This window comes from Condylostylus longicornis, unplaced genomic scaffold, assembly GCF_029603195.1.
Source record: "Condylostylus longicornis isolate FDR11 unplaced genomic scaffold, ASM2960319v2 ptg000077l, whole genome shotgun sequence".
Taxonomy (NCBI): domain Eukaryota; kingdom Metazoa; phylum Arthropoda; class Insecta; order Diptera; family Dolichopodidae; genus Condylostylus; species Condylostylus longicornis.
Genome location: NW_026578045.1, coordinates 1,948,978 through 2,093,156, shown reverse-complemented (window position 1 = coordinate 2,093,156; position 144,179 = coordinate 1,948,978).

The window sequence follows — 144,179 nt, the reverse complement described above, 5'->3', positions numbered from 1 at the left end:
TTAACATAAATATTAGAGGAGCCCAACATAAATTCATTTTAAAAAATGAAAAACTTTCGATTTATTTTTATTTTCTATTAAGATATTTTGATTGAAGGGTTTGCAAAATATATAGCTAAATTTTTTTATATAGTCAATGCAATATGTTAGTTGGGTTGTTAATTAAATTATTTGGTAAAATTTTAAAGAAGAAAATTCAAAAAATTTCGGATTTTAAATTTTTAATTAGATCAGGGTACACTTTTACAAAATTTTCATTAATATTTAAAAAAATTAAAGAAAGGAAAAGAATTACGTACATAATTAATTAGATGAGTTGCAAAACTTTAGGATTAATCACCTACAGGTTTCACAACTCGACACTTTAACTTGGGCCACATTAAATTACGCTGTCTCCTATTTCAAGGAGTATGCCATATGAATTTCTGTCCAATTCTATATATATAACTAATTTATAACTGAAATGTACTACTTTACAAAACAATGATTTGCAGTGGATATGTTATAGAGTGACTTTAGCAGCACATTACGTTAAGTAATGATTTTTCTATTTTGCTATTAATTTAATTTTGCTAATTTTTCTTTAATGGATCATTTATATATCCTCTGCATGCACATCAAGCTAAAAAATGTATATATAAATTTATTATTATTGTAAAAATTTTGTATATTATAATGTGTATTTGCAATTATAATATAATTTTATTATAATGTATATATATATATATATATGCAACTATAAATGTTAAATGTATTAAATAAATATTCTCAATCTAAATGTCAATCCGATAATCAATAAAAATTATTGAAATTGCTTAAAGAAATTCAAATAAAATTTTATATTCCCATTCTCTTAAACTTTTAATACTCACTACATTTTATATACATGTAATTTGTCCCACTAATATTTTAATCCCTCATTTATTTTGATTTTCTTATGTGCACATATACATTTATTAATAAAGGATTAAGTGCGGATTTACTGATTATCAGAAAGAGAAGAAAAAAAAAATTGAGAAGGATTTTGATTTCCAAAATGAAAAGAGAAATCTTCATTACAAATCACTGTCATGAATGTATTTAACTATATTGCTATGAATGTTTGTGTATTAGAACTATAATATTTTGACTTATTTAACTATAGAGCATTATATAAATTAAGATTTAACGAGCCATCTTAATTCATTCATAAAAAGTTTCTCTATATATACCATGCTTAAATTATAATAATAAAGAAGTTTCTTATACAAAAGGATTGCCCTATGATTTTTTGCTATTTATATGTAAATGATTCATATACAATGTATATATTTTTATGTATATAAATTATATTATGCAAATATATTAAATAAAAATCGTTAAATACCAGAACTAAAGTTTAAGTATATAGAGAAAAATTTTTCACTATAAGAATTTATAAAGAGGAAACTCATAAAAGAAATAACAAAGATGGAACAAATAAATGAGAAAAGAAAAAAGAGAGAGAGAAAAAAAAAACCGGAAAATAAAAAGTATACGAGGGAAAAAAGAAGATGAAATAAGTAAAAAGGAAATAGGAAAGATAATTGGACAAAATTATGTTGGTATCTTTATATAAGAGAAATAAGAAAAGCGGTGCAGAGTGATGTGAACACTACATTATCGACTGAATGTTATTTTACTCGAATTGTTCTAACGATATGCCTAAAAATGTCATATTGGTCTTGAGTAAAGTTCCAGTTCCCGTATTTTGATGTCATTGAAGTGGATTTCATATTAGTTCTTAGAAAACCAAGTTGAAAAATGCAGCACAAAAGTATTTGTAAATTGTTATCTCCAATATACGTTTTCTAAGCATTTAGAGTTATGTAAGTCTCTGACAATGTTTCACTTCCTGGGTCGAAAATTTTATGAGTTCTCTCAAAAATATTACTTGAAAATATTACTTTACTCAAAAATACTAATTTGAAATATAAAATTTTTTGAATGTACCTCAATTAGTTAAATTACTTCGAGTAAAATAAAAACTACACATGAATTACCTATAAATGGAAATTGGCAAGCAATATGTCTCAAAAATGTTCATTAAATCATTATAAGATAAAATTAATTCAAAAATCATTTTAGGCGAATTTGGCCGAATTTGGCCGAAATTGGCCGAAATTGACCGAAACTGCCCGAAATTTACTGAAACATCGACATCATACTAAAACCAACTCGCTTATACGTTTTTTCAACATTTTGAAGTACATTTCCATTGAAAATTCTAAATATGTTGGAATATTTGATGCAATCGCAATACTTTCTTTGTTCCATAAATGCTATACGTTCAATAATAAACATTTTCCATTGACTATGTAGGAAAAAGGATAATAAAAAGTATATTACTAATATATAGTTGACATAGTCAATTTTAGGTTGTTTTTCATAATAAACATGTTTTTATATACGACCTTACATCCTTTTTAGTAAGAAAACATATTTATGGTTTATAAGATTCAAAATGTTAAGTTAAATTTCAATTTTATGACTTCATTTTAGATGTGTAAAGACTTATAAGATTTCGAACTTACAGAAATCTCAAGTCGGCTTTCAAGAAAGCCTCAGCTTTATTAGTCTATGATGATATTTTTAAACTCAAAATCGCAAATTTGTTATATCATCTGAAGATCATAAATTAATAAATACCATGGAAAAATGAAGATAGTTATTGCTATAATAAATAGATCTCGGTTGGATAAGAAAATCTTCTACCAAATCCCCATTACAAACTGAACAACGAATCTATTATATACTGTCGGTTGAATGAATGAGATTAATCTTATAGTTTTATGTAAAGAATGTTTGCATTATGTGTTCTATGATTTAATACTTAAAGTCTATATTTGTGTATAGATACAATTATAATATACTTGTTTATATGTCATATTTGAAATTCTGGTTACTCTTAAACTTTATACATATAACATTTTTTATTCTCTTTATAATAAGTTTTAGTTAAGTTCTGTTTTCGAGTCTTCGATATTACAACAAGCATTTATTCTTTTCAACAATGTACACACATTTTATACTATACAGTTACTTAAGGAGAAAAGAATTAGAGTAGATAGAATTAAATTTAGTAACATTTTAGTTCTTAAATAAAAAAAATGATTCTTGTTTTTTTTTTATAGAATATTGCAGAATTCTTTCCACTTAAATAAGAAATACTTTTTATAAAATTGTCATAATTTCATTTCTTTTATATAAAGAAAAGCATTTTTTCTTAAAAAAAAATTGCTTTTTACTTGAACTTTTTTTTTTTGTAAGGAAAAAGAGGATTTGTATTTTCTTAAGAAAAAATGTTAAATGTGGAAATTAAAGTTTTAAAATAAATTTTTAAAATTTTTAAATTAGAATAGAAAATAAGAAGAGATATAAAAAATATGATGAGTTTTGAGTTTTTTTCATTTATAATTGAAAACATGATTTAGTTTTCCGTACCTAAAAGTCTAAACGAATGATTTGTAGAAAATCTCGAATTTAGAATGAGAAATAAGGGAAGAAAACTCTATTAAATAGAAGAATTGTTTAAAAAAAATTAGTCTGAGTCTGATTAGATGGGGTTTCATTTAAGTATTTCGGTAAAAAAAATTCTAATTAAAAATTTATTTCCAGATTTATGAAAGTGTATTAAAGATCGCTACTCTTAGGCTTATATGTAATATACGTTCTCAGATTACTCTTTTTTTTGACACAGCTACCATTTTTATATTTCTGATGGCATAAGTGTTCATTCGTGCCAAAATGTGAAACTAATACCTCTATATTTATTTTAAATCAGCTTATAACCTGGAAAAAATATATGATATGGTTGTATAACAAAAAATATTAGTGTATGTAAACGATTATACATATACTATCAATACCCACTCGTCTTGACTATATACGTTACTTAGTCATGGCAAATACCTTCATTGATAATTACATATGAGCGTATGTACATTGTTAATGCAATAATAAAGGAAATCGAGAAATGCGCCTGTAGTATATGCAATTCTTTACGTACTAAAATGTATTTATTACGAGAATAATTTTGATAATCTTGTCATATTTTAATTACTTAATTTTTTCTATTTAAGATTTTATTTATCTGACTGACAAATCATTTAAGATAACATTTCAAGCTTATAAAAATTTAATTATATTTTTGCATAATTCTGAAACTAAAAAAAAAACTGAAGTACCCTGAGTATTTTACTTCAAATATAAGGAAAAAGAAATCAATTAAAAAATTTAAATTTTAAATTTTATTTATAAGTTCCTTTTAAACAAAAATTAAGAAAAAAATGTGCTTATTAGTTTAAAACTGTTCGCTCATCGGCAGTCTGCTTCAAAGCTTTCCTACGCCTTTAAAAATAGGTAAATTCAATTTTATACAAAAAATTTGTAAGTAAAATATTTTTTTGTAATAAAATTTTTCCTATCTTTAGAATATCAAACACTAAAAGCCCCCTCAAAATCCTGAATAAATGTCGTTTATTGGATATTTAAGTTTTTGAAAATTCATTTCTTTAAAATTTTCCAAATTTTAATAGAAACGTAGAATTAATGTTTTCTTATCGAAAAGTATTAATATTAATTTTAACTTAATTATTCACCAGTAGTCGAAATCGACCATTATGCTAGTATTTTTCTTAATATTTATCTTTTTACCCTAAAGGTATGCAATTTTGTAGCATACTATTATATTAAGAGAATATTGTACAATTTACTGAGAAAATGTGCTTATTTACAAAACACTGGTTAGATCCGAATATATTTAATTTTTTTTGAGCTTTTTATTATATTAAATATATATATATATATATATATATATAAGACTATTTTTTCAACTACTATAAATCAGTGGCTTCAAGCACAAACGACTTAAGTCTGTTTTAGTGATTTCGAGATAAATGCATTTTAAACTTTAAATTAAATTTTGAAAAAAGTTATGAAGTTTTTTGAACCAATTTTTTTTTTGATTGAAAGATAATTAAAAAAGGAAGCGATTAACTCATAATCTGAAGTAAAACAACTAATAGTATTCTCTTAATTATGAAAAAAGAGAGATAGGCGGTTATACAAAATTTATAAAAAGTACTTTGCAAAGTATAACTCGACTTAGGCGATTTGTGAAAAATTACTTTTGCATTTTCGTCAAACTTAAGTCGACTCAAGCTGTTGTTGCAAAACTGAAAATATGGTTTTAGGTGACTTAAGTTATACTAAAAAGGGAAGAAATATATGTATTATTTTTACGTTATGTGATTTTTCACTCTTTTTTCAAATCATTGTCATAAAAAACATAAATTGAGGTAAGAAATGAATAAATTTCAAGTAAAAATTATTTCTAAAAGTTAAAAATAATTTTTTCATTAAATTTAAAAAAGGTGACAGTATCTTTTATTCTCTCTCGAATTCTTCGACTAAATATGGAGGAGTATCTGCTAAATGTCCAGTTTTAATCGTTTTGTAAAATTTGTAAACCAACAGATTAAAAAATTGCATCAAGTACTCTAAGTTTTTCTTTTTTGGTACTAATTTTCTCTTCTTCTTCAATTTGGAGCATGTCTTGAAAATCTAACTAGTTAACACCTCGTCTTAAAATATAAAAAATCTTTGTATAAACTGTTCTTGTAAAATATTTTTGGAAGTCAATTTTTTGAAATCTGTGGTGCGACTCTTTCCACTTAAGAGAATTTCAAAAAGTAATTCAATTACAAAAAGGCTTCATTGTGCAACGGATCTGACAAAGTTGTTACATTATTGTAAAAATGAGCACATAAAGTAATCTCTAAAATGAGTTTATGAGTTTTGTGTTTGTTATTTTATTTATGTACTATAGTCCATATGACTTTCTTACTTGTTCATAATGATACTAAATCCGAATTAATTAAAATTTTTAAATTAAAAACAAAATGAAATCGAGTGTGAATCATTACAACTACTGTAATGAAAAGTCAAATTTGATACTGAACTCGAACTCGTATAGAAAATAATAATTCGATACTTGTCAAAATTAAATCTTGGAGACGTATTATTAATTACGTATAGAAAATGGTTTGTTCGTCAGTTTTTCTCCAAGTTCTGCCGTAAAAAGTATATAGATCTCCGTAAAAAGTTGTGGCAAAGTAAATTGGTTCAGAATTTGCTCTCCTTTCATAGAGTATATAAGTATTTGATTATCAAATAAACAAAAAATATTGTGACATTTTTATTTTAGCTGTCAGCATTTACTTTTCAATTAAGACTCCATACAAATTGACCACGAGTCAGTTTCGAGCGTTCATGTACTTGAGTGCATTGAGGAAGCCCGGTCGCGAAAGATTAAGCGAATTTTTCTAACCGTTCGGCAAATTGTAAAAGGATTTTTCTTAAAAGAATAAAAGTAGAAAGCCTTTCATATTTTTTTATCTCTACAGATATGTTCACATGCCCGATAGGACTCGAAAACTTGGTTTTGAATGTTGTCAATTTTAAAATCAGGATCATTAATACAGTCACCACGATCAAAGTCAATTGCGGTTTTCAAAACTGTATTAACTTCGGTTTTCAAAGTAAGATCTGTTGATACTTGTTTATTTACTATAGAACCAGTTTCGCTAATTTCTATGCTTAAAAACACTTTGAATCCGTTATGTTAATTTCAAATATATTGCAATACATCTAATATCCACCACAATCATTTCAGCTCGCCTAGCAAGTTCCAAAATTTTTAACGTACATTGATTAAGCGTGGATAAAGTTTATATTGGATAATTTTTATATTATTTAACAATTTCCAACATAAGCACATTTAAAAACAATAATAAATAACTGTCTTTGTAAAAAATACTTCCTTCGAAATAACAAAAATATCATAAATATTTGAAAATCGAAGAAATTTGAACTCACGGAAATGAGTAATAAAAAGTATAACAAAATATTGTTATTCCCAGATGTACCAGTTTTATTTATTGAAAAAAAACCCTTGCAAATTATAATAATTTGAATTTCCTAACAAAATGTGTTTTACTAGTGTATAATAAAAGTGTTGCTTTGTAATACAATAATTAGAATAAAACCTCTTGTCAAACACAAAAATTTGTTCTTCCTAATAACATTTGTTTTACAAGGGCATAATAAAACAACACTTTGTTTAATAATACAATTAGACCACAAAGGCAAAACAATCTACCATCAGGTAGCTAGCCACGTGTCATTTTAACATGGGAACTCCGTCAATTGAAAAAAACATTTGTCACAGGTAAATCACGAAATGACCTACAAGATTATTTGTTAAATAAAAAAATTCAAATCTTAAACATGGGATATTTGGGTAATTAGAGCATTAATAATGCAGGTAAGTTGTGCAGATGTTTTATATTTTGGGTTAAAAAATACAACTATCTTACTTGTCGCTGAATGTAAGATTTAATTTTAACTATAGTGAACAAGTTTTAAACCATGGACATAAAGTACCTACACTATATATCACATAAAATAATATGTTAAGCGTTATAAAATATTTTTTATTATAAAAAACTAAAAAATATTCTATACTGATCATGTATTATTTCGAACACTAAACGCTTAACTTCAATGTATTGTTCTTATTTGCACGCGTTATAAAAACCTAACTCGACATAAGAAGCCTTTTGGAATATAATTGCATTTGCAATAATCGCCTAACTCGAGATGAGTTTAAAAAACCACCAATTATTATTTTACACAAATCGCTTATGTCGAGTTAGTATTTAAAAAAATTCAAAATTAATTTTGCAACAAAAGCCTAACTCGAGATAAGCGGTTGTAAAAATTCATACAAATAAAAAAAAATGTCACTAATTTTGATTTGCAACAACAGCCTATCTCGAAATAAGTGGTTTGTCAAAAACATAAAAAAGATGTTTTCTGATCTTAACTCGATTTAGGCGATTAGTGCAAGTGCACATTGTTGCCATTTCGAGTTAGGTCATGTGTGAATTCGACAATAACTCCGGCTACAACAGTCGTAGAACCACCAAATTTTGTGAGCATATGAAACTCAAAACGGAGAATTCGCTGGTAAACATATCTCATTTTTGTCTTAACTCGAGTTAGGCGGTTTGTGTTTGAGGCCACTGAAATTTTAGAATTCAAAAAATAAAAAATCAGATTTTTATAATTTGTTCTTTCTTTTATCTTATTTAATTTATCGTTTTTTTGTCAGAAATTTTTACATTGTGTTTTATTATCAAAATATTCATATAATATTTTTTTACATATTCAAGTATACAAATATATAACATTTATACTGATTTACATACAAATATACCAAAATACATAATATTTGTATAAAATGATTTAAATTGAAAAAATCTAAACCAGAGAATGAAAAATAAAAAAAAGACATTTAAATTGAGAAAATCTTGAATTATCTTGTTATCCTTAACATAAGGATATTTTGCAAACACATGTTAGTATTACACTTTTATATTTATATGTATATATATACATAATATAAAATTTATTTTTATTAAACTAAAATACATAATAATTGTATAGAATAAATGCTGAACTCATTCAAATATACCGAAAAAAAAACAAAATGGAGAAAAATGAAAAAAAAAACTATAAAGTGAAAGGATTCATTTTTTTGGCAGTCATAACATATTTTTCCGTTTTATAAGGAAAATAATAAGGTTCTATTTAAAAATATATGTTTTTTTTTTATTCCCAATTTTCCTTATTTTATTTATTCCTTTTATATATAATAATTTCGGATACAAAAATTGTTGACCCGAAAATGATGTTTATGAAACCTGATTATATACTCAAAATTTCTAAAAAAATGTGAAAAAAGTTATGCGAAAAAAAAATGAAAATGATTTTATTTAGATTATTATTATTATAAAGAATATTACGTGAGTATGTGTTTGATATAAAGAAAGTGAGAGAAAGGATATTTTGAATTTTATATAAAAAAAGGTGGATAATATTAAAATATGAATAAAAAAATTAAATGAAAATACCGAAAATTAGAAGAAGAAAAGAGAAGAAAAAAAATCTGATGTGGTCAGCACATAACCGACCGCATTGTGTATTGTCTAGTTAAATGAAAGTGTTACAGAATATTATAAAAATGTCTGTGAAATACGTCTTTCCAATTTTTAGGACATTAGTAAGCTTATAGTTAACATACTTAGAAAAATGTAAATTTGGCTCTTAGTAGAGTTTCGCTTTGTGCTACCCGAATTCCCTGAAATGCTCGCCAGTTAGTTTGGGTAACAACCAGAACTCAAATATCAAATTTCAAGAAAATCCATCAATTTGTTCTGTGGATATGGTGAAAAATATAAAATTGGCCCGCAAATCAGTTCTCGAGCCCTGATCTTTCCAAAAAAGTTATATGTTCATTGCTTTAATATGAGGAATTCATATATTAAGTTTCAATGAAATCGGTTGATTATTTCTCTTTATATACACAAAAGTGTATGTTTGGCCCGTAGTAAACGTCTAGTTGCCGATGCCTGATCTTTCCAAAAAATTTATATGTTCATTGTTTTAATACGGGGAATTTATATATTAAATTTCAATGAAATCGGTTGATTATTTCTCTTTATATACACAAAAATGTGTATTTGGCCCGAAGTAAACGCCCAGTTGCTGATGCCTGATTTCTTCCAAAAGTTAGGAATTTTTGCGTATGATCGAGCAAAGCTTGTATATGAAATTTCAAGTAAATCGGTTGAATACTTTCTTCAAAATGGTGAAAAATGTAAAATCGGCCCGCAAATCCGTTTTCGAGCCCTGATCTTTCCAAAAAAGTTATATGTTCATTGTTTTAATACGCGGAATTCATATATTAAATTTCAATGAAATCGGTTGATTATTTCTCTTTATATACACAAAAATGTATATTTGGCCCATAGTAAACGTCTAGTTGCCGATGCCTGATTTCTTCCAAAACATACGAATTTGTGCGGACGGTCGAGCTGAGCTTATATATAAAATTTCAAGTAAATCGGTTGAACACTTTCTTCAAAATGTTCAAAAATGTAAAACAGGCCCGCTAAAAAGTGCAGTTCCCGAGGCCTGATATATACCAAAAGTTGATCGATCCGTGCCATGGTGGAAACAAACTTACATATAAAATTTCATCAAAATCGGTTCAGCCGAACTTGAGATACACGCGTGCACACACAGACCGACAGACGGACAGACCGACAGACCGACAGACCGACAGGTTGCTAAAAATAGTTTATTTACACTTCCCTACTATGGAGAAGTACGTTCCCACCGAAAACTCGATATGCAAAATTTGTTGCCATCACATAACCTACCTATTGTTTACAAAATACGGTCGGTAAAAATATCTTGGAATGGAGGCTCTGCTGGAAAATGAGAGAGAAAAACAATAATGACAAGTCATTCTATGCTCTTTTTTGCGTTCTCATTCCAAAATGGGAAAAGTCAAATCATCAAAAGCTTTGATCTGAAAAGGGAAAGAAAAAGTCAGATGTAGAGATTAAAAAATTGTTTATTTTTTTTTTCTTTAAAGAGGTAAAATTTAAAATCCATAAAAATTATTATAAATATTTTTTAGCAAAAACACAAATGCTTTTCTACACACCTGAAAATCTTATTTGCCTTGTAATTGAGGAGCTTCAACAAAAAAGGATATTTTATTGTCTAAAAGTAGAAATTTAAGCATTTCGAGTAAAACATCATTTGGGGCATACTCATCTTAAAAGCTCGAGTGCATTATTAGGATCAACTTATTGCACCTCTTTTTCACTATAACGTAAGACTCAAGAGGTACTAATGTTCTAATCTACCAATAGAACGTGGCGGTGCATTTTCCTATGGTCTAAGCTTATTATCAGGTATCTTTTGAGCCATTAATGTCAAATAATTTGGAGGTCTATTAGACTTTCATTTGGTTTTCGAATAGTTCATAGTTTCTAATCATACTTGCTAAGAAATTTCTTGTCGAAGCTCACAATGTTGTTTTAGAACTTTTATTGATACTCTTTATGACTCCCTCCCGCATTCTACATTAAATAGGTCGGCCGAACTTTTTTTGAGTGATTTTAATTTAATTTATCATATTTTTAGTTTAGTGTACGAATTGAGTTAATTTACAACTTTCAAATCCAATTTTAGTATTTGTAACCATTGTTAATGCAAATCTAACCTGCCCTTAAAGATATGCAATTTTCAATAATATGTTCCTCTCGCTTACTTGTGTTTTTCGTTTTAACAAAAAAAAAGGGACCTTTCTGTTTTAAAAATAGTAACAAATTAATAATTCACAATATTTTTCATTTTTCTTCATTATTAACCTATAAAAATTTTATAGTTGAAATATGAAAACATTGGTGAATTTGAAAATTCTAATGAAAGATGAATTAAAATTTTTTCACTTTATTAGAATCCAAACAGAAAAATGGAAAAAATTGAAAATGGCTTTGGAATATTGAATATTATCAAGTTTATCCCGACATCTCACCTCATTTAAATAAAAACTAGATCAAGCATACCATTCATAAGTTTAATAATAACAGTCATCACAGTCATATCGAATTCCAAAAAAAAAAAAAACGATAAAAATTTTTATTTGAAAGGTTTATGGTAATTTTACAGGCAATTTAACAATCAAAAAAAGAGAAAAGATTTAAAAATGTTAAAAGATTCATTTGATACCAACAGTCTTTATGTCAAAAACCAAAAAAAAAAAGCATGAATATTCAACAGAAAATTTTACTCGTTTCAAATAATTATTATTGCTTTAAGGTCTAAAGTGTTTGTATCTGAGAGGCGATTTATGAAAAATGGCAATTTATATTTCAAAAAATAAAAAAAAAAAGAAATGAAATTGAAATGAACGCTTTTAAAGAAGTCAAAAATCTTTGAGAAACCAAAAAAAAAACAGAGAATATTTTTGTTAGGTGATTTTTTCAGCACTTATACGAGTATTGGGTAGCGTATAGACATATTCGTTATAAATGTGTAAGGTATGTAAGAGTCTACGGTTTATATTCTCATATTTCCGTTAATTTATAAACCATTTAACAAAAGGTTAGCTGAGACCATTTAAAAGACTTTATGTGCTTCTCTCTAGTTATGTATGTATTTTATGGGTAAATTTATGGGAAAAATTGAACAAGAATTATGGGAACAATTACTGGAGAATTATGTACTTTATGACGGGAATTTTACTCATTCATTGGATAATATTACGTTGTCTTAAAGTATAATTCTGCTGAAAGTAAAACATCTAACTAGAAAATAATTTTTTTTGTGTTGCTTGATTAAGGAAATGAGCGAATATTTTATAATTTTTTTATATTTTATGAATTACGATTATTTTCTGTTAATATTTGTCTTGTAGTACCTTTCTCTTTTTTTTTTTTTTGAAATGAATGAACGAATGAATAAAAACTTGGCAAATAAAATGTAAAAGGAACGAACCACGCACATATGTGAATGTACATGGTATAACATCTTTTATAAATATACATATTAATAAACATGTTGACATAAATGACTAAAAAATGACATAAATTGGGGGCATAACCTCAAAAAAACAAACAAACATATTTTATTTTCTCTTGTTTTTTTTTTAATGTCTTGTTTTTGAACATACAAAATAATCATGAAAAAAAAATATCAATATTTCAAAATATTAGGATGATGATAAAAAAAAAGAAATTAATGTACATACATATTTTGATTTATGTAATATACACATGTATACATAAGTATTAACATGTGTATTAAAAACACATTTTAGGAAAATGTCACGTGAAAATATTTTTATGATATTTTTAAAAAAAATGTTGAAATTTCTCAGAATTTTTTGCATTATAAAAATTAACCAATCTCAGTGGTGGAAAAAATTTAAATATTTTTAGTGAGATTTCTCTTCATTCTACTACTCTCAATATATGATTAAATATTCCATTTGTTCAGAAAATTGACTTAATTTGTATAGCTTGAAACATATACCAAATTTAATTGATGAATTATTTACGTATATCCATACAATATCACAACAATTTTGAAGTCATCCATCTTAAAATTCGTCAAAATTATCCCTGAATTCGGACTGTAGAATAAAATGACTGTGTAAAAATGCCCTCAATTTGGACCCCTCAATGTGAGTATTAAAATGTTTATTAAAATCTCTCTTCTTCTGACTAAAATTGTTAAAAAATGTACACGTATATTTTTCGTATTTTCCACATAGCTGCTTGATTAAATTCTCAAATATTTTAATTTATATACGAAACTAAAACACTTTAATTTAAATGCTCTATTTATAAAAGCCATCCCATTTATCTTAAATCACCATTTTATTTTTTATACATTTTAAAAGTTTATTCTACCTTAATAAAATTAACTACGATAAAGTTTATCAATTTATTTTCGTTACAATTTTACATTGAAAAATATTACATTGATATTTTGAGGTGAAAAATAAACATTTAAATGTGCAAAAAGGAAAACCAACTATTCGCACCACCCATGTAAATTAAATAAAGCATTTTATGAAGAGTTGTTATGTAAAACTGCCTTGTTGTATTCATATTTTTTTTGGTCTCCTCTTGAGTTTTGGATACAAATTTATATTCGGGCATCTGTAAAAGGCGTCCAATATCTTTGAAATAGAATATCCTTCGAGATAGAATATCCTTTTTGTGGTCAATTCAACAAATTTTTTATAAACTGTAATTACGGGTGTGAATTTTAGCACTATACAAATTTAAGTTTTGAACACATATAAGAAATAAATTTCTTAAGCCACTTAAATTGCTATGCTAGTAAAATACAGTTTTCTATGATATTCAATGAATTTTATGGAAACTAAAATAAATTTTTATTACACAGTTTTTAGTTTCTTGTTTTCCTTATATGAAAAAATTTCTCTTCCTCTTCTAGTCTTAATATTATTCGTGAGAGAAAGTAGAAAAATCCAAAAGTTAATTGATTTTAAAAACTTTTGTTTACTTTAATTCTGTTTTTTTGTTTCTTTTATGCTCTTGTAAAAATTTATTTTCTCATTGAACAAAAAAAAAAATAAAGTGAGAGAAAAATAATAAACAAACAAAAACAAAGAAGCAAACAAAATAATATAAGTCTGTTAATGATGTTTTCTATGGAGCACACATTTAAAAGTGAGAAGAAGAAAAAAGAAGAGCAGCAAAAAAAAAAGTGAAAATTAAATGAAAAATGTCATCACTTTAATATTTTCTCTTTCTCTATCAATTTTTAATATTTTTTTCATGCTTGATTTTTGGTTCATTATATTGTTTGTTTATTGTACGTCACTTTCGTACACACAAACTAATAATAAAAATGTACACGTGCTAATATTTAAATGTGCTGATGGTCATTTTTTAAATTTTTCGAAAACTCATTCTCGATCAATTAACATAAAGTTTATGGGATGAAAATAAAATGGGAATGAAATGGGAAGAGAGAGGATTTCGAAATGTTATTACAGACTTACTTGTTGATATTCTTTATACAATTTCCCATTTAGAAAAAAATGTCAAGAGGTTGATCTTTTTAAGTTCTAATTTTTTATAAAAAAAAAAAATTTTCCTTAGTCATTGTTTTCTTATAGATTTCTTTTTCCTACTGTGTTTGTTAAAAATTAGTCCTTGTATAATGTAAGTTGAATATTTTCCTTCGACCATGAATATTTTTAATGATAATTATTTTGTTGAAAAAAGAAATTATGATAAACAGCAGTAAAAAATGGAAAATAAAAAAAAAACAAATTACTTTTAAAATATTTTTTTTCCTTTTCATGTCCTTTTTCCGGAAAATATTTCCTGTAATTACGGCATTTCTTATAATGAAAATTCAAGAAGTAAAATACAAAAAAAAAAATTTAGGGCATTGAAGATTAATTAGATTGTAAAAAGAAAATAAAAATGTTCAAGTTTGTTGAAATTTTTAACGCTTTCAAGATTTTTAAGAATTTGGATGGATATCGGAAATTTTCATAGACAAATTCTAATGATCTAAAAATTAATTAATTGCTAAAGAAAAAAATAAAATGTTTATGATAAATACAATATCGATAAAAGGATATTATAGAAAAAAAATCATTGAATGTACAATAAATTTAATTAAAATTAAAATTGTGTCTAAAGGGGTATAAAATATGGCAGAATGATCAAAGTATTTATAATGATAATGGTTATACTGTTTTTTACTTAATTTTTGTTGAGAATTAAAATTTAAATTTTAAATTGCTTATATTTTGGTATTAAACTTTAAAAAATTTAAAAGTCCTTTGAAAAATTCCAATACATTTATTCGAATATTTAATTTTAAAATGTATGACATGAAATCTATTGAGTTATGATTTTATGAACTAGTAAAATTACACAATTCAATATTTTAATAAAATTGCATACTTTACGGGGAGTATTTTTTGCAATTAAAATTTTCGATGTGCATTTGATTTCAAAATTATTATCCAAATAATTTTAGATAATAATTTTGATATTAGCCCAAAATTTTTCTTTCTTTAAAAAAAAAAGCCTTTGACCTCACTACTCTACTCACTTTGACAGGGGTGAGTAACGAAAGTAAAATTAGAAGAAATATTATTGGTTCATGCGTGCTATAATTTTCAAGTGAGAAAATATTACGAACAATTTATTTGGATTTTTCTAGAATTTCCAGTATATTCCAGCGATTTTGTGTAGAAACGCGACAGTCTTTCATGATATTTTGAGAGTAAATTAAAATATTAATTGAAAAACTAAGATTTCTAATTTAATTGTGTTACTTGATACTATACTCACTACAGAAGTAGAATACAGAAAGAGTTTCTTAAATCATGACAAATATAGTTTCATATTCACTTTAATCATGATTTATTTACACTCATATTTCATATTTGCTCTGATTACAAAAAAAATTGTAACTTTTCGGTAACCTATTTTATATATAACATATTATCCTTTCTATGATGGGGGTAAAATTAATTTCATTTGAATTTATTCTACCAAAACTGTAGAATGTGCATCGTATTTAATATTTTATGGGTATCTAAAATTTATATTTTACAAATTTTAAGTTCACTTATTTTATACTTTGTTTTAGTATGATGTTTTTTTCGTAGATCTATTTCTCTCTGTTTATTAGCATGGAAAAAATTTATTGAGGAAAATATTTTGAAAAAAAAAAATGAAAAATTATAGGTTAACAAAATAAAGAACAACATACTTTATCATATGTGCTTTTATGGGTTAACCACAAAAAAAAAATTTTCATTTAATTTTCATTTTGGTTCTCCTTGTGTGTATTCTTCTTTCTCTAACCGGAGAATTAAAATTTTTTTTTTTTCGTTGGTATTTTCTAAGTTAAGAGAATATGTAGTTATTTTTTTGTGTTTTGGAAATATTTTTGCTTTATTAAAATTATGAAAATTATTTTATATTTTTTTTTATATTTCATGTAGGGTTCTTATAACTTAAAAATAAATAAATGAAAATCTATGAGCTAGTATGAGTATTTTGACTGTTAGATAACTTTATAAAACAAGATGCTGATTACTGGGCTCCAGAATCTTTACTGAAAGTAAAAATTGAAACCAAATATCTTGAGCTAAGGATGTTAAGTTCGCAAATGCAATTGTAATTATTTGAATTTCCTATACATTTAATGAAAATAATTTTCGTTTAAGCCCTTTATTTTAAAAATATCTAAAAGAGTAAGAATTTTGTTAATATTTCCAGAACTTATGCTCAGCCAATAATAATAACTTCATTTTCTTGTCCGTAAAATTCTTGTAAAATTTTGAAAACTATTAAAAATTATATTAAAAATTTTTTATTCTGAATATTCTTTACTTTAATTTGAGAAAATTCGTAAATTTTCATATTTAAATTTATGGTAAAAATGAAATATTAAATAAATAACCTGTGGTCCATTAAAGTAAAGTAAAAAAGTACTGAAATTTTGTATTAAATGAAAATATTTTTAATTTTCAATTTTAACTTTTCACCAATTTTTGGGTTGGAAGTTGGTGAAAATTTTAAATGAAAATTTTAAAAATGATGTCATATACATATAATTTTTGTATATTGAATTTGTGTCATGCCTACACACACAATTATAAATTTTTTTACAAATTTTGCCTTTCTTACTTTAATTTGAATTTGGGGTGGAAATTTTTGATAAAATAAAAATGAAAATAAAAATAAAATAATTTCTTAATTATTTAATTTGAATTTTTCAATTTTATTTTTAGCCAAAAGCTTGGAAATTCTTTAAAATTTCGGTTTAGTACAAATTTGAAAAAAAATTTTAAAATTTTGAAAAATTTTTAAAAAAATGTGTATTACACAAATTTGAATCCCTAAGATTTTTCTATCTATGGTGATATTGTCCAAAATTATAATAATACCTATTTTACACTATACAGCCTCGTGGACTCAATTGCTTTTTTTCTGAAAAAATCACATGATGTTAACTTCTATTTTAAAATTCGAATCTAGACCCAGAGTAAATGATAGAAAATACTATTTATGTATGAATAAATTTTGTATAATTTCAAAGAATTTATGGTCCAGCTAATAGACCTATATTGACCTATAATAAATGCATTTCTCATCCCTGTTATAAATTTTGATTCAAATTTGTCATTCTAATAACTTGAGGTTTTTCAATTGATTATACTCGTATAAGGTACATTTTTTTAAGGGCGGTTAAAATGTTTTAAAATTTTCTGAAATTTCGTGTTACAATGTCAAAAGGAAATAGAGTTACGGCAATTCTTGTAGAATAAGTTTAAGTAAATAAAATAAAATAACCAATCAATTTAGTATACTTAAGAATAATATTAATCGCCTAATCCCTAGATATATTCATTTAGTTTTACACCACTCAAATAAATTATACAAATAGCCCTACAAATGTCTAATTATTAAAGAAATAAATATTTTTTCATGTGCAGAGAAATTTTCTTTTCAGAATCAGAAAATTTTCTCCTAAAAACCTCATTTTTATATTATAAAATTCCTACAGAGAATAATTGCACACTTATTATCACATTATATTTAAACCATATAGGGTGTTTCAGCAACCACATACCGTTAAATAGGCAGTAAAAAATAAATAAAATTTTTGTTCGGAACATGGTGTTAAATCGGAAACGTTTCGAAGCTACAGGGATTTTAAGAAAATTTGGTGAAATTTTACCATTCCAAAGTTTTTTTTCCCTATAATTTTTGTTCCAAAAAGGATGAAGAAATTTGGGCTTTAGCAAAACTTCAAGCAAACTATTTTGGAGAAGGCTATTAGAAGCCGATGGCTTCTAACTTGTTGCTCAATCACCCTGTATATATATATATTTAAAACAAATTAAAATGTAATTATTTTCTGGTGTCAAAATTTTTCACTTTTTACCACTTGTCAATTAAAATATTTTGCCTATCATTTATTTTTTTATTTCTTAGAATTTTTTTATTTATTGGGCATATTTATATGATGAGAAAATTTTATTGCATTTAAAAATAAAATATAAATAAAAAGGATGATCAGAATAAAATGTATATGATTGTATGTACATGAAATGGATATTTACATACATACATGTACGTACAATGTATATATTTGAAAACAGAATATTCCCCTTTTAATAAATAAATTTTGCTTCTTGTTTATTTTTATAACTTATAAAATTTTTTTTTTATTATTATTTTTATATATAATATGAATGAAAAATCCTTTTAAGAAAAAGGAGGAATACGAGTACCAGAATAAATTCTACTCTGTTTTTGTTATTTTTTTCTTTTTTTTTCTTTGGAGTTAATATCCTAGTAAAATTCAATATAATTTATATATACATACAATTTAAAATAAATGTTTAAATCAAATTGGAAAGCAAAAAAAATCTTTTATTTTTTAACATTTTAAAATGAAATGGAGGGATATTAAATTTAAAAGCGAGAGAAAATTTTTAATAAAAACTAAAATGAAAATAACACTGAAGAAAAATATAGGTCAGAATATCCTTTTTATTACTGTTTTAGTTGATAGTCATTTGTTTTACAATTGAACTTTTGTTTATTTGATGGTTTGATGATTGTATAATGAGTTTTTTATTAAATAAATCAAAATTATTCGATAAATTAAATTAATGATGAAAAATAATTTTTAATAAATTACAAAAATTAATAATAAAATTATTGATTTTTATTTTTTTATTTTTGGAATTAATTATTATAAAATAAAATGGTATTCAATTAATTTTATGTGTATAAATGGGTAATTGTGTGTGCTTTGTATTTTTGTAGCCCCGTTATTTTTCTATTTCAATCAAGATTAGTTTATAAATTAATATTTTTAATTTAAGAAGTGGACGTATGCCTAGTGAAATAGCACAGTAGTAGAAAAAAATGAGGTTTTTTTTTCCAGGAAATTATTCTAAATTTGAAGATTATTATCCTTGCTGTTCTTTTTTAACAGGAATTTAAAAATGTTGATTAATTTAACCCGAAATAATTTAAATTAAATAATTTTTAATTTCTAAAAAAGATTTTAGTAAAATTTTTTTTATAAATATTTTTTCTCAGTGTGAAAAAATTTACATTGATCAATATGTGGCAATGTGAGCACACTGAGAAAAAAAGAGTGGTAATTTTATCTTTTTTTTATATTTATTTCAGTGGTTAAAATCTCCTAAACTAAAAATATTATTAAAAATTTAAAACTGTATTTGTGGATAAACTAAATTAAAAATAGATAATTAAATGTTGTGAAAAGTACTAATTAAGTAATTCGAATTGAATGAGTGTTGTTAAATAAATAAAAAAGAAAATTTCCATTTTACTAAAACAATTTAAACGAGAACTAATTTAAAAAAGTTTAAAAGACAAATTTAATCCGAATTAAGCAATTGTGAACCTAACATTAAAGAATATTATAATAAAAAACATTTCTGAATTGTTAATAAAAATTTGTAAGCAATTATAAATAAAATTTTAGTGTAAAATTAAAAAACAGAAAAAGTATCCAAATAAATAAAATCTTGCTAAAGTATATTAATCATAAATTAAATAATATTTACTAATTTTATAAGAATTAAAAAAGAATTAATTATATTAAATTAATAAAATTATTAAAAACATTAAAATTTTTATTGAATTTAATAAAAAAAATGCTATACTGAAAAAATTAATTTAATTCAATTTTATATTAAATTTTTATAAAAAAAATTAAAATTGTTATATAGATAAATTATAAATTTATTTTATAAAACACTTTTCTATACACATATATAAATTAAATTTAATTAATAAATTAATTTTATATTTAATTTTTTAATAATATTATTAAAAAAAAACTTATCTTATCTTAGAATTTTGATAGTTACTACAACATTAAAATATTATTTAAAAAATTAATATAATCGTAATTTTAATGATATTAGAAATTTATTATAAAAGTGAATCGCGGAATTAAATATTATAACAGTTATTAATATTAAAACAAATTTATTATAATCATATAAGGATAAAATTGTTAACGAATTAAAGGTAAGTTTTTTATTAACGAATTAAAAGTAAGTTTTAAATACAAAAAAAAAAATTAATTTTATTAATTTTACTTATTTGCAATTATTATCCCGTTGCATACATTTAGGAGGATTATAAGGCAATTATTTTGAATAAAATTAATAAATTTGATGAAATAGCTATTGAAATTTTATTTAATTTGAGAGGTGTGGAATGATTCAGAAAGGTATTCAACTACGATACCATTCGTTCAAAGGTCGAAAACGGGTAAAGCTTTTGTTCCGAACTAGGTGTCAATTCTCAAAGGTTTTCGAGTTATATAGGGGTTTTAATGAATTTTCAGGAAATTTCTACTTGTTCAAGTTTTTTTGCTTACAACTTCCGTTCCGACGAAGATAGGAAATTAAAAAAAAAAAAGTTTTTGAAAGTTGTGGTAAAAGTCTTAAAAATAGCATGATTTTGTATTTTATGTACTTTCGGAACATCAAAAATCCGAACTTCAGGCAAAATCAAATTTTGACTTTTAACAAAAAGACTTGTCCTTTAAGAGAAAAATTATATCAATAACTAAAAAAATTAGTTTGCAGTTTTATATACTCGTAGTTATAATTTAGAATGTTAAAAATGTTTAAAATTTTTGCACAATTTGACATAAAAAAGTAGCATTTTTAGGCTATTCTGGTATCATAACTATAGGAGGAGGGGGATGATTGATAATACACTTGTTTTAGAGAAATATTTTTTGAAGTAAAATGTATTTTTCTAGATATGAAATTCTAGTTCGACAGATGACAGCCCTTGCAGATACACGAGTATATTAATGGAGCAATAAATGAAAGAACGGGTAGGTACAGGATAAATTGGTAGGTACAGGAAAGAATGAACCGAAGGAGGGATGTATGGATGGATATATAGATAAATGGATGAAATAATGGATGAATGAAAGCAAGGACAGACTTAAAAAGAACGTGCCTTTGTATATAAACATGTTCTTGCCATGTCTAATATTTATCGGAAGAACTTTTTGGAAAAATATTAATAACACTCTTCCAGTGGTAGTGAGGTAGTGAACACAACATTTGAGTTTCAAATTTAAATGTTGCAAATATTACAATTTCAATTTATTTTCGGCAAATATAAATATTAGCAACTTTGAATCACAAAAAGTGGCTGCTTGTTAGTTAAAATAGGTGTTGGCATATGAATATAGTTTTAACATTTTCAAATTTCTACCATTAATATTGAATGAATTCTAACATAAAAATATTTTATTTTATATAAATTTTAATTTTTCAACTAGTTTATGTATTTGCTTTTATTTAGGTATAAATGAACACATAATTTTTAACTCTTCTCTTACCACTCTCATAAAATATTTTGAAAATTGATATCATATGTATATGCCTCAATGAATTATTGTATAATATGCATGTGTATATGTACGTTTTGAATAATTTAATATTATTTAATGTTTAAAGAATATAATATGTGGTATACTTAGACATGTAATTAAAAATTTCAAAAAATCTTTTTATATATATGTATGTATGTATATAATATATAACACTTAAAAAGTAAATAAATCAAACAAGTTTACACAATATCAAATTTCATTTTCATCATAAAAGGAATTCACTTAAGTATATTTGTATAACTATAATATTAAAGTATGTATATTGGTAATAGTATAACAAAATTTTTGTAATTAAGCTTCTATTTAATATAAATGTGGGTGTGTAAAATGTTTACTGAATGGTGAACATTTAATGAAATTTATTAAAGATGAATTCATAGAATTATTATAATTTGTACGTCTACTAGAAATTTTATCTATTCTCCAAAACAAAATTATGAAAGAATTGATAAATCCTCAATTGTATTACGACCTGGCCAATAAACCATAATCCACAAAATCAATGCCTATTGGCTTTTATATTTCGTTTTTGTATCCAATAATTTCCATATTTGTATTTACTCATAAATTGATTCTACAAAGAAAAAATTTGGTTTCGTACTATCAAGTGATACGTTTGAAGTTGAAAGCTTTGAATTTTAGCTTAACGTTTGAATTTTTTTCTGAGTATAAGTTGTCAAGTCAAAAGACTTGATTTAACTTAATGGAACCTCTGTAGCTCAGTTGGTAGAGCGTCCGCCTAGAAAGCGGTAGGTCACTTGTTCGAGTCCAGTTCGAGGAGAAAAATTTTTTAGTTAATTTTTCTGCCTTTAACTCGTTCCTTTGATTACGTCATCCATCTGTTCTGCAGTTGCATGAAGAAATTTCCATTAAGTTAAATTATTAGTGTAATAAACACATTCTTATTAATTTCGCAACTATGATGTTGTATTAGTAAAATTCATAATTCAAAAGACTTGTTTAAAAAAGTAAAGAAATCATAAAAAGAATCTTCAAGTTTTTTCAGAGATTCTTGAAAACTCGCCGTTTTTATAATTTTAATAACGGTACTAATTAAAATTATCAAAAATGAAAATTTTTGAAAATTTCTCGGAATGGAGCTCGGAAGTCAAAATGGTCTCATAATTATTTTCTTTTTCATGCGACATTTTTATTGTGAGTAAGATAGGGTTAAAATTATAATGTCAAAAATACTATCTACTAATTTTTTTTATTATTCGCATTTGATTGGACAAGTACCAGACTTTCACTTAAAAAATTTAATTTTTATTTTATTAAATATGTAATTTTATAATTAATTTTTAATATTTTTAATAATAAATAATATAAGAGTATTCTCTAGATTTGCTCAGATCAACTGAATATATGAATTTTTTCATAACATTATTGCAAATTTTACAATTTTATGGTGTTGAATTTAATTTTGAAAAAATTTGAAAGCAATTGGGTATTGGTTCCCAAAAAACCAATTTATTTCAATATATTACCATTTCTGTATAAATATATGCTTATTTTGTGAATATTCGAAAATAATATTGTAAAATCGTAAATTTTATAAATAAAAATTTATTTTATAAAATTTATGAGGAAATTTTTGTTTTATTGTATATTAAATTTTTATAATTTTTTATTGTATATTATTCATTTGGAATAAAAGATACGAATGACCTTGTTATATAAATGTAAACTACATATCTACAAAAAGATACACAAATATATAGCCTATATAATTGAAATTTTATAAATATAAGTGAAAACTGTAGGTGACGGGCAATAGATTGCGATTTGAGACAACTCGACAGAAGGAAACACAAGGGAGACGTATTGTGATTTTAAAATAATTTTTATGTCGGTAATATCTAATCTTGTTATAAGTCCAATAAGCTTGTAGCGTCGATTATTTGTAGATCTTTCTGTGAAAGGTTCATTTGGTCCTATGTTCAAATATTTCTTTCTTCAGTTATTCGATAAAATTTTTTACGTCTAACTTTAACATTGTCTTACAGAACCTCCCAACTTTCACAGATTTACTCTATAACTCGACAATATTTTGTTTAGATCTTGTTGAATGAAAATCATTTGGTTCTTAGAATGTTTTATAATATAGGAAAAATTCGGAAATCAATCCTTAGGAATGAAAATATAAAAATTATGTAACTCATTCTATCAAGTTTAAGTTGAAAGCTCGTTTTGTGAAATTTATTTTGTAAAATAAAAATGTACGAGTAGCTTTAAGTATTTTTAAATATAAACCCTGACAAATCCGTATAATATCGAATTTTTATCATAAAATTAATATCATTATCACTTAAAATACCACACATAGCATAAAATTTTTTCGTTCTATAAAATTCTACTTTTTACTCAAATTTGTTTTTTTTTTACTTAGAATTTTTATCATTTCTAAAATATTATAATGAAAAAATTCTTAAAGAAGCTAATTTGAGTTCCTTAAAGGGACACCAAGGAATTTGGCATATATACGAAAACTTTTAAGAAAATTTCAACTACATAATAAAATTTTATATCCTTTTAATTTTTGTTGTTTTGTTATGCTCTATAAATGAATGGATGAATGATAATTATTATTCTTTTATTGATATTTTTCATGGTGTTAGTATTGATGGTTCTGATGACAAGTATGTGTAGATTGTATATTTGTAGTATGTGGTTTACATTTTCTATTAGAAATGGGAAAATAAAAAAATATTTTGTTTTGGTTATTCCCGATTTACGAAGGATGTGAAAAGTTCTAAAAAATTGTCTTATTAATTTTCTATCAATTGTTATATAATAAGGATCTGTTAAAAAATTTCCAAAACTTATCTCTGATATTTCGTAAACAAAACCATTCACTACTACTTTTGAGGAAAACAAAGAAATTCGTCTTTTTTAATAATCAGTTGATAGTAATGACCCTCGCATAGCTAAATTTTTAGCGGTTTGTCTCGGGCGGTACTTTCAAGTTCGCTCATGATTTTAACATTAATTAAATAATTCCATTAAATTTGTGAGGCGAGCCCTAGAAAAATGTACTCTATATATCTTCACTAGAAGCCAATGTTGTAAATCGTCTAAAGTGAGCTAAAATTTTTATTATTTAATTTATGAACTGGCGCCTTTTCTTGAGAGATTACATTTCTGTTTGAAACCATTGTTGAATTAATTTTAATACTAGTGCCTAGTAATTAGTGGTACTGGTTTTGGTAATTGAAGATACGTAGAATATGGGTTTAGAATTAAATAAAATATTGCCACCCATTATTGGGTGATCCTTCTTCTTTAAACACAAATTCGAGAAAAAATAACTGTGAACAAGTCGAGAAAATTACGCGTTTCAATGAAAATTCCGCAATTTTATCTTTTTTTTTGGGTGATGAGAGTTATGTGAGGATACTAATAGGTTAAGGGTGTGGTCAGATAATAAATATATGAATACAGTTATAATAATATGTAGAATTTGTTTTTTTAAGTTTAGTTCTCACTATAAATGTAATGTTACACTATAAGGCTGCTGTCTATTCAAAAATTTATTCATTCATCCAATTTTTGTTGTTTTTATTTTTTTTTCTTGGTTTCTATATAATTTTCTTTTGTTTGTGGCTTTTGTATTTTGGTGTCGTTCCATTTTCCATTTGAACTTTTTTTTTTTGTTATTCTAAATATCTTCTATTCTATAATTTAGTTTGTCTTTATTTCAGATGTGTTTTTCGTTTTCCTATATAGACAAAATATTCTTTAATTTTTTTTCCACATATAAGTATTTCTTGATAATAAGGGTGGGATTGGTTTTTAGATTTGTTCGAGTTTTAGTTTTATTTTTTAATATTGTTGTTATTGCTGTAGTATCGCATATCCTTTTAAGGATTTTGTTATAATGTTAACAAGATAAAAATGAAGTTTTGTCATGTTTCTGTTTTTTTTCATTTTTTTGTGTTCCTTTTTATTATCGGTTAGTGTGTCACAATATTTGTTATTTTGTCACTGAATTTCATTTAAATTAATATATATGTATTTAATATTAATATATTATTATGTATGTTTAGTGTGTGAATATAAATAGATTTGAAAAGAGAGAAAAAGGAAAATATAATAATGGGGGAAGTGCGGAACGGAATAAAATGAATAAATTGGAAAGTGGCAAAGAGGTTAGACAATGCGGTGATAAAAAATTTAATATGTATACATATAAATTCTATATTTGGGAGTAGTATGTTACGTGTATTAAATTAATAGTATATACATCGTATATGAATATACATAGGGTGTTGACGATTCGACGGTATATTTGAAGTAGTTTGACAGAATATGTTATAGGGATAGACAGGTTTCCTATTCATGCTTGTTTTAAGTTTAATTGTGCTTACACAATGTGTAGGTTAAAAAGTTTTTGGAGATACATTTTGACATTTTCAGACTCTAATGTAAATTTTCCGAACTCTGCCAATTATTAGTCAAATAATAATAGATTTAATAAATTCCACTTTGGTTACCGTGTCTTGTTAATCTTGGTTTATTTTTAAGCCCTGCTTTTGGAATACCATTGAATCATAAACACCCTGTACACTATATTATTTATTATAAAAACAAAAAAATATTTTTTTTCCTTCTCTTTAATTTATTGATATGTTAGCAATACATATATAACAGACAAATAAACTCGGATGTATCGAAATACTATAAGAACATAGAATATTAAATTGGAAGAATGGGTTTGGCGAAAATAATAATAATAATAATGTATTATGATAGTATATATAAGATTAAAATTAGGGAAAATTGTATTTAATATAAATCTAATAATATATTTTATAAAAAGAAAAGCTATTTGAAAAATATTTATTATAACCTTAATTTTGTAAAAAAAGAAGAAAAAGGTATGAATGTGTGTGTGAAAAGAAAATATCACGTGAATTATAGAAATATATTTTTTTTTCCTGAACATGTTCTCGCCTACATAAACAGATATGTATATAACATTATGTTTAACACAAATTTTATGTTGTAAGGAAGGTGTGAAATGATTTTGACTTATTTGAACTATATATTATACTTAATTTTATATGGCAATAATATTGGATAAAATACAGGCTTAACGTAGTGTCTGCTTGGAATTGAATAAAAAACCATGTACAATTGTATTGAAATTAAAAAACTTTTAAAAATTTCTTAAAATAATTCAATGAAAATCATTTGAAATTAATTCTTAAACATTTGCTGCTAGTATTTCTTATTAACATAAATAAATTAAATTAACTCATTTCCGTAAGTTATCCCATAAATGGAATACAAATTTATGTAGGTCTTAAACTGAAAAATTTAATAATTTTCTTCTTCGGCAATTAATTTGATAAATTATTTTTATAAAGATATACAATAATTTTTAGAAATTTTGATTTATTGGGCTCTTAGCCAGGATATGGCATTTTGATGACGTAATTTTATACATTTTATGCTAGTTTGATGAGAATTATTGTATCGCCGATTAAATTCGACTGATAGTAGTGGTACCAGACTGATAGCATATAGTATTTCAAATTTATGTTGGCGTCCCATTATCAAATAATTAATAGTGAGAATAATTTTTGTTTGAAAAATGCTCCAATTTATAATGCATTAGGGTATACAAAACTGTTTTTCCTATTAAGTAAATGGATGGTACTAGATAATTCATTATTTAAGTTTTTTAAATATTTTTAATGTACATAGTTCGATAATATTGCCAATTTTCTATTACAAATTTTATTTTTCAAGTAATATTCGGATTAGACATTGAAGAGTAATAACCATGAAGACTAATAACTTGGTATACATAGGTTAATGTCCTTATGAAGCATTAGTTGCCAATTTTCAATTTTACGTTTTTTTTTTCATATCAGCTTCTGTTATAACAGAATTAAGTAATATAAAGATAATTTGGAAATTTAAAATTATTTTCCAAAAAAAAAAATAAGTTTTTTTTTTATTTAAATTGACTGTCACAATGGCATTAACGTATATCGCTTGATAAGGAATTTATTTCCACAAAATATTGATAAAATTCATTTCAAAAATTGTTTTCATACTTGTCCTCTTGGGACAATTTTAAATATACCAGATCAAAAATTATCTCATGCAGACAAATTTTTTTTTTCCTAAACAATTGCCCATAAAATTCATAAAAATTTTAAATAGATTTAGGATATATGAACTCTACTTGTTCATCATGAACTCTGAATAAATCAATTTTCCTTACAGTTCATGTAGGAGAAAATAATTTTATTATATATTGTTTTTTCAAAGATAAATTTCGGTATTCATTATTAAATTCAAAAAATTTAATATAAAATAACAATTTAATAAAAAAAAAAAAAAATCAAAAAGGAAAAAAAAATCAAAGAAATTCTTTTAATTTTAATTTTTTTTTTGTTTTTGATCATTTTTCATAGAAATTGGGTGAAATTCGATTCATTTTTCTTCTTTTATTAAATTTAATGTTTAGAGGCCATTTACTCACACACAATTGTAAGTCATGTTCATTTTCTATTTGTTAACAACTTTTATGCCTACCTATACGGTATTGTTTTCTTCCACCATACGTCATGTTTATTTAAGACTTGTATTTAATAGGGTGTTTTTGTATATTGAAATTTATATACCAAAAAAAAAATTTCTACTGTGGTACAAATGTACGTCTTTTTATACTGAAAAATTTTCCCGAAATTAATTTTCATTATAATTTTGTTTTTTTTTTTTTTTTGTTTTCGGAATTGAGTAGGCATTCAAATATATTATAATGATATTTATCTGCTTAAGGTATAAAAGTTTCTAAAGAAAAATTTGGAAAAAAAAAGAAAATTTCTTTTGAAGACAAAAATTTTAAAAATCGTGAGAAAATCTGCTGAAAATACGAAAACTTAAAATAAGAAAAATTCAAAAAATATGAGTTTCCTTCAGAAAGGAAAAGGCAAATTTCTTTTTTGATTTCTTCGCAACATTTTGGTCAACCTTGCTTCAGGTGATTTTGAAATAAGTTTAAAGTTGAAAATTTTTTGTAATACAATTCGATTTATCTAAATTATTTAAGATTTCAGTATGATATTTTTTTTAATAAACATAAACTGCCAAGTAATTCGAATTAACCCTTTACTGTTCATTTGAGTTTTATTCAGGAAATCATATATAATATCAAAAGCCGATCTTTCCATGTACCATTCATGTTCAACAAAAAACCATCTACTTTCATAATTTTCAATTCCCTATTCTTTTACTTGGGTATTTTACATTTAACTCTTAAACAATTGAAACTTTTTATACAGGTTGAATAACTTTGTTTTTTTCTTCCATTTAATCCTATATTTAACAAATAAAGTAATTATAACTAATTTAAAAATAAGAAGACCTTACTCATTTAAAAATAAGTAGATACTGCCATCTTGGCATTGAATTGTTCGACATCTTGTTTTGGGTTGCCTTCTGCGTATTACAAATCCTCCAAGTTCATTTGCTAAAGTCCATTCCATTCCCCTTATGTGGTTGTTGATTTCAGAATTATTTTATAACCCCTGTTTTACATCAGTTTCAAAACATTGTAGCTAACTCAGCTTACCATTATGGAGATGTTTAACTTCTGCATCTTTGTATAATGCATGTATGGGCTTCGTTAATTTTCGTAGTATTCCTCTATTATTTAGTTTTCTCCATAAGGCTTCGCTTTTAACTGTGTTGAAGGCTTTTTCAAAGTCAATGAATGTTGTATACAGTGGGGATTTCCATTCAGTGGACTGCTCCACAATTAGTTGCAGGGTGTTCTATAAATCCCTTTTGTTTCCTAAATTCGGCTTGTTCTTCTCACATAGTTTGTTTTATTTTCATTTCAATTCTGGATAGAATTATGAGTACCAGCACCATGATGGCTGTGTTCAAGGTGGTTATACTTCTTGTGTTGGAGATATTTGACTTAGCTTTTACTTTAAAATTGCCATACAAGCATAATGTTTTATTATTGAACCATTAATCGAAAAATGTGTAATAATTAATTTTACATTTCCAATTTAACCTAATTAAGTACAAAAAAATAATTTCTCGCACATTGCAAATTGCAGAAAACTGATAAATTTCAAAAAGGTTTGTACAAGTACACAAAAAAGCAATTAAACGCCAATAATCCTAAGAACAAATTATTTCTAATTTTACAAATTTACACAAAATGTTTTAACCTTCAGTTTTATATTTTGTATAGATTGAGATCACATTAAAAGTTTTTAACAAATTCTGTACTAAATTTTACAATAATTTTATTGTTGTAAATTATTTTGTTATACAAAACTTAAGTGTGTACGCATAAGTGTTTATATTTGTTTTGTCATTGATTTTACATTTATGTAAAGGTATGTAAAATTTTTTAAAGGAATCAAAGAATAAAAAATTTTAAGAATATTATGATAAAATTTCAATTTTAAAAATTTTTTTATTTTTTTGATCTCACCTTATTAATTTTTTTCCTTTGAGATTTGAGAATTTAGGAACAAAGCATGTAAACATCAATAAAAAACAAAACTTTTGAATATTTTTATTGAAAAATTCTTTAAAAAAAACGAATAAAATGAAGGTGAAATTCAGGTGAAAAAAAATAAGTAATAACCAAAATTTCTTTTTATTAAAATGTTCAAAATGGCAAAACTCAAAAAATAATACAACAATAATTTTAGAGAATCAAAAAATATTTAGGAAGGTTATGTAAACAGCAAGACAAAAATAAAAAATTTTAAAAAGAGAGACGACAATTTCTTAGAAAATAAAATTCATAAACATGGAATAAAAATATTGTTTAATGCTATTAAGGATAATATTTACAAATAAAAAAGGAAGAGAAACAAGATCAAAAGAGAGAGAGACAAAAAAAACAGTTATTATTACATTATATGCAATTTGGGAATAATTGTAAAAGAAGAAATTTAAAAATTCGATAAAGTCAATTCGAAAACTTAAGTGTTCTTAAGTTGTTCTTTAAAGTGGGAAAGAAAAATAAATTTTTTAATGTGTCGCATTTACTTTGTAGTTTAATTTTACTTTAATATTTCAATAAATTTAAATATTTAGGCACAATTAATTTGAATATTTTTGAAATTAATCATATTTTGTAATTAATTAATATAAATTATGTAGGCTCATTGTATAATAAACTGGTAAATTGATAAATTTATGAATTTTGTAGCAGAAAAAGGGTAATGTAGAGTACGATTGTCCTGGCTCAATAGTATTTCAGAAATAATTGATAAAGTGGACTAAGTTGAACAAAAAAATTTTAGAAATATTTTTCATTTTTTCTATTCTCTTTCTTGGATTATATGATCTTAAAGTTGTCAGGATTAAGGAAAGTGTTCGCAATGTTTATGAAAACTGTCGTTATTTTTATGATTCAGGAATTGATCACTGCGAATAGAAGATATTTTGGGCTTTCATTTTCAAATTATTTTTTTAGAATTTTTTCATTTTTAATGCTTTTGAGTCATTTTAGTTTTTCTGATTCAAGAAGACGAATACTTATTCTAACTTTAAGTCAGGTTTTTTTTTTAATTTTTTACGGGAAGAATAAGCAGATATTTCTTAAGAGTTTATTAATTACCCTCTTGGGTAATGTTACCGTATAGATGAATTCCAACTCATTTTATTCATATTTGATAAATTGTTTTTATATTTTATTTACGAACTAGTTTAATGACTAAACGAATATTTAAACTGTAACTATTAATCCGGTTTCTTTTTCAATAAAAACTCACGTAGAGGAAATTTCTTAATGATTTTTCAACACGAAAACGAATACCTTGCGGTTAATTTTCTTATTTTCTATTTGTTATACATACATTCGCTATATTATATGAAAAATGAGTTGCTGTCGTGTTAACATTTTAATTGGATTAAACTGTATAGCATAAGATTATTTTGCAATTATTTTAATTTAAAATAATCCTACTATATGGATTTATTGGTAGTTTCCGTATATGTTTGAATAAATTTTCATATTATTTTAATAGTTTATAAGTTCAGACAATATTGGTAATATTTTTTTTGTTAATGTTGATTGCATTGTCAAATGTAATTATAAATAAGCTATTTATACATATTTTCTAAATCTTTTATGAAAATTTAAGAATATAGATAGGTCTTGTTTAATAATTTGAGTCAATTCTAAATGCTTAAACATGATAATGTTCTAATAATCATTATAATAATTAAAAATTTTTAAGCAAAGGATTCTGGCTGTCTTATTATTTCATTTTTATTAATTAAAATCCTCTACGATTTCTATATAATTATTATCATGCAATCAGTGTCACAAGAACAAAATTATGATAAAGTCGTCATAAACGTTATATTTTCAGATTTTTGTTATGTAAATTTTTTAAAAGGATATTAAAAAATCATAATTTTATTGCATAATAAGAGGCTAAAAATTTTGCATGTAAAACCCACGCACGAAATTTTAATTAATTAACGAAGCTAAAAAAGTATGGGTTGGACTTTAAATTTAAGACATTTTTAATTTCATTAAACATTTTAAATAGAACTAGATTATTACAATTTTATAAGTGTAATAAAAAACGAGAGGTGAATAATCTCTATACGAGTAGTATAATTTTTTACTAATATTCTTGGTGTCCACTATATGAAAAACACCTGTTAAAATTCTATTTGTAAAAGTTTATTTATATGTGAGTAATTCTGTATACGTAAACATAAAAGTCATTGTCATAACTTTAATATTTTTGCCCTTAACTCCTTATAGTCTGCTAAAATATCTAATTCGTGTAAGATTGAAAGAGAAAGATATAAATTCTGTTTGCGTGTTTTTCGATTATTTTGTGGTTTGATGTATATATATATATATATATATATATGTATCAATGTACAGACATGCAAGTTTTTCAGCAAGTTCATGCCGTTTATTAGTTAAGGTTATTTACTGAATGTTATGTCCTTGTTTTATATTATGATATGTAAGAAAATAACAGCAACAAAAAAAAAATAAACAAATAAATAAGAAATTCTTGTTTTTCACTTTTCATTTGCTTTACTTTTCGTTTTTGGTTTTTGCTAAAACCGGAAGTATATTAGACTCGAAAAACTTTTAAGGACTTTTGAAAATTTTTCTTTTGTTAAAGTTTTTTTGTTTTTTTTTTTTTAGAAAATTTAAATGAAGCGTATACATATCAAATATTTGTAAGAATATGTGCATTTTATTATCCACAAAAATATTATAAAAGAATAAAAAGGAAAAGTAAATTGATTTAGGAAATCTGTGTTTTGTTTTCTATATGGTCTTCAATTTTGTTTATCATACTGTTTGATTCTAATCACAGCTTTCAAATCATTTTCATTAAGCCACAAGAGATGGAGGCTTTTTAATTGAATTTTTGAAATGAACATGGCTTATGCAATATAAATATTTATGAAAATTTTCAAGGACCACGGAGCCATTCTGGTGTCTGAAGAACATAAAATAGAGAGCCTTTAAGAAAATTTATTTTTTCATTAGAAATTTTCTTCTCAACTTCTCTTTTCGCTTCAAAACATTTTAAATCTCTTTATGGCTCCCTATATTATAGAAAATTTATTTACTTATCTATTAAAATATTTTATATACATGTATTGGCATATTTATATAACAATTTGTTAGAATATACAATCAATAATCATTTGTTTTACTCTATATTACTCATACTTGACTATTTGCATAAAAATAAGGATTAGAGAAACTGATTTATATTCTGATAATGATTTTGTTCTTTTACTACTCTATTTTTAATTTTTCTATTTAAAAATATTATACTTTTCATATACTTGTATATTAATAATAAATATAATATAATAGTTAATTTTATGATTAACTTATAATTCATAACATTTATTAAAAATTAGTTAAGTGTATACACGGTGATTACCTATACATATATAAAAGAAAAAAGTTGTTTTCAAAACTCACCACGCGCCTAAAAATATGTGGAAATAAATTATAACAAAATATAATGTTAAAAGTAAAGGAAAGGCTAATTAACAAAAAAAAAAAAATTAGGTCATATTTTGTTGTACATGTTTTTTGCAGTTTGCTGCTTCATGTATAACAATTATGTTAATGTAATATATTTTGTATATGCATGGAAGTGTAATATTACGAGTATGTATAGTAAAATGGATAATTCTTAAAAAATAATCACAACTGTTATTTTGTAAATTACAATTTAAACTGTCGTAAATTCAGTACTTTTAATGATTATTTTAATAATATTCATAGGCATTTCCTGAAATTTGGTCATTGGTATAATATTGTTATGATATATGGGTGAGAACCCATATCTGATGATCGAATAACCCATAGATGATCGAATTTTCTTGGATTCGAACCAAACTTAAAAATTTAAAATCACCATTATTAGAAAATTTCAAAGTCGAGTAAAAATGTAGTGGCATCGTTTCGGAAAAATTTAGCAACTGGTTCATGTAACTATTGTATTTTAATTGATCGATTAGTTGAGATTGATGTTGTGTGTGGAATATAGAAATTAAGCGATATTACAATATGCCTATTTGGCCTTAGTATGTCTTTTGATAATTACGTCATCCTAATCTAGCCTAACCTAAAATCTAGGTGATCTTTGTAATTTTTCTCAGAAATTTAGATTAGAATCATCAATGGTATAAAAATGTTAATTTAACTTACAAAATAGAAAAGTAAACATATTTTGACACTCAAAGAGCTTATACTCTTAGACTATATACAATAAGCATGTATATATAATAAATTTTATTGTGTATATGTATATATGTATGTTGACAGTTTGTTGTTTTCACAGAATAAATAATTCAATATAAAAACTTTTACCCTAAAATTAACATGAAAAACAACAGTTTAATTATTCTAGGGATTTGCAATTGTTGTTTTTTTTTTTTGTTAGTCTTTTATGTAAATATTTTTTTCTTCAAGTTAATGTTTTCATTGTTGCTCTATAGGGGGTTTATATAATAAAAATGGTCATATTTGGGTGGTTTTACATAACCGAAAATTACTTAAAATACACTATATAGTAGCAGTTGAAGAAAGAGAAAGGAATATTAAGTATGTGCTAAATGTTGGGTGTACATTTTTTATATCATATAATATGTATTATATAATAATATATTTATGTATAGGTATATAATGTCGATTTGTATGTGCAATAATTTAAGGTGTATACTTATAGTGTTTGGTAATGGTAAGGTTAATGTTTTTTTTATAATTTTGTTTTTTTTTATGGGTAATTCCATTGAATTATTTAATATATAGGTATCAAAAATTGTTACGAGAAGGAAGTTTGGTTGTGGTTTAGTTTTTTAAATGTGTAAATTTTATTGTGAGATTCTTTATTTTTTCGAAAATTAACTACTATAAATGCAACAGAGGGAAATGTGCTTAGTATAGTGGAAAATATAATAAAAATTTAATGTATACAAGAATGTACAATTTATTGGATATGTAGCACAATAAAAAATTGATATGAAAGTTTCGAGATCAAAAATTAAAGTATTTCAATGAAGAATTAAATTCGATAATGAAATATTGTAAATATTTTTAAGATATGCCATTCTGATCACGAATAAAAGCAATAAATCTAAGAAAAACTCAAAACTTTTATACTCTAATGACTTGTAATTGAAATGACCTAATTTGATTCCGTAAATATTTGGTCCAACTCCTTACAAATTGTCTCAAGTGTGTTAAAAAGTTTAGTTCTCATATTATCGTATTAATGTTAGTCAGGGTTGTACATTCACGCAAAGAATAATATAAAGAGTCTCTTTAATTGCCGTCTTCTTACTGCCTTTAAGACGGTTGTTGCAAGGTATAGAAATTCCAGGAACAGTGACCTGTAATAATTAATGATTTTCAATTTACTCTTCCTTTTCTTTTTTTAAATTTTTGAATGTCCGCTCTTCAATTAAATTTAAATTTCTCTATAATTCCTTAATTTTAAAATATCCTGATGAATTTTTTTGTTATAATTTTTCAATTAATTTGTTTTTATTTTTTTATTTTAAAGGTTTTACTTAATTTTGACCTTGTCTTTGATCATTTTTCATATTATTATGTTATAAAAAAATTAAATATTAAAAAAAAAGCTCAATGACACGTGTATCGGAGTGAAAAAATTTTTCTTATTCTTAAAATTAAATAAGGATAAAATCAAAAATATGTGTGTCTGTTAAATGGTGATCATTCACAGTGAATTTACATTAAAGGCTTAATAATTTTTGAGTAAAAATTTTTAAATTTCGTCTAGAGAGGCTAAGAGACATTCTCGCTTGGAGAGGCTGTTATTTGCAACAGAAAATACTTAATTTTATCAGAAAGTTTTCTATAAGAGATCATTTCTGATTTTAATGTTTTTACAATTATATTATTGGACAGCACAATATTTACTACAGTAAATTTAACAAACAAACGTTCGTTCACATTATTATTGATGCTAACCTATTTTTTTCATATGAAAACAAATGAAATAGAAACTGAATAAAAAATAACAAATAATAACAACCATTTAAACCAAATAAAAAAATTATTTAAATTGAATGGATTAAAATCCTTTCCATATCATTTTCATATCATTTAAATTTCTTTTCTTTTCATTCTATTTTATATACACACTTACAAAACACACATATAATATGTATGGCATTCAAAATCTGTATAAGTATACAATTAGAGAAAACAAATATAACAAATAAAAAATGTCCTTGTAAAATATAACATTGAAATTTTCTGTTTTTTAACAAGGACACAGGTATATACATACCTTTATGATCCTTTATGCTATTATAAATTTAAGGAAATAAGCTTTCATTTCTTATATGAGAATAATAAAACGGGAAATAGGAAAAGATATTGGGAAAAAAGAAAAAAAAATATATTGTATAGATCCTGTTTTCTTACATAACAATACCATCTTCTCTTCGTTTATTTATGTATGAAAAAAGGAAGAAGAAAAACCAAAAAAAAAAACTTGAATCTGTACTAAAGGAATAATAACTTTTATCAGATAGAACATTATTTGCTTTCTAATAAATATTGTACAAAGATGTTGCACCCATAGAGAAACACAGCTACAGAAATAAAAATATATGTAAAAATTTAGATGACGTGGTAGTATGAACCAATCTATTTTTTTCCGTTGTGTGTTGCTACACAGAGTAATTTTAAAAGAAGTAAAAGCTAAAATATTTTATAACACCGAAGTCCGACTCCGACTGTCAATTGTTTTCGTTTCTGACGACCCCAATTCAAATTCAGATTTCGACTCCGACTTCGACTTCGAATCTGAATTTGATTCCGACTCTGGCTCCGAATTTTACTCCGATTCCCACAACGATTTACATAACTCCCTTTTCGACTCAATCCAAACTTCGACTACAACTGTGATATTTTCATTACAAATCCGGCTTTATAAATTATTGATGGATATTACAAAATAATGCAGTCTTATTTAAAATTACAGCAATCTTAGTCTATTCTTTAAACAAATTGCCGTTTCTAATAATGAATACCATTTATAGCGAAACCAACATTATCCAAAAATGTAATAGTTTTCAGATATCGTGAAAATATCAGCAAATTTTAGACTCTCTTATGTCAAATTTTAAAATCTCATAGGGTAAACTTCTTTTATTACGTGGTATAATTTCAAAGGTGCGATACATACATTCATACATACATACCCATAAATATATACTTGTAAATGGCAAATAATTTTAACCTACGCAATTTTTTTTTTATAGATATGCCAAATTATGCTCAGAGCTAACGTATTTATTATGCCCACACACATGCATATAAAAGCAACCAGAAAAAAAAATTTGGCTCTCATGTATTAATAATGACTTCCATTGGGAGTCTTAAAAAAATTATTTTCTCTTTTTTATTTCTTTTGCTAATGGCATAGAAATAATTCGATTCTAAAATAATTTTCAAAAAAAAAAATAAAATAAAAATAGAAATAAAATAAATAAACTGTTTACCTATTTTTGAAATTAAAGGTAGAACATGGCAGTTTTTCACTTGGTTTCTATATTGTTTAGAACTATTGCAACTTTGAATTCGCTTTGTCTTTAGAAACTCCGGTCTGATAATGTAACAGGCAAAATATAGTTTTCTTCTGAAAACCTCTATGTAACTTGAGAATTTGTCGAATATTAAAACTTTGGGGGCACAATATGTTAAGAAATGGCTTAAGAAAAATCTCAAGCAATACGTCCTTACATATTCATGCGTGGCGTGTAATTAGAGAGGATATTCAATCAATATCATATTATATAATGAACAACAATTCGGGAACATGTCTAAAGTTAACCATTTAAAGGCAACGTTTATGTAAGAAATTTGTCTTTAAAAATTTCTTTTTTACTTTGAATTTAAATATCTGTATCGCCTGAAGGTATGCAATTTTTTCCATTATATTATTTTATTTCTCATATTTAATTTATTTTATTTCTCATAATTTAGTCAGAAAATGCGTTTATAAAGAGTTTCAAAATTTTTTCTTTAATGTTATGCTACTACTTTTTTTCATATTAAGGATAGCAAAATTACTGAGGAATACAGATTTTTCTTTAAAAATCTTTTGGGTATCTTAATGAAGCTTTAATGATAAAAAAGAAAAATAAAATTAAGAGCGTCATCAACTTTTTTAGAATTTTTCTTAAAAAATGCAACAAAACTACAAAGTAATCATTTTCAACTGAATAATAAAATCATGATAAATGATAAAAAAATTAAAAATTAAAGTTAAAAAAATTTTAGTTGTTAAATTTGTTTTTTTTTTTGCTCATTGCTATTAAAGAACATTTCGGAAAACATTCCTGTTTCATTCACCTTGTTACTTTTTTTTTTTGAAAAAATTTTCCTTATATTTCATTATTCTTTGTGTTTCTATACTATTTTTTCTTACCATTCTCTAGTTCTTTTTTAAATGTCTTGGGAGTAGAAAAAGAAAAAGAAAAAAAGGAAGTAATTTGAAACAAGAACTATAAGCGCTATAATGAAAACTGCATTAATAAAAATCCTTAGACACTTTTTGAATGAGATTTTTTTTTCTTATACGAACCAGTTACAGTTCCTTGTAGAAAACTATGGTACCATACTTTTTTTATATAAAATAGTTTTCCTTTGTTCTGATTTGAAAATTAAATGAAGAAAAAAAAAGCTGCATATTTTAACGAAGAAACTCTAGGGCATTTCAATGGAAATTGAGTGCTTAATTTCTTTCCCGTTGACTTGCAAAATTTTATATTTATAATGGTAATTGAGCTTTAAGGCTAATTGCAGTTTTGATTTTTAGAATAGTTATTTGATTTAGTTATTCAATTTAATGTTCAAATGCTCCGTCGTTTATTGAATAAATAGTTAACATTACGTTTAAGTTCAAAAAATGAGCCCAATTTTTTCTATGTTATGGTCTGAAAACTCACATTTTAATTTGCTACAGTATCGCATATGTAATATGTTCCGCATAAAATTATAAAAAAAAAAAAATACAAGAGGCTATACAAATATCACATAATACTGCGTGATTTCGGTTCCAAATTTTTCACTTTAACCCCGATCCATAATTCAGATGTGTGAAATCGTCGATTCGACATTATGAATACATATTTTGTTATGTATACAGAGGTTTCCATTTGAATTGGACCTTGATTTATTGTTTATTTTTTAATTTCAGATTTAACTGCAATTTTCTGATTCTGACCCTGGTTTCAAAGTTGTTTTTATTTCAAATTCGGCTCCGATTCATATTTTAACCTCCGTAGATAAATTTTTAAAAAACTTATTTTTAAAATTATTAAATTCCCTCAGAGAGAGGGATATCTCTGACCTCGATTAATTTCAAATTGTATTTGGACTTTGAGTCCTATTCCAATTAGGTATAAATTTAATTTTTTGAAAAATAAGTACTTGAAATGTCCCCACTCCGAATCAAATGTTTACACAAATTCTAGCAAGAAGAAAATCTTGATATCCAGATTTTGCATTCCACCAAGCAGTCACTTGTAGCAGTATCAGAAAATCTTAACCGTAATGTAAATTTTCACAACTAAAATCAGAAAATTTTTCAATGTTGTATTATGATAGAAAGTGAGTTATTTAATACTTATCCTGTTCAAATCACTCTCCAATTTATATAAATATGAACTAACAAAAAAACAAAAACAAATGAAAACTTCAATAAGTTTCCTCTTCTTCTCTACATAGAGAACCATAAATTCCAATATATATCATATAGTAAATATATATATACTTATATAAGTAAATTGTATATTTCTAGCTGTAAAATGTATAGTTGGATGCTTTTATTTTATTTATTTGTATATTGTAGATTTTTGTATATTTTGGTTTTGTTGGTTAATGTATTTCGGATAAAAAAATTCTTAAAAGGATATTGTTCTAGATTAGGTTCAATTTTAAATCTATGTTGGTGTAATGTTCAAATGGGAATTCAATTTTATTTATATGGAAAATAAAAATGTGTAGAAGAGGAAAGAGGTAATGGACAAATCTGATATCTTTTAAATCATTGATTTTAGATGAGTAAAAAACCAAAAGTTAAATGTGCTATTAAATTTTATTTTAAAAATTATCTACAACAACATTCGAATAAAAATTATTTTGTAAATTATTTATTTTCAAAGTTTGTATATGAAAAATTTAAATTTACGTTTATAACATAAAAATAGTTTCAGTACATTCAGCGCACAATATTTTCAATTAAATCATATTTAGCTCAACAACTTAGTATAGCGGCATTCATAAACTGAAGTAGTGCTGTATACTAGTGAAATTGATTTGTGTTGCAATTATTTTTTATTCCGTGCAGCCATATTAGGTGTCAACAGATTAACAACTAATATATTTTCAATTTGAACTAAAATTATTCATTTATTTCATTTAATATTTTACTCCTGAATAAGTCAAGTTATTGCTAGATTTGGTTTTGAGTAAATGTAAAACAATTCTCATCTGGGTGTATCATAGTTATTCAGAACAACTACAATTTTAAAAGGAAAATTTAAAAGACCTAAAAGAAATAGAATTGTAATTTGGTTTTTATTACGCTAAATGAATTTAATTTTCTTGTTTTCTATCTACATTTTTAACATTACGAATTTGTTCGTACTGTCTATTCTCAAGAGAACCGAAATTTTAAAGATTTTTGACCGTACTTCTCCCTCCTCAATCACTTATAAAAAAAACCGAAATTTTCACGATCGCAAAAATTTCGGTTTTTTGGCAGGCTCCGGTCAAGATTCGTTAATATTTCGATTTTTTGACGCGTAGAGATACGGACAAAATTCGTAAAAATTTCGTTTTTTTTCACATTGTACGGGTTTCGGTATGCTTCACGTATAAAAGTTATCCGTTATCTGAATAAAATTTTATTGAAATAATTTTTCAATAATTTATTAAATTTTTAATAAATTTCGAATTTTGTTATTTTACATTAAAATAATAAATTTTAGCAAATACAAAAAAAATCAACAAAAATTTTCCTAACATTTTATTTGTTAACACAGAAACGCTTCTAAATGAAATTTAATTTAAGCTCATTTATGTAATGAGAAAATATTTACAAAAATTAATACAAATAATATTTATTTGTGTATATAATATTCAATTATATACATAAATGTGCTTATATGTATAAGTATGTTAAATAAATTTTATTTATATAAACGCCTATTTAAATTTTAAACGTTATTAAAAACAGATTGTCTCCTATTAGGAGTCTTTTTGTATCTATCAATCAATAATATTATATTTGGAATTATTTATCAAGATATTTAAAGAAATTCGTGCACAAACTATACAATACAGTCAAAATCCTTTAACATGAATCCCCATTAAATGGAATTCTAGACCATACCAATATAATTTTCTTTTATTTTTGACCCTCTTAGCATTCCCCTAAAATATTTAATTGCCTCTATAACATCTCGTATATTGTTTTCATACGCCGATTTTCTCTAACAGGAATTAATTTTTTTGTAAAGTGGTGATTTATATTGCGAAAGTCCGACTGTTGTTGGGTGCAATATTACTTCGAATTATTAAAACAAATTCTCAATAACACATAGTCTCAGGATACCTTGTTAAAATTAAATTTTTTTTTTGTATAAAATTTTATTACATAAATATACTTAACATAGGAAATAAAATTATAATAAAAAAAATAGCAGAGAATTTTATTTTAATCAAATTTGAATTTGTTTAACCCTTTTCTCTTATATTAGTTTATTTTATAAAGTATGTGTATGTTACAGCTATAGATAAAATTATATGTATATATTTTTTTTTGTATAAATAACGCAAAAACAAACAAATGTGATCATTATAGGAATTATATTATTATGTAAAGTTAAAAAACCCATTAAAATTATAAAACACATAAAAAATAAAAAACATAATATTAATGTTTAAATATGTGTGCACATAATATTTATTTAAATATAATATATTCATACCCATATATATGTAGAAGATAAAAAGAAATATTTTACATTAAAAACGGAATTTTTTAGCAATAATGAAGCAAATGTAATAAAACGAAATTTTATAGTTCTAAAATTTTTACTCCCATTTGAATTGAATATAAATATAAAATTGGGAATTTCTCTAAAAAAGGACCCCTTAAAATAATTATCGGGAATTTAATTAACACCATGAACTCAGAATTATTTTTAATTAACACCAATAACAATTGGTGTTAATTTAATTTCAATCCGATTTCTATAGATTACCGACTATTTTTTAAACAATGTGAAAAATTACGCAATTTACAAAATTTTGAAAGAAAACGAAATTGCTATGGAAGATTTCAATTTTAAGTTTGCATTTTATATCGCCCCACAAATCCAACTTTTTACTTTTCAGCCTTCATCTCGTTATAATAATTTTTTGAATAGAGGGAAGGAGTTAGGAAATTACAAAAAATTCGCAAATAAGTAGAAGGCTGTTAAGTTTTTGGGCTAGAATGTAATTTTCGAAAAAAAACTCGTTACTATATAGAGGCCCATATAATATTTCTGTTTAATCTAATTCCAAATAATTCAATTAAGTAGCATTGAGTATTGCTCCTCACAAAAATTTCCTATTGGAATTTAAAAGTCTCTGGAAAAGTGGTGAGGAGTACGATCTGGAAGAAATTTCTATTCCACCCTTTCTACGAAGGAGGAGTACGGAAGGGCTGGAATAGAAATTTTATTATTTTATAATAATATAATTGAAGCGCTAAAATTTACTAAAATGAAATCTGATCTCAGGATTTTTTTCTATTATATGTGTTTGTACCCATGTGTTTAATAAAAAATTAAAAATTTTTTTTTTCATTTCGAATAGTTTTCTTTTTATTTTGGTTTCTATTTTTCCCCTATAAAATAAATTTTCCAGAAAATAATTTAAATACTTTAAAGATATTTGAGAAATTAAGTAGAACAAAAAATAAAAAGAGTAAGAGAAAAAAAAAATTAAAATAAATAAAAACAATCATAAAAAAATGTTAAAAAGTTTGGATCAAATCAAAAGAATTGGTTTGTAAACTAGCATATTTCCTAGGGATATTATTAAAACAATATTAAAAGAGACTGCAACAAATTTGTTGGAATTATTCAGGTAATTGGCTCATTTATTGGTTTCGAATTTTGATTCCATTGGTTTAATTGGCTCAAATAGGATTCTTTGAGCAATGTGTATGGTTGTAATGCACTAAACTGACGAGCGTAAGGACGAACGGACGGGTAAACAGGCAAGTAAAGAGAGCGAAATTAATAAGCACATTTCTTATCAATTTTCTTGAAAATGTGCTTAAAGCAAAAAAATGCTTTTATTAAAAATACTAAAAATTTTTTGTAAAAAATATGTTGGTGTAAAAAACAAAAACAAGGAGCAAGGAAATTTTTAAATATACAAAAATGTTATAATTGTACGTGTACATGTGTGTGTATATTTTATATATAAGAAAATAAAAGGATTAAAAATTTTTCGGCGTTACTTTCTTTTTTGGTTTTAAAAAGGATTTTGTTTTTTTATTTTTACTTTGTTTCTAGTTAAAAAAGAATTTATAAGCATGTACACGACATATGTATGTATGTATTTGTTGCGATTCTTATATATTATTGTTTTATTAAGCGATGATAGATTATAAAATCTTGTAAAAAAAGCAAAGGTGAACTGCGTTAGTTGTAATTTAATATTTTTATTTTTTACACATAGATATTTTAGGATTTCTTTTTTTTATTGGCTCTTGTTTCTGCCTCTAATTCTATTATGATAATATGATATGGGTATAAAATTATATAGTCAAGTAGGTGTATAAGGATTTTTTTCATTATTAATTAAATAAATTTTTAAAATTTTCACTCTCAACAAAAAATAAAATAAAAAGGATTTCTTTAAATAATTTGATAATTTTTATATTAGCATTATAATATAGAAAGTCCTGATTTAGTTAATACAGTGAAAAATCCTCTTTAACAATAACTCTTGATAGCACACAATAGAATTTAAGTAGGGGAATAGAAAAAAACGGATTATTTTAGGGTAGCATGTGGAAATGAATTTTGTGTTTAGTGTTTCCTTTGAAATTTTGTGAATTATAATTTAATTTTATATGAGGTGCCATAGTTCAATATCAAAATATTTTATTCAATTAGTATTTTTTTTAATCTTGTAATAATTAATGCATTTTGAAGAATGGAAGCCTTAAATTGGATTAAATTTTTTCAAGTACTTGTTGTGAGGTATAGGGCATCCCTATGTAACTATGATATTATAATCAAAATAATATTCAGCAAAATGTCTTCATTACTTCATATACTGTTTTTTTTCTAATAGGTATATACAATAAATTAAAACCAGTTGAATTGGAAACACATTTTAAACTGCAAGGATTGTAAAGGTGAAATCTCATCATGAATTTCAATTTTAATTCAAATTAAATTTCTATATTTAATTTATAGAAATGCTAAGCCGGCTTCTGTTCGTTTGTAGCCGTAAAATTCAGAAAAAATTCAACAGCTTCATTTAAAATGTTAATATAATTTTGAGATCGTATTGGGCACTCTATTGTAGTTGGAAAAGGTTAATTTTACAATCAATTTAAATTCCAATAGTAATTTCAACAGTTCCAACCGTGATTTAAATTTTTTCTAATTCCAAATCACGGGAATTCCCATTTTTAATATGAAGTTAATATTACGACGCAGATAGTTTTTGGAAAAACTTCGAAATATTCTTAAACTGTTTACATTCTTTTTTAGGAATCATGCTCTAGATTACTGGGCTAAAAGAAAAGTTGAGTATTTGCTGTCAAGTAAATTTTATTTTGTTTTGAAGTACTGTGGCTTCCTCTCTGATTCCAAATAGAACAGAATTCTTTTCTGATTCCAAATAAATTCCAACCAGAAGTACATTAAAGCAAAGCAAGGATGTGATTCCTAATTCATACCATTTAAACAAATTAATTCAATAATATTCTTAAAATAAAATTTACTGCATTTACATATACATTTGTCTTTGCAATTTTAGGAAATTTTATTCCTTTAAAAACCTGTTGAGGAAACTCAAATTCCTTTAAATTTTTTTCAATAACTTATTCAAAATGTATACTTAATATAATTTTCTTAAAAATTCTTCTATTTAACTGTTATACGGAGAACAAGAAATAATCAATCCCAAATGTTATTTTCTCAAAAACCTTCCACTTTATTTTAAAACTATTTGGGGCACAATTTAGTTAATAACCTTTGACGCTAGTTTATTCTTTTTTTAATCTTTCAAAAACTTTTTTTATAAAATATTGCACTTTTATGAAACTTGAAATCAGAGTTAAAGAAAAGTATCTTTAGAATATCGCGTTATAAATTTATTAATGTTTGTGAAGAGGAAAGTTTTAAAATGCATAAAACTTAAAAAACAATTTTTAGAACGTGATTTTGCTGTTTTCTTTTTTTATATAAATGTAATATTTTTCATTTTTATATTGTAAAAGAAAAAAATATAAAAAGAGAGCAAAATTCAGGAAGAAATTCTTCATTTACGGTAGTAAATTAATATAAAAGTTTTGATTTTGTTGAATTGTTTCATAGAAAAGGAAATTGTAACTTCTCTTAAATTACTCCCCTGATATTCTAGTTAAGAAATATAGAATTTAAAAGAATTTCGAATTTAATGGAACTGAGGAGTAATGAAATGGGGCAGAATATATCGTTACAACTCTTAAATTTGTAATAATTGCTTAATTTTTAGCTTAAACACTTTTAGTGGTTTTAAACACTACAAAAAAACATTGAGAAAGGAGTTTAGATTTATAGACATAAAATTATTGTATAAAACTTTCTAGAACGAAAGTTCACATTATATGAATAGCTCTTTTACTGGAAATCAAATCAAATAACCATTAGTTCAAGGGGAAGTATAGATAGTAACCAGGCTGCCGATCAGAAAATTACTTTTTCGGCTATACTAAAAAAACTACTTTAAAAGTTATTATGCTTTGGTAGAATGAATATTTGTCTATTCATTAACTTATTGAATAAGTTTAGTTGAATGATAACACGTCTTAATACTGTAAGAAAATGAAGTAGGTCAGTTAACACTTCACATTTTATGCATTTGTCGAGTGTTAGGTAGATGAAAATTTTTATAATTTGAATTTGGTTATATAGATCCTATATAATTTGAATTTCGCTAATAGTGTAGTATATGCAGATTTCCAGGGAAAGTATAGATAGTAACCAACATCCATTTATGTGGATAATTAGGATAATTAAGCTTGGTTATTGAGATATTGAAACTCTTGTTCTAGGTGTCCACGAACAAAACTACAATTTAATGCTAATAAAACTATGTAAGTGTTTTTGGACGGAGTTTTTTTACATAGTTTATACTGGGGTTTTATTTTTACTTAGGACTAACAGTAGCTCAAGTATTTTGAACAGAAATATAATTTAAAGGAACTCCTTTAGACAAATATTAAGCATTTTAACTTTGAGTTCCAATTAATCATGAAAATTTATTAACGATTTAAGTTTCTATTACTTGAAATTTAAAACAGGCCAAGAGCTTGATTTTAATTCCAATTAATATGAGATTTAAACCAAGGGCTTCAGCTAAATATTTCCGCAATGCTTTCATTTTTGTACTAAAATAAAAAATGTTCCTGAGGGGTAACAAATAATCGTATTTCAAGAATTTTCCGCAACATTTTAAATATTGCCTTTGATAAATTTTGCAAAACAAAATTTTAATTTGATTCACAATTATTATTATTATGGAGAAAATTTTAGCACTCTCCCTATAATTAAGGGAAAATTTAAAAATTCGATGGTTATAAACTCTTTTTATTTTTTTATGACAACAATTATGAAAAAAACGTGACACACATTAAAATCATTAAAAAGATTTTCCAAATGCAAAAAGAGGGTAACATACAATTCCATTTAATTTCTCCTACACGCTATGTAAATGGAAAAATTTCATTGTTAAGAAAAAAAAAATCAAAGTAGAAAGCATTGACGCCGCAAAATAACTTTTAATAGTAATAATAAAAAATAAAAAAAAAAAATTTTAAAGTTTATAAAAAAAAAATCTTTTCCGCTTCCTTTTCGATTTTTTTTTTAATCTTAATTTTTTTTTTCACATTATTTACAATTTTTGGTTTAAAAGATTTTTTTTATATTACTTGAATTGTACGTGATGTCATTTTTTTTACAATAATTCTGATTTTGGCTTTTATAATACAACATTATTACATGAAAAGGACATAAAAATTTAAAATGAGTGAGTGTGTGTGTGTGTTTATGTTTGGACAAGCGTATATTTACCATATATTTTGAAATTTCCTATGGTTTTATACTAAAGAAAATTTATTCGTGCAGCATGCAAATTATGTAAGCATAAACTGTGGGAAAACTTTGAATTACAATATTAAGAAGTTTTTTTTAATCTCTCTCAAATAATCAATAAATTGAATGAATTGTGAATATTGTAACACGTCTCACTTTATATTTATCTTCTGTTGGTCTTAGTTTCGAGGAGTTTACGTGAAAGGAGTGATTTTAGAGTGGTAAAATGTTGGTAATTTTGGATAAAATAAAGATAATTGAATAGGTGATTGAATTATTTTGCAAGTGATTTAACAATTTCACAAAATGTTCTTAAGACTGTTAGAATTTGGTGTTAAATCAATGCAATCAAATAAGTTTTTCAAAAACCATTTAAAATTTTAATTATCTTTGATTTGTTTGCATTGTATGTTAATGGTTTATAAGCACCCCAATAGCGTTAAAAAAGATCTTTATGGTCATATTATATAGTGTAAGCAGAATATCTTGTTTTGTTGATCTTATTATTGTCCAGATGCTCAAATATCCACCTTCATTCAACTTACCATAAAATTAAACTGGTGTTAATTAGAAAAGATGTTAAGTATTTAAAAACGTTCTTCGGAAAATAACCATTCTCGACTCATAATATCAGTTGAAGAATACGATATTATTATTTTATAAGAGATGAATCAAAAACTCAGTGACTCTTATATTAAGTAGTGCTGCATTGAAATGTAAAATTATCAATTTTAAACTTTAAAAAACTCTACTTGTCTTCTTTAAGATTTTATAAACTTACTACCTATTACCTATATACGTACATACATTTGTATTGTAATATTCAATAGACTTATTTCGCCAGTAAATGCGGTATTCTAAAGAAAAGTTATTTTGCATTTAATTTCCCATAAGAGCTACAATATAGACAATGTAGTTTAAACGAAAAAAACTTCTATACGAATTACTTTTTTCCTGATCCTTAAAAACATTATTCTGTTTATCTCTCTACTTTCTTTTATATTGAATTTTCTTATTTATTTTTTGATGCCCTAGATTCTAAATATTATTATTGTTCTTTCTTTAATTCCACTACTTCTTATAAAAATAGTGAAAAAAGTTGAAACATTGAACGCAGAGAAACTATAATCAATTTAAAAGATGAAGGGAAAAGATAATAGGAAAAAATGTGAATTTTTTTTTTTTGGTTTTTTTTTTCTTTATTTCTTTTGCATGTGTATTGAACATTGTTGGATTTTGAAAATTTTTATTTTTATAAGGACGTGACTCTTTGGATAAGCTAGCTATAAGTATATGACCTACAATACATTTATAATGAATTTATTGAAATTTTCTTCATTTTGAAAATTATTTTTAGTAGAATATTGTAAAGTATTGTAGCTGTTATTGTAACGATTTAGTAAAGGACAGAATAAAAATGATGAATTCTATTTGAGTATAAAGAATAATTGAGAGAGAAAGTTGAAAAATAAAAGAAAATTTTCATGATAAGTCAAGACTATTCTCTTCATATAGAAAAGAAGGGCCAAGAGTTTCGGGTTTTTTTATTACTAATTTGAAATTCAATTTTGAGAGAATTTTCACTTTGGTGCTTTACTTAAACTATCATGTATAATAGTAATAACAATAACAACACACATTTTTCATAAACTAGCAAAATGAACAACTATTTTTTAATACAGAAATATTTGGAAGTGTAAAATAGGTAATAATAGTAAAGTGGTGGCCAGATATTCTAGTCATTTGGTGCTTGTTTTAAATATTCGACAGATCAACCATTGTTAACACTGTTATTCATATATTAAGGGTTTCGTATTCGGAAAACACCAAGGGATTCAGAGAATTTTAAACGAATTTTTTAAGAAAAATTTTATTGAATTGTCTGTCTCTTAAATTATGTGATTATTTAGTCTTTAATTTGAAATTTTGGTTACCCTAATTTAAATATAAACTTATTATCCTTTTAAAAAGGATATTATGTGTGTATGACATAATATACGGAAAAGACAATAATATAATTCACAATAAAGCATAAAAATATAGAATAAAAGAAAGGAAAATTTTTTTTTATAAAATATAGGTGAAATAAAAACTAGGACATTACGTAAATTTTCCCTCAGGAATTTTCTTTATATTTTTTTTTATTCATCATTATTTTCTCTTTTAAAATCTTCGCCTTACTTATTTTTTTTTTTTTTTTGTGTATTAGTTTTATTTTCCTTTTTATTGGTATGTTTATTTTATTTTTTTTTATACAGAGTATGTGTGAGTATTGGCAGCGCCGGATCTACAATATATACAAATTAAGCATTTGCAAGGAGCGCCGGAAAACAGGGAACTCCGAAAAAAAATTACCATTAATATTGCATGTAAGATGATTAAATGTTTAATGCATTTTATTCATTACTTTTAAAGCCTAAAGAAGAGGAGGGGACGCAATAATTTGGGAAGCCTCGAATTGCCTTATAAGACAGAACCGGGTCTGATTAATGGTATTGGAATAGTTTATAAGGAATACATAGTTTTGTTTTAAAAATGACATATTATGGTAATCTCATTCTTAGAATATTTTATGCTATTATGAAAATTAAAAAAAAAAACAAATAGCAAAAAAAAAAATACGAGTATTATAAAAAATTTAAAAATTTTTTCCCGATTGTTTGGATATGTTTTAGATTAGTTCTTCATCAAATATGAGTGATTTTGGAAAGAGGTGTCTTTATAAGAGATTTTCGAATTTGAAAATTTTTAGAAAATAAATTTGCAGAAATTTTGAGAATATTAAAAAAAATTCTTCAAAATTAGAAGTTTTTACATGCACTTCTGAAAATAGAATAAAAAAAAAACAGCTGAAAATTTATCTTAAATAAGCACACATTGAAGTGCCAGAATCCACGAAACCTTTGACTTAAAGGAATTTCTCTAAAGGAATTGAAATTTTTAAATTTTGAAGGCTCGACTTAAATTTGTACTGTGCTAAAATTAAAGAAAGAAGGAACGATTCTATAACTAAAATAAACTATATATTCCGAAATCTTATTTGCAAGGGATGATTATACGAAACCGTTATTCTAATAATACAATATTTTCACGACTTTATTGTACAAAAAGTCCCTTTCATATCAACTAAATCAACGAACAGGAAATTTAAAATTTCTCTTCACTATAAGTTAAAAATTTAAAATTCCTTTGGAATAAAACCAAATGGGAAAAATTAGAAAAACATTTTATTATTAGAAAATATGACATACCTTTGATAATAAAGAAATAAAATATATATATAGAAGATGAGAATGAGGAAAAAAAAATAATCATATGTTGTACAAACATTTTAAATGTTAATATTTTAGAAAGTATGCAGAAAATTAGGTGAAAAAATAAATAAAGTTCTTGATTTGGGTTAAATTGACAAAAAAGGATAAAGGAAAAAAAAAGACGTTTGTTTTATAAAGAAGAGCAACCAAAAATTTACATAACCGCATTCTAGAATATTAGATCAAATTAAAATATAGACTTAAATGAAAATTTTCGTAGAAAAAGAAGAGCATAAATGAATTTGTTCAAGAAATAAGAAAAAATTTTATGCATATTTAAATTAAATTTTTCAAGAATTATAGAAAATATTCTTGGGAAAATCACATAAAATCACAATAGAATGAGTATCATATAGAAAATTTTATAATCCTGTTTGGGCTCAATTTTGGTAGTGATCACTATTAATATGTTCAATTGAATCGCAGATCACTAGATTAGAAAATAAAACCCTAAATTTTAATTGCAATCCTTCCTATTTGTCTTTAAGAAGTTATTAATCCACTTATTTGTCTTGTAACTGATCACCTTATTTGCTAGTGATAACCTTTAATATGCTCAATTGAATTGCAAATCACTCAATTAAGGAATAAAACAAAAAATTTTTAATTTTAATCTTTTCTAGTTGTTTTTAAGAAGTAATTAATCGACTAATTTACCTTGTAACTGTATCACGAAGGATATTTTATGATCCCCTCAAAGTTTGGGCTCATATTAGTAGTGAATTGATAGTGATTAGTTTTAGTATACCCAGTTGAATTGTAAGGCACTAATTTAGTAAATCAAACACCCAATTTTAATTATAATCCTTTCCGGTTGCTTTTTAAGAAGATCCACTTAATTAATCCACTAATCTACTTTACAATACGGAAAAATTTTAAAATCAAATCTAATAAGATATACACGCTTTCAAAATTTTGTTTGTAAGAAATTAAAATTCCCTGAAAATTTTCACTCCTTACGTGTTAAAAGAAAATTTTTTAATTTTTTTAATTGAATAAAAAAAATTTTCAAAATACTGATGATGATTTCTTTGAAAAACCTTATTCTCGTATAACAAAATTATTGCTAATTTTCCTATATTAAATTTTCTTTTATGCATTCTCAAGTGAATTTTATTATTAAAAATATGAAATTGCGCATGAACTAGAAGGAAATTGATAAATAGAGATGGTGCGTCCTTTTTTATATGCTTTATGATTTTTTTTTTTTTGGGGAAATTTTTAAAAATGGAGACGTAAGGGTCGTTTAATAGAGAACACGTGTAGGCTTATTAAATTAAATATTAATGACGGTTCAAAATTATTATTATTTTTTTTTTTGGAAATTTTGTAATAAAAAAAGAAAATAATGTTGGTTTTTCTTGGCAAATATAGATTTTGGTTGGAATCTTTTTTTCGATCCTGTATAATAAGGAAAATTTTTATTAATTTCTGAAATAGTATAGATTTTTTTCAACTACGTTATTAGATATTGGGAATTGTTGTTTATTAGTTATAATTGGATTTATTTGGCAAAGGGGGATGTCATTATTACTTAATATCATATGTAATTAATTATAGTGTGGAAATTTAGCGCTAAACCTAAGTAATAATTCGAATTTTTAATATTTAAAGTGATATTTGACATGATAATTGTAACATTGTTATTTAAGCTCTAAATCTTATTTCTTTCCCATAATTTCTTTAATTTTTGTATAAAATACAAAAAATTTCCTGAATATTCAATAATTTCATATCATTTCCTATTATAAAAATAAAATTTTTAATTGTTAATATCCTTTGAATTGAAATTTTTAATATTTAAACTTTAAAAACAAATATTACTGGAATACAGTTGCCCTGTTATAAAGCAAATATAAAAGAATTCCAAAAAAATTAAATTTCACTTCATAAATCTTTAATTGTCATTTCAAGGCGAAATCTTGAATACATAATATTATAGCAAATTACATACATATACATATATTGTGTGAATACATATTTGTATATATATATAGCTAGTATTAAAATTTATGTAAAAAGGATCTCAACAATGTTTTTATTACAAATAAATAATATAAATGCTCTTCTTGATTTCAAGATATTAATGGCTCTATAAATATTTTTATTTATTTTCCTTTTAAAAAAATATTATAGATACTTTAATTGAGATTTGGACCGAAAAATCACATTTTAAAATATTGGAAAATTTTTATACTATATATGAGTATATGGTTAAGGATTATTATATTTTAAGAACTAGCACATATTATGTACATATATAAATAATTCCTGTATGATTTTGTTGTTTTAAAAAAATTAGAATTTATTGGAAATTTTTAACTTCTTTTTCAATCAAATTTTTTATTGTGAACTTAATAAAATTTGAGTTATGGAATAATAATTCGAATTCAAAATAAAAATATAATATTAAAAAATTTTATTTATTTAAATTAAGGATACAAAATTAAAGGATAATAGTTTAATGTACGAAAATAAATTTTACAGAAAATTTTAATTGTATGGTAGAATAGCAGTTGTAATAAACCGTATGGCACTCCTAATAAATTAGCATCAAAGTATTCAAAAAATTCAGGTAAACACGGCTTGTAAATTTATTTTAATTTCAAGAATCTCTTAAAAAAAATATTTTTGTAAATTAATCATTTTTTGGAAATTAATTTCTTCTCACGTCCTTATATTGCATATATTTGGGGGCATGTCCATATATTCAAAGAATTTCTTTGTTAATTTTTGAATTAAAACATTTTCTAAAATTAAAAAATTATTTTCAATTTTAAGGTAAAGATATATTTTGTTATATTGGTAAAGCGATAAAACACTAAATATGTAGCTTTGGTTAGAGAAAATTTTATTCTTAATATAGAATTTATAACTGGAACTTTTTTGAAAAATGTGTAGGTCTTTATGGCGAATATAAACATTAAATTTTGTTTTAGTGTTGCAAAGACTAGAATTTTTTCCATATTGTAATACTTTTAAATTAAGATCATTTAAGAATAGATAAACTTATCTGTAAAATGTGTTACAAAACATTAATATACATGCATTATAATAATTACAATAAATTCCAAAAATATAATTAAAATTATATTTTAATCAAAAATAATAAATGTTATGAATTATACAGAAATAATATAATATTGCTTAGAAGATGAACAGAGATTTTATCTGTTATTTCATTTACAGTACTGTTATATACAAAATTATGCAGAAGCACTTTATTATATTATATGAGAATAAAATATAATATTTTTGCATAGAGCAAAAATAACAAACTTATTTTAAAAAAATTGCTGCATAATTTTCTTATCATTATCTTCAAAATCTGTAATACTTATACAACACTTTACTCTATTTACAGATTTTGTATTTATCGTAGCATAATTTAAAAAAAAATATTCTCTGAGAAAAAAACATAACAAATTTATTTATGACGAGAGACAATTTTGTCTGTTATATAAATTAAATTTTGTATGTTAAATTAAAATATAGAAAAAAAATATTTTGCAGAATACAGATTTCTTAAAACATTGCAAAAATTTGTTTGAGTCAACATAATTTTTCTAAAAGAAATATTTATATAAAATTATTCTGTATTGTATAAATACTAAATACAATTTTATTCTAAAATACCATTATCAAGGACATGTTATTTTTGTTTCTATATAAATAATGTATAGGTAAATATGTTATAATTCAAGGACGAAAATTTTATGATTTCTATTATTATATGTTTATAGCTATATATATATAAAAGATTATTATTATAACAACCGTAATATTTTAAATAATTATGACGCATCAACATATTATTATCATTATTATTTTTGTTGTTCATTAGAAATGTCATGGCAAAACATAAAATAAAACAAAAATATTTTCTGTTTTAGTTATAATATTATTGACGTCATAAAAATATTCGTAAAATAATTTTTAAAATATATAAACAGAAATTTTATATAGTATATGTAAAAAGAAATATTTATTTATGAAAAATATTTTTCATTATTTACATTACATTTTATGTTAATTTATTTATTATAAAGAAAACATAAGATAATAAAATAAGCAGACTGAATAGTGTAAGCAGACCTTTATTCAACAGAGCGGTATTTACATAGTACGGTAATCTCCACCTATACTATTTTAAGATATCCTGACCTATATTAATTGCAGATATATGTATGTAGGGCAGTATGATCCGCATGCCCATAAGTCACTAAGAGTAATTTAGCTACCGAGGTTTATAAAGAATTAATAAATTAAATTCTAACATTTCGACAGGAAGATGAACAAAAAACTGTGAAGATGATCAAGGTGTAAAATAATTTCGAATTAATATTACAAATAAAATTATGATAACAATAATTATAAAATAAAATATTGAGCTCATTTACAGCTATAATTTTGTAAATAAATATAAAATTTATGTAAAAATAAAAGCATAATTACCATTATAAATTTAATAATCTTAAAATTATATTCGAAATTATGTAAAACAAAATTTTCATATCAACTTTTCAAAAATTCTATTTAGAATTATATAATATTCTTTTAACATATTTCACGATTTACATATACATATGTATAATTTAAATATACCGTGAAAATAGTACCGTTTAATAATTTCCGCAATATAAAAATTCTAACTTATAATTAGGTACCTAATAAGCATAATATTTCTCAAAAAAAAAAAAAATTTCTATTTACAGTATTGCTCTTTTTGTATTTAAAATAAACTGTAAACATAATTTTCTCTATACTGTTATAAAACCTGTAATCAGTATTTGTAAATTATATGATGTTATCTGTACATTATCTACCTGTTAAATTTCTTTTAATATTAAAAATTGAGTATGTATTTTTTATTCTCTCGTAACAATTTGTATACTATTACAATAGTGTTATAATTGTAATTGTATTGAATAAACGCTGTAAATTAATGAGAAAATTTTTGTTTTATCTTTTATATTTTCTTTGTTGTTTTTATTATTTTTATTATTTTAATGTTTTCTAATATATATAAAAAATTTCTGAAGAAATTTTTCATTTTTTATTGAAAATTTTCAGCAAGGTTATTTTTGATTTTTCTCTTTTTTCTATGGTTTAGGTTTTCAGTACCATCGTTGTCGTAGCCGTGTTGTCGTCATATTTAAAGGCGACGGTTAATTTTCTAAACAAAAAAAAAACAAAATAATAAAACAATAATTAAAAACTAAATATTATTTTTTTTGTGTTTTATTTTATTTAACCTGAAAAAAGTAAAATATTTTTCTAACAAGGACTATTCTATGCCTATATTCGGTGAATCTTGTTAAGTAAAAATTTATTTTTAAATGACAATTATTACCAACTCTCTGTATTCGAATCTGTGTTCGTTTATTTGTTATATATGCAAATAAAAATGTGACATGTAAAGAAATAATAAAAAAAAAAAAGAATTTTTTCTTCTTCTGAAAAAATAAAGGAAAAGAAAAAGGATTAAAATTTATTATAAAAATTTTTTTTTATATTTACGCGTCATCATTATTTTTATTTCCTGTTTTTCTTGGTTTTCCACATATATAAGAGAAATTTCTGATTTGATTCCTGTGTGATTTATAGTGGTGTAATAAAAAAAATCATTTCGAAAAATTTTCTTCTTGTGTTTTTTACGCTCTTCCTCTACATTATTTTTTGTGTGATTTCTTGAAAAGTAATGTGATTATTTTTTTTGCTGTTATTATTTTGATTTCAATTTAAATATTCCTCTTAAAACTTTAAATTTTTTTTTTACATAAAATCATATAAGAAATTCGTGAAAATTTTAGAGAAAATTAGGAGTATAATAAAGTGAAAAAAATTAAATATGAAAAATAAAATTATTTAAATTTAAAAAATTTTTCTTCATCAAATTTAATATTGAAATTTGTTCTGTTTTATTTTTAAAATTAAATTCAAGGATCTATAATAATTTTATAATAATATTAAAGTGGAATTTATTCATATAATAAAATGTGTAGAGAAGAAAACGGATACATAAAACATAAATTTTAAAAATTAAAATAAGAAAATTTTAATTAAAATATTTTTAATAATTAAAAAAAAAAAAGTAGAACAAAAGTAAAGGAATAATTACTCAGAAATTAAATAAAGGATAATTTGAATGTGCGTATGTATTTTATTGCAGTTTCAATATTACAAAAGGTAAAAAATTTTTCTTTGAGAAATTTTTACTTTGCTTATGATTTAATAAGAACTTTTTTTTTTTAAATTAATTATCAATGGAAGATGAAAAGGGTGTAATAAATTTGAATTCTGAATATAAAACTTTTTAAATAAAATTGTATTTTTTGAAAATTACTAAAGGTTTTTGTTCAATTAATTTGATAAAATATTATGAAATTTTGTTGGAAATACTTAAGAAAGTTGAAAATTTTAAATTTTTTAATGATAATCTTAAGAAGTGTTAATTGATTATTTTAATGCCTGGGTGGAGATATTTTGGTTCAAAGAAAAACAAATTGCTAAATTGAGAATTGTAATATTTTAATTAAGATTGAGTGTTAATTGTTTCAGAAACTAATGTGCGACTATCCCTATATGAAAATCAATAAATTGTAATCACATTACCTTAGTATTTAAAATCAACTTAAAGAGCCTTTACCCCTTATTGCTTAGCCCGATCTAATTATTAATAATTCATAAAGGAATGAATTTCGGGTGGTATTTGATTTTTACTTAAATTTTTGAAATTTCTTTTAAAAATATTCTATCAATTACGGTTTACCAGCAAAACGATTTAATATTTCGGACAGAAATCTCATTGATTGATTTTTCTTGGATTTTGTTTGCAACATATTTTCAATTTTTATTGAAGGATTTTCGAAAATTTTATCCGAACAGCAAAAATTGTAATTTTGTACAAATTAAAGACAGTTTAGTTAAAACTCTACCGTTCTATCTTTAAGAAGTGAATTTTCAAAAATTTTTTGTGAATTTGCTTGGAAATCTTCTATTTATTTCATGACATCCGTACAAATTTCTCTAGACCATCCAGGAAATGTGCTTAAATGGAAACCAATTAAAGTTATAAATAATTTTTTTTTTTAAATTCTATATCCAATTTCATGCATTAAGTTCTTCATTTTAAAGAGTATATAAATTTCTTTTCTTATTTATACTTGTAATTTTGAATGCTCATTTTTCTTTACTATATATTATACTAATGCTTAATCTTATTAGTATAATATTCATATATATCCTTTTTACTTTTTGCATAATATAACAAAATGTAATATAGAATAGTTCATAATACTTACATAAATTAACTTTTCAAAAAAAACGAAATCGCACATTGAGTCACATTGAATTAAAGAAAATAATTTATACAATTGCAATTCGTGCATAATTCTATAATCAAAATCATAATAAAAAGGTAGATGTATGAGAACACCTGACGATGGTTGGCGGCATACGTTTGACTATATATGAATAATGTTATGTAAATATGAAATAATATTAAAATTAAATTCAGTATATCCTTTTAATTTTTTTCTCTTTTTTTTCGTTTTTTTTTTTTTTTTTGCAATTCATGCTGTCTGTATTGTGCTTTTTTTTAATATGATTTGAAGGAAAGAAATATGAATAGAATTGAATTATAAAATCCAGAAAAAAGAAAAAACAAATGTTATTTTTAACAGCAGAATCCGTTTTAATTATACATGCTGTTTATTTAAGACACAAACCAGCTTCAAAATAAAGTTTTAATTATTATTAGCCGCTTATGTAATTTAAATGTAGAACAATTTCTTTTACAAAAATTATAACAGTTCAAATAGGAAAATAACTCACCGCATTAATTAGAATTATTGACAGTTTATAAATGGGATGGTGATTTATACGAAAATTGTATTATATAGGAATAAAGAGTTTATGATCTATAAATTTAAATATTGAAAATTTGACATTTATTTTGTATACCGTAATGTTAAGCTAATCACTGGAGTAAAATCTCTAACTGCCTTTACAAATTTTAATTATAAAATGGAGTTGTTTAGAGTTTTATATTTTTCGAATGTTATGGGTATGTATAACAAATTTTGAAACTGTTATACATATTAATATTTCATTAATTTTAAGTACTGTTGAATGTTATTTTCGCTATATAACTTTTGGCGGTTATATAACACGAACATTTTTCGAATATATTTTATTTGAGTTTAACTGTAATCATATACTAGTGTATTTATATTAATGAATTAAATGTAATTGTATTATTCTTTAGAATGTATGATTATAACTTATGTATATACATATACAGGGTGATTCTGAAAGTTATACAACAACATAGACAATTGGTTCGGAAGATCGAAAATGGGTAAAACTTTTGTTCTGAGATTTCAACGAATTTTTTCGAAATTTTTACTTATCCAGGTTTTTTGATTATAACTTCGGTACAGAAAAAGATAGAAACTTCAAACAAACAGTTTCAGACTAGCTTAAAAAAGGACTCAAAATAGAAATGCTGTTTGATTCTGTATTTTACCTAACTTCGGAATACTAAGCATTCGAACTTTAGGGAAAATCCAATTTTTCCCTTGTTTTTTTCAGTTCTTTATAGCTAGGTAATTTCGTAAGAAATTTTTTAAAACCTTGAAATTTTTATAAAATTTTGTCCCGCTGCTTAAGCTTTAATTTAAGTCCTTAAACATTAAAAAATTATTTTATTCTTTAATAATCAAAAAAATTTGGATATGTAAAAATTTCGTGAAAATTCTTTAAAATCCCTGGAAATCGGAAATCCTTGAAATTTGGCACCCAGTCTTTTATCCATTTTCGATCTTCTAACCAATGGTATATGTTGTTATATAACTCTGAGTCACCCCGTATATATCATGCAAATCTAGTTCTATTTATTATTACATAAGAATGCCTTATAGATATAGTATTTTCTTGAATATTATATCTTAGATTACAAATTCTATAATATATATATTCAATTTTGTATAATAACAAATCGAATTAAATAGAAATGAAAATTTTAAAATAAAATCTAAATAAGAATGAAAATAGAAAATCTCTTTTGAGATTTTTTGTCTATTTTTATAAAATTTTTTCTCTGAAATTTAGATTTTGTATTATGATTCTTATTAATAATAAGAGTACGTTAATAAAACGATTATGCGAAATTACTTTAACTTTTATAGCAGTTATAAGCGGATTTTCTTTATTAAAATAAAACAATTATCATTTACAGATGCTTTCACTTTATACATGCTTATTTTTCCGAAAGTACGTGAATAACTAGAAAATGAGAAATCAATTTCAAATCCCCCTATCTCTGAAATTGTTGAAATTTGACACTTACTCCGGAACACGTTTTTAATCCAGTAACCAATGTCGTGTATTATTGCATCACCCTCTAAATGAGATATTTCATATTTTCTAAAGTTCATGTAAGCTATTAAATCACAAACCATTTCCCGAGAAGACGATGTGAGCTTGGCGAAAAACTTGTATAAACTAGCAGATAGAATTGAAACTAAAACGAACCTTGTTGTGAACTTTCTTGTAAATCTGTTAAAAAATTTCAAATAATGTGCATTTCTTTTTTCTAAAAATTGTACAATATTTTTGTTTTTTATAATTTTCAATTAAAAATTTAATATTGAAAATTTTATTCTATAAATGTTATGATTCCATAAAATATAAGTATGAATACTTGTATTTCTACCCAAATCTTAATAATATTCAAAATTTATTTTGCATGTTTATATATTATGTAGTGAGGGTGTAGAATTCAATTTAAATATTTCAAAAATATGAGTGAAAGTGAGATCATTAATTAAAAAAGTTAATTTTAATTAAATATATTATGGAATTATGATCAGTTTAAAATTAAATTCAAAATAATTATAAAATTAATTATAAAATTGTTTTAATAGAATTTTCAAATTAAGTGAACATTATGTGTGTAAATGATATTTTTGGGAAACTGGATTGTGTGTGCTCATAAAATATAAAATATTTACTATCATATTAAAAATTTAGAAACTCGTTACAAAATCAGCAAAATTTCAACTTACCACTTGAAACAATTACAATTTATTCCTTTCAATGCAAACCTCAATATGATTTATAACAGCAACTTATGAGTATTACCAGCGATGGTAATTGTATATACTAGCACGTAAAATAGTATTATGTACAAGAAGAATCCTTGAATTACGAAAGCTCACTTAAAAAACAAATTACTGATATCTAGAGGTGAAGTATTCTAATATCAGCGTATTGCTTTGAATTAGGTTGATCTAGCTGTCTTTTGTATTTATAAATGGTATAATGCCATTGGAACTAATGATGTGTTGTTTAAGCATTTTAAGATTTTTAGAGGCTGTCTTCCTAAACAAGCCTATATGTATTTTTTTTCCAAGAAATGTTTGGATAAAATCTTAATCTCTTAAATCTTTCATTTATTATATTCGGAAAATTTTCAGAACTTTTCCTTTCAATTAATTTGTTTAATAAGGATTTCAATTATTCTTTTATGAAAATTTATTTTTAATTTTCAATCATCACAAAATTGTTATCGATTAAATATTAATTATTTTAATTTTATTTAATATTTTTACTTTATATTTAATTTTTTTTTGTATTGATTAAAGGAATAATTTAAACTTTGACATTAATTTTATTATCATTTGACTTTTATGTAAAAAATTATAATTTTTTTAATATGAGAGAAATATTTTCCAAAAAATTATAATTTCAATATACCAAAATATTTTGTACATGTTCCCATGTATGTATGCATGTGTTGTACATTATTATGTATAGGATAAATTTATTTTCACTTAATAATCACTTTATTACATTTAAAATCCTTTTTTTAAATAAACTTGTATTTAAATATTTAAATATTAATTAAAAAAAGAAAAAAAGGAAATGGGAAAAACCAAAATAATAATTGTAACAAATTTTCTGGCGAAAGGCGAAAAATTTTAAATGAAAAATAAAAATATTTTTTTGTTTGCTTTAGTATTGTTTTTCTCCCCTATATTTAAAGGGCATTTTGTGATTTTTAACCTATAGAAAAATTGAAAATTACTGCATTTTTATCTCACAACTAGTTGTAGTACAGTTGTATAGTGTGTACCAAATTTATTGTTTCATTCATAATGCAGGTAGTTGGAATCACATTTGGGAATATTTTGAAACCTCATTGATTTTTAGTCCATTTCCAATTAGCCGCTTCAGTTTAATTTTTAAAATAGCATTGAATTATATTATATCTTCGTCACAGTAAAATCGACTCAATATCCAAATTATCAATCATAATTTGGGGACGTAGAGGCCTACCTACAACGTACCGCAAATGGGCTGTGTGCTATTCCACCTTTTCCTTTTGCAAGGGTTGTAGCTATCCCTGGATGGCTTGTTCTTGTAGTTGAATACAAAAAAATATAAATTCTGTTCAGTAAATCACCGTTATTTACAGGTTATGTACTATGATTCAACGTAAAGACTTCAGGTTAAAAAATTATTGGAAATTTCCTTAAGTTTCCCAGCAACTTAAGTGACATCATCTTTCCAAAGGCAGATAGTTTAATTCGAAGTGATATTCGATTTTCGTCCGTGATTGTTCTTTCTCTGTTACTTGTCCTTCCAAGTTTTATTTTTAGTAACAAGAAAATAAAATCGTCAAATGTAACGGTCGGAACTTTAATTACGGTAAAATGAGGAATAATATTTAAATTATAAATTGAAATATGAAGATCGCGGAAGAATTACCGTCTTAGCTGTAAAGGTATTCGATGTGCCGACCGTGTGTAATAAAATATATCACATTTCATTTAATGTTTTGGTGTAGATAAATACTAGAACAGTAAGAAACCAAAAAGAGGCTAAAATTTTTGTGTGCACAAACTAACAAGAGGATAAAATTTTTGTGTTTTATACGTCCACAATGTTGATACCGAACACCTTAATAAGAAATATAAGAACTATTTAGAGAACGCTTGCAACGGAATGAAAATGAAATAATGGGACTACTAAAAACTATTGAGAAAAAAATATATGGAGCGATTAAATGACTTAAAGGATGACAAAAACCGAAGTTTTATGTTAAACTACTCATTTTTATAAATGTGAGACACACTATACATCCCTTTAAATACCCAAAGAATAATCATTTGTAAAGGCATATTTTATGTATGAAAAAGCTCATGATTCAATTGTCTAATTATTATCCTATAGTTAACAAGATATTCAATATAATTTTGTTTTTCGTATAAATAAAAATTGGATTGTAAATAATTAAATTTTGACCGAAATTTTTGGAATAGTAATTTTTAAGGAGAAAATAATGAATACAAAAATTTTCCTGTTTATTTTATTTCTACATGTATGACATGCTGTAAGTATATATATAGCAAAATGTCCTTTTTTATACATTTATGAAAACATCAATTGTTATAGTTTTTTTTTTCAACAGTAAAGCGGAAAAAACAAATGTTATGAATTATAAGTGAAAAAAATTATACAAGGACGTCATTTTAAATAATTCTTTTTTTTTGTTTTGTTTTTCCTGACTAAGTAGTTTTTAATTAGAGCAAAAATATATATTTTTTTAATTTATTTTATCTTTTATTTATGAAGCATACATTCATACCAACACGAGCTTCTCTCACATAAATGTATATTTAATAATAAGAATATGCTATCGACGTGGGCCCGAAATTGGAAAATCAGGAAGTTATGTTGAATGCTTTTAATAATTAAACCAGATTTTTCCGACATTTTTATATTTTTATTGTGTTGACATTCCAGTACAACTAAAATTTATTTTTTAACTTTCGATTTTTAGCAGTTTCTCTTATAAATGAATGATGGCCCGTCAAATCATTTGAGTTCCTCGGATGTTTTGTTATGAATTTGTTTATTAATTTCCCATTTGGTTTGAATTAAATTTTTGAAAAGACAAAAATTTCCTGTTAATTAGGAAGTTTTATTTGAATTTTTAATTATTTTTTTTGTATGAAAAACGCAAATTATATTTACTATGGGGCTATAGGAAAACTAATTGTATAAAATTTTTTGAAATTAAATGCATTTTGGAGCAATTTTCAATGAGAAATTTGATTGCCGTGATCGTATGAATAATATATCGCGCGAGTTATATATGAAATTAAGGACTCTTTGGAGATATTCTTCTTTTTTGTCGCAGGATACTCAGATAAGGTTGGTGAATACTTCCGAGTTGTTTCACTTTATCTACTGCGGCAGTGTTTTTTCTTTCATGGGAGTCGCTTCATCAAGCCAAAGAGAGTTTTCAATGGCTGCACCACAATTGCTGTAAATAGAAAAAAATTTGACAGAACGTCATATTAAATTTTTTAATAGGATCATTGATGGTTGTTGTCCGGTTTACTTGGCTCACAAAATTAGAAGAGCCACTCGTCGAGGTCATCCAAATGGGAGGCGACTTTCACAAAGAACGACAGGTTGGAATAGTTTTCGATTATTTTAATTACAGGTCCATTTTTTGTTTGAATATTATATTGGGCCTTAAAAATATTATAATATTTCTGTAAATTTCTGTAACAGATTGCATATTATATATAGTGTTGTCCGAATATCTGATAATATTTCGGAAAAATTTACATTTTTGATTTTCATCTCTTTGTTCTTCCATTTCTCGAATTCCAATAATTTTCATAATTAAATTGTTATCCTAAATCAAAGAAATTTTTTTAACAAAAATTATTGGATTTGCGATCCTTGTTTCAAAAATCAAAAAAAATTTTTTTTAAGTTTTATTACAAAATTGTGTTGATTAAAAACCCCAGTCGAAAGTGGATATTACCTTATATGAAATTTATTGCGTAGGTGATTTAAATTAAAAAGTTTATGATAAAAAATAATCCTTGAAAATTTTCATCAGATATCTTTATTATATACGAATGAATTCTAGATCTTTTCTGTATTAAAAAAAAGTAGTAGAAGAAAATCAATCCTTAGAAAGGTTTTTTTAAAATTATAGCTACTTTGTTAAAAATAGAGAAAGAAAAGGGACAGTTGACAGATTCTTTTTATTCTTTGATTTCCTAGAATAATTTCTTAAAACCTTTAATACTTTGAAGGATAATTTAATTTAGTTGAGAAGTTTTTTTTTAAAATAGCAAAAAAGGATAATTTTATTAGGATTATTTTTTAATAATATATTTTTGGTTTATACAATAAGTTATTTTTTTTCTAACCTTAATCAAGTTTAATAAGAAAAATGAAATATCCTTTTTGTTCTAAGAAAATTTTAAATTTAAAAGTTAATTTTTGTAATATGGGAAAGATAAGGTTTTAAGACAATTTTAAATAGAGGTGCTAAGGTGGTTTCTTTGAGATTCTTAAAGTAAATTTTTTCAAGACTATTAAAAATATATCGGGAAATTTGGTTAGTTTTGAATTTTAATTAAGAGTCCTTGATTGGTTTTTCTTTGTGTTCTCATACAGAATTGAAACAAGAAGAATTCAATAGTTGTATTCAATAATTCAGGTTATTTTTAAGGAAATTAAACTTTAATATAATTTTAAGAAAATGTTAACAAATTTGAAAGTTACTATGCAGTCTGTATGTCAACTGTATTAATCTGGAAGGTTCAATTTAGTTTGAATTACAAGATTCGATTTTGAAATATTTCACGATCTCATTAACTATGAGCTAACCCATCGGTGCGATCCTAAAAGAGAGGAAACGACATTTTTTTTTTAATTTATTTGTTTTATCTCAACCCTCTTCCGTGATTATGAACAGTCCTTAAATTCATTGCTTAATAAACCAAAAAAGCAAATCCTAAATGTGTTTCTTGTGTTGGGAGATAATTCTGCATTTTATATTTATAGAATATAAGAAAAATATTTTTTGCAAAACCTCTATTGAAGCTGGGTCTCACATGACAAATTTCTAAAAATCTTCTGAAACAAGAAATGTAGATTTCATTTAAGCCAACAATATCCCAAATAAAACAGTTTGAAAACTCTCATTTTTTTTATGCTATAATTACCCAAGCTTTTAAAGGTTTTTTAAAATTACGTTTTGTTTTAGAAACCATTGTGCGAATTTTCCCAGAAAATTCCCAAATGGGGTTAATATTATACAGTAATGAACCTTCAAACTTAGAGATGAGTTCAAAATTCTTTAAGATAAAATTTTCTTATACAAGTATTTTATTACAATGTACAGAAACCATCTAGACCTTAAAAAATTACCCTGCTTCTAAAATTTTTTAATTTCCTTATTAATTTTTAAAAATAATTTTGATTTTAATTTTATAATATTTTTCAAACATTCTTTGTATTATTTGCTTTAACAATTAAAAAGTTAAAAAGAAAATTAAAAGATAAAAAAAAAATAAAAATAATTTATAATTAATGTTCTCCCTTCTATTCTCTCACCCACATTCTCTCTCTTTCTATGTTACTTTCTCATTAGAGCTTTTATCTTTTTAATTTTTTGCTTATACAGCCTTTTTGTATTTATAGAGTTTGGTGATTCAAAAGAGAGGGAAATAATGTTAAAATCAGTCAAATATTAAAAATCTTTTTTTTGATTTTGTTTTGTATTTTTGTTTTCTAATATAATAGAAATGAAAATCCTTGAAATATTTTTACTGATACAAAGAGAAAATTTCAAATCATTAAAAGAAACAAAACTTGTTAAAATAAACTAAAAAAAAATTTTTTGATTTTCTTTTCAATATCGCTATATGGGAAATTTTAAATCTGTTTAACTTTGATTAAAAATTTAATTTTTAAATAAATAAAATGTTGACTACAGAGTTGATTATCTTAATTTTTGTAAAACAATTTTATCGGTAATAAAGCACACTGGTCATTTTCTATATTGCTGATTATTTTGTTATTACCAGTTAATTTTTAGTAGGATTTTCTTTACCCATATATACGGTGTTAATCCCTATTCAGAGTGGTAATTAAAAGATGTAGTTTTGCTTTGTATTCTTATAGGTTTTATTAACACTGACTTGATAATGAAATATTACCGAAATTTCATGGACTAGGAAAAAATCTACACGAGCGAGAAGTTCATACACTCCTAGAAGTTGTTTTTAAATTCTCATTATTTATCAGAAAGAATATTCGAGTGCCTTTGGTCCTGACTCAGGTGTCCTGTAAAACAAATATGCACTGCATTAACAATTTCACGGAGAGAATTCTCATCTAATTCCCACCCAAGTTAATAATAATTTTAAACTGTGTTATGAAAATTTGAAATTCTCATGACAGTATAACAAAACTCAGCAAATAATAGGAAAATAGAAAAATAAAGTATGGGAAGAAAAAACTATTTCGGTTCTCTCAGCTACTCTATTGTTTTTTTGTTGTTGTTTACGATGTTTTTAAAACTTGATTGCTCAGTGATCGTTTTGAATACAGCAAAAAGAGAATAAATTTATTTTAAATAAAAAGGAAATGTTATTGGGTGCTCATCTTATTCTTGTACACATATAGGTATTTCATTGTTCAAACTGATTAATAAGGATAACAGTTAGGACAGTTTCGAAAAATCAATTTCTTTTATAACCCTGAAAATATGCCTGAAATTTAAAGTTAATCAAGGAATTCTGTTAATTGTATTTCAGCATTATCGAAAAAATTTTTTAAGATGCTAAGAAGGAACGATCATTCTCGCTACAATATAGTAACAATAAAATTCTGCGATCTTTGATTTTGTTTTCCTAAATAATTTTGTTTTCTCATTTCTTTTACAGTCTTTACTCTCATGCACTTGTTGTTAAAATCTACGCTTTTAATATTTCTTCTATAACTTCTATATATTACGAAATTTAATATTAAAGAAGATGAAGAGGGACAAAATTTTATTATTTATTGAAAAGTTATTCTTATGTATTAAGAAGCTGTAATACAACTGTTGGTACATAATTATTATTAAACAAAATTCAGATTATTTATGTAAGTGAAAAGTAAAAAGCCCAAAAAAAAAAAATTGAATTTACATAAATTCCATTTTCCATTTTCTTTTTAAAAATTTATGGTTTTGTTTTCCTAACTTATCAATACAAGTACCTAGTATACAAATTTCATATCAGATTTTATTTTTAATGTTAAATATTCATTTTGTGTTTGAAAATGCTTGTAATTTTATTCACATTATTTTTTTTTTTTTTGTGGTATAATGAAAAGCATATTTTTCTCAAGGATATTCAAGGAATTTTGATTTAATTTTTACTGTTTTTTTTTGGATTTCAGATAATTTTTGTTCTTTTATCAATATTTATACTAGCGGAAATTTTTTTCTGTCTTAAAAAAGCGAAAAAAAAAAATATTTTTTTACTCTCTTATAAAAATATTTTTGTCAGTAATTTATAGATAAATCTAAGCTAATTTCCATTTATGAATAATTTTTAAGATATAAAGAAAAAATGAAAAGGAAAAATATTTTATCAGTAAAATCTTTTAATTGTTTGGTTGCTGCTTTTAAGAATCTAAAATTTTGAAAATCTTTGTTGATTCCTGTATATATGTAGATACGTGAGTAACTGCAATGAATGTGCTAAATTCGAGTAAATATTATAAAGATTTTTAATGAAATTCTCAGTGTGTATGAGATATGAGGAGTTGTTGGGGTTGTCTTTGGGGTTTTCAAAATTTTACAAGAGAACACTGATTGCGTGTAATTTTATTAAGTCGGTATTTTGTGAGAGTAATGTTATGTAGATTGGAAAATCACTTAATAATTCCAAGTCATTAGATCTGACTTGCAATAAAGAAAACGAAAACTCTTTTATTATGAAAATTTAAGTGCTTCATTATTAATTCTTAATTGATTGAATGACAATAAAAAGTTTTGTGTTAGAAATTAATCAAAAATATTAAAAAAAATTTAAGTATTGAAAAATTACTTATACTAGAAGAGGAGTAATTGTATACTATTGTTAACATGTTTCTTGAAATTTTATAAAATATTTTGGAATTGCATAAAGTGCCAGTGGATGTGTGCAAATTGTTATCAACAGTAACCTGAAACCACGAGCAAAGCGTTCTCAGAAAATAATGAGAATAGGCTAGAACCAGTTGCGAATATTTCACGGTGAATTTGCAAAATTAGAGAAAAAAATGGCAAGTTTATCAGCACATCTTCTGTGGAGAATGAGTAGCACATGAGTCTTAGTGTCTTAAAAAAATCGATCCGTATTTTAACATTCTTGTGTTTCCATAATCACACCCATAATTAAGACTTGAAGTACATTTTTTTTATTCTACTGTGAGGAGTGTAGACCTGGTCTAGTGCATGTTATCGTAGACAACCATGAACCAGTTTCTTGGGTCAATGAGCTTTATTAGGTATGTTGACGAGCCTACCGTAATAGTGAAGTACATATATTATTCATATTTCTTATATGAAATTTATTAAATGAATTGGAATTGTAGTAATAACAAAGAGCATTGAATTGTTAAGAGTTAACGATTCCGGTTCAATGTAACACGATGAATATGCACTAAATTTTATTTTATGCTTTTATAGTAATTAAAAGTCTCTTCTCGTCTGAACTTGTTTAACTTACTTTTCAAGTAAATCTCTTTTAACAATTCTCCATACATCCGCTATACGGTTCCTGCGTTACTTATTGTTCTTTTGCAACATGAAAACAAAGTAAAGTCAAAAGTGTATACAAAGAAAAGTGAAAAACATTTTTAAGTATAATGTTGATAGCCAAGGTTTGGTGGGTGTTGGCGTTTTAATACTATAAAACGCATGTTATACACTTATACTTAACACGTTTCCGCAATATATATTTTTTTCAATTATTTTCAAAAAAAAAAAAAGGAAATCTTAAAAATTATTTGTTTTGCGTTAACTTTTTCGCATTTTATTTGTTTATTTTTTTATTTTATTTTTTCCCGATCTTAATTGTTTTGCGCTTTGTGTGTAAGCATATAAACATCATAGCATCAATATTTATGGACATTAAAGAATATTGATTTTGATAAATTGAAATGTTTGCTCGTCAATAATATTGCTTATATAAATAAGTTTGGTTATAGAGAAAAATTGAAATGGATTTCTCATTCTTCTCTTATATTTGTATTTTTAGCGATTCCAGCATTCTTAATAAATTAAAAGGAAGTAGGTTTTTATATGTAAAAAAAAATTTTTTTTAATAAGAATTGAGAAATAGATTTGGGAATTAGTTTTTTTTATAATTTATATAACTTTTTCGAATAAAATTAATGTTTCAGATGTTTATTAGAGTAGATTCAAGAATTTGAAGCTTTTACAAGAATAAAAAAGCAATAAAAATAATACATATGATTTATCTAAGTTCACAATTCTGACATTTTTCTACGACCGTATGTGTAAGTTTTTATGGAATGAATTAACCCTAAAGTTCAGCTATAAATAGTGCATATTTTTTCCTGCAAAATGAGAGTTATATTCAGCCCCGGTTCTGACTTGTTGACCGGTTCACGGGATTTCCAAAAATAGTAGCCCTTCCCCAATATGCTTTCAAAGTAATTTACAATATATAATTACCACTGCATATTATACATAATCTACCTATTGTATACACAATACGGTCGGTAATAATAAATCAGTTTTGTGTATCTTTATGTTGCTGAATATGCGATTAGTCATAGAATTAAAGTCTGGAAATAAACTTTCAGTTTATTATTTTACAATGTTTGTGTATAACATATTTACATATTATTAAGTTAATTATGCTGTAAATAGAAAGAAAAATTTTTTTTAAGTTTTCAATGATGCCTGTGTTTTACGACGCCCATTTGAAATGTTTACTTTGCATAAATGGGAGATCCGGCACTGGTTATATTCAAATAACAAACTTTGATAGAACTTTGTACCTATTCAAAATTTTACAAATATGATAAGTTTTTTTTTGCAAAAATTTCCAAAACTATAGTTGAAATAGAATGAATGTTTGAATTTAAAATTGCAAAATTAAATACAATTCAGTGAACTGGTGGATTTTTCAATTTTAATATTCGAATTCTTTCACAAATCCAAACTATTTTATTAAACATGGGATTTAAGATAAAAAATCCAGAATAAGCCGTTAAAAAGTTTAAAAGCTGCAATTTTTCCATAACAAATTTCCGTATATTATTGCTCAGGCTATTCCAACTAAGCAAGCTAATGAATTAGAGTGTAGAATCCAGTATAGAATCGAGAATGTTAATCTATATACTTTCGGGTCTTTCAATTAAATTTCTTAATTATTTTACTATCTACTCCACTACTCAGTCAACGATTGTAGGCTGTACAAATTCTTAATGGTAATTGTATCTTAAAGTTTCAATTCAAATCCAATGAAATTTTTGCAATATTCTTTTAAAGTAATTAAATTCAGATATCAAATTTTTTGTTTTTTTTTTATTATCACAAAAAAATTATTAATACCTCAAATTTAATAAAAAAATATAAAAGCAGAAAATCTGTTCAAAATTAATATACTGTCAAAATAAAGTACATTTCTTTTTTAAAAATACAAAGACAATTTAAGTGACAATTATGTATGACCTCGTTATTAAAATAGATTTTTTATTTTTATTTTTTCATTTTCAGTTTTAATGAAAGCAAAAAAATATAGACTTTAAATTGCAATTTCAACACTTCAAAATCTTTTACTAGTTTTCAGTTTTTTTTTCACTATAGCTAGTAGCTAGTATGATATACCAATTATAAAAACGATTGCATTCAGTATCGTCGTTGAATAAAAATGTTATGTAACAAAAAATTCTAAAAATAAAATTTTTTTTTCCGAGTTATTTTCAACAATATTCAAAAGGATATTTTTACAAATGTTATAGACATTTTGATATGTTCATGTATAAATTGAACATGAAAGAAATTGTGAAAAATTTTTTTTTGCAGATTTAAAATTTTTCACCCTCTCTCTTTCTTTCTCTCTCGCTTTCTTCTTTGGTTTTATATCATCACCATAGATCTTATTAAAAGATAGATAAATTTCATGAAAACTACCCATTTTAATCTTACAATGAAAAGTGTATATACAAGAGGTTCTTATGCATTAAACAAATAATATACATTAACAGAGAATTTTGGCTTTTCTGACAGGATTTTGTATTCTTAAGAACAGAATTTTGACATATAATGTCAAATATGAAATTTGATGCTGATGACGGTATAGCTTATTATTGTAAGGATGATAAACATACTAAATAACAAATAAAATTTTGTGTAAGTAATTGTTATGATCTCTGTTATGAACCCACGTTGGGCGCCATTATCTGTTACTGCATCATGGTTGGGTGTCATTTTCTGTGACGATTTTTAATATGGCCACACGTTGGGCGCCATTTTCTGTTATGATTTAATTTAATATAAGAGAAAAATCATGGTTGGGTGTCATTTTCTGTGACGATTTTTAATATGGCCACACGTTGGGCGCCATTTTCTGTCATGGGTTAATTTGATATGAGAGAAAAATCGTTTTTCGATACCCTACAAATACCCTTTACAGCCTAATTACTCCCTATAGCGTAATTATTCTCGTAATCTCTGGAATGTTATTACCCTCGGAAAACACGATTATTTTCATTTGCGTAATTACTCGCCACTAATTTACGTCATTACAACGTTTATGTTAATATTATAATTTTTGTTATCCATTTTGTTATACCAGGCTACTAGCCTTTTATTTAAATATTATTGTTAGTTCAGATTTATGTTGCATTTTAGATGGAAATCTCTTTTGATTCATAATACAAAAAATAATATTTTATATTTTTTTTGTACTTCAAATGTGTTATAAAAATTTTATGTGCCGAATATTAAGTGTTTTATATTATTATATTATACGTACTTAAAAATCTGTTAAAAATCAATTATTAAAAGGACTTTATACGACCTCTTTTAAATGGAACTGTTTTTATTTTGATTTTTTTCTGGGTTTTTATTGAGTCATAATAAAAAGCTGGTTAAATAAAATTTTAAAGTACTTTTTAACCATTAAATTGTTGAATTAAAAAAATAAAAGTTAAACAATGTGTCTGAAATGGTGTTTGTTCTCCATAATTTACTATGAATTTGACGCCTTGGAATTCAATATTCAACTAATTTTTGAGAAAAATTTCAAATATTCGAAAAATTGGTGGGAAATACAGGACATAGTCTGAGTTGTTAATTCGTATATTGCTACTATGTCCCAACTTTTAGGTTTTTTCAATAAATACTTCCATTTTCCAGTATTGTAAATTTCTTGAGGTCAGGAAAAATTTCACATTTTCAATTTTATCTTCACATTTTCTTTTAAAAAACGTAACAGTTTTGTATTTTTATTTTGAAACGGGCGGCAATTTAAATTCAATAATTTTGGAAACTAACCTGATCCTTTTATATTTTCTTTGAGTGTTGGATCTCAAATTGAAATTAAAACAAGGTTACGTTGAAATTCATAGTCTTTGAATTTTCCGGCGTAACCTGGTTTTAATTTCAAATTTTTGAATTTCTAAGTACAATGTTGACTCCCAGTGCTTGCTACCGAAAAATTTTAAAGTCTAATTAATTAGGATTTGGAAATTTTCTTCAGAACTGAAAAAATATTCCAATAAAAAAGAAAATATTATGACAAATTTTATTGTATACTTAAGTGGGATGGGAACTTTCCAGGCGAAAAAAAAATTAAATAAACTTAAAATAAAACAAAAAAACTTAATTTAAAACTCATAAATTAAAAATGAATTTGAAATATTTTTTTTTCTTTATTTTCTTATAACAAAATTACAAAAATTTTTGCTCTCAGATAATTATTACCAAAAAAAAAAAAGCAAGAGAAAAACAACATAAAAAAATGTTTTTTTTTCTTGTTTCATAAATTTTCAAAATTAAGGACTTTTTTAATCTTATTAACAAATAGAATAATTACTTTTGTAGTAGTAGGTACACAATTCTTTACCCACTTGGCTTCTACTCTCTCCGCTTATAAAATTCTATATTATTCAATGGGTCTTTTGGAATGACAATATTCTCTTTTATCATTGTCTCTAAATTATATTTTCCATTTCTTTTCTTATTTTAAAGTTGATATTTGTTTAACTAAGAACAAGTAATTAATATAACTTTGTCAGTTTAATTTTAGAAAAGAAATAAAAAAATTAATACACAAGTTTTAAATTTTATTTTCAAGTTAAAATTAACAACAACAAAAACAAAAATAAGGCCATCCTATGTAATTAAAAAACAAAAGAGAAAAAATAAAAATTTTTTGCATTTTCCTTAAATTTTCTTTTGCCTTCTTTCTAAAATAAAAAAATTAAAAATAAAAAAATTTTTTTCAGTTTCGTTTATTTTTATGTGTCATCCTCCAGTTAGTTTTAATGTAAAATTTTATTTTGGAACGAGAGAAATTATAAAAATATTCTTGTCAACTTTGTTCATAATTGACTAATTGCAATTTCATTTTAAAGGAAAGCAAGTCCAGAGAGGGGAACCGGGGGCTTAAGTAAATAATATTTTTATAATTATGAAGTTGAATATATTTTTTAGGAATTATTGCACACGTTTACATAACAATCTTCGAGAGGAATAATTAATGAATATTCAAGTATGATTTCTCAAATGTGAGATTTTTAGATATTCTATTTTCTATTTACCTGCTTAATACGAAAAAGTTGCAAATTCTAATAAACTCTCTTAGTCTGTTCTACTCAAATAATTTGTTTGTGATATTTATGCATTTTCATAATATTGGTTAGCAGAAAATTAACAAAAATGTTCTAAAATACCTTCACTATTTTCCATATTTATTTATAATAATTGTATATATATGGGAATTTTGCTCAGAAGTGACCTCAATTCTTAATGGGCTACCACGTAAGCATTTTTATGTTATATTTGCGTAATTACCCTCAACAACGTAATTGGCCTTAACAGTGTCATAATTACTCTCCTAAACCATAATTACTCTCTTTCGCGTAATTACCCACAATTCAATATACTCTCTTAGCTTGTTCTATTCGAATAATTTGTTTATGTTTTAAAATGAAATATGATAAAAATTTTCAAAAAATTTTTTATTTTGTGAGAAGATTTTGTGGTTAAAATCATAAACAAAAAATTTTTACTTACTCAAACTTATTTTGCTCTAAAGTAAAACTATTTAAAACTTATTGAACGCCCTATACGAACATGCAACCATACTGTTTGAATACCGAATGCAATATTATATCTGAGCACAATAGTTGAAGGTAAAGGAAAAATTCATATATTAACAAAATGAAATTTTATAAAGTTTCTCCCGTTTATTAAATATCATTGAAGAGGGGAGAAAAATATAATTTGACAGTCTGAACTTATCAACAAAACTACAAAATTTCTTTCATATCCAAATGTTGTTAATTTGTGATAGAATTTTGCACACTTACTTATTCCAACATTTGTTATTATTTTTGTTTTATTTTGGTATTGTTTTAATCCTGTCACAAAATTTGCTATCTATATAACAATTTCCATTGATAATAATAAAAAATAAAAAACAGAAATTTTTTCCAATTTTAATATACGATATTATTGTATTCATATGGTTGAATAATCAATGGGTCGGTCCGGTCCATAATCGGTGTTCATAAACAAAATGAAGAAGAAGAAATCATAGAATAAAGCAGAAAAAAAAAAAATTATTAACAAAAATATTTATTTAATAATCTTAAATCAAGGACAATTTATTTCAATTTTATAATATTGAAGCTTTATGGAATTTTTATATATAAATAAATTATTAAACATGATTTTTTTTTTTTAAGAGAATTTCGGAGATTCTCTTATATGGATCTTTAATAAAAAAAAAAGTAATAACAAAAAATATGGTTTCAATTTTATATTTATTGTGTTTTCTGGTTTTATTATTTTTCTTTGCATTTTCATAATAATATGATACAGGGTGTCCGAGATTGTGTGGTACTCTCAAAACACTACACAATACTATAAGCATTCTCTCAGTGATTCAATAAACACAGATTTCCCGAATCAATTGAATTCAGGTTTTCTGTTTAAGGGCATATTGTTTGGGAAAATTTTATTTCATATCTCGAATAATATTAAAGGTGAGTGATTCCATTAAATGATATTCTAAATGTATAACATTTGAGGTTAATAACATTTCTATATACAACAATCAATATTTACGCATACATTTCAGAGTAACTGGTTAGAAATAAAATTTAAAATGAGATTATAAATGAGATTTATATAAGTTTGAGCAAATCGTGTCTATTGAATAGCTGTTATATTTTTTGAGCTGTAAGAAAATACGTAAAAGAGTACCAATTTTCATAAAAGGCCGACTTCAAGTACTAATTACATGGAAAAGGAGTAATTGTAATTGCATATTTTTTATATTATTTTTTTCAAATATATTATCAAGTTTTGAGCACCCTGCGCGTAAATATTATTTTTCTGCTTTTGTTTTTCATTTTATATACAATAAATTTTTAAATATCCTTGAATATGTTTTAAGAGGATAAAAATAAAATCAAATTCTGAAAAGTAAAACGAACAAAAATATTGATGTAGAGCAGGTTTTTCTTTGTGTTTATTGATTTTGGTCCTTTTTTTCTTAAGGGTGTATATTACTGTGTATTTTGATGTTAATAAAAATTTTACTTTTACTACCCATATGAAAAATATAGAAAATATATATTTTATATAATAAATATAAATTCTTATTTAAATTTCTGTACTAAGTGAGAAAAACAAAAAAAAAAAATTATATAAACATTTTTATAACATTTTAAATCTATCCTAGATAAAAGAGTATATCAAAAAATTATAGTTTCTAATCTAATATTTGGAATTGATTTTTTATTTTTTTTCTATAAAAAATTCAAAGTCAGGTTGGCTCCTTATTGTCATTTCAGAAAATTGAAAAATTTCTTTTTATAGGTACAATCTGTTATTAAAAATGAAAATTTTACTTAAATGGTTTTAGTTTTTTTTTTTTAAATTTTATAATATTTAATAATAAAATGTAAATTATTTTCCAAATGTATTACAAGAAAATTGCCATATAATTTAAATTAATAAATTTAGAATTAAGAATTATGTTTGGAGAAATTATTTTTTATGCAAATAAATTATAATAATAATGAAAATTTCACACTGATCCTTAATGAATGATAATGAAATATTCCTACAATTTTAAATATTTAATATTGCTTAAATGAATTTGTTAGGAATTCTTAAATAATTATTAAGAAATCTATTAAATTTTATTAAATAAAAATATTGCATATTTTTAGGGGAAATTTGATTTGTTAAACTTAACTAGTTTATGATGTTAAATTACAGTAAAAAAGGTTTATGTCCCGGATATATAGTCCATCGTAGTCTTGACGAAATTTTTTAATGATTACTATAAAACTTCAATGTGGAGAACAATTCGTCTAAAGTTTTTTTTATCATTCTTATTTCTGCATCTATGTTGTTAGGACATCAACCCAGAAGGCGGTAGGTCGGATATTGGTTCGAGTCCAGGTTGAAAAGATATTTGTTTTTTAATTGAATTTTTTTGCTTCAACTTGTTTCTGTGGTTGCATCATCCATTCGTTTTGTATTCGTATGAAAAATTTTTTTTAATTGTGTGGAAGGGTATTAAAATTATATGGCCTGAAAACTGTTATATTGCATATTTAAAAAATTTTCAAATAAAAATTAATTTAAATTTGAAAATTCTCAAATAAATTTTTAATTCATATGGTTTTCCATAAAATTAGTTTCAAATTTTACAACTATTAATATTTTTGGTTTAATAATTTTTTATTAGAATTTAATTCCTTAAAAACCTTCATTTCCTTTTTACAATTTTTTTTACTTATTTTAATTTTCCTATTCATTTTATCCTTAAAGTTATTTTTAATCCTAGAATTTAAGTATAGCTACTATCAGAAAATCTTCTTTTTTCTTTCTTGTTGGTAATTCTTTTTCTATAATTTAAGTTAAAGGGAAAAGGAACAATTTTCCATTTTCATACATTGTTTTAGTTTTCCATACCCTATTTTATGGTACAGAAATCTTTAAAGGAAAATCATTTTTGTTTACCCAGATGTTGCAAATCTGTAGTTATGGTAATCAATTTAATATTAACTCACTTTTCCTCTACTATATATAATTTTTGTTTTAATTCCTAATTTTTTTTTTTTTTTGGGTATATAAAGATAAAATAATGGTCTAGTATTCCTATTAGGTATATTAATGGTCTGATTGATTTAATTTTTACAAAAAAAATATTTATACATTTGTCATAAATTATAGAAGTTAATTTGTTGAAGAATAAGCAATTTTATTGTAGTGAGTATATAAAGAAATTTCATGTTGATGGGAACCTTAAATTTTTAAATTAAGCTTGGCCGTCTTATTCAGTGTTGATTATCTTATACTCCTTTTATGAGATTAATCGGAGATGTGAAATAAAAATTTTGCAAATTTAAATACGAATGTGTACATATAATATTTCTGTTGTTCTTAAAATAAGTGAGGTCTAGAGTAATTATTTCTGATTTTTAAGACTTGTTGAGTTTGAATCTGTTGAGTGTATAGAAATAATTGAACAGAAACCAAATGTTGTATATACAATTTATAATATTTGAGCCACGAGAATAAGAATAACATGTTCGCAAAATCCTTTTCGAACATTAATGCTCTCTAAAAATTCCCAAAAACCTTCATTTTATTATGCACTAAAGAGTTAACAATGTGAAAATTTTTTAATTCGTCCGCATTTTTCTTATGTAACGCGTATTTAAGTATGCTAGTAAAAGGACTATTAAGTAGCCAATAAGGACGGAAAAAATAAAGGAGATTTTCATGTTGAATTTTTTCTTTCCATAATCAATTTCGGCATTACGAATTTTTTTATTTTTATACAAAAATGGGATTCAACTCGGAACACATTTGAATTATTTCAGATTTCCTATAACAAAATATTGTATTAGAGATACCTAAATACATATATAATACTTTAGGCACGTGTACAATCAAATGGACTTTTTAAAACTAATAAAAGCAAGATAGAAAAAAAAATTAAAAGTGATAAAGGATCTTAATTTTTTTTGTTTTTTTCATTTTATTGGAAAAGTTCTCTTTATAAACATCAAACTGAGATACTTATATAAAAAACGATTTATTTCATTATCTTGTCATGGAGAATTAAAAAGGGGGTTATTGTGGAAGTTAAAATTTGGAAACAGAGAAAAAAAAAACAACGATAGTCCAGTTTTATAAAAATTAAACAATTTTGTTTTAAACGCACAATTTTTGTTTTTAGTTTCAGGAAAATTATCAAAAGAAATGATGAACCCCATACTCAGGGGTTGATTTCAATGAAACGGGATCGAAGAAGAAGGATAATAATGAAAGATTTTTGTAAATTAAAATATTTTTGAATTAATTCTACTGTAATCACCATGGCTATTGGAATTACAGTGAGTTCAAATCGTTAGTCAAATAAAGTCATCCGGCAGAATTCAAAAACCAGAAAATTTTATAATGAATCCTCATAATTTCAATACCAATTCCACTGTTTTCATCTCAGTTATGTATTTTTGCAAAATTATGGTTTGATTCTTTAATCTGTTGAATCTATTGCTTTGAATTCAATGTATAAACTAATTTTTCAAAGACTTCTTTTCTTTTCTTTCACCAAATCGAGATAAAATATTTAAATGATCTATGAGCTATTATTATTAAAGAACTACTGGCTTAGATATTATCATAAGTATATTGTATACATATATTTTTTTATTGATTTAAGAAGATTTTTATTATTTGAAATTTAAGAATTTAATCTTATGGTATAAAAATTTTTATAAGTTTTTTTTTCATTATAATACTGGTATAGTAATCAAATTGAAATCATCTTAATTCTCTATAGTGTCCTCTCCTCTTCCTTTTCATATACATCATTTCTTTATTATTATTATGTAAATACATTATCATATCAATATCATTAAATATATTTTTTTTTGTATCTTGAAAGAGAACTTCAATATTGTATACGACTTTGGAGGAGAAGATAAAGGAATGATATTCAATTTGTGTATATAGAGTTTTTATTTTGTTTGATTTACTGTGATAGTTGTTATTTTGATATTCTTATTCTGTTTTTTTTTTTTATAATATTGTAAAGATTTTAAACGGGATTTAAATTGTTTAAGAAATATGTTCCACTATACTGGTATTTGCATATAATCGTATTCATAGTTGTGTGTAATGAAAAATATTAAAATAATCAATTGTTTTATTTAAAGAGGAACAGCTTAAGTATTTTATCCGAAATTCGGAAATAATTTTAAATTTAATGTAAAACTTCATAATCCCACAAAGGAAAGCCTTTGCGAATTGAGTATTATGTAGAGGTTTAAGATGCGAGTACTCGTATGATTCGAATTTTAAAATTTACATGATTAATATTCAACGATGAATTGGAAAAATTTAATAAACGAGGTAATATTTGAGTGTTTCACTCCTATTAGAAATCATTTATGTTCTGCTACATAATATGTAAACATAATATGCTAGGTGATGTTTTCTCATCAAATTCTTATTAGATGGTGTTTGATCAGATATTATGAAGTACTTAGCACCATTTTAAATAAGTATTCAATCCAAAAATGTACTGATCAGGACTCTTACATATTTTTATGAATTTTTCTTCCAATTTCCAATTTTCTTATTAGTTTACTGCAAGTATTATGGGATTTGCGCAATTTGAATACTTGCAATTTAAAGTAATTTTATGTTTTGAGAGATAACCAAAGTAAACGTTGTTGTAATAGTATTCTACAAGGAAATTTAAAAACTTCACATTTGTATATGAACGTATGAATTTACCGTATTAATCAAAAATCGTCTATTGGGAAAAAGAAAAGTTGGAAAAAAGAAAATGTGTACCTATAAATCATAAAATTTTTAAATGAAAAGAAAAAAACACATTGGAATTAAAGGAAACACAAAACCAAACAAAATCCCAAAATGGATAGATGAAAAAAAAAAGAGAGAAAAAAACAAAATAAAAGGATTCAAAAGGATTTATTCTCTTTTTTTTAGTTCTTTGCTTTTTGAAGTCAGCATAATAAATTTTTTTTTTTCAAATATTTATTTTTTGTTTGTTTTCACTCTTCCTAAATACTTTTCTCAGGTATACTAAAATTTGTTGACCCGGAAAAGTATGATGAAAGGTTATAAGGTCGTACCAAAAAAAAAAAATTCACTGATCCATTTTTAAATAAAATCTCGCCTTTAAGTTTAATTTTCGATGGTTTTGTTTGACCTTGTTTTGGGTTTCCATTTTTATTTTTTGATTTATAATAAGATTAGAATTTATTTGTTTTACAACAGTGCTAAATTTTTGGAATTATTATTTTATGATTCAATAAAATCGTTTTTGGTTTAGAAAGTTCAGGAAAGTGCAGGAACTTGAACAGTTTTAAAATTATTTTCAAATTCGAGTGGCGATTTTTGCATTTTGTTGGACAATATATATTTCGGAAAAATTATCAACCATTGAAAAAAAAAAAAAATTTTTTAATTAAAAACGACTTGAAATTGTGCAATTCTGAATTTAATTTTTGTTGATTTCAATTGATTAGATTTTCAATTGAATTGTATAAAAAATTTTCAGTAAATTTATTACACAAAATATTACTAGATTCTGCCAAAATAACCAAATTTCTTAACCCAAATGGAATTTAATAGAACATTGCTTGAAATTTTTCAGAATTTTCGCCAGCTTCTAAACATTAAATCAGAAGTTTTCAAGGAAAATGGTTTGAAATGACTTGTTCTCGAAACTTAATTAGTTGAAACATAATAATGTAAGCTACAATTAGTGGTGAGAAACCCAAATTTTTTTTTCAGTGTAGTGAAATGAAAAAGATATTTCACTATTAATTAATTGAGTTAATAAAAATTATTTTCGTAGAAAACAATTATTCAAATTATTTAATAATAAACAAAGAATTAATTAAGAAAGAGCAAATTGCTTTTATTAAAAATTAAAACTTTTGCAGGGAGAAGGAAACGACTTCAAATTTACAAAAAAGAGTGTGTTTTGTATTAAAAATTATTGAAGTTTTCAGTTTTAGGAAATGGTTTTTAAATCACCTTGTAAATGGTAGATGTAGGTTAGGATTATAGGTTAATATTAGTTGATAAAGGAAAAGACAGCCAGGATATATAAAAAATCAAAAGAAGAAAAAGAGGGCAAAAAAATAGATTAAAGAAGATGAAATGAAATAGGAGACAATAAGAAAATAGAAAGAATTAAGAAGGAACAAAAAACAATAAACAAACAAAAAATAATAAAATGGAAATGAAAAATTCTTCCTTATTTCATGCTTCAACAAGAGTCATTTAATCAGTTTACAACTGAAAGGTTAGACTTGAGGATTTTTTTTTTTTGTATAGAAAATAAAAAGGATAGATTTTGTAACATTTTAAAGAGATTTTTAAAAAAATAGGTTACGAATATTTTTCCATTTTTCTTATTTTCTGACAAAAAAAAAATTTCTTTTTTCTTTATTTTATTGTTCTTTTAATTTATCAAATTTCTTTTGAGTTAAAAATGAGATTTTTGAAGTCATTTCCGATATAGGGAACAATATTATTAAAATCCTTCTGACTATTTTGCTTTAAAGAACAAAAAAAAGCATTTAAAATTGTTATTTTTGTAAAGGTGATTGGTAAATAATAAAATTAAAAAAAAATAGTAAAGAAGAGGGAAAAAAACAATTTTTAATTAAGCCTTTGTCATATTCTAGAATGTTTACTTTGTTTTAGATATTTTTTTTGAAGATATTGTGTCAAAGTTAATTATACTATGTTAAAACTTTATTTAAATAAATCTCAGACTGCTGAACATTTATTAGCATTTTATCATAATTCCAGTACTGTTGTGCAACAACTACTGTTTGTTAATTAGATGTCCTAGTGAAAGAAGGAAGACGATTGCTATAAGTTGATTACGAACCCCAAAGCTATGGGAAAGGTACAATGATCTTGGATTTATTATGGTATACTGAAATTACGAGATTTGTAAATTTTTATCTGAAATAATTACGTTAAAATCAGTAAATAAATTCATATTTTATTAATAATATTGTTGATGCAATTTAATGAATATGTGCAGTTGATTTTGCCCTTCGACTGTTGTTTTTAGTTGACAACGAAAATCATACGGTAAGAGTGAATAATTATATTTATAATTAAGTGAATAAATACGGTAAGAGAGAAAAGAAATTTTTGTGAAAATAAAATAATCAAAAATTAAAATAACATACAAAAAACTCAATACATAGAAAATTATTCTAAAATTAGAAAATTTTCACCCCAACATCAAGTGTTTTCCATGAATTTTTCAATCTTCAATTAATTATTATTAAAAATGAAAACTTATTAAAGAAAAAATGTAAAAAGCTTTTTAAAATTTTCAAGACACTTAATTTATCACTTTTAGGTGATAAAATAATCACTTTGATATTTCAATGAAAAAGCCTTCAAATAGAATGACCAAAAATATGTTTGACATACAAGTATTTTATATCTTAAGTTTAAGTGTGTCACTTCAATAAAACTATGGGTACTCAATTTATTTAAGAGAAATTCTCTACAACTTTTTACTCTTCTTTTTTCTCTCTCTCTCTTACCTTGTCTCTCATTCATTATTTTTTACGTGTATATTATAAATTTTAAGTGATCAATTTACATTAAAAAGAAATTAAGATAGTAAGTAAATTTTTTTGAAAATTTTTTTTTTTAAATTATGAAAAAAATTTCTTTTATGTTAGTCTGAGAATGTCAAGAGTGTTGAAAATAAAATAAATTGTCCATCTCATTTTTCTATTTTTAATTATTCTTTCCTCATTTTTTATACCTATTCTATATAGTACTACATATATATTTGTATAATATAATGAATTTTATGTATATATAATATTATTATAATTTTCAGGATCTTGTTGAATTAATTAAAAGTACTAGACCAGAAGAGAAAAAATAATACTAACACAATTGTTGTTAAAATATTTTTTTTTGCCATACAAAATGTGATCCCGCGGTTGGTCTTTTTATGGTATGATAAAATGCAAATTTTTTTTTGTTCCTAGCAGATTTTAGTATAGGGTTGATTTTTTTTAAACGAAAAGAAAATGAATATATTATTATATTTTGAATAAATAATATAAAAATAACCTTATTTTGGTTATAATTTCTTAATTTAGGTGAAAAATAAAAAAAAATATCATTCGGTATCTGCTTTTGTCCTTTTATCCTTAAGTAATTTATGCTTTATTGTATTTATAATTAAAATATCCAAAAGGTTAAAAACTTTATACATTATATATTATCTGTTATACATTATATAAATGATAATGATTAAGGTGATGATGATAATGATTATAATTAATTGAATAATTTCTTAAAAGATCATTAATTATTTTGTTTGTATTTTTGTATAAAATTGTATGATTGAATTTTTGATTGTGTTTCACCTTTAATTATGTACAAATTATATTGTGTACGTTCAAATGAAATATTATATAACAAATTAAATCATTATTATTTTTTTAATATTGGATATTTTAGAGATATTTTGGGTTCATTTTATTTTCTTATTATATTTTTTGTTTGTCCATTTGTTGCCTTTAAATGATATTTTTGATATGAAATCTTTGTTTTGAAAAATGTCCTTTATTATAGAAGTCCTGAGATAATGTAAACACCAGGGTGATTTCAATGCTTTGGCAATAAATTTTTGGTTGGAAATTCAATAATAATTGATGACTGGTTAATTGTGGATGCAGATTGTTCGGAAATTCTATACCAGGTTATGGTTCACGTGTTGAGTGCTAGTAGATATTTGTAATATTAATTGCAAATTCTTTTCGTAAGACGTGTTACTTTGTTTGCTTCGAGCTCCTAGTTCACAATCTACAATAATAATAAATAAGATTACAATTATGTTTGATAATTTACCAATATTGATAGCTGTATATGCTATAATATGATCCACAATCCTACAATTAACAATTTTCTTAGAAATTATATAAAATTTTTTAAAGAATATTACTTGAGAACTCAATTTTGTAAAATTATGTTGTATAAAGAAATTGGAATGAAATTTTATAACCAAAGATTCAATAATTCATGCAGCACATCAAATTCTGCTCTAAAAAATTTAAGAAATCTGAGATTGTCTAAACTAATGAAATTTGTGGTACTTTTAATTTTTATAAATCGTACGAATTTCCAGTACCCCCAAATTAATTTTTATAAATCACACAAATTTCTTTCTTTTAATAATTTTTTAATTCAAGCTCTTTACCATTAATTTTCATAATCTAAATAAAAATTAATTATTTAAATTTTTCCTCTTATATGCAAATGACACAATTTTCACTTTTAATACTTAGACAATTCAATTGCAATTTAAAAGTTAATTTATTACCGTTTCTAAAAATTTTCACAATCAAATTAAAAAAATTTCAAAAAAAACAAGGGGGAGATATAAAATTAAAAATAAACTTAAAAAAAAATATTCGCTTCTGAATTATTTTATGGGGTTTAAATGTTTACCAAATGAAAATTTCATCTTTCATACTGTCTTTTGTATATTTAATTTCATGATGACACCACAAAACCTCTGCCCCTATTAGATGTGTTGGTCTTGAATAAAAAAATTTATTGCAATTAAAATTTAATTTATGCAATTATTCTTATTTTCCTGCTATAACCACATAAGATAAATTTATTATATTAGCAAGTTTTTTTTTCTTTGAAAAAATAATTAGAATTTTTAAAATTTTTTTAGGTCTGATTTTTAAGTGTTTGAGTGATAAAAACTACTCAAATACTATTCAGTCACTGGGTCACTGTTTATTATTTATAACTACGAGTATTATGCAAATTTTAAATAAAATTGCAATCATTTTCCACGAACTCAATACGATATGAGACTATATAAATTTCCAGGATAATGCCGTGGACTGCTTAACATTCCAAATAACACAAATTTTGTAGTATTCTAATCGAATTTGTGCTTTAATTACATTAATTAGTTTAAAGCTCAGCTCATATTTTTCAAACAAAAATATGCTCATTCATAGCTTCACAACTGATATTGATTCCGCTAATTAAATTTTTACACAATATAGATGAAAAGGATTAACATTCAGATTAAATTTCTTAAAAAATTGCTAAGCTCGGCTTAGGCAAATCAAAAACAATCAAATTCGATTTGAATATTTTTTGCTTCTAATTACAGGGGGGAAGGCGGGGTGGGGGAGTTTTACAAGAAATAACTCTGTTTGCACTTTTCACAAAATTTTTTTATTGCATTTCTTGTCCTTTCTTATGTGGTTTGAAACAATGAAATATAATATTATATTATAAGTATGTAAGATCTATTAGTACCTAAAGTAATTATTAATTAAGGAAAAAAAAATGAGTAAACTTTTTTAATAAAACATCAATTTAATGGCCATAACTGTTTATTTTTTTTTCCTAGAAAAATTTCTTTAACTGCAAATTTTTCTTTTTTTTCATATTAACTGGTTGTCGCCCTTGGGCTACAATAATTTATTATAATGATGTATAAAAATATAATATAAAAATAAAAGTAAGTTAGTATGAATTTTGAGAAATGAAAAAGCACATTTTGAAGAATGAAAGCAAATTTTGGAGAAATGAGGGTTGGTTAATCAGAATTTTAAATTTTGTTCTAGAATATTTGAGCTCAAACAAAGAGTAACGAGTTTTCGGACTTTTTTGTTTTAATGGATTTGATAACTTACTTCAGAATTCCCCGAATCGTATCAAATTTTACAGAATTGTAAATTTTAATATTACCATTTAAAAAATTATTAAATTGTTTCGATATTTTCTTAATAATTGACTTAGACCACTTTCTTTGCTACCAGTTAGGCCATCTGTTAGGCAAATCTGTAATTTTGAGAGTATTCTGTAATTATTATCGATTATTAATCGATTATTTACAGTAAATATTTTATTCTAACTTGTTTAAATAAATTTGACCTATTTCAAAGCAATCCGAGGATTATTAACAAACGTTAAGTTTTTATAGATTTAATTACGAATTCCATTTTTAATTTTTCAACCAAAATTCTATATACAAAATTTTCTACAGTAAGACGAGCATTAAATATCATCATATATTTACAAAACCAATATAAAAGACCAGGGAAAAAATGTTATTCTTTATTTTTACAAAAATAATATTTTATATATGTAATTATGTGGGTGGAAATATTCTTATTTTTGGATTTGCCATTTTTAAGGTATTTTTATTTTTAGCAAAAAAACAAACCATATAAATCATACACTTATATTTACATAATATTTTTATACTATATAACATTTACTTGAGTATATAATACATACATATCTACTATATGTAAATTGAAGTAAACGAATATAAATATAAGGAGGTGTTGGTATGTGATGATAACCATTTTAATTTCATAGACATTATAAATGTTCTTGTGTACCTACTTAAAAATTTATAAAACCAAGACCAAAAGCAAAAAAAAAAAGTGTAATAAAAATTTAAGGTAAAAAATAAAAGCGTAAATAAAATTGCAGTTACCCATGAGTACAATTACAAATTTGAGTTTACATAGGGTGACAATTTTTTTCTTTAATTTTATTTAAAAATATTACAATAAACAAGAATATTTTATGATTATTCCTGAGAATTGTAAATAAATATTTAAGAAAATTGCATCATAAAATATCAAGGAATTATTATAGCTATACATAGCAAAGAAAATGGGATTTCGGGAAGGCAATGAATTTATGAATGCGGAAATTTTGTTTTTGAAAAAAAAATTTTAGTATTTATATTAAAGGAAAAGTTTTATTCAGAAAATAAATGTTTGCTTTCTACAAAATACAAAAGACATATTCTTAACACAAGTGCGCATTTTCAGTGAATCCGCTGTATCATGTAGCTTCTTCTGTAAGATTTGATAGGGGGATGGATTGCTGTAAGAAAATTATTATAATATCCATACAACTTGTTAAAATCGTAAGTTTTCTGATGAACTTCAAGATTTTTAACTGTTTATTTTATTAAAACAAAATTTTGTTCTGTCATACTTGCAGTTTCCGAATTATCATATCTAAAGATGAGAAAAATTGCAATTTTCCGCAAATTTTTTCAACAAATATGCTTCAAGCAGAAAATTAAATATATTTTAATTTTCATAAATTTTAATTATCCGTCAAATTGCAGATTTTTTTTAAATATTTCTTTAAATTTTTGTATTTCCCCTAAAAATATGCAAAATTATTCTATATTTTAATATTTCAAAATTTGAACTTAAAAGTATTTTTAATTAAAAAAATTATACTAATTGTAATGAACCATTACACTTTGATTTCAATTTATTACAATTTTAGAGAAAGAATTTTATTTCTCTATGCTAACCAAATTCTAAATTTTCGCATTATATCAAGAGAACAAGAAACTGCAAACGCTCTCTATAATAATTATGTCAAAAAATTAAAAATATTACAGTTATACATAAATTCATATAATACCAAATATTTGGAAAATAGAGTATTGCATCCAAAATATATTGATTCTTCAAATTATAGCCTTCTTCTCGCAAAATAATAAATCATACTTTTTGTACCTAATAGCTATTTTTTTTTCTCTAAATGCACGTTTACATTTTATTTAGCTTGAAATGGCTATAGTTATGTAGGTACATTAAACTGCATAATATAATATAATACAAGTACTTGTATATCATTAAAATATCACGGTAGTATCATTACAAAAAAAAAAACTAAAAATAATATATAAGAATATCATTGTCACAAAAAAAAATATTATGTCAACACCATATTTTTACTTATTAAACATATATATACATAATATTATAGTAATCTCATGAGAGGATATTTTGTGTAAAGGACCTTTTATTTTTATCTTTTATTCACTGTCTTTTATTATTATAATATATACATATATACATAATATTATTGTAAATTTTAATACGAAAATATGACAAGGTGTGCTTTTATTAATAGCACCTTTATACTGTGTATATATATTTATATATACATAATCAGTGTATTTGCAATTATATACATTATTTTACATATACAGAAATTTGTTCTTTTTTAGTATAGAAAAATGGTAATCATTTTAATATCCTTGTGAAATATTCACTGAATAATAAAGCGTATTTAAACATTTAAATATTAAACAGTTGTGTTATAAAGCAGTTTATGAAAAATATCATAATTGATTTAAAGTACCTACCATATTATTTACAATATTTAGTTTGAAATTAATAATTGAAAATTATCCTTTTTTTTTCTTTAATAGAAAATTGCTATTATTATAATTGTATCTATTGTATATTGATAAAAGCAAAAAGGATTAAGGGATTAATAACTATTAAAAAAAAATAAATCGGGTACAGTTTAATTTGTTTAAGTTTAGCAAAAAAAAAAGAGCAATTAGTTATTGGCTTAATTCTATTGTACTAGAATTTCAAAAAATTTTAACAGATTATGTAAGATATTATTATAGAAATTAGGTTATACAATTAAAATTTCATATATGGCTTCTAGATTTATTGCATAATGTTTGTAATTAATTACTATAGGTGATGTTGGAGAACTTTATATTTATTACAAAATTTAATATTAATTATGAAATTCAAAGTACAATTTTCCATTCTGATGCGATTTCCGATATTTATTTTATAAGAGAATTTAGTGTATAAGCTTTAAAATAAAAAATTTATTTATTGTAAGGAATAAAAGTATCAACTGCTTGCAGTTTATTTCTGCAGTACGAAAATATATTAGTAATTTCTCGCTTGTTATATTATTGGCTGACATTTACTAATAATGACAATTAATGATAACAAATGAGAAAAAATATTGAATAAACGCTTTTTTTGTAAGTGACACCAATTTGTAATTCTTTGTGTAGTGATTTTGTTATATTTATTCTGGATGAAAATAAAATTGTTAGAAAATGGGCTTGGTGTTTTAATTATTTTAACTTAATCTGTAAGAAACTGATCCAACATCTGACGAAATACTTACAAATGGGGTATTAAATTTAATTAGCATTTCTTTTAAACATAAATTTATTTTCAAAATTATGGAATGTTTTTTTTTTAAATAATTCAGAAAAATTTTCTGAATATGATTTTTCGAACTCTAATTTGTGAACATTAGGATTGTCTAAATCGTACAAAATTTTGCTGGATTATAGATTTTAATACGGAGAATTGAAATATTAAAAAAACTCAAATTCGTCAAAAATTTGACTTACACGATTTTCTTTCTTATCACAAATTTTTTTATATTATTTTATTATCAATATTATTTGCTAAATTATTTTAACTAATTTTTTTTTGCATATTTTTCTCATTTCAGAATAATTAAAATAAATTCAATGTAATTCAAAAAATATTTGATAAGAAATAAGGAAAAAAGGAAAATTAAATTAATTAGTCAAAAAAATAAAAAAAAAAATAATTAAAATAATTTTTTTTTTTTAATCAAGTAGTGTTTGTTACATAAAAATAACCAATAAATAATTAATTAAATAAAATTTAAATTAAATATTAAGTGTTTTAATAAAAGTGCGTGTGCGTTTTCAAATTAAACTAAAATTTCAAATTAAATTGAAATTAAATTATAAAAAAAAAATTAAGCAAATTTAATCACAATTTATTACAATTTTTAAGAAACCAAAAAAATCAAAAATTAAAAATAGGAAAAAAAAATATCAAAATTAAATAATATAAAAAAATTAGCTAAATAAATTTTTAAAAAATTTTTGTTGTTAAATTAAAACAAGAAAAAAAAAAATATTTTCGAAATTTTATTAGGATATTAAATTTTTCTTTTTGTATATTAATATTTATATATGAAAAATATTCAAATTTAATTGCAAAAAAAAAAGAAAATAAAAATTTTTTAAATTTATATAATTATTAATTAAATATTGCAAGGAAAATAAATTAAATTTAAGTGAGTTAAAATTAAAAATTAAAAATTATTAAAGTAATTATTAAAAAAGAAATATTGTAAAATTAAAAAAGTTTCTACATAACTATTTCAATTAAATGTCAACTATATACAATAATACTTAAATAGTTCGAATAAAATTACACATTATAGGATCTTTTAAAATTAATTAAAAATTAATTATTAAAATTAAATAAAAAGTTGTGCCAAATTAATGTTATTAAAGGATTATCAAATTAAATAATAAAATAAATAATAAAGGATATTTCAATTAATTAAGTAAAACAAAAGAAGAAGAAAAAGAAAACCAGTAATCAAAACTATAATCGACAAACATACATACGTACTTAAAAATCATATTCATAAACGTGTATAATTTAGGAAATTTAATTGGAGAGAATATCAATTATTAAAGTAAAGGTAAGTTTCAAATTTAAAATTACTATATTTACATTATAGGACCCCCGTTAAAATAACGTAGTATTGAATTTTGTGGTTGAAAAATAAGTTTAGAGATTGGAGTATAATTGACGTCTGGTAAGTGGCATATAGTTAAAAATTTCTGAATATTAAAAACAAAAAAAATATTTAATTTGTCTGCTCTTATTGTAAAATATCCGATGTGGGTATCCGATGACGCCCAAAACTTATGTGTAAAAACTCAGGCTATACTTTAAAATAATAAGATTATTTTCAGATCTCAATTTTAGCCGGTGTGCTTCTTATAGTACTTCAAAATTTAGGGCTGCAAAAAAAGAGATTGAACAACTTGTGAGTTTTATACGTACTAACGAGCGATCAATATTTTGTAACAATGTGTTATTACCCTGTTAGTGACTTATTTTGCTGCTCTACGAACGGAAGAAGTGAAAATTAAGAGACTAAACAAGGACAATTACTATTCCATTATATTATATAACATAAATAATCTTATACAAATTTATTAATTCATATAGCACTATGTAACGCCATGATAATATCAAATCACATATTTTTCAATTAAATATATTATTCAATTAAATATTCAATTAAATATATTCGATATGCTACATTAAATGAAGTTAGCTACTTAAATTACGATGCAATTCTGAGAATTCTATCTTCTTTCTTTTATAACACCAACATAGACTTGAAAAGTTATACAATTTCAATCATCAGTATTCAAAATTTATTTTAAACGTATACGATCACATAAATTTCTTTCTCATATACAATGTGAATTACTTTCTCATATACCTACACATATTTATTTTTTCAATTCGTAAATGTACCATAAACCACTTCCAATAATAAAATGTGTGTTTAAAAATAAAATAAGATAAATTGCTAACAATTTACCAATGCAATTTATCACTGAAAATATTAAAAACAAAAATTTTATTTTTAGAGTTTGTTTATTTGACAATATTTTTAAAAAAAATTTTTGGTAACATTTAGATGACATTGTATAATAACTCAGCACGAAAACTAAAAATTCGGAGATATTCATCAAACTCGTTAAATCCAAAATTGCTAAAATTATTAAAATATTTTTTCACTTTTAAATTCAATTGTTACCAAATTCAGATGCTGAAACAGTGAAACTTTACTTCTATATATAGCTAAAATTTAGGTCATTTAACTTCAGAACATAATCACAAAATTCGAGTTTAGGATATAGCTTCAATATTAAAATCATTTATTAAAGCCATTATACAACAATGATTGAAAATTACATCAAAATTTCTCAATTATCTTCTTTAACTAAAAAATTATTTGACATTGATCCTATTATTTGAATGTTTTTAGAAGAACCCACTGAGAAAATGTAATAAAAATGTTATTATATATATGAAATTGGAATAAAATAAACCACATTTATTAGAAACACGCACATACATTTATGAAAATAAATTTTCATATTTAAAATTTTATTTTTATTTTTTTCATCTGAAAAATATTTCATACTTCATAATATTATAATATGCATAATAATGTTAACGACAAATATAGAGGGAGAGAGTGAAAAATAAAGAGACATCTACTATGATAAATTGCTTTTTTCAATATTCTCACTTAAAAAATTAGTAAGAGTACAATAATATTATACAAATGACATGAAAATAAAAAAAAAAACAAAACAAAATAATAATCTTTCGTTTTTATTGTTGCAAAGCGAGTAATAAAATAAAAAAGAGAAAAAAAAATCTGAAAAAAAATAAATGTTGACATTTGTTATTGCATATTTATAGGCATTTAAATATTTATTATTGTTATCATTATTATTATATATATATAACAAGTTGTCATGGGAAATGAAAATGCAATAAATTAAAATATGATGACATGGAATTTTTTCTATTCTAAAAATTCTATCAGCACTCATATTCAAATCACTTTTATATTATTTACATTTTTATAGATCAAAATTATTGCGTATTAGGAGGAGTGGCGGGGGACGAGTAGGATGCTGGTGATTTTAAAATTATTTATTATATTATTATAATTTATTTTTATTTAAAATAAATATAAAATTATTTATGTATTTATTTATAGAATTATAAATAGAAAATATTTGTTATACAGATAGAAATACGAGTATAATAATGGTTTAGTTAAATAATTTAATCCCCATAATACTCTAAAATGGATTATTAAAAGTTAAATGCATACACGATTTAAGTGAATTTTTAATGCTATTTTTCATAAATTTTAAAAATTTATTAATATTTATTGATATGGGGATAAAATTTTTTTAGAAATTATTAAAGAATTTCGAATGAATTTTAAGAATAGAGAAAATTTGAACTTAATCCCATTAGTATGAATATAAATTAGTAATAATGAATATTTGAGTAGTTAGTCTCAGCGGCGACGAATGTGTTGGAACTTATTTAGCAAATATGCAAATATGCATCTTCGACAACAGTTGCCAACTATTGATTCCAGAAAAGACTGATCTGGCACCACGCATTCTTCGTTTTCAAACTTATTTATGTCTCGTTGAACTTATACGTATCAAACGAAGTTTCAATGCTCTAATCGACTTTAATATAAACTTGTTTACGTCATCTTTAAGAGAACTAACAGAATCCTTCAGAGATTCTAAGCCTGTGCTTTTGGAATTCATAAGTTTCTGAAATTTACCATTGAAGGATAATTCCAGACTTTTTTTTGTAAATCCACTAAATCTACTAATGATACTCGTTTCAGAATAAAAGACCAAAATCTTCTTTTATTTTAATAATTGGCATTTTCAAAAATATTTGAATTAATATTGTAATTATTATTTTCAAATAAAAATTAATTGAATTATTTGAGAAATTAAAAGTTCAAAATCCTTATTATAAGGATAATGATTTCACATAATAAATTAAACAAAAAAAAGAAAATTGTGTACATAAGCGTATAAAATTTTTAAATGTCCTTTGAATTTGTTTTTACTAATTTTTTGATTTCAATTTATTTATTTCAAATTTTTTTTTTAATTTTCTTAGTTTTCAAGGATTTTTAAAGAAAACTTTTTCTTCAATTTATTTTGGAAAAAGTTTTTTTTTTTTTAATTTGACAGTGTAAATTCAACATATCAACTTGTTTTAATTGACATTTCTGGTCAAATAATTCTATTGTATATATATATAGAGATTTTAATGAAAAATGAGGTCTTCTTATGTTAGGCGATGTCAGATTTAAATTAAAAGGTCTGAAATAATTATTGGAACAAATATAAATTCTAATCGAGCAGAATTTAAACTAAGAAACCGTGAATACAAGAAAGCAAATCAAAAATTAGATGGGATTCTAACTATCCTATATTCTGAAAATGAACCGCCATTAACATTATTACGGAGATATATTACGAAGAATATGTTCTTTGCTCTATATTATGCTGTTTTCTCTAACTATTAATTTAGGCTCCCTATAACTATTAGCGCCATCATCTCCGCTATGGACATATTATGAAGAATATGCTCTATCCTCTTTGAACCTTGTTTCTCTGATTAATAATGGCTCCAATTATTATTTGCTATTTTAAATATTACATACTGATTTGTGCTACTATTCTGTAATTTGGCTCTTAAGTTGAGAAATTTGTGGAATTCCAATAACAATCAGGGGTAAAATTATCGTGAGTATACTCAAAATAGTTAAAAATGTGCTTAGAGAAAAGTGCATAAGAAAGCACTATGGTATAAGTTCTTATTAAATATTCTATAGAAATATAAAAATTTTTAAAATTTTTAATGAAATTTTTTTTTTTAAAATTAAACAGCAAAATAACCATTCTTGAAATCTTAATCTTAATTTATATTCAACTTACATAATAGTTGCGTTTGTATTAAAAAATATCAACATAATTTTTCCTCTTTTATGCTTTTTCAACTTAAAGATTTAAGAGTTTCTCACATGTTTGCCCTTTATCATAAATTTTTTTTGATAAAAATTTTATTTTTTTCCTTTTTCTTTATAAAGCTTATTATAAACGTTCTATATAATACATAAGAATATGATAAGGATTTAAATTTTATCTATATACATATATGTATGTATTATATAGATTTACTTTTATATATTATGTACAGGTACATGACAAAGGTGATATAATTTTTATAAGGATTTTTATCTTAAGATTTTTAGAAGATTTTTGTTGAATATTTTGTGCATGTGTATCATGCAAAACAAAAAAATATACATAAATTTATCTAATCTATATGTTTGTTTTTGTATGTTATTATTACTCGTATATATATTTGGCATTAAAGAAGGTGCTGACATGCTACTTTATTTAAAACAAAAATTTTGTATAAAAGTTAATGGTATAAAATTTTTCGAAACTTTATATACTTTGTATTTATGTTAAAGTTTATGAGCATTTCTAATATAAATTTAAATTTAATCTAGTTTATATTTGGGGTAATTAAAATTTTTATTTGGGAAAAGCTATTTAAATTAAACAATAATATATTGTCATTTGGAGACTATTATAGTTCAAAATAGCCTATCAGAAAATTTGCAAATTATTGCTGTTCTATTCGTTAAAACTCATCAGGAAAGTGGCGAAAAATTTCAAAAATTCATTTGATTTAATTTCGGACCAGCTGTCACTTAGTATGAACTTGCATTGCAGTGTCATTATTAAAATCAGGAAAAGCATAAATATTAAATAATTTTAGTGTTACCACGTTAGTATTTTGAAAATATTTTAATTTTATTGTTTTACTAAAGTAATTTACGGTCGTTCAAGCAACAAATCTATTGCATATTTTTGGAATTGCGGATATGGTGAATATTGGAGTTACTATAGGAATTGCAGTACATATTGCTACTATTGGCATAAAAAAATTACTGCAAACTTATAAATTTTACGATATCTCTGAAATTATTGCAAAAATGTGAATAAAAATTATGCTATGTTCAAAGGTTAAATTTACGATAAAATCTGACGACTATTTATTCATTAGCAGAGCTCAAATTTTACGCCTACATTTAAAGTTACAAAAGTTATAATAATAGAAAATAAAAATAAGCTGATTCAAACTCTCACAAAAAAATTAATTGCCGCCATTTTACTGTTAAAAAATCTGACTGTAAATCTGATAGGAATAAAAGTAATTTCAATTATTTCTCGTCACATAAGACATTATATAATTAGTAGACACAGATTAAATTTTAGATTGTGTCGTAAACAGTAACTATAATATTACAATAAGTAATTTTAAATAATTTTTAATTGAATTAGAACAGAAAAGTAATGAAGGTCTGAAAGTTTATTATTAAAATATTTCAAAAAATTTTAAAGAAAATTTTTGGTGTTAAATGCAATTCACAATAACTTTGCATTCTGTGTCCTTATTCTGCATATTAAACAAATTATACTTTTTATGTATAAATAAATTACAATTGCATTTTACAGTTTGTCATTTACAAACTCTTACAATATTATTTTCTATGATATTTTTATTTACAATCATAATTCTACATTATCACTAATGTTTTATGGTGATTTAAATGGTATTTTATGTTGTCATACATATAAGGTTGAGTCACCAAGACAGATTATAATTTATGATTTTCATTCTTTATAATATATGAGAATTTTTTTGTTTGTTCTTCATTTCGAAACGTATTATTCGGAACATTCTTCACACATATTAAGTGTGAGGAATTTAAAAAACAAAATTTAAACCAAAGATAAGTTTAAGAAATCCGGTATTAACACTATATATACAATAATACATTGTGAGAACACACCTATAAACATAATATATAATATATAATATTTACATAGATTTGAATATATGATAGCTGTAGGTGTATTCTGTTTGAGTTCTTGTTTTTTTTTTTATCTTATACATTAATATTCTGTGAACTGGAACTATTTTATCTTCTCAGAACAGCGCTAACATTTTTACATTGTACTTATGTACTTTTTCTTTTCTTATTTTTACTATTTTTTGTGTTTTATAAGTTATAAAGATTAGGGAAAAGTGGCATGAAATCGATATAATTGCTATGGTTAGAGTAGATGGCAGGAAGGACTTTAGTATAACAGAAATTTTTTTAGTGTTTGTTTGTACAAATATTACATGTTACCTTTGATTCAAAAGTACTTGAACCTTTTGATATGAAAATCACAGTCAATTGGCAAAGTTATGTTTTGTAAAATAGCACATTTCATTTCTAATATTTAAGTGAAATATTAAAATATTATTGCATATATTTAGGGGAAATTATTTCTTTATATATGTTTTTTTTTTTAGCGTCTTCATTGTATGTAATAAGGGAAGTCATGTGATGGGATCAAGTTTCGGATGCTGAGCTTTCGGTTGGAACGTAATTGTTTATAGTAGGAAAAAGTAAATAAACTAACTTTAGAGATATGCTGGTCTGTCTGCCTGTCTGCATGCCTTTTTGTGCGCGTGTGGCCTGAATTTGGCTCGATTTGAATTTGTTTTGGCTATGTCATGTATTGATCAACTTTTGATATATATTAGGCCTTGGAAACTGGAGTTTTTTACGGTTTGGTTTTCGATTTTTTCACGTATAAAGAGAAATAATCAACAAATTTCCTGAAAATTTAATATTTAAATTCGGGGTGTTAAAACAATGACTAGCTAAAGCTGTTCACCTAACAGTTGATCTTTTTGATATATTTTTGGTAACAACTGATATTGCAATCTGGAAACCAATTTCAGCCGTTTAAGAGAAAATTCATCACATTTTTTTTTAAAAACCTGGTAAAAAATAATAAATTCAAAAGGCTAATATGGTATTCTTCAAATAAGGGAGATGTATGAACTTTTTTTGATTCGATTTAAGATAAAAAAAACAATCAAAATTTCTGACATTCGTGTCAATTTACGAAATCATGTAAAATATATAAAAATTTTCTTGCTAAATCTGTTGCAAACGGATATGCAGACAACATACAAGTAAACATAATTATGCATCCGCCAATGAAACCAATATGTAGATTTTTCCATTTCTGCTTCAAAAATGTACTAAATTTCGACTTAAGAAATCTGAAAATCTCCCTATAAAATATTTTAATATTATTCATTCATATAAAATTAAATTTGAGCATACAAGTGTACATGTCTTGTATAGAATTACCGTATACAGAATACTGTTTTTGTAACATTAACATGACAGGGATGTAATTTTTTTCCCAAATGTTTTTTTTTTTTTGAAAATTTTTTGCTAAAAAGTAACAGGATTTTACTTTTATATAAATTTTTCAGGTAAATAAACAAAGAATAAAAATGGCAAAGAAGTTTTTCTTTTTTCTACAGTTTCCATTTTCCAATATATTTAAGTGTTAGAATTTATATATATATAAGAAGAAATCGTATATTAAATGTTAAAAAAAAAATTAAAGTTTCTAGATAGTTTTGTTTAAGAATTTTTATACATTTTGTGATTTAAAAATAATATCGAAGATTAAAATCGAAAACAATATAAGTTATAGTAGAATAAGTTCATCGAGAATAATTTATTCAAATTCAAGAAATTTTTATTCAAAAGAAAATTATTTTCAATAGAAAAGTTTTTTAATATTAAAATTATTCTTTGAATTTTCTTGATTCAAAATATGTAAGGAAATTTTTTTTGAAATATATTTGAAATTATTATTGTTTTTAAACTAAAATATGAATTTTTGGGAATGTTATGAATTTATATTTGTAATTGCATTGAAGACATTTAAAAATTTTTGAGAAAAATCATTTATTTATAATTAATAAAGCGGAACAAATGTCAGGAGTGCCTGATGATCACTTCTAATGGTATTATTTTAACCTTATATTCAAAATTTCAAAAATTTATTTGAAGGCAAAATTATCTCATAAATAGGTGAATATGATTGACTAGTACCAACTATTATTAATGATTTTCGACTATCGCTAAGGAATTATGAAAAAGTTGTTCCGACACCAAAAAATATTCATATTTCATTCATAGAATTCTTCTTCATCTTATGCAATATTGCTTGCTCGAGATTATTTGTTTATCTAGAACAAAATCCTTGTAGTTTTTCATATGGGATTAATAATAATTTTAATAATTAATAAATTTTTATGCTATAAGATATATTCAAAATTAATAATTATTAATATTTAGCATAATTAGGATCAGTATGGGATTTACCATAATTATGTGCAAAGTAGGGCTCATGAGATCGTCAGAAAACGGGAGTGCAATTATTATACGTTATGGGCAAAGTATATTGCATATTGTTTACTGTTGTGAAAGCGGGAGATCGCAGTTTATTAAAACCGGCCAAACAAATTACGGTACGGTGACCGGCCAAACAAAAAAGTACGGTGCCAAACAAATTGAAATCAGGCCTGATTAAGATAAAATTTAATAAGGAAAACTATTGTTTGAAAGTAATGTTTTAATGTTTTTGAAAAAATTCTGTATCATTTAATACAGAAAAGTTCATTATATTCTTATCATAAATTAATTTTGATTTTTCCATTTTTAATAAAGTTTTAACATCTTTTTATCCTTTTTTAATTTTTTCTATAATATTTTGTTTTTTTACATTTTCATTTTTCATCAAAGAATTGCCCATAAAAGTGAATTTTACTTTCATTAATATACGCAAGTAATAGGTTGTATATATGCAAGTTTTTTCCTGTTAAAAGGATAATAATAAACAGTAATACATACTTACAAATTATTAACACTCACTTACTTATAGACATGTTGAAAATATTATATGAAAAGTGTATGATTATTGTGGTTGTGTTCAAAATGAACTCAATGATTAAATAAACGGTTTATTAATCATCCTTATTAGCGGTATTTACTTTTGAAATATTTTTCCATTTCATATTTTTTTTTTCTTTTTTATTATTTTTATGTTTTCTTTGACTTAAAAACGTGTAAAAAATCAATTGTATTTATTTTTGATGGCTTTATAACATGAAATTTTCATTTTCTGTTTTTATATCCTGACTGGCATTTATAAATGAAAAAATAAAAAGATAGAAATTATTTTTTGGTAATAGCTTACAGGGAGGAGGGGTGAGGTGAAATATTATGGTATAATCGCCTATAAACGATTAAGGATATTCTTAAAATTATGTGTTTGTTGTTTACGTGTGTATAAAGTTATTATTTAACTGGATTTTTAGAGTGGTAGTGGGAGTAGGTTAAAAAGACTGCTTACATTAAAATGTTTTTTGTGAATCGAAATGGAAAACTTTCATAAGAACTCGCGTGATTAATATTTTTTGTTGAAAAAAGTGTGCATATTATAAAATTTAAAATTATTAATTTTATAATTATTAGAGCCGATTATGGTTGTATTTTAACGCAATAGGTAAAAATGTAGTTGATCAAACCATAGTGGTCTAAGGTAGTTGAATATTTAAGTTAATTAAGTTTTAGTTTTGATAGAAATTTTGATCAAATATTGTTCTAGTTTTCTTCCGAAATGTTCCTAAGTTCCTTAAATAGATAAAATAAAAAGTTTTGTTCTCTAAGCCAAAATGAAGAAAAATTCGTTTTACAGAAATGAAGAACATGAGCTTATTTTCTGAAGACTTTGATCTTATTTTCTAGAATTGTTGTAGTAATTCAACTGCCAAATAATCACAGATTCAAAATTAATTTAAGCAATCATTCTAAGCCACAAATAATTTTAACAGTTCGTCGGCGTTTCTTAATATTCTAGTTTAAAGTATTTCTTTTAAAAATTAAGGACATTTTCTAAGAGTTTCAATTAATTCATATTTGATTTTTTCATTAAAGACCTTTATTAAATTTATTCTAAATCATAAATATTATTGGCAATTAATTGAAGATGTAATAAATGGTTCTACTAATCCTAAAACTATTTCGTTCAATTTATACAGTGTGAGTCAACAACAAGTTAAGATCCATGTTCCGAAAAAAAATTCTAATCGACCCTCTACCCGATGGTATATGGCTCCCAATTTGTTTCTTAATAAACCTGTATAGAAAATGTGAGATCTAAAATCAATTGATTTTTCTTTTACATTTTCCAAAATAATTTTTTTAATACTTAAATAGATAATCCTTTATACGTATTAATCCTTCTTTTTAATTAATTAACTATTATGAATTAATATCCATATGCAATTACTAACATTTCTTAAGTATAAAATTAATCATTAAACTTCAAAGGATAATAAATTGTTATGTTAAAATTAAAAACACCTGTCGAATTTTTTCTTGATTTTGTTCTATTTTTATGTATTATATTTTTTCTAATTTTAGTTTGTTGCCAGAAAATAAGGACAACTACAACTATACCTATATAAAATTACAAGGTTATATATACAATACAAAATGAAATTGTAATGTACAAGATCATAAAAAAAATTCCGACTTTACAAGTAGTACTAGGGTGGCATCAGGTGTTTGTTACAACTATAAAGCTTAAAATAATATTTTATATGGATATTTACTCTAATAACAAATTGAGAAGAAAAGAGAAAATTTCACTTACATTTTTATTTCCCATTAATTTTCTTTACCACAATGTGGTCGCCTTAGTAATATAAAAGAAAACAAAAAAAAAAATACAGAATAAGACAAAAACTGAAATTAAGAAATGACTAAAATTGAAAATGAGATGAAAACCAAAAGAAAAAAAAAAGATATTAAATAAGAACAAATTTTTTTTTCCGAATATTTTTTAATTCTAAAATGTCCAAATGATAATTGGCCCAGAATAATTTACTTACTGTGCAAATACTTACTGGGCATTAGTTTTTTATATTGGTAAAGCGCGGAGTTGACAACCTCTGGTACCGATATTGGCTTATAATATTGATCCATTAAAAAAACTTATTGATATTTTGTAGGAATATATAGCTAATTGAATTTATTCAAATCTTGTTGTAATCAATTTAGAACCTCAAAATAATTAGGGTAAGAAATGAGCATTTTTCGGGACTATTTCATTACAAAATTTGCTCAGTTATTCTCTTTAAACTAAATAGAAAATATCGAAATCTGTTTTAGCATTAACAAGTTTTACCTTATATAACAGATATTTTAAGCTGTTTTAGGCTTTTTATCTTTATCTTTAAATATAATCGGCAATCTAAATCTAAAATCTTTAAATAAATAAATTTAATTGAATTGAAATCTTCACATAATGTAGTTTTTTGTTGAATTAACTGGAATTTTGAACAGGATTATAATGTAGTTCAAATACTTACATTATTGGTTTGAAAAATTTTTCATCCCACCATTTTCACATATCTTCTTTTTGTTCATTTTGATATTACGATTGTTTTTTTCCGTAACTAAGATTGAATGGTGAAAATTTGTCCACGTAAAGTTTTATACAACATATTCATAAGTTGTTCTACTTTTCAACTTCAATAGGTTGTTGGCACATTTGTATAAGTTTTTTCTATAAAAGTTGAACATTGAGAACAAAATTGTGTTCCATATTCATGTGTGTTTGTGTAAATTACACATAATCATTTCTAGTCATTCTACATAGTACATAAAATGTTAAAATAAATTGTGATTATCATTCTTGATTATAATTTTCTTATAATATTTGAATTTCTATATTATTATTAATAATAATAAGAAATTAGAATAAAATGTCCTTGTTATTACAAATAAAATTGTATGTGTGTTTTCATATAAATTTTGTAAATGAAATGAAATGGAAAGAAATGTAATAAAATTTACATGACATCTACATACATTTGGATCTAGTGTAAATTAATAAGTTTTCTAATTATAGAGTTTTAGACATTTTGGACAAGGAAAACTTTTAATAGCCTAAATATATGCTATTTTCAATTGTTATTTAAAGCCTTTCGGTATAGATGCCTCTATTGAAAGTAAAATATTTGTAGAACGTAAGATAAAATCGGAAAATTTCTTGTTTAGTGTTAATTTTTTACAAGTTTTTAATTAAAATTTTTCAAAGTCTCATAGTAAAAATTAGGTAAAAGTAATTTTCGGCAATGTTTAATAATATTAAATTTTGCTTTTTAACCTTTTGAATCCTTTTATAATATTGATTGTGCAGGTGCTCTTTTCGGTTCTTTTGGAAGGAGTGGTCCTAGAACCTATATATGTACAAAAGATTATATTTTAATCTATTCTGAAAGGAGTGATTTTTTGTATAATGTCCTATTAGAGTAAAAATAATGTAGTGACAGCGGCATTCCCGACCGGATTCTAATTTGCAGCTTGCCATTTCATGATTTATTTCTATAACATGTCTAAATTTTCGTTAAGGGGAAAATGAAATATTAAGTCATTTTGAAAAACATGGGAATGCTTTTGGTTTAAAAAAAATATTCCAAATTAAAAATATCAGTTTACTGCTCTTATGCTTTTGTCCTTAAAGATTTATTGAAATTTTCGAATTTATGAGTTGATTTTTGGTATTTCGATATTATATTCTTATTCAATTTAATACCCTAACCTATAATAATGTACATACACAATTACAATTTTTCGTAGTTTTGCTCCCAGATTTATGCAATATGGTTTATACAATATAGTTTTGCTCCCAGATTTAAGCAATTACATTTACTATTCACGTATAATTTTATAGTGTCCCATTAATAATAATATGTAACAATTAAATAAATAGCTTTTATGTGTTAAAATTAATTATGTACATATGTATAATTCGGTTGCTAATTAAGTTCTACATTTTACATACAAATTTAATATACAATAACATATGTGTTCCAATATAATTTATTTATAATACGTAGTAGCTACCATGTTAAACATGTTCCATTTTAAAACATGACATTTAATATCCTTTTCATATTATGTATATTTCAAAATCATGGTGAATTCAACAATAATATCAACTCAGAAAAATATGAGTTTTGTCGGTAAAGGTTGTGAAATTTTTGGTTCTTTTATTTTATATTTAAGTAAAAAAAAAATCCTTTTTTACTAAAATTATGTGTGATTGTATTTAACAGAGGGTTTATTTAAAAAAAAAATTTCCTAGTTTTTTCTTCTCATGTTGTTGTTTGTTTTTGTTTATATTAATTTGTTATAGAATGGTAATTGAATGGTAGTCCTTAATATAGTTAAAATAACATAAGAAGCATGTAGGTATATTATTATTTAATATTTAGGTGGTATGTGGTTTTCTGTGTAGGTAAGGTATTGATATACATATTAGAATTAGTGAGAGATTTGTGGTTTTAAATATAGAAATTTGAACCGTGCTGATTTTGTGGTAAATTTTTTTATTGCAGGGGAAAAAAGGAATTTCAATTATTGGTATGAAAGGAAAATTTCAATTAATTAAGATTTTGACACATCGGGATTTTTGGAAATTTTTTTATTTTTGTTCTTAAATTATGATAAATTTTTTGATTTTATTTAAAACATTTTTAATTGTATATGAGTCTTGTGACTTAGGAGATGTCTTCACAGGTTGGGTCTGGTGGACGATAGTACCTATATAAAGGAGGAAGACACTGACGTCCATTCTTTTGAAATTGGACTTTGCTTTCTAGGCGCTCTGTCTGTATTTAGTCAGGGGGCATTAGGAATGTGCAATCCAGTTGGTACTTTGTGCTATTTATGAATACTCGTTGACGGCGTTGGCGCTTGCAGATTCTAAGAGGAAGAGTAAGAGACTTTAATTCATCTTCTTCGGCAATTGGATCTTTGGTCCACGATAGAACCGATTTTCTGGGTGACTCTGCTTTGGTAGAGGAAGAGCTGCATAGAATAAACCCTTACAATATATGAGAATTTCTGTATAAAATTTTGTATAGCTTGGGAACAAGAAGTCGAAAAGATATGATGTAAAAAACTTATTCCTGGATTTTGATGAAGAACTGATGTTCTTTATGTTCGTGAAAAAAACTGAAAAGAAAAGCCGCTTGACTTTTCATTTTTTTTGGTTTTTATTACAGGATCGCGAAGTACGTTTTTTGAAATGAGCTGTGTTTCCCAAGATATTAGAAGTTCTTTTATAAGAGCACATTTATCAAAATCGAGTACTACTTTTTAGGAACTATAAGTATAATATTAACGTTTATGCTATTCCATTTAAATTTTAATTTTACACCTGCATTTACATGCGTTAATAATTCTCAGTATTTAAATGTAAAAAAAAATTAATTAATTCTCCTAATTTATACATAAGTGCACTATTTTAATGTAATTAACATCACAATGTAATTATCGCACCCATACAATAAGAACTACACATCATTCAATTCTAATACGCGTCTATTACATTTTGAATATCCTTTTAATTATATAATAAAAATAATTCTAGTTAATACAAGTTACATACATGATGTGACAACATGAAAGATTTAATATTCGAAGTAACGATTACTGAAATAACGATTAGTTTGATTCACATATCACCAGACGGGCATAATAGATTCAACTGATAATGGATATAAAGTGTATCGTATCACAATTACCTATTACTACAATTTACAATTAAATTATTTTTACCATAATTATTTTTTATTACAAATTTACTAAAAACGGGTGTCTCTTCATTATTTCAATTCCATATTATTATTTCGCTTTATTCTACGAATGTGATCTCTCAACTTCATACTTATTCATCTTAATAGACTATGTTATAAATTATCTTTAGATCTACCTATATACTTACATTATATATGTTTAACGTATGTTTCTTTTATAAAAGATAACGAACCACAATATATGTGTCTGGGTTTTTATCTTTTTTTAAATTTAATGTTGACATACATAATATTTAAGAGATAAAGACAATTATTATTATTGTAAAGGATCACATTTCACTGCTATAGAAAAAACCTTTTTTTTTCAACTATTGTTTTAACTACGACGAAAGTCTACATATATTATTATATAGAGAAAATTATAAATGATATAGAAAAAAAAAATTAGTGAAATAAAAGAAAATTTTATTTTAAAAGTGGGTCATTGCAATTTTTTTTTTCCGAGAGAGAGAAACTAAAATTAATATGTTTCTATAATATTAAATGCTTTTTCCTTCCCCAAAACAATGAGATTTAAAACTTAACAATCTTACAACAAAAATAATATCGTCATAACGCGACAGGGAATTTTTTTTTTTAATAGCTCAAACGCGCGCATTCTTATCATTTATTCGAAATGATAAAAATCCTTTTTTTTTTCTTTTCCCTTTTAATCTTTAAGTGCATATGGTTGTTTTGAGTTTTATAGTCTATATGGTACGATTAAAAATAGTGAGGTCAATGAAATGGAGTGCATTAAGTATTTTATTTTTTAATAGTATTTTATTTCGACTTTTAAATTGTAAAATTTTTTTTAAACTTATTCAGAAAAATATTTTTCATATTAAAATTTTTAAATGTTTGAAATGAAAAATATGAGGATTTTGAATAAAATTAAAAAAATTAAAAAAAAATCTGGTGTGGCCAGCTCATAACCGACCGCTATGTATAGTCCAGCGAAATTGTTACAGAAGAATATGAAAATACCTTTTAAATACTTCTTTCAAGATTTAAAGGGCGCCATTAGGCTTTTATTTACCATGCTTAGAAAAATATAAATTTAGGTCTTAGTAGAGTTTCGCTTTGTGCCATCTGAATTCGCTGAAAAATTCGTTAATTCAGGATCAACCATAATTTAAATATTTAATTTCAAAAAATTTGATCAACTAGCTCCGTAGATATGGTAAATCCAATTTGGTTTCTGAACCCTGGTCTTTCCAAAAAACTTATAGATTTATTATTTTAATACCTCGAATTGAAATATTAAATTTTAAAGAAATTAAGAAAATGTAAAATCGATAAGCAAAGTGGTCCAGTTTTGGAGGCCTAACATATTCTCAAAGTTAACCAATCCGTGAAATACCTAAAATAAATTCACATATAAAATTTCATTAAAACTGGTTCGACCGAACTTGAATTACCTGAATTCACACACAGACCGGCAGACCGACAAACAGGCAGACCGGTATCTTTTTACAAATATTTTATTTACGCTTCCCTACCATAGAGAAGTGCGTACCCAAAATCGACATAAGAAATTTTATTCTATGAAATGCGATCGATAACAGTGAATGCTAAACAGGTAGGTTGCTTGAAACTTCTGTATGGAATTAAATAACGGATGAATAAATGAATTTTCTTGAATAGTCTAGACGTTAATTTATAGAAGAAATTAATTTCTGAGCGTGTATGTCCTCCTAGAGAAATAGCTACGAAAAAGTGTACCCTTTTTCGCAGACCTTTTCCATAATACTGTAATTTAGCAAGAGGATAAGTTTTAAGCCTTTAGGCATGGTATAGGGATTGAAGTATACAAACCGTTCAGTTCTTGTGTGACTGCGCATGTTTACTTATTGCAGCTGTCGATAATCTACAAAGAAAAAGGAAGAAATACGCTGCAGAGTATTTACTGATAATATTTATATATTTTCTTAAATTTAAATGGAATTCCTTTTTATTCCATTTTTTCCTGCCATTTTCTAATTTTCTCTAGAAGCAATAATTTTTAAGGAATTAATAAAGGAATTACTATCTTTCAAAAGGATTTCGTTATACAAAAATCAAAAATTTCGAATTCAAATTTACTAAAAAAAGAAAATTTATATTCCAAAAATTCTATTGTTTTTGATCATATCCTTAAGAATTTATTCAAGGAAGAGTTTAACATTCATTTATATAATATACTTATCAATTTTAACTTGTCATGTTAAAATTTTACATTTAAAATTCTAAAATTTATTGATAATTTGTTTCTTTTAAATAAATTCTGACTTTTGATAATAGAAGTTTTTGAAAAATGTTATTGTTCGATTTTACGAATTAAAATGAAAGAATTTTCAAGATGATTTTTATATGTGAATATTTTTAATAAAAATAAATTTCTCTTTACTTTTATCTTAGAGTTAAGAATTTTCATTTTTTAATTTTCTAATAGCTTCTTTGATATTCTATTTCATTTGATTCTATATGGAAGAGCGTATGTGTAATTTGTGAAGATGAATTGTGAACAAGATCCTCATAGATTAAGAAGTTTGAAGATTTAATAAAAGAAAAAGAATTAAAAATAAATTTCAATACATCGATTTATTTCTTATTATATTTGAGAAATTGTATAAAAAATAATTTTAAGTATATAAGAAATAAATTATTCACATTAAATAATATTCAAACAAATGCATGTGTGTATTTATGTATAAGTCTGTATAATTGTGCACAATATGAAAATATTTCTTTTAAAAATAGAAAAACTATGCTGCTATATGAAATGAAAATTATTTCTTAAACTTACTCGTTCCCAAGAGACTAAATCATACTCTTACTTGAATAACAGGGGGATCAAATCAAATCAAAATTTTAGTTTAATAAAGTTTTCAATTCTTTGCATAGAAACTATTAATATGAATTACTGACACGACAGTATTTTTCGTTGTAAAAACTAAACGTATAAAATGTGATATTGCATGAAAATTTATTTTAAAACGAGAAAAATCATTTATTTTTCCAATGAGAATGAAAATTTTCATAGGGAAACAGAAAATATAGGGAAAATTAAAAATTTTTGTGTGATTGATATCCATTATTCGTTATCCCAAATGTCAAGTTACATGAAAAATAAAATATTTATTTTGATTGGATATTTTTAAGTGTTATATTGTAATGATGGTACCGGGGGAAAAATATTTATTAAGATGAGTTTTTCCTTGAGGTATATGTGAGTGATTTTTTGAAAATTTTTAAATATTTTTTTATTTTCTTTCGTTATAAATTTCCAATTTGTCATTGGTGAGGAGTATTACAGATTTACATGCGTGTATGTGGTATCAAAAGTGAAATAAATTTGATTGAACATGAAAATTATTGTGGTTCTGGGAAATTTTGAAATCTCGAATAGTAGCTAGACATGTATTGATTTTTAATACGGCAATATAATATTGTTAAAATTACCATTAATAGCATTCTAATGATATAGAACTCTAATAATATTTTCATTATTATAAAAATTATATTATACATTGCATACTTATAGGGATATTCATATTACAATAAAAAAATCTCTCGGGTTGTTTTTACTAAGTACCAACACAATTAGTAGTTGTTTATCTCTATTAACATTCTTTTATAAGAATAATTATCAGAAATTCCTTCAAACAATCGATGCAAGAACGATGGCGTAAACAAAGGAACGAGTTAAAGGCAGAAAAATTGAAAAATTATTCTCTTTGACCTGGATTCCCAGCAGTGGCCTACAAATATTTGGTAATTACAGTAATGTAGATTACTGTAATGGAATGTGAAGAACAATTTTCCGGTCATTTGTTTATACACCTGCAGTTGAGTTGCTAGAACGCTCACATATGAAGCGGTAAGATACTGGTTCGAGTCAAGTTTGTATGAAGGAATTTCTGTTAGTTAATCTCTAGATTATTAGTGAGCATGTAAATCATAAATATTATCCTCTTAATTAAATAATTTCTGTATAAAATTTTTATTAAATTTTAAATTTTGAATTTTGAATTTAGAAAAATGTACAAAGCCTTTCTTTACAAAATTAAGTACATAATGTAAGACCAAACAGGCAGAGTTAAGGGACAAAAATGAAGGAAATTTTTTTCTTAATTTTATTATTATTTTCTCAAGCAGATAATTTTTTTTTGCACAGTTTTTATAAAGAAATTTCAAAAAATTTTCTTGTACTATTAACGGTATAGGGGAAGGAGAAATATTTTAAAAGTTTTTCTTATTTGTAATTTTGAAAACTTTTAGAATAACTTTTAGAATAATTTCAAAATTTTTATTTTCTTCATTTAATTATTTTACTTTTAGTTTAAAATTTTCTGTAATATATGCGGAGTGATTCCCGTTGTTTATTGACATATTATAACAACGACTAGAACTTTATTTATTTTACAAGGATATTATTTTTATTAGGATAAAAAATTGTTCTACAATAGTGCTGATGATAACATGGAACATACCTAAATTTGAAAAAATTTTTAGATTACGACTAGTAACTGCTTATAATTTTTACTGCAACACTTTAATGACTATTTTTCTTTTTGTCTTTTTCCCGTAGCGAGTTCATAATTATTTTAATATTGCATTTATTGCATATAACAAGGGCGAAAATTTGTGAAAAAAGCAGATATTACCGTCACAAAATGACTGATAACCAGTACAAATAGAAAAATATCCTCATGTAAGAAGGAAGAAGGACAAAATTTTTAATCTAATAAAAATTTTTTTTGGTTTTTAATTTTCGCAAAAAATTAATTTATTTTTGCTATTTAAAGAAGACTTAACCTAAAACTTATGTTAATCTCATAATAAAGGTATACTCCTTAATAAATGAGAGAGAGATTTTCATCCCAAAGAAAAAAAAAAGCAAATAAATTCTAAAAATTAAGTAAAACCACTTTAAGAAATAATTTCCTTATGACAATAATAATTAATTTATTTTCTTATTTATTAGCTGTCAGGATCACAGAAATATTTTCCTAAAATAAACCAAATATTTTTAATAGGGTGTATGTAAATGTCTTTATTAATTAAAAACATAAGGAAAATGCTAATTATGTTCTCATTTCCTTTAAGAAAATTTTCATTATTCCTTCAAAAAAATTTTTTTTGTCGTATTTCTAGCTCAATCTATTTATAAAATTTATGGTAGACTGATTTAAAATTTTCTTCTTTTGTTCCTATTGCTTTTCTAATATTAACAAAATATTTTAATAATAATAATAAGGATTTCTGTTTTGAGGGAAAAAATAATAAACAAGAGGAAAAATAAAGCAATATGACAGGATTTTTTAAATAAGGTCCTTTTTTTTAAAAAAAATTATTATTAATTTAAAGTGAATATATTATTTTTTTTTGAATAAATTTGTAAATTCAATTAAATCCGGTCAATATATTAAATTTTACAACTTAAATATACAAAATTTTCCAAATAATATTTAAATTGAAGAAAACTGATTTACCATAATCTTATTTTCCAAAGAATTTTATGTTCATAATTCAGCAATATACAAAGGTTTTTTTTTTTAGTTAAAACTAAAATTATATTTTCTATTATTAAATTACGAGAAATCATTCATCACTTAAAATCTCTTAAATATTAGAATATTTTAATTTTAGGGTTGTATATTTTAAATTTACTGAATTCTTAAAATTAAGAACTCAGTAGTTTTTCATGTTAAATAATTCGTTTTAAAAATAATATTGAATTAATTAAAAATTATTTTATTACTGCAGTAAAAATACTGTATTCTGTAATTCTCTGTAAGGCAATTTTTGGTAGATCAAATGGTGATCAAATTAATAGTTGCGAAAGACATTTTTGTACTCATAACTATTTGAAAAAGCCGCATGATATTTAAAAGCAATATCTTATAAAAATTTTAGTTTGTAGAAAAGGTCTTGCAGGTCTTTTTAAGGCTTCTTCGTGAGTACTCAACCCCTTTTGCTGATTTTTGTTTGTGACCAAAAATTTTAGGACTTGTACCGAGCGCTAAACATTAAAAATGTGAATATTATTTGTTGTTTTCCTTAATGAGTCCAGTAGAATGTGTTACAGATCTCTAATAACCATAATATTATAGTTTAATAGTTGGTTTTGTTGTTCAAATTAACCATGTATTTTACCAAATTTACAATTTATTAAATTCACAATTTTCATTACAATAATGAAAAACTACATGATGAGTACCTTTGAGAATTGTAATTCAAATTGTTTCTATATTTATATTTCAATTAAGTTATATTAAATATTGTATATATATCTATGTATTTTATTTAAAGATTTAAAATTAATGTAATTACAATTTGTAGTCGTATCTTCATTACAAGTTTGTATACATGTTAAATTAAATTGGGACAATTTTGATTTTACATCATGTTTTATTTGATTTTTCAATTTGTAATTTTAAAGTTTTAATTTAAATTTGGCATTATGTGTAACACAATCCTTTCGAATTCATTTAAATTGATTTTTAGCACATGTATAGGTATGTGTGATTAAATACACTATTTAATAACTTGTGTTACAAATTACACTATAAAAATGTATGAAAAGAATGGTATATATACTAAAATATATAAGGTAAAGGCGTCAAGCTATTACAATTTTATACTGTAAATTTGATAATTAAAATATAAGAATTCTTCATATTTTATAAAATTAATAATTAAAATTTAATAATTTTAATAATTTTAGCTCTGTCATAATTCTTTTGCTACAATTTTAGAATCATTCCCCAAAGGATATTAAATCTATTTATATTAAAACCATTTCTAAACCTAATACCAAATGTTTTAAATTGAATATTTAATAGCGACTACGGTGATTTACTACTACTTAGAGGCACTCCTTTTTGATGAAATTTTTATTATACATACTTATATAATTTATTTCCCTATATCTTCCCTAAATGAAACAAATTTATATTGAAAAATTTAACAGAATTATAACGAAAACTATTGCCAATATTGATTGTTGCTCTTACCATATTTTGTGCACTAAAATTTATTTAATCATATTTGAATAATAATTATTTATTTTTAATTACAATTACCAAAATATATTTTCAATTATAATTAATAATGAATTATTAATATAATAATAATAAATTTTTTTTCTATAAATACCCCTAAAAATATGCAAAATAATCAAATATTTGCAAAATTATTTTAAAATTTATTTTGTTTTTTTTTTTTAATTAAGCATGAAATTAGCTTTTTGTTTTTAACAATTACAACAGTAAATAACATTTAATTAACATTTTTCATAATAACATAAAAATAATCACGAATAAATTTAAATGGATCACCATTTTGTTTTTATTTACATTTCCATTAAAATAATTGAATTAAGAGAAAAAAAAATTTTTGTTTTTAATTATTTTTAATTAAAAAACAAAAAAATTATTTCAATATCATGTTTTTGTCTCATTAGAACCATATAATATGTTAACAGTAATTATCATGAGCCTAATTAAATTTCATTTTTCTTGTGTGTATGTGTGTGTTTGTTAATGCGATGTATAATATCATGATGAAGAAATTTATTTTAATTTCAAATTTTATTCAAAATTTTTTCTTTATTATTAAAACAATTTGCCGTAAAATTTTAAGGATGTGAATTTTCCTCACAAAAAAAGTGAGCTAGCTACGTACCTTATTCAATGAAAAAAAAATAACAATATGAGTTTTAGGTATTTGAACTTTTAATAGGTTTATTGGCATTAATGTTGATAATAGTAAGATTTTTTTATTAGAAATAATATGTTAAATATTTATAAGCATAATAATAAGCAGTAAGGTGTAATTTCATGAATGAATTTTTGTTAATTGAGGTAGAACAATAGAATATTAAAATAATAGAATTTTGGGTGAAAAAATTTATTCCAACAATAATTATTATTACTCCTAAAAATTTGCTATAAAAATATGTTACTCAATTCAATATTAAAAGGACAAGGGTAATAAAACAAAAATTGATGCGAAATTTGTTGTGAGACTTATAAAAGAATGGTAGTAACAATTTTCTGAATCAAATGTGTGAATTTTGTTAGTAAATATGGTACCATATTGATAATTCGAATAATATTAGAAATGTTTCAATTCAACATAATTAAATTGAGAGATTTCGAACATATGAATTTGAAAATTTTTAAATAATTCTAAAATATCTTGAAAATTAATTTAGTTTAAGCATTGCAAATAAAATTTATTTGAAGTGATGCTTGAAATAATTTTCCAGCACAATCTTCACTAAAAATATTCTCAATAATTCCAAATATATTTGCAAATCATGTTGCAGTAAATTACATAATTCAATAATACTATGGGTTTTCTTAGAGAACATCTTATGTTTTCATCATTTATTAAAATAGAACAGCCCCGGAATTTTTAACTATTAATAATTCCACATCCTTCTTAAAATAAAAATAATATTAAACTAAAAATTACCGCATGTTAATTTAATTAGAAACTCTTCCGAAAAAATTCCACAAAATATTTTTTTTTTTTTCAATTATATTTTTTCCCGGTAAAAAAATATTTAATTTATAAAGAAAACCGCAACTATATTTTAAGAATCGTTATAAAATTTTTTCTATCCAATTGAATGATATTCGAAAAATTTAAAATAACACAAAATTCCATTAGAATTTTTTTTCTTATTATTAAATTAAAATTGAAATTCAATTAAAAAATATTTTTTTGTTTTTCTTTTTTTACATCCTAATAAAAATATTCAAAAATTGAATTTATTCAATTTCTATTTTTAAATTGTTAATATCCTTTTTATTCGTCATCATATTCAATGGTATTCGTCATCGCAATTATTAAAAGAGTGCATATAGAATTGAAGAAAAAAAAAAACATGAACTTTGACGACATTTTGTAAAATTAATAAATTTTTGCATTCCCAATATCCTTTTTAACTAAAAATAGAAAAATTCCCGTTTTTTTTATGAATATAAATAGAATTAAATACGATATACACCTCGTTAATGTTTGATATTTTTGAGATATATAAATCTTTGGTTTTCTATTTTGAAAAGCTTTTTTTACATACTTACATATACTATGTATATTACACGGGATATAAATTATTTAAATATAGAATAAACCAAAGGATATTGAAGCGTTTGAGTTGAAAAAATAGAAGAGAATGTGAAAAATTTTTTCACAATAATAATTTGTGCATATATTTGAATAAATATATAGCTTTCATGTGTATTTTATTATAATTTTTTTGTGAATCAAGGACATTTAGGGTTTCGACGTTTTTTACAACATACAAAAATAATAATTTTTAGTATAATCTCTATTCTAGCAATAGCACTTCATAAATGTAGCGACATTGGACATTTTATCGATAGCAACACTTATAAAACGAGGTATGGTCTTCGGATAAAATTCTCTATTTCAACAGAAATTTATTTTTTAATGTTATACAGAAACGCGTACATTTATTTTCATAGACGGATGAGATGAGTAAGGCAAAAATTAACATCAGTGACTAAAAATTGATTTATGAATGCAATTAATATTTTTTTTTTATTTTGGGGCATATCGAACATTTTGAGAACAAGATCCTTCTTGAAGTGAAATTTTCATTTTTTTTCTTTTACTACAATATTCATAAATTCTTCTATCTATAATCTTCTAAAATATGAATCCAATTAAGAGATGCTTTCATATTAATTATTCTAATCTGAATTTTTTTAAAATTAACATTTAAGATCTAGGGTATATCGTCCTTTAACGGCGTTATTATCTCTAGTATTCGTACGATTCCTTAATTTTAATATCTTCGAATTAAAGAGAATCTCTCAATTTTCATAATTTTTCAATTTAAGAGAAAAATTGCCGATTTTAAACTATTATAAAATTTATTTCTAATAAATTTCTCATAAATTTATTTTAAGTGATTTTTTTTTTACTTAAGATGATTGTGTGTAAATTGCGTGCATTTCTACGTGCTATTCAAATGCTATTCAACTTATTTCAAATGGAAAATTCTTATTTAAAGAAAATTAAAAAAAAAAAAATTATCTCATATTTTTCTTCCTTTAATAATATTCTTTAAAAGTCAATTATGTAAAATCTTAAAGTGCTACATATTATGTAAGTGGTGCTATAGTACCGTGAAGAATATGTGGTTGTATTAAACACACTGCACCATAAAATATATTCTTAAATTTTCTATATACAATTATCAATGGGTGTAGATATTTTATATTCTTACATTAAATTGTGATTTATAAAATGTCAAACATAAAATAAGTTTTTCTTTTAAGATCATAAAAGAAAAAGAGGGATGAAGCCTACATTTTTGCTTTTCAAAAAAAAAAATTCTTGATAAAAATTTTTTATTTTAAATACAAAAAATTTGTTTTTGTATAATGTCTTAAAAGGCGTAAGAAAGTATCATTCCTTTTGTATATTTGAAAATTTTTTTTTTTTCAAAAGCGATTACGAGTATCTCTTAGCTTAACATTATTAAAGGTCTATGTAGAATAGCAATGTATACTAGTGTACGTAAGTAGATTGTAGACAAAATGTGAGCTCTATGCAATATAACAAAATTTTTGCTTTACTTTTCTTCTACTAGTATGTATGACGAGTGAATGTGATAAATCACAATCCTTTCATTAAAAAAAAAATTCTTTTTTTTTTTTCAAGGTTATAAAGAGTAAAAGAGAAAAACATCCTTTTATTTCATGTATAATATGAGTATATTTTTAAGGTGCCTTTTATGATATACAATTATACAAAAGTACAAAAATACAAATAGTTTTCTACAATATTGTACTTATATACATAAAACCAGTAAAAGTACCTTGTAAAAATAAATAAAAATGAATTTATATCATAAAGAGATTTTATATATTATAATTTGTATGTCTATATATAATAGATTTTCAACATAAAATTTATATATGAAAATACAATGATTTGCATATTGTATGTAAAAGTTTAGTATAGTAGAATTCTTAAAATTTTATAGTTGAAATGTGAAAAACTATTAAATTTTAATAAACAAAGAAATATTATATCTGTTATATTATATATTTAATTATTATATATATATATATATATATATATATATATATACATATAGATTTTTTCATTTGTATATTATATAACATTATATGAATTGTAAAAATTTTTTATTATCCGTATATATAAACGAAAATTTGATCATGACCTATTCTGTAATTTCTGCGTAATTTTTGGTAGGTCAGTATGCTTTTCTTACAATATTGTGTGGAGTGGTTTAAAAGTTTCTGCATATGTAGCATTGTTAATTTAAAGGCTGTTTATACTGCAAGTGTTTCTTAATAAATTATCAATTATTTAAGATTTTTAAGATGGAGGAGATCATTTAAGAGGGTCTTCATACTACAAAGTCTCCTAATAAATTCAAAATTATTCAAGCTTTTTAAGAGATTTAAGAGTTGTAATGGTCACAATACATATTGATTACCTCATATTGATTACAAATTATTAAAAAATTTTCAGGAATCTAATCAATATAATAATTAGAATAAGTCCTTATAGTTATATCCCAGAATTTCCTTTATTACGAATGCTTGTTTTGTTTATTGAAAAATATTATATGACTACATTATATTTAAGAGCTAGTTGAAATTAAGTCACTAAAATTGAAAAATTTGGGAACTATTGACTGGGATAGTCAATTTTGAATAAGATTTTTTTGGGAAATTTAAAAAAATTGTCTGTTCTCCACAATCGCTGGAAAAATTCTAGCCGGAATCCATGCAATTTCCCTATTTCATTTCATTCTTAAGTTAATTTGTAAATGTTGTGTCATCTAATTATGTCACTTAATATTTTAAATGGCACATTTAATAAGCACAAAAACAAAATTAATTTAAAATTTAAAAAAAATGTTTTTTCTTTTTTGCCGTGACTCAAATTCACATTATTTTCAACTTTCATTGCCAAAAATCCTTTCATCCTTTCATGTTACAAATTCAAAAAAAAAATTTAAACCACATTGTCAACTTTCTATAAAAGTATGTAAATACGTATTTATTTGATCATATCCTTGAAAAATGCGTCATTTTTATAGTGAGAATTCTTTTTTGTAAAAATATCGTATTTATTTTTTGTTCTCATATTAATTTCTTTGATAATGCCCTTTTGGCAGTTTTTTTAACTCCCTATACATACTTGTACAAGAAAAATATTTTGTATGAAAACAAAGAAAAAGGCAAAAAAAAGTTCATTTATAGTTTTTATTTTTTTCTCTTATATATTTGAGGCGTACAATAACACACGAACAAAAAACACATGCTAATACGAATACATAAAAGAAAATTGCTGTTATAAATTTTTATGTATTAAAAATTATAATTATAAAATGATAGTAAAAGTGTAAAATTCTCTATCATTTATATAATTTTGAAATTTACTAAAATTTTTACTGTCATACAACAACACTGTATGTTTGAATACGACAATTGTGTGTAATAGTTTCGTATATATATATATATATATTTACTAATGAGGATGGAAAAAGAAGAGTATTAAATAGTGCTATTAAAATAATAAAAACTTTTTTGTAAATAATGGTATATAAATTTTAAAAAATATAACCAAATTGTGTTAGTTATTGCCTTCTCTTACTGTGCAACGAATGCGCAAAATAATGTTGCTGCTTTAACATTATTATGTATTTAGAGAGTAATTTAAATGAGTGAATTCTATATGTTTGAGTAGCTATGTCAGATGCATTTTAAAACGAATAATTATAAGACGATAAATTATACACAATTTATAGAGCGAAATCACTAATTTTTCGGTGAATAATAGAGAATGAAAAATTTAAGTATATTTTATGACTAAACTGATGAAGATCGAGCCTTTCTAAACGAAATTTTTGACATCTTTAATCAAAAAAAACCAACAACGTAGTAGATTGTATATAGCAATCAATGTAAACAAAACAAATACTTAGTAATCATATGAATTACAGTATAAAGCAATGTAGAGAACATTTCGTCGACAATTTCTTCATGCCTCTGTAGCTCAGTTGGTAGAGCGTCCTCCTAGAACGCGGTAGGTCATTGGTTCGAGTCCAGTTCGAGGAGAAAAATTTTTTAATTAATTTTTCTGCCTTTAACTCGTTCCTCTGATTACGTCATCAATCTGTTCTGCAGTTGCATGAAGAGATTTCCATTAAGTTAAATTATTAAGTGTAATAGGCACATTACTTATTAATTTCGCAACTATGATGTTGTATTAGTAAAATTCATAATACCAACAACGTCCTCAATATAAAAAATTCTTATTTTATATAATAAAATTTTTTAAGTTTAGAAAGTCTTAATATAGTTTTCTGGCTAAACCAGAATGGAAAAAGTCTTTTCAATCTTGAATTTTTTGAAATATTTTAAAAGAAGAACAATTACTTTTGATTTGTGTCCTTCATTAAATTGTGTTTTTAATAATATATGTGAAATCATTTTGTGATGCGAACATTTTTTATAATTTCTAAAACTTTATCGTAGCTCTCGGTTTTAAATAGATAACATAATGCGTTTTTAGGCGAGTTTAAAAAATACTTAATAAAAAACCTATTATATACTGAAGATGAAAGATTCTTTGTTCTAGCAAAATTCTAGGAAGTCCAGGTCCTTTTTATGTGAAATTAAAAATTTTTCAATTTAAAATTATACAAATACTTTCTTAATAAAAGAGAAATAAAATTTATAATAATTTATTATTAATTTTCTTTAAATTTGATCTTATTAAGTCAACTATATGAATAATATTACCAACAATTTTTCTTAAATTATTAGCAGAGCAAATTAACAGAGCAATCATTTTTTTTAACACCAAGAATTATTATTATAAATGTGTATGTGAAAATTTTGTTATAATTCTAAAAATTTCTTTAAAAACCACTGCGGATTTTTTATTAGAATCAAAAATGAAAAAAATTTCTATGTTATCAAGAAATTTTTTAAATTCTACAGAAAATATTTTGTAAAATGTATAATAAAAATATTTCTAAACTATTATTAAATTCTCTCTATAATTTCGTATTCAAACCTCATATACATACATTCAATGTTAAAAATTGTAAAATATTAAAAACTTTCATTTTAACAGTTCTATCAGAGAGAAAATAATTTTATATACTCGTAATCTCAAAAAATACTCGGAGCAAAAAAATATTACGAGTACAAATATTTTTAATATCTGCACAATAATTTAAAATCTGTGTCTGCACAAAATTATTTCCTTGTATAAAAATTTAAAAAAAATGAGAGTAAAATTTTTAATTGATCAACTGAGAATTTTTAAAATATTTAGAGTAGGTCTGTATAGGTATTTTACAGAATTTTTGTATATTATGCAAGAGAATCATTTTTAAATTGTTATAAAAGTTCTTGTTGTGACATTGTTGTTATTCTTGTTGCTGCCTTCAGCATGCTATTTCTGCTACTGTTTATTGAACTGGCAATGGTATTTTGTTGTTGTTATTGTTATTTCTTTTTTTTTATTTTTATACTACTTTTTTTTTTGCTTTAGCGAATTTTACATGTGATTCTTTTTTCTAGTTTCTATGTGATTTTTTTGTGGTTGTTGTTTTTTTTTTTTTTAGATCTTTGAGATTTTATTTCTCAGTACCGTCGTTATCGTAGCCGTGTGGTCGTCGTTTTTTTGGCGGTGCTTCAAATATTATTAACAAAAAAAAAAAAATTAAATTTATTTTATTTTTTTTTGCTTACTTTTTCGGTGAATCTTAAAAATAGGTGAAAATTTTTTTAAAGTTTTTCTGAATTTTTGGAATGTTAAATAAAGGAGAAGAAGAACTAGGAATAAAAATATAAAATGAAACAAACAATAGTTTGTAATGAAAAAAAAATAAGAAGAGAAATAGAAAATTGGAATAAAACTTTAAGGATAAATCAGAAAAATGTAAGAGTATAGAAGAGAAGGAATAATATAAGGAATCTGTTTGGTATATAGAGGAAGAAAAAATTAAATCCTTGATTTACTTTTTACTTCTTTGGTTTTATTGTTCCTTTAACATTATTTGGCTGATGTTGGCTTTATTTTTCATAATATTCTTTTAAAGAGGATTCGGTTCCTATTTTTATTACTTACTGTGTTCTAAGAAGAGAAGTGTTATTGTTCTATGTGTTTGTATTTATTTCAATTTAGTGACAATTTTTTATGGTTTCTATATGTTTAAGGTTATGTGAACAATGAAAATATAAAAGAAAAACTAAACGAAAAAATTAATGAAGAAAAAATTTGGAAAATAAAACAAAACCAAAACAATAAGTTTAGAGGAGTGAAATTAAAACACTAAAGTTAAAAGAAAAAAAATTTATAATAGTAGAATAAAAAAATAAAAAAAAAAAAACACAAAGAAAATGTTGTGATTATTTTTAGTAAAAAGGAACATTTTGTTTTTTATTTTTTTTATTTTTGTATTTCTAATTTTCTTTCTTCTGATTGTGTTTAAAAGAAATTTTCAAGGATAATAAATATTCTTTTGAATGTAAGCAAGAGTTTAATTAAAAAAAAAATACAAATAAATAAATAAATTAAAAAGAAAAATAAAAAAAAAATAAAAATTTAATTTTTAAATAAAATGTTTTTTTTTTTTTTATTTTTTTTTGATTGTGTAAAGTGAAATTATTGAGGTGTTTTTTGTGTTGAAACTTATGGAATATTAACAAATATTTTGTTTTCGAAAATTATTTTAAATTTTAATATAAATAAATTTATTGAAAATTAATTTATCAATTGGGCGATTTGAAATTTTAGAAATTCACAATTAGTTTTAGGGTTGTATTCCTATACTGGGCAGAAAACTATGCTGAAATGAAATTACTGTACTTTGATGAAGAAAATTTTTCATGTTGGAAAATCTTCCTATACAAATTTCTTCAGATTTAAAATTTGAAAAATTCTAGAAAATAATTAAGTAAGCTGTAGTTAATAAACTGGTCTTGGAAATAATAATTTAGTTTAGAAGAAGTATTACCTTTTCCAATTTTTATATTAAGCAAGACGAATCAAAATATGAGAATTTAGAAATGTTTTATTTTTTTTTTTCAATTATTCTTTTTATTGAATACTGCGTTTCTATTAAAGAACTCTTAATGTTTGAATCTAATATTAAGCTCTCAAAGGACCGGAGACAAGATTATTTATTTGGCGAAACTTTCGGTCATATTCGGGTTATTAGCTGAACAAAATTAAAATCATTCGGGTACGAAGTGGAAGATATTTTACTCAGCGGTTTGTTTCGGTCCGAACATACTTTTGGATTTTAAGTATTTATTATTAATTAAAAAAAATTATTGTTTAAGAATTATTATTTTTTAAGTTCGATTTTCTAGTATCTTTTATTATCGCTAAAGCTCTCCGTTCATAAAACAGATTTTCATCATCTTCCATTTTTGAAATCATTCTGCATGGGCAACGAACCTTGTTGTTATATGAAAAATGAACATCAAATCCATTCCCACTATCGTATTCCTCCCATTTTTGCTGCTTTTCTATTTTCGAAGTAATTAAAATTTTTTCTTTTAATCTTTCAATCTCCGATGTCACAATATGAAAAGAGGTTCTTCAAAAAAATTTTAATCAGTTTAAATTTATGTCTGTATAGTTGACAAAAAATTGACATACAATATTGACAATTTTAATAAGTCAAACACTGCAGTATGCAATGTGTTTAATTTATTTTCGTTAATGACCTGACCAATGGTGCAGTGGTTATTGCACTGGTCGCTTAACGGAAGCGTCTGGGGTTTAAAGCCCAGTCAGGTCACTATAAGAACTGTATTCAATATTATATAGCTTTATATACATTACATTATACATATTAATTAATTGCGATATTTCAATAATATCCAATATTAAAAATAACAGCAAAATATCCTTAAAATATTTAATATAAAACTGCAGTAGGCTCGTCACCTACTACTATAACTCAATGACTTAAGAAATTGGTGTTCGTGGTTATCTACAATATCGCGTACCAGCAATATGTTCATCAGACGAGCAAAGCAGGTATAAAAAAAAATTTCCGCTAGTAAGAATTGCAGGCAATGTAGATTCACAATTAATCTGTCGAAGTTATATGTCAAACATATCGACCGCGTAGACTGGAAGGAACTTTCAGAATTCACCAATATATGTACTATGATACTGAGCTGCAGCAAAAATATTTTTTGAATATTTTTGAAAAAATTTTTCGAAAAATTTTAAACACGATTTCTGGCTAAACTAGAACAGATAGAGAGACTACATATACATGCAGTTTAATAACACTTACTTCATATTTTATTCGTTATTGACCAACATAATGAATAATAAGTAGTATTAATTGAAATTTTCAATTATACTATTTGACATAGATGTCGTAGGTGGTTTTAATTAATTAGTAATCTCTCCAATAATTTTCTTCACTAAAATTTTCTTCATTAATAGATAAAATTGCCAAATTATTCAAAATTATTATAAAATAATTCTTTAAATTATAATACGATAAATTTATTTTCTTAAATCTCTTATACTACTTAGAATAAATTTTAATTTTTTTGTATGTTAACCATACTCATATATTTTTTGTTAATAATTTATTAAAATTTCAATGAATTAGATATTATTTTCTGTCCATGAAATTTAGTATGACAATATGCTGACAATTTAATATGACATTTTGTATAATAAATAATGTATAATATAGTTTTTGTATAACATGTAAATATGTTGTATAAATATAAGAGTGTTAAGTTCAAGAGAATTCCTTGACAGTATTGTGTTTTCCATTTACTTATTCTATTTGAAATAAATTCTATTCTTTTGAGTAGAAAATAAAAGAAATTAAAATTATTTTGTAAAAACGTGTAGAATATTTTTAATATTAATATAACAAAAAAAAAATGTTATATAAAAATCAAAAGAAAAATTTTCAATGTCACATTGTTGAAAAAATGAAACGAAAATACAACAACAAACGAATAAGAAAAGCTATGAATTTTATTCAAAAACATGTATTCTTAGCTTAACATCAGGTGTTTATAATTTAAAATTGCCTGTAGATAAATAACTTTTTATATAGTATTACATTTAGAATATACAATACATTCATATTTATTCATACAGAGTGTATCCGTCAGAGAGTATAATGGCATAGTTATTAAATTGTTGGCATATATTAAATTGTTTTAAAAGAACATTTTGTTCACAGCTTAACAGATTTCCAGATTATTCACAATTAAAATCAATTTCGAGTATTGTTATCGACCGGATGGCATGCAATATAAGAGAGGTATTGTGTGTACGTACTAAATTTCACTAAATAAGTTTGAAATTTCTTCATGAAAGAGAAGGCGTATAAGAGAGAAAGAGAGGTATTTAAGCATGACTAAATACAATAAATAACAGTCTAGTTATAATTATTTCAAATTCTGTAATAAAATAACTTTAAAGTTAAAAAAAAAAAAAATTTCAAAACTTTCAATATTTAATAGCAATTGAAATTTGAATTGAGTGTCACAGTATTGTGAAACTGGTCAGAGCTGCTACCATCAGCTCCATACAAAAATATTATCTATCCATAATAGTCTAGTAGGTGTATTTCGCTTTAGGTCTAAGTCTACTTAGACTGGAAACACTCTGTACATATTTTTATATCTAAAATTTTTATTTGAAATTCATATTGAATTGTATATGAAATTTTAAGAAGTGAGTAAGTGAGTGAGCGAGTGGTGATGAAATCAGGTTGGAGAATTAAACACGAAAAAGAAAAAAAAGAAGCCTCAAGTAAAATTTTTCGGGGAATTTAATAAACATAGGCGTAAAATATACATATAATTTTTGTGTAACAAAAACAGAAAGAATATTAAGAAAAAATAACGAAAGAATCCTTTTGTGACATTGTGTACATTGTTGTATACAATATTGTTGTATAGAGAAGAAAATGGAATTTCTTTTCAAAGTCAATTAATTTTTATTCTCAATTTTCTTAGTATATATGATTTCAAATTCAAAAACAAAAAAAAAATGTTGTTTTATGTTGTCATATACAAAACAAATTGTATTTTTCTAATTGTATATTAAATTTAATATGAAAAAAAAAAAAATAAAAAATATTTTTATAAACATTGCTATATAGCTAGTTTTCTAAAATTTTACACACGCTTTAAATGTTCAAGGCTATAGAAATAAAATATTGTGAATTTTATTAAATTGGTTCATTATTGTTCAATTGGCTGATTGATCAGTGAAACAAAAACTAGAACTTACAATTAATACTAAAAGAGTAGAAGCAGTCCTCAGATTAAATAAACGGCCACAGTGGGCACACGTACAATGTAAGGATTGTAAGATGTACATTGGGATGTACAATGTTGGGGGCGGAATGTAAGATACCGCCTGCATAAGCTGAGGAAATCGGATTCCCTTTTGTGCAGACTTTGAGGGGCCGGTACAAGACCGCGGGAACGTGTGGAGACTACAATAAGTCGCGAATGGATGCGGTGGCCCGGGGGATATGAGCTTTTGATCACTCGATTCCCATGAAGTCTACCAATCTGCCAATTAAGTATTTAGGTTCATTAAAGGATATGCCAAACAACAATATACAGAAGACATTTCTAATTTAAACTCAATTTTACTACGTTTGCTATTGTATAGTTTTTCATATTTGAATTGACAATTCCAATTTCCCAGAAACTGAAAATTATTGAATGCTATTAATTAAACATGTACTGATGTTGTTAATTGCTTCTTGTAATTTTTTTCGATCCTTAAACGTTAGATCCTACTGTTAATATTGCTGTATCGTCGGTGAATCTAGCCACATTTGCATCCTCTAATTCTGGCAAATCATAGTTATAAAGCGAGCATATTATAGGACCCAGAATACTACCTTAAGGTGAATCAGTCCTAGTTTCCGTAAGCGTGGTTCATCATAAATTAAAATATTAATTTTCTAGAAAGTGATTAGCAAATTTCAAATTGAATAGGTTTAATTTAAATTTTTAAATTTTCATTGGAAATTTCGAAATTTTTAATGTTTTTTTTTTTTGAAATCAAAATTGGTAATAAATTTCCTTATTTTTATTTTAGAATTTACGAAAAAAAAATTCCTTATAAACAACAAAATTTAACACCATTTTGTATACGTTTTTTTTATATTCCCATATCTCATATAAAAATTCATGTGTTGTTTACCAAACCGAGCGTAACTCATAAAATCAAATTGAAAATTTGAGAAGATGAAAAAGAAAAAAAATATTTTTTTTTTTTACATTAATGTTAAAATTTTTCTTGTTGAGTAAATCCTTATTTTTTTTTTATATATTTGTGTATGTGTCATGTAAAAATGTGTACTAAATGTAGTTATATATACATATTATATAGGTATATATTTTGTGAAAAAGGAAAAAAAATAAATACATACCATTAAAAAATGCTGCTAATTCTCGTTATTTTTTCCTGTTTTTTTTAATTTTCTTGTATTTTGTTCAAAATATTATTTTAAGAATTTATCCTTGTGTCGTCACCTGAAATAACAGCCAAAATAAACAAATACAAAAAAATAAAATAATATGTTAAAACAGATTTTCTTTTTTCATGCTTTAAATCATTATAATCTATATTAAAAGTGTTACCAGATAATTTTATTCTGAATATAACATACATGTGGCTCCGTAAACCTCAACCGGTAAAGAATTTAAAAATTTGGATTGTAATCGTACTAATTATTGCTCTAAGATAATTTCTGAGTTAACAATTGGTCACACTAATCGAAAAATCTGGATTTCCGCGGTTTCTTTTCTTCCTACGTGGAAGAAAAGAAGTTATAAAGTATAAATTCTAAGACATATTTAAATGGTCTAAAGCTATAAAGGGAGTTTAGGTCTATTCTTGGAAAAATTGAGCTAAGTTATGACGAAAATCAAATTCGAATTAATATTAAGGCAAATACTGAAATAATACTTGACTAGCTTTTCACTTTAAGCCCTGAATTTTTCAAAATTTATATTCATACGGGAATGTTTTTTTGTTATACTGAAATGTATTTGTATATGAAACTTATTTTCTTAGTTCTTTCAGTTTATTTATAAATTTATTCAATTTAGAATTCATAGACATAAACTCTCACGACAGCTACAGCATCGCGTATCTATTTAATATTATATGATAAAATTAATTAATGCTAATAAGTTGATTAATTATGATTAAGAAAAAAGACACTCCCTAAAAGTATGCAATTTTTTTTTTTTTAATCAAATGCGTCCTATCTGTAATTTTTAATGTTGGCAACTTTGTTTTTTGTACGTACAAATAAAAATGTAGTAGTTGACAATGAAGCTGCCGCAAAAAGAATAAGTTACGTAACAATTTCAATTTTTTCTTTTTTTTAAGTTTTCTTTTCATATTATATTTTTTTTCTTTCGCTGCAAAATTATCCTATTGTAATACAATATCATATGTAGCTATATATAAAAAAAATTTTCTATATAGCTAGTAAATTTTATTATTATTAGGAGTATATGTAATATGTAACACAATATTATGCATATAGTTTTTAATACATACAAATGTATGTACATTTTATGCCTAAATATTTCTTTTTGTAAATATACAAATTTCACGTAAGTACATACATACGTTCATTGTACAGCACACGTTAAAATTTTGCAGATAAAAGAAAAAATTTTCTCTCTCTCTCCCATTTTATATGAAAATTTCTCTTTCTCATATATGTACAGATTTTTCTCACTTTTCATATTATACGGAAATTTTCATTTGTCCTTCAACTTAAAATCAAAAAAAAAAAATATAATTTTAATCCTTAAATAATATTGTAAATTTTTGTTTATTAATGTTGGAATAAAGTTTTTAAATTTTTCATTGAATTTTGTGAATAACCGAGAATTATTCAATTGTAAATTTAAAAAATATTTAAGGAATTTTTAATGAACAGCTAAAATTTATTTGATTTGCAAATTTTTTATTTTAGTTTTCTTTTAAATATTGACCAAAAAAGTTGAGATACGCATTGGATACTCACAAATCAATATTAAACTTTGGGGGTTTCGTAATCCGTACATATTTAAAAGTAGAAGTCAAAATACACAATTCATTTTAAAAAATGAAACTAGATATTATGCTTTATATCAACTCCAAAGAAAAATAGGGGAATGTATTGTCCCCGTACTAAATTTCGCATATTAGAGAAGTCTGCATAAAAATGCAGTTTTTTAAGAACACATAATTAAATGCAGAGAAACACGTACTTAAACTATCTTTAGACCTTTATTAGAGGCAATATTGAATGAAAGCTTTTTATTTTAATAAAACGAATCTGTGGATTTTTTTTCTTGATTATTGAGATTAATTGAGTCTACCGACTAGATTTCAAGTTTTGTACTTGTTATTTGAGAGAACGACGCAATTATTTTTTTGTAGAAAAGTATTGTAGCCAGTAGGCTATAGAAATTCAATTCCCCTAAGAAAGTTTAATTTTGTGGAGTTACAAATATCTTGGATATTAGCTTAACAATATTATTTTGGAAAATGCTTCATGTGTTGCTCATATTTGTTTTCGAAAGGTTTTAAATATCGCTTTAAGAATATTTTACTGATATTTTTAAATTTTTCCATAATCTTCATAAAAATTTCCATATAATTTTTTTCAAATATTACTATTTATCTATTTTATGTGGTAATTGCCTTATCAGAGTAAAATTTGTCCTGCTTTTCCGCTACCTTCCTCCTTCCTTCTCGCTACCTTAAAAAGTACATCATAAGTTTGGAATCTTAAACCTTTAAAACGAAAAGCAGAATTAGCCATATTTTAAATTTAAACAATTTTTCAAGGACATTCACTTTCACTCAATTTGAGTATATATACATACATACTATATAATGTATATAATTATAATTATTATGTTTGAATATTTAGAATTACACCTGTTATATTATTATATTATTGTGTTTATATATTATACGTTTTATGTTATATAACTTGTAGATAATTTTTTTTTTTTTTGTTATATTTTTAAACCACAATTTCACTCAACTTGCTAAAAATATAATGTATATTATTTCTGTATTATATGGTATATACATGTAACATTTTATGTAATATTTCAATTTTATTATCATTTTTCATCTCCTCATATACTATGTTATATAAATATGTGTATGTATAGTATTATATCCTCAAGGTGTTTTATTGTGAAGTTGTTGAATAATATTTCCTCTAAGAAAAAATTTTAAATACATTTCTTGCTTTATTATATACAGGTTGTGTCGATTCCAAGCTCAATAATGCTTAATGTACTCAAAAATGTTCTATTGAGCCAATGTGCAAAGCTCAACAGATTATATAGAAGATATTGAAGGTTATCTATTCATTTGTCTGTCTTAAAAAAAGGATTACTCGATTTTATATAAAATAGAAAAATTTTTATTTCCCCCCCCCCCCCCCCCACTTCCGGGTAAACCCGCGAAAGCAAATAAATACCGATTTGCGTCTTCGATTGCAAGAGGCCATAATGAAATTTAAAATTCGATTCGTGTTTTTTCAGCGTCCAGACGTTTTTAAGTAATTTACTTCCATAGACATGCCAATTCTATAGACAATAATTTATTAATTTTTTTTTACTTTCTCTCTTCTGGAGTTATGAAATTCTGGAGTTATTTTTCGGGAGTCTGCTAGTTTACAAACTATTGATTACAAACTACTGGTTTACAAACAAATCTAAAACTTTTAAGAGCCAATTTTATTTTTGATATTTCTTTTAGCATTCATTATAAAATAATTTTGATCAACAAATTGCTGAAATAATTACGAAAGTAGTAATAATTTTACCAGTATCAGCGATTCCTTGTACAGATAAAATCCTTTTATTCCTCATCCACCCTGTACATACATACATATATGTTATAAAGATTTTATCTAAAATTTATTTTCTATTGAATTGATGCTCCCATTCAATATTTATCATTAATATTATACATATATTAGAAATATTGTAAAGAAAACAAGCAACAGAAAAATAGTATAGATCGATCGGCACCCAGATAACATCTAATATTGAGCCCATCATCATCATATATAGTGATTGAAAAATTTCCTATCAATTCTATTAAAAATATTTTTTTTTTGTTTTCGTTTTTTACCTCCACGTTTTCTCTATATGTGTACATTATATCGCTTATATTTTTGTATAGAGAAAAATGAATCTAAAAGGTAAATAAAAATTGAGTTAAGAATGTTAATGTCAAAGTTTATTGGAATATAAATATATCAGCGCTATAATATAGTGTTCATCGCTATAATATATATGTATATGTATTGTGATTTCATAGAGATAGGATGGTTATTACATATGCAAATGGTTGTTAATAGGATATTCAAATACACAATAGACGTATACATATACATAGAGATTTTATATTTATTTGATGTATAAACAGTGTTAATAAATCTATCTATTTATAACATTAAAAAAATTTTTTTTTCTCGGTAGCTATTATGGAAGTATGGAAATTTTGAGTCAGCGTGTGTTTGATTCTATAGATCTTGTATTTATTTAGATAAGTTTGAATAAAAATATATTAAAACGAGAAAAAAAATAGAGTTGACCTTGTCAACTCTGTAATACCCGTACGAATTTGTTATCATATGTGCGAGTAACTAATGTGCCATAACTAACTATGGGGCAGACTATGACTTTAAGTTGCCGTATTACCATATTAATTTATGCTAAATTTCACTGCTGTGTTTTCAAAATACTGTGTGTGGCAAACTGCTATTGAAGTTGTATGGCAGCTACCAGAAAGAGCCAAGCAATTTTAACAAATTTTATCAAGCACATCGGCCTTACTAATATACTCACTTGTGTGAAATCTCAATATCACAGCTTTTATAGTTTCTGAGATATAGCCAAATAACTTTTGAAGTTGTATGGCAGGTACCAGAAGGAGCCAAGTAATTTCAACGACTTTTAGGAGACACATTGGCCCTACTAATAAATTCGTTTGTGTGAAATTTCAATACCATAGCTTTAGTAGTTTCTGAAATATAGTCAAATAACTTTTGAAGTTGTATGGCAGGTACCAGAAGGAGCCAAGTAATTTCGACGACTTTTACCAGATACATCGGCCCTACTAATATATTCACTTGTGTGAAATCTCAATATCACAGCTTTTATAGTTTCTGAGATATAGCCAAATAACTTTTGAAGTTGTATGGCAGGTACCAGAAGGAGCCAAGTAATTTCAACGACTTTTATGGGGCATATTGGCCCTACTAATATATTCATTTGTATGAAATTTCAATACCATAACTTTTATAGTTTCTGAGATATAGCCAAATAAATTTTGAAGTTGTATGGCAGCTACCCGAACCGGTACCCCGATCATGTCCAATTTAAATAGGGTTCTGGCACTTACTACAATAAATCATTTGTGAAAATTTGGTGAACTTAGCTCAATTAGTTTTTGAGTTATGGTTGGGACGGACGGACGGACGGACGGACGGACGGACGGACAGACAAAGCTAAATCAACTCAGAATTTGACGCTGATCAAAAACATACACTTGAGTCTATATCTAAGACCGTTATTTCTTAGCGTTACAAACGGTAAGGCAAATTTAGTATACCCTTCGAACATACGTTCGTACGGGTATAATAAATAAAAGGTTATAGTCAGTAAATATTTTCAAGTATGTTCAATATCCTCGAATTGGTAAGATGGAGTGTAATTTTTAAATTCAAAAAATGGTTTTAGAAAGTTGTAAAAAGACTCAAATTCATATTCAGGACATTTAAAAAGATCCTATTGAAAAATTGGTTTTTACATAATATTTTGACTTCTATTATTTGATATTTTAGGATTTTATTAAAAATGGTTAGCTTAGTGGTGCGGGAATTTAATTTGTTTGCTAAAACATGCAACATTTGTTTTATAATTTGATAATATTTTAGTTTTGATTCAAAATTGAGCCTCTTTTAGTCGTTTAAAATCGGTAAAATTAATATTATTTTTAATCAAAATTTTACTCGCAAACGTAAAATTTATTAAAGAAATTGTTTTTTAAGAAAAATTTTAGCAAATTACCTTACAATTTTATTTTCTAATTTTAATGCATTTAAGCATATCTAAAAGGATATTGTTTGGCTCATGAGAATTTTTGTTGTTGGAAATTGTTTTCCAATAAATTCAGGATAATAACACATTGTTTAGTTAATTTTCCACCAAATTATGCGTCTAGTTAACAAAATATAGGGTATATATACAATATATTGCTAGTGTTCCCAATATTTAATGTCATAGATTCTAAACCAGTGTTATAATGAAAATTTTATTATTGAAATTTAATTGAATTTAAATGCAATCACTTGCTATTATTTATGTGCTAATTTTCTATATGATAAAGGCTTTAACAGTATGATTAGAGTTGATGTTAATTGTACACGTTATAAAAGGTGAAAATGATTTTATTGTCTAATTAATTGTGATTGATTGATTTTTATTAAGAGCAAATTTTTATATAGTAATAAATTGGATTTAGTATAGAAATTGCATTGCAAATAAAATTAGGAATATTATGATGGTAAAATTTAATTTTCTCGGGTGATATAAAATGTGATTCAATGCACTTTTTCGTAAAGGATTTAGCGATTATGGTGAAAATTTAATATTCATAATTATGGTATAATTAAAAATAATGTGTAAGTCATTGATTTTGTGGTGCCTATTTTGATAATTTTACTTCTGCCCCCTCAACCCCTCTGGCCGGACAACTTTCTTCATTGTCTAACCATTTAATTCTTCTCTTCGCTATAAAAATCTAATTAATTAATATTGAATAATTAAATTGTTTTTTCAAATTAATTCCACAAAAAAAAAAAAAAAAATGGAAAATAAAATAATCTCATATTTATTAATAAATCAAAATTTTTTAATCCTTGTCATTTATATTATTGTATAACACCACATTAAAATGTGGTGAGATTTGAATGGTTTGTTTTTTTCAAAAAAGTTTTTGAATTAAAATCCAATGAGTTTTCATAAAAGTTTTTAAATCAAAAATAAATTAAAAATTTAAAATTTTTTTGTTACCTTATTTTATTTTTAAACAAAAAAAATTTGGTAAAAACAAAAAATTTGAAATTTTTGAAGAATGATTTTATTTTATAAAAATGACAGGTCGATTATTGTTCTATTAATTTTTAAATCCATTAAAAAGTTTTTGATTTTTTTGTTTTAGAATTTTCAAATATTTCATTGTACTATTAATAACCGACTACATTGCATACAATAAGATTGGTTATATGATGGCAGCAAATTACGCATGTAGAGTTTCCGGTGTAAATGTTTTTGTATATGCTAGGAAAGGGTTTAGACAAATGTCGGCCTTTTGTCCTGTACACGGGTGTATCTTAATTTCATCTGCACCGATTTCAATTAAATGTTATAAAAATTTTGATCAACTTTTGGGACATATTGTCAGATCTTTTGAACTGGGCCTTTACTACAGATCAATTTTATATTTCAGGTCATTTCTATTGTAATATAAGAAAGATTTTCTTGAAACTCTATATACATATAAGCTAATATATAAGCTAATTTTTTAAAAGAATCAGGTGTATATAAAATTCATTTCTAAAATGCAGGGTGTTAAAACCATGGTCTGGGGAAGAAATTTCATTTTTTATCGTATCCATTGAACTAACTGACAGAATTTCTTGAAATTCAATATAAGTGTTATGTAAGCTACTGCAACTAACTGAAGTAATTTTCAACTGATTTGGATGGAATAAATGGAGTCACTACTAAGAGCCAAATTTGCATTTATATAAACTAAACAATGTCTTGCTGTCGGTTATGTCATATGTGTTGATCACATCCGATTTTATTTTTCTTTTTTTCGTTTTAAATAAAATTTATTTAAAATGTTTTTATTAGCATTTAACAAAAAAATGAGTAATTTTTAAAAAATTAACAGGGCTACTGAAAATAATGATGACGATTTTAGTAGACGAGACTTATATTGTAGTAGAATTAATACAAGTAATTAAAATGCCTAGTAGATTGCTTTTTAAATCAAGTTATTTTCAGTTTAAGAAAAAAGTGCCATACTCCAGAACGCAAACCGTGACTTCAATAATGCTTTAAAAAAGATTTAAGTACGGTATTAATACGGTATTAGTACCGTCTTAGAGCTTTCAATACCTTTACATTGTAAAAAAAACTACTAAAGCTTTTGATACATTTTGGAATACAATTTTTACCATATCAATACAACTTTGACATTTGTTTGAAAATTTTAATTTAAAGTTCTGTGCAAATGTTAATTTTAAAAAAATGAATGTGTTCGTAAATATTGTTGTAAATAATTCAACTGATTTTAATAGTAGCAACAGTTCAAGTAGTTGCAGCAATTTTAATAAAATTAAACAAATTATAACATTAAGAAAGTAAAGAGATACATTTCTTATTACTGCAAAAATTAAATGTTAAATCAAGATTACATTTAATGAATTAAGGGTATAACTTACTGCTCTTTTTCCATTTTTTTCAAATTTAAAAAATAACATGTACGTGAATGTTTTCAAAAAACCTTTTTGTTTATGAATTTGAAATATGACAAATGACACTAAATTTTGTATAACTAACAAACGTTACCACACCACTGGAAAAATAGCATTCTTATGCTTTATTTTGGAAAAAACTTGATAGCTACCACTTTATTGCTGAAAATATATGCTAGTTTTTTTTAATCGGTTACTTCTGGTAACATTTATATGACAAGGTATAAGAAAAGCGTGCTCGATTTTTTCGATACCCGATTTACTTTTATTTTACGTCTCCATTACGTATAAAACGCATTTTGGAAAAGTGTACAATGTCAAGAGCTTTTAGTAAACTTTTTGGAATTTGATACTTTGTAAAATTTTACGTCTTAAGCGCATTATTGAAGTCACGGAAATTCAAATTAAATAAAGTGCTGATTTATTCCAGGTACATTAAACAATATTCTCATAAAAGCAATTTAAGGATCTTAACACTTTTTGTAATTACATTTTTGTAATCTAAATTTAATTTTTTGTTGTAAATCAGACATTTGTTGAAATTAAATTTTAGGTAAAATTGACAGAAAAAATTAAAAAATAAAACTCTTTTTGAAACTTAATAAACTTTTCCTCATTCAAAACTTTTAAAATTATCATAAAACTTTTCAATTTCTTTGAAAAATTTTAAAAATTTTCCGATTTTTTTTTTTGTTTTGCTTGATTTTCAAATATATTTCACAAAATATTAAGTAAGAACAGAAAAATGGAAAAATAAGAAGAAAAATTTTATATTTTTTAATTTATTTTTGAATTTAAACTAAGAGAAAAAAGCCCATTTCCTTTCACATATTAAGGTTTTCCTGCTCTTTTTTACTTTCTTACACTTATTTTTTTCCTTGAGGGCTTATGCCCATATTTTTAACAAGCAAGAGAAAAAACGAATTTTATATTTCGTGTAACTCTAAAAGATTATAGCTGTCATAATTCTATAAAAGAGCAGAACAAAAAAATTTATCAAAAATTCTATGAAAATAATTTCGATAACAAATAATTTTTAAGCATATAAGAAGATTTTTTATGGAAAAGTAAAATGTAGGAATCGAAAAGGATTTCGTTTATAACAACAACGTTACTGAATTGTAAATATGTTTGGTTAAGTGTGGTTTACAGCGAATGCCTTGGGAATAATACTTATAATTTTTCTTATATGTTTGCATGAACCAAAAAAAATTAGTAAAAAAATATTAATTTCACTCAAGTTTAATTCAAAATGAAATAAAAATGATTGACTCTAATAAAGTCAAATTTCGCCGTAGATTCTCTTAAGATTTTTACTAGTATTATGCAGAATGATATTGGCTTAGTAGTACTAGTATTATTATTTTTAGTATTATCAAATTTATTAGTATTTAATTTAAATTTTCTAATTAAAGATGATAAGGTTTATATTTGAGTAATTAAATGAATAGATTTTTTGCACTATTTATATTCAAATTTTGCCAGTATTTCCTCTTTAGAAGGTTTACCGCAGTGATCCGACAAAACCCCGGTAAGAATTCTTACCTGATATTGGTCAATCCCTATAATTTTTTTAAATTGCTTCTGATCATTACCTCCCAAAGAGTCCTTGGATTGCTGCATTTCTATCTTAGTTCCTAACGAACAGTATGTGGTAAAATTCCGCAGAAGGAAAAAGTGACTCGGTCATGACCACCTAATTTATTAAGTTTCTCAACACAGCCGTATTTGTTGTTTAATGTATTTTAACAATTTTACCGCAATTCAAAATTTTAAGGAGTATTCAGAGATTGTTTTAATTTAATTGTCATTCGAATTAATTCAAAAGATTTTTTTGATTAAATTGCTTTAATTGCATTTTTTAAAGTTCCCCTAAATGTATGCAATAAAATGTGTTAATTATTATAACAATAATATTAACAGAATGATAATTTTTTTTATTAAACTATTAGAATTGTTATCATTTCATTACCAATTTTTTGTTTTTCTCTATATTTATATATTTGATTTTCTGTTTACAGGATTTCTACTGTCTTAACAGTAATTTGTTTTCGATAATTTCAATTATTCATTAAAATTTTACAAATTTCGTAAATCATTTATTAAATTCGAGTTTAATATTAAATGACTTATTATTTTCGAGTTTAATTGTATATGTATATATTTTTCATCTGATTTGAAGTCTTTTACAATTGTAAAAGTATGGTAACTCAAAAACTAATTGAGTTAAGCTCATCAAATTTTCACAAATAATTTATAATAGTAAATGCTGGAACCCTATTTAAATTGGATGTAATTGAGACAGTAATTTGGGTAGCTACCCTACGACTTCAAAGTTATTTGGCTAGATTTCAGAAATTATAGAACTTGATATGGAATTTATATAACTTAAATAAGGATATGGAATTTATATAACGGAAATTATAGAACTTAATTATGGAATTACTTGATTTGTGGTGGTAGCTGTCATGAAACTTCGAAAGTCATTTTTGTTCGTATATATTATAGAAAATATTGAAATCACAGTGTTGATATTTAATGTGGCAATTAACACACATCACTTAAAAATCATTCATTCATACGGGTCACAGTACGAAATCATAGAGTTCACACGGTCAAACCTACCCATTCTCATTTTTAATTTTATTCTTTAAAATCCTTAATGTTATCAAATGCAATTCAAATCCTAAATTTTTTTACAAAAATATTTTTTTGTATTTTGTTCTCTCATATCTTGAATTTGGTGTGTTTAATTTTAATTTTTCTCATTTAATTTGTATATATTTGATTTTTATACAAATTTTATCCTGTCATCAATATTATAATTTTGTTTTTATGGCATTTTATCAAATCTTTATAAAATTTACGAATAAAAAATCCTTTTTCTTTTCTGATTATTTATAAAATATGCAATTGTTGTAGAATTTTTCATTAACATATTTATTCGAAAATTGTTACCTATATATGAAATATGTGATATTCATAATAATATATTGTTATCCTTTAGAAATAAATTCTATACTAATAATCTTTAATTAAGATAAGACAATACTAGAACATAAAATGTTCTTAAATAAAATAAGACAATACTAGAACATAAAATGTTCAAACTTCTTTGGGTATTAAAATTGGGTACTTTGAATTTTTTTTTTTTTTGTTATATGGAAGAGAAAATCTTTTACATTTTTTCTGTTTTTAGGCAAATTATTACAATATGATCCCTTTTTTTGTTTGTTTGTGTGATCCTTCGTCCCGTATTCTATAATTTTATTCTATTGTTGTTGTTTGTTTCCTTGTATTGTAGATTTTTTTAAATGTGAGTCCTATTTATGGTGTGATTTTATAACATTTGTTTTCTCTCTCTGTTTGTTAAAGTTCAAATTTTTATATAAAAAATTTTATTTTTCTTATGCTTTTCTCTCTTTGTACTTTTTGTTTTGTTTTAAGGTCTCATAAATTTTTAAATGTCCTTGAGGAAATTTAAGAGGATAATGTGTATTAAAAATGAAAAAAAAAAAAAATTGATATGGAATGAAATGAAAAAGTTTTCATAAATTTTTTATTGATTTTTTATATTTTTAAAAATAAAACGAACAAAAATATTAGAGTTGAGAGAAGAAAAAAAAAGTTAAAAAAGTATTAAGTGTTTCGAATTAAAAAAAAAAAACAAGCAAAAACCACAAAAAAAACAGTAAAAAAAATTTATAAATATTTTATAGGAATAATTTTAAACTTTTCTTTTTCATTTCGAAAACATTGAAGTGAAGGAAGTGTTAAAGAATTTACTTTGATTTTTTTTTCTGTTTTGCGAAAAAAATTTAAGAAAAAAACAAAAATGGTTTAATTTTAATAATTAAAATGAAAACCTCACTATTCATGAAATTTTTCTAATATTCATTTGAAATTCGTGATAAGATTTTGTTGAATTTTTTTTTTACAAATATTTTAAGAAAATTAAAAACATTTAATTGGAATCCTTTCGGTTTTAATTCTCTCTTCATTTTCCACTCAATTTCTCCATCTTTTCGGTACTTAATTAAATCAACTTGTTGAGATTTTTTTTGAGACTTTTTTGTATATCATAAAATTTTTTGCTACAGTTGCATAAAAAAGAAAATTTCTTCTTGATTATTTCTTAATGAACTCTTTAAAATATTAAAGTTTATTTGGACTTTATGTTCCTGTACAAAATTTAATGGTGAAACCAGTAAAAGTCCATTATTTATTTTAAAATCTATTACGGACCCAAAAAACGGGGGAAAAAACTAACAAATGTTAATTAAAATTTTAAAAATTTGCAAAGAGTTCCTGTCTTTGAAATATTTTCAAAATATTTCTTTAAATTTGTTAATTTGGTTTCCTTAGAGCTATTTATACTCATTTAAGCCAATTTTCTTTATTACTACCATTACATATTCGTATTGAGAGCTATTTGTATACATTTGATACCTGAATATGTTGCAGGACAAATAGATTTTGTCGACTTGAACAGTAGATAATTACAATATTCTGGACGTTATCAGGTAATTACCTTAACTGATTCTTGTGGCTTTCCAATAATTTAGAATTATTATAATTGCTCTCAATCAGAAATATGAAAATTTTATTATTCGTTTCTGTTGTCATTCATTTACGAATATGTGGTACAAATAGTTTCAGAAATATTCCTATAAGAACTAGAGTAATAAGATAATTTTTTATGGTCGAAAAAGTTATTCTAGTCATATGAAAATTTACGAGCAAATCGGTTGAGAATTTCTTAAGAGTTAAAATAATTTCACATATAAATGAATACAATTTACTTGCTCCTGTATTATGCGTCTTAAAATTTGCGGGCCAGACTCCCTTAACAATAAAAATTTATTTTAAATTAATAAGCATATAAGAAATTTCGAAAACAATTTTATTTAAAAATGATCAATTAATTTTCTTGCATTCCCCGAATTTTTCATAGCTTTTAAATATTTCCAATTATTTTAATGCAAAAAAAAAAATGAAATAAAAGAATCATGATGAAGGCCATTTAAATTAAAAGTTAATAGAGAATTTATTTTAAAAGTTAAATCGATTTTAAGTATAAAATGGATAAAAAAAAAAAAATTTCCAAAAAAAAACGAAAAATGGAAGGAGAATAAGGAGATATAAAAAAATTGTAAGCCTTTTGAATGTTCCGGTTTGTTACAATTGCTGCATTGTACATGACATAAAGTCCTTTTTTTTTCTATTTTTCATATTTTAAGCATAAAAGTTTTCGCTAAAGCAAGGAGGATATTTTATTACAGAATTTGTTTTTTTTTTTTTTATTTCGTTTTTCATTTAAGTTTTTACTATTCGAATTTATTATAAAAAAAAAAACTCGTTTTATATCTTCCCATTTTCTTAGTATTTTTAAAATGAATTAGAGCATATAAAATTAAATTTAGTGAATATTTAGTTGAATTTTACTCTTCCTTTGCAAAAAAATAAAAACACAAAATGAAAATAAATTGGCTTTTATTAAAATTATTTTTGAAAGGTATCAAAAATTTGTGGCTAAGTTTATGAATCTTAAGGAATTGTAAAAAGGATAATTAAATTTTCCCGAAAATGTTTTAGTTCTAAATTCTAAAACGTTTTATAAAATCAAATAATATTCTCTGATGGGAAATTTTAGGGGAATTTCGGGGAAATTTCAATAAAAATTATGGTGAGAATACAAATTCGCTCTAAAATAAGGTGATAATATAAAATCGATCCAAGAGTCAGACAATATCACAATGTTGTTCAATTTCCATTGAAAAATTTCTTGATTACTTTAGAAATATTTAATTCTATTTACCATAGTCGATGGAAATATGAAATGTTGGTGGATTAAAGTAAAAGGAATCAAAAGAATAAATGAAATAGCGATTACTGTTGAAATAATTTAAAGTATGATTAATTATTTTCATAACTGTATAATCAAAATTAATTTACAATATTTTCAGAACACACAGAAAAACCCATAAAGTAAGAATAAATTATTGGAAATTTTTATGATTTTCCAAAATTTTATAAGAGAACTTTAGAGTTGTACAAAATGCCAAATTAATTTTTTCGCTTATTACAAAATTTTCTGCTGACTCTTCTTTTCTGTAATGAATAATAATTATAAAAATTTTGTCCATGGAGAATTGAATTTTGAAAAAACAAAAAAAAAAATTTTTTTTTTCTTTTAAAAGTTTCTCTTGTTTTCTAAAAGTTAGCATATTTTAATTTTAATAGTTTTATTTTTAGTGGGAATTAAAATTATTACTATTGTTAACAATTTTATAATTAAATTAGTTTTTTTAAATTTTTTCAAAATGCTGACAAGAATAAATAATTATAAGAGGTTTGTCATGCTTCGAATAAACAAATTTTGTAATAACTTAAAAATTTCTTCTATTGTTAATAATAAATTAAGAATGAATAGGTTTATGGAAAGTGGGGGGCAAATATCAAAAATTGAAAGATGAATGTTAATAATATTAAAATGAAATTTGTTGTGGATTTCTTAAATTGGTTTACGTGTAAAAATATAAAATCAGTATTAAGGTTCCAAACAAAGTTTTATGACCGTAGCATTAATTGAACGTGGTTATGTTGAATTGCGATTTTTATAACTCAGCCCAACTCAATTATTTTTAAAGTAAATAGTAAAACAAAATTTACTCTTTAATAATAAAATAAAATTTCAATGAACAGGTAAATTAGGTAGAGGAATGGAAAAATCGCCTGTGAGTGAAAAATAAGTGAATGAGATTTTGTGAAATTTTACAAAAAGCAATATAAAATAATCGTAAAGCAACATAAAATAATTCGACAAGAGCTAGAATTGAAAAAGATTTCTTGTGGGTAGTTGCATAGTGTTGGTGAAGAGAGCACAAAAGATAATAATATAAGGAGACCAATAGATATTCTGGGCATTTTAAACACAAAAACTTTAAAGGTGTGGATACAATTGTGGAGTATTATTCTGTAGTTATTTCTGTAGTTATGGAATATTATTCTAGGGACAAGAAAAAAGGATAAATGGAAAGAATATATGCTAATATGCCTTTCATGAAAAGACATTGGTACACACAAGGATTTATTACACATATTTCAAATTATGTTGAAAAATTAATCCTATAAAAATGAAAGTAAAGTAACATAACGTAAAGCTACATACAGTGTAACATAATATAACTTGTAACGTAACATGAACATAACATAACGTATCCTGTAATGAAAAGTAACAAAACATAACGTTATATATAACTTTACATAACATAACCTAATGTACAAAATAACGTAATGTACAATGTGCCGTAAAATAATGAAATGTGTCATTTAACGTAACTTAGTGTAACAGAAAACTGTAACAGATAATGCTGTTATTTTCCAAAAAAACCTGTACGTGGCTCGTATATAGAGCACAATAGACCCTTAAGTGTGATCGCGATGCACTGTTATCCCGATTCTACAAATCTTTAAAAGAGCTCCTAGTAACTCATTATTTCTGTTGAAGTAAAATTCAGTTGACTACCTAACACAATATTATACACAACTCTAATAAAATTATAACTAGGATTAACTTTCAATGTTATATGCATATCTAAACTATAATATTTCCGATATAACAAATTTATTTGTAAATATCTATACAAAATAGAAATTTAAAAATTCTAAATGAATCTATTTTTAAAAATTTTGATTACTCTTGAAAATTTTCATCTATAATGCATCAGGCTCTTATATTGAAATATCAAATTGATCCTTGTACAATAATATTGAAATGCAAATATAAATATATTTTATATCTAATATCCTTTTTCTTAATTCTCAATACTAATCAGCTTTGTTAAGATTTTCATTCATATTTTCCCTGTATTTTTCCTATTTTTGAAATTCTAAATTTGATAAAAAGAAAAATGTAAAAAACTACAATATCAAAAATATAAGAAAATTCTTTAAGAAATTTTATTTCTTAAAAATCAAAATCATACAAACTAAATTTTATACATACAGCTAGTACCTTCATAATTATATTTACATACTTATTTGTATATAAAAATAATTCAAAAGGATTTAGAGAGAATAACTTTTTTCTTTTTTGATTTTCACTATTTTTTGCTAACTCTAGCATTTTTCTATGTTATATAGGATAATAAAATTTATATGGTACCTAGTTATATACAAGGGAGAAAATGTTAAGTTTATTCTTTTGTTATTCAAAATTGTTGACCCGAAAATGATTTTGATTAAATATTCATAATATGTTATATAAGTTTTGTATATATAAGAAAGAAATAAGAATATTTTAAGTAATAAGAATAATGTTGTTAGTGGAACTATAGTGAAAGTAGTGGAAGTAGTGGAAGTGCAGGAAGTAAGGGATAAGGACTAAGCAATTTAACATTAGTAATATAAAATTTTAGTTGAGAAATTTTCAAGATATCATATTAAGGCTAAATAAATAACATATAAAGGCAAAATATTGATGTATAATTGGAATTTACATGTATACATATATAATTTTTTTATAAAATTTATATTACAATTTTATTTGTGTATAATGAAGATTGTACAGAATATAAAGTTCGAAATGTTATGATTATATATAGAAAATTAATTAAATTATTATTAGAATCAAGTATCTTTTTTTGATTATATTCTAATTAATATAGAGAAATTTAAGTAGAATAATTGCTTCGAAATTTTAAAATTAAGTTTTAAAATATTCTGATATTCTAATATAAATGATTATAGGTTTTATGTAGAATATTTGTTTGATAATAATGAAAAACTACAGTATTTAATGATTGTATGATAGCCAATTAACAAAAATATATATAATATGTATGATAGGAATGTATGATACGACAGATTGTATGACTGGAATGAATGATATACTTATTGGTTTTTAAAAATTATTGTAGATTTTAAATGGAAAACCAAAAAAATGTATGTTATTAAAAAATTGTTTTTGTATTGTTCAGGCTAAAATATCTCTATATGGAGACAGTAATAGGACTATAGAGACTCAGGTAGACATGTAATTATTAGTTTTGTAATCATTATTGCGTTAATTCAAATCGATCACGTTATATATAAATTGCTTAATTATATGCGATCATACAGTAGATATGCTTGAAAGTAAATTTATGGAATATAAATAAGTAATCAAACAGTTGCAAAACTATAAAAATTGTATGTCTGTATGAGACCTTATAAACATTTTATTTTACTGTTTAGCGTCGGTCACCAGAAGGCTTAAAATATTATTTCTTGAAATATGAACTCTTGTTGAAGAGATTTTGTGTTTGGTGGTTTTGCTTTTATATGAGGGTATTGCAATATTGAGACTGCGATAGTTACTAGAGTAACAGAGTTTTATTGCT